The sequence below is a fragment of the Bos javanicus genome, chromosome 27 (assembly GCF_032452875.1).
Source record: "Bos javanicus breed banteng chromosome 27, ARS-OSU_banteng_1.0, whole genome shotgun sequence".
Taxonomy (NCBI): Eukaryota; Metazoa; Chordata; class Mammalia; order Artiodactyla; family Bovidae; genus Bos; species Bos javanicus.
The window spans coordinates 409912-521835 of record NC_083894.1 but is presented as its reverse complement, the minus strand read 5'-3'; the positions used below and the strand labels follow the sequence as shown (position 1 = coordinate 521835).

The 111924-nt window shown below is 42.9% G+C and overlaps 1 protein-coding gene and 1 non-coding gene across 4 annotated transcripts; both read right to left on the bottom strand.

The window, feature by feature from the left end:
- Positions 1-2254: 2254 nt before the first annotated feature.
- Positions 2255-101887, bottom strand: LOC133239775 (liprin-alpha-1-like). 3 transcript variants are annotated; one of them, XM_061404037.1, is made up of 6 exons: positions 101800-101887; positions 78020-78167; positions 44432-45436; positions 6520-6711; positions 5506-5678; positions 2255-4194 (listed from the first exon to the last, which is right to left on the bottom strand). In XM_061404037.1, the coding sequence occupies exons 3-6, from the start codon at positions 44512-44514 to the stop codon at positions 4139-4141; spliced, it is 504 nt and encodes a 167-aa protein (XP_061260021.1). In that variant the 5' UTR covers positions 44515-45436; positions 78020-78167; positions 101800-101887; the 3' UTR covers positions 2255-4138. The 3 variants fall into 3 exon arrangements, with proteins under 3 accessions (XP_061260021.1, XP_061260019.1, XP_061260020.1); XM_061404035.1 differs by lacking the exons at positions 78020-78167; positions 101800-101887 and adding exons at positions 26400-26479; positions 33583-34125 and having other exon boundaries at positions 44432-44521; XM_061404036.1 differs by lacking the exons at positions 78020-78167; positions 101800-101887 and adding exons at positions 26400-26479; positions 33583-34128 and having other exon boundaries at positions 44432-44519.
- On the bottom strand, positions 13978-14096 carry LOC133240179 (5S ribosomal RNA). Its single transcript, XR_009734158.1, has one exon. It is a non-coding gene; the product is annotated as a 5S ribosomal RNA (ribosomal RNA).
- Positions 101888-111924: the final 10037 nt, after the last annotated feature.

The window sequence follows — 111924 nt, the reverse complement described above, 5'->3', positions numbered from 1 at the left end:
ACACCCGATCTCAAGGTTTCACATTTGATGGTGGTCTTGTTATCTGGTAGCTCTTCCCGTAAAGCTGGCAGCTGAGGGAATGAGGTAAGTGTAAAATTGAGTAACAATAGACTGTCCAATCTGTGAATGTGGTGCTCTGTGAATCCATAGGTCTAAGGAGAGACTGGCAGGTGCTCACCGGGAGTACCTGTCCTCTTGACGGCGTTTCTGTCATCGAATGTGCCCTTGCTGCTCTAGTGTGACTGCCCTCCCCCACCCCCCACCCCAGGTGGCAGGGACCCCCGCGTGGCAGCCCCCAGGCTCGCTCTCTCCAGCTCATTCACCCTCTAGAAGTTTCCCCAGACCCTCAGTACGAGTGGGCGCTGCTGCGGGTGTGAGTGTGTGTCCTCGTGCCCCATGTGACATTGCACGACTAACCGCACTCTGTGTTTGCACGCTTCCTCCCGCGCTCGTGGGACCGGGCAGCATGGCGGGAACGCAGAGGCTGGATTCCGCTACAGTCAGGACTTGCTCCTGCTGAGCTTCGGGGTGAGTACAGGCCGGCCTGGTCTCGCAGGGGCATGGAGCCCACTTCCCCGGAGTGGAGGATCAGCGGGTCTCCAGAGGTCAGCCCGGGAGAGCCCTCAGCAGCAAAGAACGTGACCCTGGTGCCCCGCTGCCCCCGGAGTGGTCTCAGAGCACTGCTGAGGCTCCCTCGCGTCCGCGCACGGGTGTCCCTCCCACAGCGGCAGTGCTCCCGGCCATGCCCTGCGTGCACGTTCTCGGAGGGAACAGGGCCCAGAGCATCAGGGTTCACGAGGCTGCCCTGCCCTGGGCCTCTCTGTGCGGAGGCCAGCGTTTCACACGGAGGTGCACTGGCATCTGGGGCTCGGCTGCCACTGAGGGGCCACCCTCCCTTGCAGGTGCTGCTCTGGGTGGTCCTCTGGTGGGTCTGGCCCGGGGGCCCAGCCCTGCTCGAGCCACTCTGAGGGCAGGAGGCTGTCTGCTCTGTCCTGTTCACATCTCAGCTAGAAAGCTGGATTGGTCTTTTGAGGTTTTTTTACCAGCAGCTTTTAGCTATATGTGAGAATAAAGTCAGCCACAGAGTTCTCTCCTTGATCTGCTTGGTCCTCCATGTTTCTCTGAATCCTCAAAGCAGCTGAAGCCCAGAATGGGGTGGGGGGTGTGTCTGGAGGGGCAGGGGCTCAGGCACCAGCTGCCATCCCAGGACTGACTCGTCTGTGTGTTTGTTTCCAGTTTACCCGCACTAATTCTCCAGATAATTATACAGCGTCCAGTATAGGACAAACACTACATTTTGAACTCGATGCAATCTTTACTCTGTTAATACTTATTACATGGACCCGAAGATTTTTAGTTTTTAATTAGTGAAAAATTCATGAATACCATAGAGAAAATATTTTAGACTTTAATGTTTCTTATATTTATGTAAACTTATGACTTCATTTATATTATTACTTATTCTTGTATATTCAGGCTATAAATAACCTTTCAGATCAATGCATGTTCTGATACCTGATTTTAGTCTTTCAAATGAATGTACGGTAGTACTTGTCTGTATAAATCCTATGAACAAATATAGGGCTTTTGTAAATAATGCATTTATTGTAATTATTGTTTAATTTTTAAATGTTAAACCACGAGAGAAGGGGTTTTCCTACGATTGTAAAATCATTATGACATGGTGTGCATTATCCTTCCAGAATGTAACCAAGCTCTCCAACAATCACTCTGAAATAAGCAAACTTAATTTCAACCAATTGTTATTGGATTTTGACTGGCCTAAACTGTACTTTTTCTAGCAAGAAATGCTTTTTGTCCACAGCGTGAGGTGATTTAAAAGTACTGAGTGTTAAATGTGAGCTTCTAATGAAATTTGGGCTGAAAGGATGACTAGAAGAAGACTATGAAAATCTCTCCCATAACCTAGTCTCTGTGGACCTGGATCCCTCTGTGGACCTGGATCCCTCTTCCCTGGTGAGACTCTTCGGGGACCAATCGTGATGCCCTGCACCCACTGTGGAGCCATCGAGCTGGACAGTGAAGGTGCCACTTCCCAGACAGCATAGTGCAGCTCTGACAAAGGCTTTATTTTTATGTAAATCATCTTTTTACATCTGTTTGTAAACATGTTTAAAGAATGGACCTAAGCATACATTTTTAGATTGTGATGACATAGCCATACTGGATTGTATAAGTAGCAAATGTAACTTTTACTTCTTCAGCGGCACATTAAAAGCCAGCAAGAGATGCGTTCAGGTGATGGTGCGATATTTATTATGCAGCTGGTATCTCGGTAGACAGAGACAGCATGTTTCTTTACATGTGGGTTCCGCCTTTAATTTACTTGTACAATTCATTGTTACCGTTCTATTTTCCTATTAATCTTTTGTGAACTTTTGTCCCGAATATGTGACAAAGTATGTACAGTCTACTTTTGAACTATTTTTATCACAGTATTATTTATTGCTTTCTTTCAATAAAGTACTGAAGCAAAATTTCCCAGGGCCAATAAAGAGTGCCGAGGGTAAGCTGTACTCTCACTGAGAACAGACCAGAGCTGGTAATGGGAGCCCGTGTCATCACACGGACATTCTGTTAAGAGAAACAGACGGATGCAATGGAAAGGCCAGAAGGCGGAAGCATAGGTGTCCCTAGAGGACGACCGACAGTGTGTTCATGCCCTTGGCTCCGGAGACAAGAGGCTCCATCACTTCAGCATCTGCAGGGACAGGGCCCCTCTCGTGGACCCGAATAATGCACAAGGGAGTGTGCACTTGCACACTTGTGTGTGGGAGCTTTTCATGTTATTTTAGTCAACGGTCTTTATTATTCATATATCCATAGAAACAAGAATGTAGCAAGGGGAAGTGGGAGGGAGATTCAAGAGGGACAGGACATACGTACACCTATGGCTAATTCATGTTGATGTATGGCAGAAATCAACCGATATTGCACAAAATGATCCTTAAGTTAAAAAGAACATAGCAAGCTGGTCAGGAAAGTATGAAAAAAAGATTTCCAATAGAGATTTATCCTCAACTCCATGTACATCTGGGAGCAGGCTGCCCACCATCATCAGACCTTCCCCCCAGCATCAAGCCCTCCCACAGCATCAGGCCCTAGTCCAGAATCAGATGTGCCCCACAGCATCAGGCCATCCCCCAGCATCAGAACGAAGTCCAGCATCAGATGTTCCCAAGCATCAGGCCCTAGTCCAGCATCAGACATTCCCCCAGCATCAGACCCTAGTCCAGTATCAGGCTCTAGTCCAGCATAAGGCCCTCCCCCACCCCCCAACCATTCCCCAGTATCAGGCTCCCCACCTCCAGTATGAAGTGTGGCAACCCTACTTGTCTGACGCTCCTGAGCACACTCAGGCAGCCCCAGAGCAGCAGGACAATAGCTCTGGCAGGAGGTGCATCTTTAGGAATCACCTGTGGAGCAGCAGCAGCTGGGGTTTGTTTCAGGTCAAGGAGAGACAAAGAAAAGGCACTTGTGCAGGAGGCAGTGGAGGCTGTGGGCACGTTCCCCAGCTCTGCTTCCTCCCCCTGGGAGCTTTGCTCTCCTGCTCTCTCATGGGCCCCAGGGTGGTGTCCTTCCAGATTCACGGTCTCCTTGATATCTCAAGCCCAAGTCCTGAGTCACGTCCCAGACCGGCGTGGCAGAGGGCTGGGAACACCCAAGCTCAAGGGCTGAAAGGATCCCAGGGGGCAGCTGGGCCCCAGAGGGTGGCAGGGCAGGGGATGAGGGTGGCCCCCCACAGAGGGCGCCGGAGCAGCACTGGAAGGAGAGCAGTGATGCCTTAGCTCACTCGGGGACGCTGCCCAGCCTAGCACTCAGAGATGTTACTGCCAGCAGCTCTGGGGACGCAGGAAGCCCAGTGAGTGACACCACGCCACTTGGGCCATGTGGTGGGCACTGCTGACCATGGCCTCTGTTTTCATTCTGGTTCCAACTGTCCCTCCAAGGGCTGGCGGGCTCCTCTTCCGAATGGCACAGACATTTTCTTTCTGTGGGTGAACGCATCCCTTGTTTCTGTTGGCGCTGTTGTCGCTCATCGTGTGTTTTCCTCTTTACAACCTGTGCTTGCTGCTCTTCCAGTTTAACTTAGGAGCAGCCCTTATTTTCTGCATTTCTAGTTGTCAGCATTCACTGAGGCTTTCCAGGTGGCACTAGGGGTAAAGATCCTGCCTGCCAATGCAATAGATAATGAGAGATGTGGGTTCGATCCCTGGGTTGAGAAGATGCCCTGGAAGAGAGCATGGCAACCCACTCCCGTCTTCTTGCCTGGAGAATCCCATGGACGGAGGAGCTAGTGGGCTACAGTTCCTGGGGTCGCAGAGTCAGACACGACTGAAACAGGTTAGCACACACTCAGGTTTTAGTTCAGTCGCTCAGTTGTGTCCGACTCTTGTCACTCCTTGGATTGCAGCACTCCAGGCTTTCCTGTCCTTCACTATCTCCTGGAGTTTGCTCCAACTCATGTCCATTGAATCATCATGCCATAGAGCCATCTCATTCCTGTTGCATCCACCGGAGAGGTGGCCGGGGCTCAGTAAAGTGTCTGGTCCCACTGGGTGGGTGTGAACCTGCCCTAACCGCTCCCTAACCACGTGACTGTCACTGTGTCCTCCTCTGTAAATCGGGAGGGGGCGGCACCTGCTTGGTAAGGGGCACACACAGCATCTGGTACATAATCAATGCACCATCCATCTCAGCATTGTATTTATTAATAATAGGGATAGCATTTAATAATCTGCTCCTTTTTCTCTCTTGTCACTTGACTGTGCTCCAAACCACATCTGCTTTACTTACTCCTGTAAATCCCACACCCAGCACAAACAAGACACTCAGCAAATTTGTGGCTGAAGAGTCAGGAACATATGCTGTCCCCAAGGAGAGGAAGCTGAGCGAGATGGGGGCCTGATGATAACCCTGTGTGATGAGGGGACCCCAGGAGGACCTGCGTGGCTGTGGGGTGGGGTGTGGGGCATGGGTAGAACCCCTGATGAGCTCCTCGGGATGGGGAAGATGGCAGGAAGGAGGGGGTCCGTTCCTTGTGGGGTGTCCACAGATTGTACCTCACCCTTCACTGATGAGCACTTAGGCCGTTTCCAAACACTTGTCACTGTTCTGGAGGAAACAATCTTTGCCCAGCTCCTACTCAATTTCATAGAATATGTTTCTAGCACTGGAGTACAATCATCTGCTTTATTCACTCCATGCTCCATTCATCCACCCATCCAGCCAGCCATGTGTTTATCCATCCATCCACTCACTAATCAATCCATCCATCCACTGTTAATTCATCCATCCATCCACCCATCCATTCGTTAACTTATCCGATCATCACAGACCCATTGAGAAGACAGACACCTCCTCCTCTCCTGCTCCCAGGAGGACCCCCAGTGTGAGTGACAGGAACCTCGTGGGGATAACGGGGGGAGACACAGAAGGGACATGCCTGCAGGCCCTCCTCCCTCTGAACGGTGAAACACCCACCTGGTCCTAACGCCTCCTTGCCAGGGTGTTCAGGCCAGCCCTTTTCCTTCTTGCGAAACAAGTGGCTGATGGAGGACTTGATGCCCTTTTTCTTCAGGGCTTTGTGCAGCGAGTCCTGCCTGCTGGTGCTGCTGCTGGGGTTGTTGCCGGGGCTGTCCTGAGAGCCTGTCGAGCTTCGGGGAGAGAAAACAATTTTAACTGGCACCCTCGTGCAAACACACACCCCTCCACAAGAGCTACTGATAGAAACGGGCACCAAGCAACACTCACGCCTCAACCTCGCAGCTGACAGTGGCATCTCCTTTACCAACCACACTCCACAAGAGCACTGCAGGCTCCCGGCCACAGACAATTGCACCAGGAAGCTGAGATTCTCTGCCTCCAGCTCTCTCCCAAGGAGGGCTTGACTCCAGGCCAGCTGGTGCAGAGGGGGCTCTGACCCTCCCTTAGAGTCGCTGCTCGGCAGGTGACGACGCTACAGGAGAAGGCTAGCTCCCCTGCTTTGGGCAGTTCACCCCGCCTCCCGCAGGGTGACCGTCCCAGGCTGTGGCAGGATAACAATGGTCACCGTGCAGGGCTGCTGGTCAGGTGACCACATGTGCCCTCCATCAAGCGCTGCCTGGCTCAGGACGGGAGCTCAGGTGGTGGTCTGAATGAGGACAGTGTCCATCACAGGAGGGGACAGAGTCTCCTGAGAGGAGACCCCTGTGGAAAAGGGAGGGACCCTCAAGAGCGAACCCGAGAGGCACGGGGCCGTCACCATCAGGAACGTGCCCCGCGCTGGGCAGACCTCTACCAAGAGCAGAAAGAAAGCTACCACAGGAGTCAATCTGTAGAGGAGGACGTTTTCTAAAATCACTGAGTTCACTGAGCTCTTCTTCCCCAGCACCTGAAGTTCACCACTAAACACAGGCACTGAACCCAGTGGTATTCCTTTAAAATCATCCTTGCAACTCTTTCAAGACAAGAGGCGCAGGGCTCCTGAAACTGACGACACGCACACAGGCCGCTTACTTGTGGGCATCCCTGATGTCCTCGTGGGTGGCTGTGTGCAGCGCCCTCGTGTGCAGGCGGTCCAGCTGAAGGGACCGCAGCGAGGCGGGGGGCGAGGTTTCACATTTGATGGCAGTCTTATCATCTCCTACCTCTTCCCGTAAAGCTGGCAGCTGAGGGAGTGAGGTAAGTGTACAACTGGCTAACAATAGACTGTTTTGAAAAAGGCAATCACACAGGCTTTACATTATAACCAGAAACTTATTTGAAAATCTGTTAGCTATGCTTTCCCCCAAGTACAAAAAAAAAACCTTGTTATAGCTTAATGCCATCTTAAAGGACTGTGTTGTTCAAGAGAAGCGGGGCTATGGGGCAGCGAGAGCATCTGACTGAGTGCAGAGACTCCGGAGGGGAGCCTCCCTGCAGCCGGGCTCTGCCTTCCTGGAATCCAGCGACCAGATGGCCCCACTGGGAAGGACAGCAGAGCGACACCGGCATCATGAACCCTGCATGGCATGAACTGCCCTGATGAAAGGACTGTGCTCATTGCCAGATGCTGCTCAGAAGCACCACAGCTAGAGTAAGAAACCTCTCAGCAAAGCCATCCAGACCTTTCTGTTTGAAGGAGAAAAGGACACAGCTTGTGCCACCACCCAAGATCATTTGTAGTGATGATGCAGGTTACTGGAACTCATGACAACAAGAGAAACACAGAAAAGGTACCTAACCCCTCCATGCAAACACCGTGTGCCTGGCTGGTATTTCTCGGTAACATACAGACTGGGGGCTACCCACTGAAGTGCTTACACGCAGTTCGAGTGTCATTCGCTCACAGTGGATTCCATAAAGCACCCCCACGTCTTCACTAAGAGATGATCTTGTATCACCCTAGAGGGGTGGGAGGTTCAAAACGGAGGAGATATATGGGTACCTATGGTTGATTCATGTTGAGGTTTGACAGAAAATTCTGTAAAGCAATTATCTTTCAATTAAAAAATAAACTAATTTAAAAAAAGTAAAAAGAAGATGATCTCTCCTGGACTCCCATCTGCTGGTTCTGGGTATGAGGGCAGGAAAGACAGTGGTGGGAACAGTGTGGGGAACAGATTGACCCCTCAGGGTCCAGACAGGTCTCACTGATACATCTGGGTGTGTGGTTAAGCCAGGGGAGGTTTTAGGAGACATGCATGGCATGTATTTTTATAAACAATGAGTGTGTTGTTTTAACCAACTAACCTGTGCCTTTTTAGTGGGATTCTGTAAAGAATACTGATCCCGTGCAGCCCCACAGGAGCTTGGGGACAACAAAGTGACTTAGTGAAAAATACAGCTGAACTCATTTAACAGCAGCTGGATAAACTGGGCACCCTCCCCTGAGCTCTAACAAGAACCCTCAGACGACAGAAGGTTACAAAGGCTAGAAATTATCCACATGGAAGTGAACAGGGATCAATCTCAAATTCAAGTTAAAATAAGCATTTATAAAAATCAGAAAACAACAATGAACAGAGCAGAGAAGTGACACACCTGGGTTGACTATGGACTCAGTAGAGACAAACACCTGCCTCAGAGTCAGGGCCCAAGCCAGCCCCTTCCCCTGGGCCTCCTCCTGAGGAAGGCCTCTGGGTCTGCAGCCTGGATCCCCTCCCCCAGGATGGGAGCCATCCCAGTGGTGCCCACGTGGCTAGGATGGGCAGTGCCGTGTTCTCACTGAACAGGAGGGCAAAGCAGGCCACAGAGTGGGCGAGTGGCACACCCAGGTCACCAACCCCAGGGGGACGGAGCTGCTCTGCTGTGCCCAGCAGAAGGGCTCCTGGGCACTGAGCTGCCTGAACTGCAGTGTGGCCGCCCAAGTCCTGCGGGAAGGCCCAGGATTGCTCGGTCAGCGGGCTGGCAGTAGGAGAGGGACAAGGAAGGCCAGCCCTTGGGGCACTGGACTCCAACAACAGGGGCTCATCCAAATGACCCGAGGTGAGAGGCAGCAGGCTCCCTCCTGATGCTCCCTCCATCAGGGATGCTGTGATGGATACGAGAGCCTCTGGAGGAAAGCGGGCTGGACGGCACCACAGTTAAATGTCCAGGCTCTGATCAGACCAGTCCACACTGCGCTGCTGGGTGTGAGAGCCTGGGCAGGCTGCCCAGCCTCGCTAAGCCTCAGTGTCTATGTCTGCTGAATGGGGACAGCAGTAGCCTGGACCTCACCTGGGGATAAGATGACAGACTCAGAAAGCACGTGCCCAGCACACAGAGTCTCCTGCACACTGCTACCCACCATCATTAAATTGGCTTCCCGCAAATCTAACATCTATGGCTCTGATTCAGTTATTTCTTATAAGAAAACACTAAGCGGAAATTCCATGGTGGTCCAGAGGTTAAGACTTGGCACTTTCACTGCCGGGACACTGGTCTGATCCCTGCTTGGGGAACTAAGATCCCATAAGCTGCATAGCATGGCCAAAAACATAAGTAAAGAACATTTTAAAAATAAGAAATAATACTATGTCTATTATAAACAAGCATGAGATGATCAGAAGGCAAACAAGTGGGAGAAAGGCAAACTGTTAAAATTGTCCCAACGAATGACCTATTTCCAACAGAACCATCAGCACACTTTAAGTAGTGGGTGAGTTTCATCACTTCCATTAAAATGTCAATTATTCACTAGGACATAACCACACAGTGTTCATTCACGTTAAACGATAAGGACTCTTTAATACTTCACAGAGAAACAAAGGCCTGCTAAATTACTAAATAGTTTACCTTTCAACGCTGCTTCCTTAAATCACTAGGCTGACAGATGCATGCAAAGAAATGAAGAGAAACATGATTTATTGCAACTTTGAAGCTAAAATTTCAAGAATCCGTATAGGCAAATACAGTAAAGCAAAAATGAGGGCAAACGTGTAAGTGACATGAAGATTTAGAGAACATGTGACTGGAAACAGAACATTTTTTTTGACCACAGAAGTTAAATAAGCTATTCAAGATTTACTAGAGAAACACTATAAAGTATTACTCAGGAAGATACCATTCTATTACAACATCATGATTTATTAAAGCACAGCATTCCGTACAACAAAAGGCCTTAACAGTTGTCTATTCTCAGCCAAATTTCTCTATAAGTTAGTTTCTCTTAATGAAAAACATGTTATACTTTAAATTAGTAATTTAACTGATCAGGAAGTTACCATAATACCTATTTTAACATTGAACAAATCTAACCACCTATTGGACATTAATGTAAAATCCTGACGTAGAATTTGATTTAAAACTTCTCAAAATAAATTCATTAAAGCAAGTTCCCTGTGGAAATATGTAAGAATGAAAGCTAGCATAATAGCAGGTGCAGTCTTTACATTTTATTAACCATACAAGATACTTTTTTAATGAGTCTAATAGACACATTAACTGTGCAAAAGCTGATGAGATTTACAGTCTTAAATACAAGCACCAACACAGAAAGGATATTGCGTCAGTTCAGTTCAGTTCAGTTGCTCAGTCATGTCTGACTCTTTGTGACCCCATGAATCGCAGCACACCAGGCCTCCCTGTCCATCATCAACTCCTGGAGTTCACCAGACTCACGTCCATCGAGTCAGTGATGCCATCCAGCCATCTCATCCTCTGTCGTCCCCTTCTCCTCCTGCCCCTAATCCCTCCCAGCATCAGAGTCTTTTCCAATGAGTCAACTCTTCGCATGAGATGGCCAAAGTACTGGAGTTTCAGCTTTAGCATCAGTCCTTCAAATGAACACCCAGGACTGATCTCCTTTAGAATGGACTGGTTGGATCTCCTTGCAGTCCAAGTGACTCTTTCAAGAGTCTTCTCCAAAACCACAGCTCAAAAGCATCAATTCTTCAGCGCTCAGCTTTCTTCATGGTCCAACTTTCATATCCATACCTGACAACTGGAAAAACCATAGCCTTGACTAGATGGACCTTTGTTGGCAAAGTAATGTCTCTGCTTTTTAATAGGCTATCTAGTATGGTCATAACTTTCCTTCCAAGGAGTAAGCGTCTTTTAATTTCATGGCTGCAATCATCATTTGCAGTGATTTTGGAGTCCCAAAAAATAAAGTCTGACACTGTTTCCCCATCTATTTCCCATGAAGTGATGGGACCAGATGCCATGATCTTAGTTTTCTGAATGGTGAGCTTTAAGCCAACTTTTTCACTCTCCTCTTTCACTTTCATCAAAAGGCTTTCTAGTTGCTCTTCACTTTCTGCCATAAGGGTGGTGTCATCTGCATATCTAAAAGTCCATTAATTCTATACTTAAAAGGATCATTTCTTTTTGTAAGCACAATCTCATTTATGAATTACACATGATATGTAGTTTAGGATCCATTTACATTATGCTTATAACTGCGTGCTGCTGCTGCTAAGTCGCTTCAGTCGTGTCCGACTCTGTGCGACCCCATGGACTGCAGCCTACCAGGTTCCTGGTCCATGGGATTTTCCAGGCAAGAGTCCTGGAGTAGGTTGCCATTGCCTTCTCCTGTAACTGCATAGTGATACACCAATTCAACTTACTGCTATGGGGGAAAACACCATTTAATGAGACATGAAGACAAAGCACAAACCCGACTAAGGGGACACACGCTGTGGACCACAGCACGGCTATGACGAGAGCAAGTGGGGGGACGGCGGAGGGGAGATGGAGGGGTAAACTACAGCCTTGGGGGCTGGGGGGGTGGTGGGTCTGGATTGATGACGACTAAGCAGACAACAGGATGAGACAGGAAATCAAAACCAATGATGAAAGCAGAAACACTGTCAGAGAACTTCAACAGCAAGGAAAACATACAGAACTGTTCTTTTACAAATATTCGGAAAGAAATCAAGCATGGAAACCACAGAGAAATTGTCAAAGAATTTTAAATATCAACTAATTAGCCAATGATACAAATTATAAAAACAGTGTATCAAAAGACCATAAAATGGACTAGTTACCACTTCACAGGCCGCTAAAATGATTCATAGTTAATTTAATTATAAGCTGACTAACAATGCAGCTAACATGAAATGGGTGGTAACAGAAAAAAGAGATAATACAAGTCCAGTTACAAAGCAGAGTGTTGTACACGTGATTTCATGGGGTAAATAGCAATGCACTCACAAAACCTAAGCTAAACACGCCAGAAAGCTGGAACATGTGCTTTAGAGCCACACACTCTGTCACCAAAAGCCCTAGGTCATCATCCCAGTTTTAGACCCAGAAAAGTGAGGCAGCCCGACGTCTTCCCTGGGGCCCTGGGCTTTTAACCTGGTTTCACACATACAGCTGGCCTGAGCACGTGGCCAGGTCCATCAGCAAGCAGACCAGTGTAGATTCTTGGTTTTGTTCCCACCGCATGCCCTGCAACCTGCAGCCAGGCATCCCCAGTGGAAAATGTGCTGCACTGCTCTCACACACCATGAGAGCTGCCTATGGTTACTTTCACGAAGCTGTCTGCTCCCTGAGAACAGAAACTTCCCTGCAGCTGCTGTGCCCAGCACAGGCCAGGCCCAATGTTACAGAGACAGGCTCTGGCTGAGTTCACGATGACGTGCTAAGCCGGTGGTCCAAATATCAAGAGTAATTTGTCACTGTGCCATTGTGGAATGCTTAAAAACTAGGCAGTTTAAAAAATTTTAGACCTCTGAGCATAGCAAATGTACCTGATTATCTTCTGGGTAAAAAGAAAAAAAACAAAAAACAAACATAGAAAAGAAAACCAGTGTCCTGGGGGAAGGATGTGGCAGGGAGGAGGCAGACACATACCAGAGTCATGATGCCCAGTCGGTCTCCCTCCTGGGCTGGGCTGTGCTGCCTCCTTTGGGGCTTGGACTGCCCACTGCAGGGCGAGCAGGAGCTGGCACATGAAGAGGCGGGATGCAGGTTGAGGGAGCTCACTAATGTAAAACGACGGAGGCTGCCTAAGCTACCCCTGCCGTCCCTGCTCTCAGTCTCCTCGGCCCGCTGCTCGTGTTCTCCGTCTCTTCTTTGATCAACCTAAAAGAGAATAAAACCCGCCACCTGCCTTTGTCAGCAGAGGAACGTGTCTGGACAACAAATTTGGGCTAGCGTTATGTGTCATGATTAGCAAATTCCAGAAACAGCTGCTCAATTAACATCTCAGCCAAAAGGTTCTACTTTTCCTCTTTTGAATATTCTCAAACTTAGAATAACTTAGCGTTGAGTCTTACAAACTGGCCCTGATCATTCACACTTGATTTCACTTATTTACTCTAACATTCTGAAGGGGCCCTGGTGGCGACTCTCTCCCTGTGAGGAGATACCTGAAGTTGACAACATTTACCTTTCCTGCTCTCAGGGCAGAGATGCACATCAGTGCCTCAAGTCTTTCCCACTGGGAATCAGGAACTCTGTAGGCATGTAATAAGCTTCTGGATATAGAATGCTGAGAGAAGAAGACACACAGTTCCTGCTTTCACTGAGACTAATCTAATGATAAATAACAGGCAGACACTGTGAGAACTTATATAGGGGACTCTTCCCTCACCAAAAACTGGGTGTCAGAGAAGGCTTTTCAGAGTCACAATTGAGTTGAGATCCATAGGTTGAACCAACGTACACCAGGGTTGAGGCGCAGGAGAATTTCAGGCAGGTAAAATAGCATCTTGGAAGGCTATGTGACAAGGGAAACTTTGTACATTCAAGAAATGAACAATGCCCTAGGGGATGGAACCAAAAGAGTGCAGAGGGCATTCCAGTGGAAAGAAATCAGAGAAGAAAGTGGGGACCAAGCAATGAAGGGATTTGGTCGTATATGAAATATGATGGGAAAATACAAGAGCAGTTTTAGCAGGGAGGGGGTAGAATTGGATCTGCGTTTTGAAAAGGTCATCTTGCTCAACATCACTAATGACTGGACAGACTCAACTCCAAACTATAACGAGGTACCACTTCACATTAGTCAGAATGATCCTCATAGCAAAGTCTGTCAATAACAAATGCTGGAGAGGATGTGCAGAAAAAGGAAGGCTCCTCCACTGTGAGTAGGACTGTGAGTTGGTAGAGCCACTATGGAAAAAGAGTATGGAGGTTCCTCAAGAAACTAGAAGTACCATATTATTCAGCAGTCCCACTCCCAGGCATATAGTCACCAAAATATATCTCAACAAGATACATGCACCGTCTGTGCAGATGTATCTGTGTGTGCCCGCGCGGGGGCGCGCGCGACCACACGCGATCGCCTGAGAGGCAGGGGGTGGGGGTGGGGTTGGAGCTGGTGCAGCCCGCCCCCGGGATTGCCTGAGGCAGCCAAGGGAGCCCCAGACGGAGACCCTAGGGATGGGTCGTCTGGTTTCCTGGAAGCCCAATGCAGAGGGGCTCGAGGGCCGCGCAGAGGCAACCCAGGTCTGCAGCGGGAGGCGCAGCCCAGGCCACCCCCCGCCCCGCCCCGGGAGGGGCTGGGGCTGCGGGGGCCCAAGAGTTGCCACGGTGGGTGGGGGCTAAAGGAGAGGGGAGGCAAAAAGCCTACAGCACCCGGTATTCCCAAGCGATCTCCCATCCAAGTACTAACCAGGCCCGATCCTGCTTAGCTTCCGAGATCAGACAAGATCGGGCGCTTTCAGGGTGGCATGGCCATAGACGGAGGCGGCTGCCGCCGGGCATCCTAAGAGCCCTGTGCTGTGCCTCCCTTTCGCTCTCACCTGCCAGTCAGGCCAGCCGGCAGCACCTCTCCACAGGGGCACGCACTGTACTTGAGCCACACGACCCGCGACCAGGTCTCCGGCCTGCCGACGCCGCCATGCCCCTGAACACCACCAAACCCCGGCCAGCAACCGCCTGGCCAGGCCCGGGAGCCCTGAGGGCTTCCGGGACCCTCAGCGGCCGGCGGGGCGTGCGTGCAGGGCCTGCCGCGCCCTCCCAACCTGGGCCTCTTCAGGCCCAGCCGCGCTTAGCGAGCGGGGCCTTCCCCCATCCCATTCGCTGCTCAGGGCCATGCAGTCCCCCGAGGTGTCTGGCTTCCGGCCCCCGCCGCCCGCCCCCACCCCTCCCCGGCCTACGGACCTCGGAGCCTCCTGCGGGCCTAGGTGCAGCCCAGCTGGGGCCCTGAGCGCCCATCCTGCCCAGCACCTGCCCGGTGCCCAAACCCACCAGGAGCCACGGAGGCGCGGTCGACCGAGCGCCTCAGCCCCGCCCCTTCGCCCTACCGAGGGCCCCCTTGCCCCCAGGCCGCCCGCCAAGCACACGACCTTCCTGAGAGAGCAGACGAGCCACAGGCAGGCACACGGACAGACGCCCAGACACTCGCACGCACCCACGCGAAGGGAGACAGCCGGCCGGCGCAAGCTCCTCAGCCAGAGCCATAGCACCTGTGAGAGGCCGGGGCCAGAGGAACGGACGGGCGGCCGGCTGTCGGGAGAGACAGAGGCAGAAAGAGATGAAGGTTCAGAGACAGACTGGAAGACAGCGAGAGGGAGATACAGACAGACAGGACATACACACACACATACACACACACACCCAGGGAAATACTTGGAAATACTTCCTTGTGGAAGTATTTGTGAAATACTTCCACATCCTTGGAAATACTTCCGTTCTTAGTTGCTCAGTTGTGTCCAACTTTTACGCGACCAATGGACTGTAGCCTACCAGGCTCCTCCATCCATGGGACTTTCCAGGCAAGAGTACTGGAGTGGGCTGCCATTGCCTTTTCCTGTAACTGCATCAGTTTAGTTCAGTTCAGTCGCTCAGTCGTGTCCGACTCTTTGCGACCCCATGAATCGCAGCACTCCAGGCCTCCCTGTCCATCACCAACTCCTGGAGTTCACCCAGACTCACGTCCATCGAGTCAGTGATGCTATCCAGCCATCTCATCCTCTGTCGTCCCCTTCTCCTCTTGCCCCCAATCCCTCCCAGCATGAGAGTCTTTTCCAATGAGTCAACTCTTCGAATGAGGTGGCCAAAGTACTGGAGTTTCAGCTTTAGCACCATTCCTTCCAAAGAAATACCAGGGCTGATCTCCTTCAGAATGGACTGGTTGGATCTCCTTGCAGTCCAAGGGACTCTCAAGAGTCTTCTCCAACACCACAATTCAAAGGCATCAATTCTTCAGCGCTCAGCCTTCTTCACAGTCCAACTCTCACATCCATACATGATCACAGGAAAAACCATAGCCTTGACTAGACGAACTTTTGTTGGCAAAGTAACTGCATAGTGATGCACTAATTCAAACTTACTGCTATGGGGGAAAACACCATTTAATGAGACATGAAGACAAAACACAAACCTGACTAAGGAGACACACGCTGTGGACCACAGCAGTGCTATGACCAGATCAAGTTGGGGGATGGGGGAGGGGACATGGATGGGTAAACTACAGCCTTGGGGGCGCGGGGGTTGGGGGGGTCTGGACTGATGACAACTAAGCAGAGAACAGGATGCAACAGGAAATCAAAATCAATGATGAAAGCAAACACACCGCCAAAGAACTACAATAGCAAAGAAAACATATAGAACTGTTCTTTTACAAATACTCGGAAAGAAATCAAGCATCAAACCACAGAGAAATCGTCAAAGAATTTTAAATATCAACTAATTAGCCAATGATACAAATTATAAAAACAGTGTGTCAAAAGACCACAAAATGGACTAGTTACCACTTCACAGGCCACTAAAATGATTCATAGTTAATTTAATTATAAGCTGACTAACAATGCAGCTAACATGAAATGGGTGGTAACAGAAAAAAGAGATAATACAAGTCCAGTTACAAAGCAGAATGTTGTACACGTGATTTCATGGGGTAAATAGCAATGCACTCACAAAACCTAAGCTAAACACGCCAGAAAGCTGGAACATGTGCTTTAGAGCCGCACACTCTGTCACCGCACCCTAGGTCATCATCCCAGTTTTAGACCCAGAAAAGTGAGGCAGCCCGATGTCCTCCCTGGGGCCCTGGGCTTTTAACCTGGTTTCACACATAGAGCTGGCCTGAGCGCGTGGCCAGGTCCACCAGCAAGCGGACCAGTGTAGATTCTTGGTTTTGTTCCCACCACATGCCCTGCACCCTGCAGCCAGGCATCCCCAATGGAAAATGTGCTGCACTGGTCTCACACGCCATGAGAGCTGCCTATGGTTACTTTCACGAAGCTGTCTGCTCCCTGAGAACAGAAACTTCCCTGCAGCTGCTGTGCCCAGCACAGGCCAGGCCCAACGTTACAGAGGCAGGCTCTGGCTGAGTTCATGATGACGTGCTAAGCCAGTGGTTCAAATAACAAGACTAATTTGTCACTGCGACATTGTAGAATGATTAAAGACTAGGCAGTTTAAAAAACTTTAGACCTCTGAGCATAGCAAATGTACCTGATTTTCTTCTGGGTAAAAAGAGAAAAAACAAACAAAAAAGAAAACCAGTGTGCTCAGGGAGAGATGCGGCAGGGAGGAGGCAGACATATACCAGAGTCATGATGCCCAGTGGGTCTCCCTCCCGCGCTGGGCTGTGCTGCCTCCTTCGGGGCTTGGAGTGCCCACTGCTGGGTGGGCAGGAGCCGGCAAATGAGGAGGCGGGATGCAGGTTGAGGGAGCTCACTGATGTAAAATGACGGAGGTATGTGAGACAGCAAAAGAAACACAGATGTATAGAACAGTCTTTTGGACTCTTTGGAAGAGGGAGAGGGTGGGATGATTTGGGAGAATGGCATTGAAACATGTATAATATCATAAAAGAAACGAATCGCCAGTCCAGGTTCGATGTGGGATACAGGATGCCTGGGGCTGGTGCATGGGATGACCCAGATTGGGGAGGGAGGTGGGAGGGGGTTCAGGATGGGGAGCACATGTACACCCGTGGTGGATTCTGTTGATGTATGGCAAAACCAATACAATATTGTAAAGGAATTAGCCTCCAATTAAAATAAATAAATTTTAATTAAAACAATTAAAAAATACAATGAAAAACTAAAAAATTGCCGGGGTCCAGCCCCGGCTGATCCAGGGTATTCGAAGGAAAGACGGCGTAGGTGAAGATCAGGAAACAACTGCTTAATTAAACGTTAATTAAGGATATAAAGAGTAATAGAATGAGGATAGCTCAGTGAGGAAATTCAGTGGAGAAAAGCGGCTGAAATAAGGATAGCTCAGTAGGAAAATTCAGTGAAGAAAAGAGGCTGAGTAGCTTGGTTTACGCGGGAGACCAATAAAACTTCAAGACGAGAAGTTTGCACCACTTACGTAGGCCACAGGCGTCCTTCCGTTCTCCCAAAGGAGAGGAGACACTGAGGCCTCCCAGGTCGGATCTTAGAAGCCCAGGAATAGTTAGCAAGCATGGAGGGTTCCACGCTCCAGATGGAGACTCAGCCAGAATTTGGGAGAGAGAGCGACATGGGGAGACCAAGTTTGGGTGAACAAGGCCCACACTTTATTTTCCAAAGTAGTTTTTATACCTTAAGTTATGCATAGAGGATAATGGGGGAAGGGGTAGAGTCATGCAGCAAGCCAGGCTTTCTTCTTGCAAACTTATCATATGCAAAAGCTTAGGTGATTTGCATCATCTTCTGGCCCGGAGGCCTGTTAACATTTTAAGACCTTTTCTTCAGCAAACTTATTTTTCTCTAAAGGTGATTGGTCAGGAGCCACCCTCCAAAAGCATTAGATAAAGTTGCATTCCTACAGAGCAAAGGTGTGGTGGGCTATAAGAAGAAAAAGAATTAACTCAAGGGTCCCAGTTACAAACATTAAAGCTACTACTTACATCAATTATATCAATCAATACACTGCCAGGGACACAGCAGGTAAGGGATATGGAAACTTAGAAGCAAACATTGGCCCAACAAGTGAAAATCCCTTCACCAATACAATTTCTAATCAATCTTTTAACTACTCAAAAGAATCTGTGTTTAGACAGTTTAGAACATCTCCTGCCTCTCACAGTTGGGAGGCTCTGAACAATCACGTGTGGCCAGAAAAACCTATTCAGGCAGGCTAGAGGATTTCCAAAGGAGTTTGTAGGTTAAACACTGTCACACCCAGGAATTATTAACTGGAACTGTAAGCTAACTCTTTTTCAGAGAGAGGTAGTGGGGGACAGCCCCCGTAAAGTCAGAGGTGTAGGTGAGAGCACAAAGCAGAAAGTAGGCAGACTTTGGTTTTGGGGGTAGATGCTCAAGAATTTCCAGGGGGACTCCTGAGGCTTGATCCCGCCTTTGTGTATGCTGAGCCTCCTTCCTCATGACCTTTGTCATGGGCGGAGTTCCTCACGCTGGCTCCCGGCAGTGATAGAATTCCAGTTGAGCTATTCCAGATCCTGAAAGATGATGCTGTGGAAAGTGCTGCACTCAATATGCAATATGCAATATGCACTCAATATGCAATATGCCGGCTCCCGGCAAAAAATAAAAATAAAAAAATAAAACGACGGAGGTTGCCTAAGCTCCCCCTGCCCTCCATGCTCTCAGTCTCCTCGGCCAGCTGCTCCGTGTTCTCCTTCTCTTCTTTGATCAACCTAAAATAGAATAAAACCCACCACCTGCCTTTGTCAGCAGAGGAACATTTCTGGACAACAAATTTGGCCTGGCATTCTGTGTCACGATTAGCAAATTCCAGAAACAGTTGCTCAATTAACATCTCAGCCAAAAGATTCTACTTTTCTTCTTTTGAATATTCTCAAACTTAGAATAACTTAGCACTGAGTCTTACAAACTGGCCCCTGATCATTCACGCTTGATTTCACTTATTTACTCTTAACATTCTGAAGGGGCCCTGGTGGTGACTCTCTTCCTGTGAGGAGATACCTGAAGTTGACAACCTTTACCTCCCCTGCTCTCAGGGCAGAGATGCACGTCAGTGCCTCAAGTCTTTTCCACTGGGAATCGGAAACACTGTACAATCAAAACAGCAATTCACAAACAAGCTGGAGTTTCTAAACACAAGTGTCCAGACCAGATGAAGTGCTGAGTTGATCTTTTTTTTTTTTTTTGAAGGTTGTATATGTACAAACGCATCACTTGATGAAGTTCTCCACCAGCTTTGTGGGAGTTTCTGGATTCATGTCAATGTGCTGCATTAACCTAGAATTCACAGTTTCTGCTCTTCTCCCCTAATGTATTGTGGATGATTTTATATAGCAGTTTAAATACATGATTATGCAAATAAAATGATTTTCAAATTAAAATACAAGATTCTTACAGGAAGTAAACTCTCCAGCTTAGCTTCTACTTATACATCTTGAAAGTTTTTCACTGTTGATAACAAGTTGACGGACAGAATTTACCATTTACATCAAGTCAACTTGTCGCATAAGGAAAAATCACTTTTACCTGACAACTTGCTGTAAAAATAAAAATATTAATATATAACTGTTCCATACTTCCTGCAGGGACACGGAAAGACCATCTTTCTGAGCTTGTCTGTGCTCAAACACAGCCCACAAAGCTGTCTATCTCGGCGTCAAATGGGCAGGTGACACCACCTGTGTTTGCTGCTTGTCCCATTCACCCCCTCCCTTTCCCCCGGCCCCCCGCGCTCGACCAAGAGGAACGGGCACCTCGGCCTGGGCTGACCTGATGAGAACAGTCTGAACAGCAGCTCTGCCTGGTCCTGTGCAGGGTCACCGGCCTGCGGCCACTCTGAACGTGGACTCGGGACACGGGCATAGCTGTGCGGGTGTGGCACCAGGCAGGCCTTGGGGCCCCCAGCCGCCCAGCTGCACCCAGACCCAAGGCCCCCTGCTCACCACGAGGCAGGTCTTTGGATTCTATCCTGTTTTATAAATTGTTATAACTGTCAAGATGGTATCTAAAGAAAACATCTTAAATATACTGATGAGATGAGAAAAACTCAAACACATGTCCTTGGACCACTGTCTTACAACAAGCCAATCTTCACACTGTATTAAGTTAAAAAGGAAAATGTGGGTCTGAGGGGGAATTTGCCAATCCCCAAACCCCAGCTTTCACCAGGTGGCTTTTCACCAGAATGTGGGGGGCTCCGAGGGACACGGGAGGGTGCACGGGCCGCAGGGGACACCGCCTCGGCACCTCACCCACCTTGGGGCTCAGAGCTGAGGGGGGACACCCCACAACACCCCCCCACAGAGTGCTGACACCACACCGTGGACAGAACCCCCCGGCTGACCAAACTCTATAATCAAGGGCAATCTCAAAACTGAAAATTCTTGAAGCAGACCTGAGGTCAGGTTTCTTACTATAGAACACTCAGACGTCCCTAGGAGAAGACAGCTCCTCAGAGAAACCGAGTTTCTGGGGAGCCGAGTTCGGGATCACCCACAGGATCTCTTCATTGATGGCGTCCAGCTGCTCCTGCAGCATCACAGTCAGAGTCTTGGCATTGGCCTGCCCGCTGCGCGACAGCTGAGTGGCCGAGCTGAAGAGGGTGACCCTGTTGCCCTCGCTGTCAGACACGCCCTTGTCACTCTCAAATGCCTGGGCCGCGCTGGCCAGCACACTGGCTTGCTACACGCGCTCCCAGTCCTGCTCCTTCGGGGTCTGCACCTGGGCACGAGAGGACCACGTCTCGTCAGCGACATTCAGGGCAGCTCAAGTCTATCAGGAACTGAACCCAATTTTACATGGAAACCCTGACTGTGGATAAATGGGCCATGCTCATGAGACACTGCCATCTCTTAAGCGAGCAGGACTGAAGAAACGGGCAGGGGGAGAATCCAGTTCCTAGATGGCATGGTGACACTCAGGTCTCAGCGTGGACGGCAGGCAATCCTATGAAGTTATTCACAAGGCTGGGCTGATGGAGTCAGAGACAGAAACTGAAAATTACAAAAATACATCCATACCTCCATCAGCCAGGCTGGAGGAAAATAAGAAAAAAGAACCCTTCAGCTCCGCAGCCGCTGTTTCCCTATCAGTGGTCATCACTGGTACCAGTTCACTGGAGAGTGCTGTCCTCACAGGCTCCCAGCCCTCCATTTCCCAGGCTGGTCTGAACACCCACAGACAGGAGCAAGCAGGGGCAGCCAGGGGACGGGAGGGCTAGCCCCACTGCGGCTCTCCTCTTGGGGCACAGGCCCTCCGGCTGTTCTGGGAGACGGCCCCTCGCACCGCAAGGGCAGCTCTGTCATCAGAGACACATGGGAGAGTGCCCGCGGGGCTCCGCGCCGCCCTCCCGCTCTCACACCTAACACCCTTCTCTCTGCAAATCTCCCCCCTGCCATACTGTCACCCAGGTCCTGCCTTCTTTCCCAGACATGACCTCAAAGGAACTGAGGGGCAGCCTCGAGGTGCTGGCTTGCTGGCTCCCTGTCCCGCGTGGCCAGGGCCCTCATCTCCTGTCTTCGTCAAGACCCCACCCCAGGGCTGGGCTACCCCCTTCGCTGGCTCCAGGACCACCTGCCATCATTCCTGCTCCGCTCCAGCGAACCAGCTGCCTATGGGTTCACCCCTATCAGCCCGGTCAGCATGTCCTCTCCCTTCTCTTGCCTTCCAATCGCACAAGGGGAACCAGCATATTCCTTCTTCAGGGCTCCCTGCAGCACCCACTGCAGGTCTCTGAAAGCTCCCTGGGAGCGGCCTCTACAGTCCCCCTCCCCGCCTGGTCTCCAGCTCTCTGCCAGCAGGCGGTGTGCCCCGCCTTGCAGGGCAGCTCCCTGGGGGCTCCAGGAACCCATGTTACCAAGCCCCCTCCCCTCCTTGCCCTCCCCTACATCCCCTCCCAGCATGTCTCTCCCTGGGCTCCAGGCCCTGCCCTCCCTGCGGTTATTCCTCAGTCCCTTGTGCCCCTTCTCAACCTTGGAATGCAGGATGCCCCACAGCCCTACCCTTGCATCCCACCTCTCTCCACCGGCACCCGCCTGGTGACTTTACTGTGCTCGTGCCTTTAAATGCCATCTGTATGCCCACGACCAAAGTCCACCCTGAGCTCAGTGAGTCCTCTCCCGGATGCAGGCCGAAACACTCAGCTGCTCTTCTGACACGTCCCTGGGACACCCCATGGGCTCGTCCACCTCAACAGGGCTGAGGCCCGGCTCTTAGCTCCCCGCCCTGGCAGCCCTCCTCGCCTCAGGAAACAGGCTCTGGCCTCGAGCTGCTCAGGCCTAAGCCCAGGCTCCTCCCTGACGTGGTCCGCTCTCTCCTTTGTCCCCACTGGTTGACACGACCCTTTTGCTATCTCCGAGTGGCTACTTCTCTTCCTGCCTCCGGGACTCCGGTTCAAGGTCACCCTCCTGGTGTCACCTTGCTAGCCACCCTGTTCACACACGATCGTCCCCTCCTCCTCGGACAACTCGGGCACTCTGGTCTCCTTTCCCTGCTCATTACTGTTCAACAGGCTGTGCGGGTTTAAAAAGGGGTCCACAAATTCTTCCATCCTCCTCCCTTCAAGAGGCAGAAGGGGCAACTCCTGCTCAGCCCGAGTGAGGCAGGACTTCGCAGCTCACTCTCGCAAACAAAAGTGAAGGTGTGCAGCCTCGAGACCGGGGCACAAAAGGCCCCGGGCTAAACCCCGCGCTCTCGCTCTCAGAGGGTGTTCCGAGGAAAGCCAGGCCATGGGAAAGGCACATGGCAGGGACCTCGGCCTGTCCCCAGCAGCCAGGTGAGTCTGAAAGCCTGCAATCCAGCCCTGGGGGGCCTTCCCGTGTCTGTGCCCTCAGGAGGCCCTGAACCAGGCCCGCCTGCTACAATGCACAGGCACTGGGGACTGTGAGCTGCTCCCTGGGAAGTCACTAAGCTTTGCAATGATTCATTACGTAGCAGTGGATAAAGGACACACACGGTTTTTAATTTACTGCTGGAGTCCTACTTCTGACCATGTCTGGCCCAAACTAACTGCTCACTGAATGTGGAAGCTCAAAACACAGACATGTATGAACAAATACATGCCATGAACGAGGTGAAAATATAAAGGCACTTAAACTTCCAATGAGAATTCTTCTCACTATAAGCTGATGGATATGTATATCCATATACTCGTAGAACGATTTCAAAACTGTGCTAGTTAGTACCATGCTGGGCCTCACAGTAGGCCACAAGTTATCCAAATTGGTTATTTTAAGGGAAAAAAAGCATGCCTTTAAAGTAAACTCTTAGCCAGAAAAAGGAAAATGGGAAGACGTAAAGCGATCTATCAGCACTTTGCTCCAAATCCACCTCAGGACCACAGTGTGAGGGGGCACGTGCCTCACAAGGTGCCCACCAGGGACGGGAAGGGGGTGGTGGGGGTCCTTGCCTTGGACAGCTCGTTGCGCAGCACTGCCAGCCGGCCTTTCTGGGGGCGCTGCAGCACCGCCCCATTGCCAGAGGAGTCTGCTGGCCAGTCCGCCACAGGGAACCTGAGTTCTGGGGTGCTGCTCAAGTGGGGTCGGCTGAAACACATGGCAAAGAAGAGCGCTGTTAGAAGAAAAGAGAGCTCACTCTGTCAGTCGAGCCAGAGCCTGTCCATTTGGAAGATTGACAATTTCACAGCAAAAGGGCTCCCGGGAGGATACTGCCCTCCTGGCTCCAACAGCAACAGGCCGCCCGCTGCTCCGCAGACACTCAGGGCTCATCCCCAGCAGCTGGAAAACTCCCGTATGTGGGGAAGACAGTGCTGACGCGAGGGTGTGGAGCTGACTAGGACAGGATCGGCTGTCTGGGGTTGGGGCGTCCAGGATCCCCCTGGAGCCCACTCTCAGGTCCCACGGCGGGGCCTGCACCTGCTCTGCTTTCCCCTTGGCACCCCACCTCCCGTTCGGCCTGTGCCTGCTCTGACCTCCCTCTCCCACGTGAAGTCCATGGATCACAATCACTGGTCTGCCTGGAACACTGTCTGCAATGCTCTCAGTGTTTTTAAAGGCACCTCAGACAACCCGCAGCAGAAAAGCCTCGGACCCACAGCTCGGAGCTGAGCACCATTGGTGTCTCCCATTAAAGCAGAGGTGAGCGTGTCACCAGACTCTGGGCTGAACATGGCCCAGCACAGATGCTCAGGCCCTGAGCACTAAGGCCTGGGCCTGCAGGTGCCAGGAGCTCACTCAGCAGGGGCCTGCTGGGAGGCAGGGTGTCCCTGCCTTGAATGTGAGCCGCCTGCACTGCAGGACCGCCCGGGCTCTGCTCAGTCTTGTCTCTGGGAAGGGGGTGGCGCCTTCACGTGCAGGAGTCCCTAAACCCGGGAGACAGGGCCCTCCTCCGAGGACAGGACACCCCATACGTCTGCAGAGTGGCCAGGGCCAACCACCAGCTCAGCCTGCTCGGGGTCACATGCTGCTCTGCTCAACGGTTTTGCGAGGAACACTGTGCTGCACAGGAGATGGAAGTCTGGAATCTCCCGGAGCCACACCTGTCTTCCCTCCCATCTCCCCTCCCTCCTGACAGAACTGCTCCCTTCTCTGCTCCACTTCCACCCAAGGGCCTGGGACCAGAGCACACTTGGGAACTGAGTGGGGCGTACAACACAGTCGCGCTGTGGACTGTGGACCCTCAAGGGTCCTCTGAGGGCCACAGAGGCCTCTGGGTTGGGTCGCCCCCCAACCATCACCTCCCAGTCCCCTCGCGGGGTGCAGCCTCCATCTCTCTCCCCCTCCTCACCCGAAGCTCTTTCCTCCGGGAGAAGGTCTCAGAGAAAAGGTGACCAATTCCTCTGGGAGGTCTCACCAAATACACCGTGCCTGCCCTGCCTGTGAGCCAGTTTTCAGTCCCCACTCCCTCCCTCCTGAGCTAGCATAGTGCCCCCCACCCAGCCCACACTGCCCGCAAGCCCTGCTCTAAGGCCCCATCTGTGCTGCTAAGTCACTGCCATGACCCCTCGAGAGCTGCCGCCTGGAGACACCCCTCCCTTGCACCAGCCACTGTGGGCCACTGTCTTCAGAGCACAGCAGCCCCTCCTGCCCCACGGCTGCTTCCTCTTCTCGTCTCTCACTCTCACGACACACAGGGGACTGGTGACCAGGCCCCAGGCTTCTCCAACTGAACCCCCCAATTGTGCCAGGCCTTGGGACCTGGCACCAGGGCCCTCCTCGTTACCCATAAACTCCCAAGAGCAGGAGGCCGTGTCCACCTCTTCTTCCTCCATTGTCTATGCAGTACTCCTCACACTCACCTCATCCACCCCGGGAGCAGGGGTTCCCCACCTCTGACAGCACCAGCCCCTCACCCTGGAGGAGCTCTGCCACCAAGTCCGGCCACATCCCCTCCCGTTCTGCAGGGCACGTGCTCTCTTTGAACTCCACCTGCCGTGGTTTCGGACACAGGACCCGTTTCTGGCTCTGCCTTTGTCTCAAATGACATCTCCTTTTCTCTAGAAGAAGGCTGGGTGGGGGCCCTGGACTGCGAGGATCCCCTAAGCACACAAACACAGAAATATGCGTATGGGCTCCAAACTGTCTCCTAAGTCAGCATTCAAGCAGTAGTCGATTTCCTACAGATGAATGAATGTCACCAGTTAAGCACTTAATGACCTTTGCTAAAGTTTATCTCTCACTTGTGACCATTTTCTGTGAAGAAGCCAAAGAAACATTTAAATACTTAATAAGAATTACTGCCCCTATAACAACGAGTAAGAAAAAATCAGGATGCTCAGTAATCTGCTCGCCTCATTCACAAGTCAGGTGATTCCTCCCACCGCAGTCAACGGCAAGTCATGTCTCAGTCTCCATTCACATAAAAAAAGACTACAGGTCATTAACCTTCTGCGACTCTTCAGAAACATCAGTGTCACAGTCTTTCAGGCCCCTCAAATGAATACACCCAAATATCAACTTGTCGGCCCCCCACTTCCAAACCTCTGCCTGTGGTTTTGAGTGTTGTCAATCCTGTGACTACCACTCCGTGGTACCAAGTTTAACCCTAAGGAACGATGCTTGTCTCTTCCCTCTCGCTGGCCATGAAGCTACAGGCTCCTTGAGGTGTGACCATGAGCAACACCCAGTCATACTGTCCACACACCAGACAGGCCCTTGTCACACTCGACAGCGCTGAGGGGAGCTGCCCGGGGGAGCAGCCTACCCGTGGTGGAGGGGAGCCCCTCGCAGCCTCGTCTGGTCCAGTTCGGCTCTCAGGGTTTCCAGGTTTAGAATCAGCTGGTCCTACGAAACAGCAAATGACACAGCCTGCACTGCTTGCTTTCCAGATGTAAAATGACTTCCACAAAAATGTGCATAACAGGTTACGTTAGTAGGTATCAACTCCGAAGATTTTAATTCTGAGAAAATGTTCTCTAAGAGTCCCTAGCATATATAAACACTCAGAACAATATTAACCCTTATAAACCATAATGAAGAGGAAGTTCCATCTCAGGTGCAGAAAAGGTTTCTCTGGAGGAAACATGGCAAGCCATTAACAACGATGAAGTCGGTAGAGAGAAGCTCGACTTCAGGCGGGGGATTGGGTCAGGGGGACACGACTCACTCTACTGCCCTCGCTCCTCTCACTGCTTTAAACTGTCTCCATGGAGCTCACCTACATTCCTCACATTCATTCCTCTACAGCCCACTTCACTTCCTCATGGGGTAAAACAAGTCAAACGGGCCAAGTTCGTGAGTCACTTAACTCAATCTGGCAGCTCTGTGCTGTCGGCCACAGCAGTCACTCGCCTCGTGCAGCCTCTGAGCACGTGAGACAGGCTGGTGCAAGGCTCGATGTGGAAATCACACAGAGGATTTCAAGACTCGCGGTGAAAGAAGGACGTCAAGTAGCCCGTTGGTTTTTAGGAAATTTTAGATTGTGTATGTGGCTCGTATTATCTTTCTCATGCACAGCACAGTCCACGTGAAAAGCTCACGCTTTGTCTCAGCTTTCGGGTGAACCCAGAAAGGACTACTCAGAATTCTGAACCACACATAATGGCCACACACTCTAAATCCATCTATAATGCAAACACATTCACTGTTCAAAACCAGAAATGCTATACGTGTTACAGCAGTGGATTAGCCATAAGGAAAATGTAACTCGACTTCTGCTAAGAATCTGCTCAAACTCATGTCCATTGAGTTGGTGATGCCGTCCAACCATCTCATCCTCTGTTATCCACTCTCTTCCTGACTTCAATCTTCCCCAGCATCAGGGTCTTTTCCAATATGAAAATTCATATTAAAAAACTGGAAATAATTATCTCAAGCAATTTTTAAATGTAGTAACAACGTTGGCAAGTCTGTGTTTTATAAAATGAGCATCAATTTCAAGGTTTAAAAAGCTGTTTAGGACCTACTGTATTAAAAAAAATGGAGAGACGACAAAAGAATTATCTATTTGAGATTGGCTCTGTGTTAGAAATTGCTGAGACTAATTGACAGGACGGGTCATGGTATTTATTATACTACTCCATCCACTTTTGTGCATGTTTGAAAATTTCCATCGTAATACATTTAAAAACAGTTTATTTTCTGTTAAAGCAGAGTCTTCTCCAGCAACACAATTCAAAAGCATCAATTCTTTAGTGCTCAGCCTTCTTTATGGTCCAACTCTCACACCCATACGTGCCTACCGGAAAAACCACAGCTTTGACTATATGGACCTTTGTCGGCAAAGTGATGTGTCTACTTTTCAATATGCTGTCTATGTTTGTCATTGCTTTCCAAGGAGCAAGCATTTTTCAATCTCATGGCTGCAGTCACCGTCTGCAGTGATTTTTGAGCCCAAGGAAACAAAACCTGTCACAGCTTCCACAATAAGGCATTGGCATTCAAAGATTTTTAAAGCAAAACCAAAGTTGACTTTGAACTGACTTAGTCATCAACAGCATCCCGATTTCAACAGCCTCTGAGCAGCTGTTCTGATAGTAAGGAAGTACACCCCTGATCGGGAGACATTGAGCTCTCTGCCTAAGCGAGGAGGGCGCCTCACCGCGGGTCTCACGATGGGAGTCAGAACCATTGCCCCTGGGAGCCCGCCTGTGAGGCTCTGCAGTCCAGGCCCAAGAACACAGGCATGGTGGGGACAGTACTGACACGTGAGGCGGGACCCGGGATCCCCACTCCATTTCCTGGATGGTCTGTATCGCCGTGTGGCCAACCTTTCCAGGAAACCTCTCTCAGGACTCGGTGATGCGAGCCTCCACCATCACCCTTTCCTGACGCTCCTTCTGTCGCAGCGCAACTACGGTTCTCCTCTTGCCTAGGAGCAGCCATTCTACACACACACCGAGTCTGGGCCAGCAGTTTGGCATGTGGGACTCCAGCGCCACGTCCGAGGCAAGCAGGCTCCACACCTGGGCACCATGCCTTCAGTTTCATGGGCCCCGGGCTGGCACAGTCAGGTTTGTTTGAGGGGCAGTCGTGAGGTCCACCTGTATCCCAAGCAGCTCCCCGGACTGGCTGGTCAGAGCAACAAGCAGCTTCTTTGAACGTGGGGACACCCTGGCCCCTGCCCACCGCCTATGGGCGACCACCTCTGGCCCTGCTCCCGAGGAGGTGGTGCCCCGATCAGCAGATGGGGCCACACACGCAGAGACGGGAGCGGCGGAGAAAGGCAGCGCTGGCCCCGCCCAAACACCGCCTCCCTGTCAGCACAGGCACCCGCTGCAGCTCCTTGTTCTTCTCCTCCAGTTGGGCCTCCATCTGGCGCAGCCTATCCTCGATGCTGCCCTGTCTCTCTCCCGCCCCTCGGCCAAGAACAGCGTCAGCTCCGCTTGCAAAGACCCTGTCCTGACGACACGCGGGCTGTGACCGCAGGGGCGGCAAGCGGGCCATGCTCTGTGCGGACCACGGGCCCCAGGTTCGAGGGGGACACGTGGCTCACGTTGGGTTCTGGTGACCGGCTCATGAGAGGAGACGTGCTCCCCCCCGCCCCCGCCCCACCCCCCGCCCCGGGCCCCACACCCCGGCCGCTGCGCTCCCTCCTCGGACTGCCTGTGGCGAGCCAGCGCGGGCAGCAGGCTGCAGCAAGCGCAAGGCACAAGTTCTACCTTCCTAGGCTGGGAAGAAAGTTCGAACTGTTTAGCCTCCTGAGTGGTAGAGCTTCCGGAAGACAAAAGGTCGGACTACAAGGCCGACTGGGGATGGACAGCAGAGATGCCAGGGGAGAGGAGAAACCAAGCCTGGAGAGGAAGATCACAGGCAGAAGGGCGCCCCCTGGCGGCTGTTAATGACCCTGCTCTGGGAGGGTCTGTGAGCACCCGACACCGGCGGCCGCCCGCGACCTTATGGCCCCTCAGCCGCTCACTGAGCTCCGCGCAACGCTCCCGACAGCTGCGCCAGCACAGACCCGGCCCGACTCTCCATGCCCAGCCAGTGCCCACCGGCAGCGCGGGGCAACACCTTTCCCGCCAGAAGGACCGGGTGGCTGGCTGGTTGGCAGTGGGGACGATGCCCCCAGCAGCGCCACATCCCAGGGACGTGGCCTCTCACCCGCGGGCTCCCGGGGATGGCGAGCGGGAAGTGGGGCCCCGGGTCTGCACGTGCCCCACTGTGACTTCTTCAACAAGTGTATGGATAGACTTAAAACTGTTCATTACAGAGCTTTCTGGCCATCTCTTAAACGAGAATGGGAGTTTTCTAGGTCTCTATCCTGCTAGGATTTGAATTGCTGACTGAACTCTGAGCAGCAGTTGACTCGGAGCTGAAGCGTCCTGGGGACACACAGAACAAAACTGGAGGGAAATTAACGGACACATGACACAGAAGCGGAGGCTGCCTGACACTCAGGGAGCGCTCCCATCTCAGACAGGCAGCACGATCCCCGTGTCTTCGCTCCTGTGTGGACTGAACAGCACGGGCAGGCGCGCAGTGGGACAGCAGGGGAACAGGCCCTCCCCGCGCCTGCCCCCCAGGGACCAGAAGAGCACCTTGGAGAGCGCGGCCACCCTCTGTGCCTGCTCCACCTCCACCTCGGGCAGTGTCTCCGCCTTCCGCAGCGTCTGCTGCAGCTTTTCTACCAGCTCCAGCTCCTGCAACTGGCAGTTCTTATCCTCTGTCTACAAAGGGAGAGCAGAGGATCAAAACAGGCCGAGAGGTGTAGCCACTGTCGCTTTAAGTAAGCTGAGACAAAACCTAAATGCATGTGTCTACTGGATTCATTCTGTTTCCGAAGCTGCGTTAGGGTAAATTTTCTCTGTGTTCCTGGGCTTGGTCTCAGTGAGCAGAACACCTCCTGCCAGACTATTTGCTTTTCCTAAACGTTCCCCAAGGACGTCTTAAAAAAAAAAAGTTCTTATGTATCAAAGAAGATCAGTTTTCTGTAGAATCTTACTCATTCTTATTGACAAGTTAAGGGAAGAAGGGTTCAGTACGGACCCTTTTTAAAACATCATGAGAATCATCATTTAGAGGGAACCCTACCGACCGCAGATAGCCACGGGCGTGTAAGCCAAAATATGGCTTTCATCTCCTCTGAAATACAGACCTGATAAAAGCATGCCTGGTGAAATGCCAGTCCACTAATATTTGTAAATGCACGATTATTCTTTTAACAGATCTTCTTACTCTGAAAAACTTTCAATGTAGAACATTTAGACAGATTCTTTTTTAAAAAAGAAAAAAATTAAAGTATCTATAAGCTCAGGTTCCTGAGGTTAGCATTTGTTTCTAAGCAGCTTTCTTACTTTTTCTGTGTGTGTATTACTCTATGTACGTACACAAACAATATGCTATGCTTTAAAACCCTCAGAAAACAATAGCATATGGTACATAGTATTTTCTGTTCTGCCTTTTACAGCCATTATTTTGTATATCGTAATGCTCTTAATTAGCATTGCCCATCATACATTTCTAGTATTTTATCTTTGTGGTGGGGACAATGATACACTTTGGCACACACCAGACTGACTCACTTTGTTTTGGAGAAGCCAGATTTGGTTTTCCTGGTTAAATCCTGATTATTTGAGACCACTCGGGAACAGGAGTAAGGCTCACCAAACCACACGAAGTGCAAACCCTAATCAGACCGGACCTCTAACCCTGCCTTTTGTCACAGTGACCCCAGTTCCCAACAGGCAGCCAGCTGCCGTGAAGTTCCCCGCTGCTCTCTGCTCTTTCAGTAAAAACTCTAACAAGCGAACAGATTCATGTTCAAGTTAAAACAAAAGAGTCAGGAGTGGAATTCCACAAAATGGTTAAACCAAGTCCCAAATAATTCAAACCTGTAAGTTGCAGTCACCCTCAATTTTAAAAAATGTATTTCCTTCCAGTACAGCTGGTTTACCATGATGTACATCCACACTTTTGAACGCAATATTTTAGGGTCATAAGAACTTTACATTGGGACTTGATTTCCAATGTGGGAGTCACATGAAAAGATCTTTACCTTCCTTCCTCAGTAATTCACTACTATAAAAGTCAGACACAGTTCATAAAGGCCATTACCTGTCGATGCCTAGAATCCTTATTTGCAATTTCAAGTTTTTCATTGACGTCGTCCTAAGTTTCAAATCAAACATAAAGTTAACACCCTCAAAATAAAAGTCCTTGACATGGCAGTTTTCTCGGATGTGAGCAAAAACGCGCCTACCTCAAAGGTCACATTTGCCACGATTGGCACCCATTTGCCTTAACGTTCTGTCCAGCCACTCGGTTTACCAAGCTTCTTTTCTACATAATAAACCCAAACAGCAAACAACAAGTATCCTAAACTACCCTGTTATTGCAAGAATTCCAGGAGGGAAGGTATCTGGCATGAAGTCAGGACCTCTGTCTGCTACACCATACAGGCGGGCTTGACCCAGAACAGGGAGGGACCCTCAACAGATCCAACGGGGAGCTCTGAGGCTCGTTTCCTCGAGTAAAATTGGAAAAGTCTCATGCAATTTCCTCAGAATTAAAGTAAGGATATTAATGAGTGGAAACAGAAGTCAAATTGTACACAACTGGGAGCAGCCTTCTCAAGCCTAGTTCTTCGAAAGCAGTTACACCACATGGATGAAACGCTCAAACCAGGACCAGAACTTGCTGCTGGTGCAACTCCTGTCCGCCACTTCAAAATCCATTTCAGGTCCCTCCCTGGTCACTAAGTAACCAATGTGGGCAAAGTCCTAACATTAAAAGTGAAAGGTCTTAAAAACGCTTTCTCTAGAATTCTATACGTATGAAACTCTGACACCTAATCTCCTCCTGTTGCCAAAGAGTAGTGTGAATAGGTTATACAAACCTGTGCAAATATTTCTGTTTTGAGTTCTCACACAGAATTACTCACACCAAGCTACTAAACAAGTACACCTGCTGTACCACATGTTGGAGGGGTTCTCTCTAAGATGTTCTCAAGGGGGAGGGGGAGCAGGGGGGGCACTGTCTGTCTGCGCATAGAGGAGAGGGGCTCACAGGTGGAGGCTGGAGCCCCCAGCACTCTTCTGTTTTCAGAGTGACCGATAGGGAGTTTCTCATAAATCACGACACCCGCAGACACGACCGCCAGAAACATCACGATTCCACATGGTTACACAGTTTGGGCCTGAGGATCTGAGGGTGAGCAAACGCCACTCGACTTGTCTGACCACTGGTATCACTCTGTCACACATCTCTTCAGTGAGCGGAACCTCAGAAAACTAGAGAAGATGGCCAGGCAGGCTGCCTCAACAGAGCCCACACAGCATGCTCCCATCTCTCCGAGAGAACGGGCTCCACAGGTGTCACCAGACTCGCCTGAGTGAATCAGAAGGAAATTTCAGCATCATCAGGAACACATTTGACAGGCAGTTGCAGGGGGGCGGGTGGGGGGATGAACCGGGAGACTCAGGTTAACATATATACAACACTGATACTACACATAAAGTCAACGAGTGAGGACCTAGTGTACAGCACAGGGAAGTCTGCTCAGTGCTCTGTGGTGAAGTAAATGGGTAGGAAATCTAAAAGAGAGGCAGATACGTAAATAGATAGATATATGACTGATTCACTTTGCTGTACAGCAGAAATTGACACAGCAGTGTAAAGCAACTATACGCCAATAAATGAATGAATGGATGAATGAATTTTTACAAAAGGAACACAGTGGGCCCCCTAGAACTTGTGGAAATGAGGAGTCCACACCCAGGGTGCGGCACAGCGTCAGGGCTGCCCTCATGTTGGTCCACTGCCAATGGACCACCTGGACCAGGCCTCTTCTACCCCAGAGACCTCGATGCAGAGGCAGGGAGGCAGCCAGTCGCGGTCTCTCCAGTGCTCTGCTCTTACTCACGCAGCCGTCCCAAGGCTGAGATCCCCGGGAGAACAAGGGACCCACATTCCACCTCAGGACAACAGACACAGCCGCCATCACTCACTTTGCGGACATCCCGCTTAAGTTTCCTGTTCATGTCCTTGAACTTGAGGACGTCCTTCCTGGCTGTGTCCAGGTCCTCCTCCAGCTCTGTCACGTGGGCAGAGAGGGCTGCCAGGCGCTCCTTCATCTGGCTCTACTCCCATGACTGCCTCTCTATGATTTCCTGGAGCTTGATCACCTTAGCCAGGTCTTCCTCGTGGCTTAGAGAGCCGTTGGAGGGTCGCTAAGGGGGAAAGGAAACCTTACACAGCCTGGTTTTGGGAGGGAGGGAACACAGTACCTCCCGGCAATCGGTGAGGTCAAAACTGCCTTCCGTGCTCTGGGAGCTCACAGGACCCTTACAGCCACTCAGACCTACATGGTGCATCGGTGAGAGGTCCCAACAGCCCTGCATAGAATGGATGGTAAGACGAGAATCCGACAGAGAGCGAGACCAAGGACTTGCCTTTCCATTGGGGCTTGGCATGTTTTCTTGCTCGTGATGTACATCAAGCACCCTGTCCATTAGTATTTTTTCCTGGTTATTCTCCTCTGTAAGAATCATCTGCTAAAACCAAAAAATTGAATCACAGTAAAGAAGTAAAGACAGCAAAACTCCACCTGGAAAAACTCAACTCTAAACTGAAAACACAACATAAAAAGAAACCACATGGTGATGCTATCCATCCCGAATACCACCAGGTGATCAGAGTCAGAATTTGTCTTCTTCTGGACAAAGGGGTACTTAAGAGATCCTGCAGCTCTGAGCCACAAGTCTAGTTTCAGTTCAGTTCAGTTGCTCAGTCATGTCCGACTCTTTGCAACCCCATGAATCGCAGCACACCAGGCCTCCCTGTCCATCACCAACTCCCGGAGTTCACTCAGACTCACGTCCATTGAGTCAGTGATGCCATCCAGCCATTTCATCCTCTGTTGTCCCCTTCTCCTCCTGCCTCCAATCCCTCCCAGCATCAGAGTCTTTTCCAATGAGTCAACTCTTCGCATGAGGTGGCCAAAGTACTGGAGTTTCAGCTTTAGCATCATTCCTTCCAAAGAAATCCCAGGGCTGATCTCCTTCAGAATGGACTGGTTGGATCTCCTTGCAGTCCAAGGGACTCTCAAGAGTCTTCTCCAACACCACACTTCAAAAGCATCAATTCTTCGGCACTCAGCCTTCTTCACAGTCCAACTCTCACACCATACATGACCACAGGAAAAACCATAGCCTTGACTAGACGAACCTTTGTTGGCAAAGTAATGTCTCTGCTTTTGAATATGCTATCTAGGTTGGTCATAACTTTCCTTCCAAGGAGTAAGCGTCTTTTAATTGCATGGCTGCAATCACCATCTGTAGTGATTCTGGAGCCCAGAAAAATAAAGACTGACACTATTTCCACTGTTTCCCCATCTATTTCCCATGAAGTGGTGGGACTGGATGCCATGATCTTCGTTTTCTGAATGTTGAGCTTTAAGCCAACTTTTTCACTCTCCACTTTCACTTTCATCAAGAGGCTTTTGAGTTCCTCTTCACTTTCTTCCATAAGGGTGGTGTCATCTGCATATCTGAGGTTATTGATTATTTCTCCCGGCAATCTTGATTCCAGCTTGTGTTTCTTCCAGTCCGGCGTTTCTCATGATGTACTCTAAATATAAGTTAAATAAACAGGGTGACAATATACAGCCTTGACGAACTCCTTTTCCTATTTGGAACCAGTCTGTTGTTCCATGTCCAATTCTAACTGTTGCTTCCTGACCTGCATACAAATTTCTCAAGAGGCAGATCAGGTGGTCTGGTATTCCCATCTCTTTCAGAATTTCCCACAGTTTATTGTGATCCACACAGTCAAAGGGTTTAGCTGCAATCCAAGATTTCAAACAAAAGGGAAGCCCAGTGAGAGAGCTGGAGACTGAGAGGGCCGCTCCTTCCCTCGGGGCATCTGAGCAAAGCCAACTCTGCAAAGAAAAGGCAGGAAAAAGTCAAGCAGAGGGGGCTGGCTAACACAGCTCTAGAGGGTTCCTTGGGCTGTGGAGACAAAAAATCGAGCGCAGGCCTGATGAGTCAGTCTGGATGTCAGAAAACGTACCCAACACTCTGCCCAAACCAGCTGAGCGCTGAGCATCAGTCACCTCGTGGTGCTCAGGAGACAGACGCTGGGCTTCAGGACCTGCCGAGAATGGGGGGCCCTGGAAGGCACCCCCGGCTTCCAGAGCGAGACGCCGGAAAGCTCCCTGGTGTCGGGGAAGAAGGTCAGACTGAGCTTACAAGGACCCCCCAGCCTCAAGTCCCTCAGGCCCTGAGTGAACAGATAGCTCTGTCCCCACTGGAGATCTGCGTCAGAGGAAATGCTGGAGAAGGCAGCATCATCACTCAGAACCTCTAGGGTTTTCCGAACATAGTGTCCAACGTGCAACCAAAAAAGCAAAAGAGGGTGTAACAACAAACAGGACCAAGAGAAAAAGAACTGAACCAGATGCAGAGGTATCAGATGTATATCAGCATATCAGAGGTATGCTACAGGTATCAGATGCAAACGTCACCTGTTCAAAAATATACTTGACAAATGGGAAAAATTTCTGAGAATCAAAACCGACTCTAGAACTTTACAATAACAGTGACTGAATTTAAGAACTCAGTCTGTGGGCTTAACATGAGATTGGATGTAGCTGAAGAGAGGATCAGTGAACTGAAGGATGGATTGGTTAAAACATATATATAAGAGGGAAAAAGTATAGAATATATTGAAGGAGCCTGTTGTTAAACTACATTGTTAAAAACTATAAATGGGGACCCTCATGGTGGAGAAAAGACAGAAAGGGGAATAAGAAATGCCTCCAGGGGTTGAAACTAAAGAGCCTCTTAATGAAAGTGAAAGGGGAGAGTGAAAAAGGTGGCATAAAACTCAACATTTAAAAAATGAAGATCATGGCATCTGGCCCCATCACTTCATGGCAAATAAATGGGGTAACAGTGGAAACAGACTTTATTTTCTTGGGCTCCAAAATTACTGCAGACGGTGAAATTAAAAGATGCTTGCTTCTTGGAAGGAAACCTATGACAAACCTAGACAGCATATTAAAAAGCAGAGACATTACTTTGCCAACAAAGGTTCATTTAGTCAAAGCTATGGTTTTTCCAGTAGTCATGTATGGATGTGAGAGTTGGCCCATGAAGAAGGGAGAACACCAAAGAATCAATGCTTCTAAACTGGGGACTTGGAGAAGACTCTTGAGAGCTCCATGGACTACTAGGAGATCCAATCAGTCAATCCTAATGCAAATCATCCCTGAATATTCATTGGAAAGACTGATGCTGAAGCTCCAAATACTTTGGCCACCTGATGCGAAGAACTGACTCATTGGAAAAGAACCTGATGATGGGGAAGACTGAAGGCAGGAGGAGAAGGGGACGACAGAGGACGAGCTGGTTGGATGGCATCACCGACTCAGTGGACATGAGCTTGAGCAAGCTCCGGGAGTTGGTGATGGACAGGGAAGCCTGGCGTGCTGCAGTCCATGGGGTTGCAACAGGTCAGACACGGAGCGACTGAACTGACTGACAGGGACAATGGTAAGAGTTGGTTCAAGAATCAGACCATTGAGTCAAAAATGAAAACCACACATTGGTTTCAGCAGCTCTGCGGGTGCCTAAGGCAAGAAGAAAATGTTCAAGTGCTCAGAGGGAAAAAGGTGTGGCTTTTAATGGCACAACACTGAGAGCTGACTTTCCAAGAACAAGGAAGTCAGAAGATAATGGACTGGCATCTGTAAAATGCTGAAAAACAAATAACCACCAACCTGGAATTCTATACCCAACAAAAACACCCTTCAAAAGGGAAAGCAAAATAGAGACTTTTAGGGCAAATGGAAATGAGACAACTTATCACCCACAGACATGAACTAAAAAAAATATTAAGGCAGTGCTTTGGGAAAAAGAAAAGTAGTCTCTGACGGAAATATAAAAAACAAGTAAAGACCAACAATGAGGTAACTTTGAGGATAAATATTAACTCTACAAAACAATGATGTTAACGCCAAAAATACATCAAACAATTTAAAGTATAACAGTGACAAGGTGGAAATAGTAGTGTCGGGGAGGCAGTAAAAGTACTAAGTTAGACCTGAATGTAAAACACACACTGTGTCTGCGAATGTGCACCCAACAACCTGACAGAGGAGCACAGAACTAGAGAAACACTTCATACTTCTAAAAGAAGGCAAGAGCAAAGAACACAGACTAGGTGGGACAAACAGAAATCACACAGCAACATGGTGTCTACACACTGAAATATCAACATTATAAACAGAGCCAATACTCTCATTAAAAGACAAAGTGTCCAACTGATTACAATGAAAACTATACACTATTCACAGCGGTACATGTTAAGATGGAAGGTATTTTAGACAGGTGAAAGTAAAAGATATCCAGGCCAACAAGGACAGAAAACTGACGTGGCAAATATCACTGTCAAATAGTGTCTAAAGAAAGAAGTATTACTAGCGATAAAAAGGAGCATCTCATACTAATACAAGTTCAGTCTAGTAAGAAGATGAGGATTCTAAATTTGAATGTACCTAATAACATAACCTCAAAATATCAATACATAAAAACTGACAGAAATAGAAAAGGAGTAACAGCCGAGTTCATAATCCCAGTGGGAGACGTTAAAGACACATCTCTCCTGGAACTGGGCTCCCTGGTACGTAGTCACCTGCAACCATGAAGTACCTGAAATGTGGCTGGCTCTACAATGAGATGTGCTGCAAGCCTGAAACACATGCTGGATTTTAAAGACTTAGCATGAAAAAAAGAACGTGAACTATTGCATTAGGTTTTATCATGTTGATTACACACTGAAATGATAATATTTGGGGTGTGTTAAAATAAAATATATTACAGGTAATTTCACCTACTTCTGCTTTTACTCAGCGTGGCTACTGGAATCTGAATTACATGAGTGACAAACCTGATGTAACTGATACACACGGAACACTGCATTCCCACTGATACATATTATTTTCAAGAGCCCAACGAACATATAACAAAAAGTATATTGGGCCATTAGGAAAGCTCAGATTATTTCAAAGGACTGAAATAATGCAGAGTATACTTAGGGACTGCAATGGGCTGACAGTTTATGGGCCCTCAAACTTCACCTCGCACGTGGTGATGATCCTAGGAGGCAGGCACTCTGGGAGGGGTCAGGCCAGGAGGGAATGGGCTCCCGTGCTGCGAGGACAGGGAGAAGCAGCAGGCAGTCTAGGAACCAGGAAACAGGCCTCACCAGACATGGCACCTGCTGGTGATCTTGGGACTCCCCAGCCTCCAGGCCTACAAGAAACAACTTTCTGTTCTTTACCAGCTAGTCTACGGGATTTATAACAGTAGCCCAAAAAGACAAAGACAGGGCTCTTTGATAGTGAAGGACAGGGAAGCCTGGCGTGCTGCAGTTCATGCGTCACAAAGAGTCCAACATGACTTATCGAATGACCACCTCCACCACCACCACCTGATCTGAGTTAAGACTGAAACGGAACTCATCACTTAGGCTATTTAGTCTGTTTAGCACAGGCCAAAATGACTTGTATATTTTATTTCTCCAAAAGTGCCCCTTGATAGCATTTTACAGCCTGTACATAATAATATGAATACTTAGAAGCCCCTAAATAAATAGAAGTAAATACTTTAAAAGAAAAAAACAAAAAACAAAAAACTAAGTACCTGGAAAATTACTGTTATTTAAATAATACATAAGATGAAACATATTCTAGGAATAAACTTTACTGATTTTAAACTGTAAAATAAACATTATTCTGAAAACTCAAGCTATACTTCACAACCAACTCTTTTCAGGCATTAAATATTATTTTCTCAAGAATTATTTAACATACATTTTTTAAAAAGTGTTCTTGCAAAAAATAGTTGGTGTGCCGGAGAAGGCAATGGCACCCCACTCCAGTACTCTTGCCTGGAAAATCCCATGGATGGAGGAGCCTGGTAGGCTGTAGTCCATGGGGTCTCTGGGAGTCGGACACGACTAAGCGACTTCCCTTTCACTTTTCACTTTCATGCATTGGAGAAGGAAATGGCAACCCACTCCAGTGTTCTTGCCTGGAGAATCCTAGGGACGGGGAATCCTGGTGGGCTGCCATCTATGGAGTTGCATAGAGTCGGACAAGACTGAAGCAACTTAGCAGCAGCAACAGCATAGTCAAGTACAGATTGAGAAGTTGATAACTTTCAAACTAAGAAAAATAGGATACCAATAACATCTGGATTTTATTTATCATAAAATTTCTTATACCTGATACTGTGGTTAATGTGGAGTAATTTTTTTTTTCTCTACTTGCTGAAAAAGCCTTTTATTCAGAATATAAGAAAAAAATTTAAAATTTTGTGGAAGTCCCCTTAAATCCGGTGTGATAGTAGTTTTGCTGGATTTTATTCTCACGAGCTCTGTTTTGTTTAAAAAATGATCCTTTATACTGTTAAAAAAAAAAAAAAAGTTGGTGTAAAGCATTTTAAAATCCAAGCAGTGAATTCCTGTTTTCAGCAAGGACATTCATTTTAAATATTTTAAAATACTTTACATAAGCCCACTTTTCTTCAAAACAGGGACTTAAATACATGCAATTTACTTTAAACCCAACTGGGTATCTGGAAACAATGTGATCAACTACCTGAAACATTTTTCAAATGTTTGAAAGTTTCATTAATATGAGGAATGACTACAAAGAAACCGCATGAACATATATTCAAATATTACGTTCTCCAAGACACCTGAGGAAGCTACCTCAAGGATAACATCATTGCTTAATACATTTTAAAAACCTCTCATTAGAAATTATCATCAAAAGTTGACAAGCATTCTTTTAGGCATGCTCAGTAACAGTAAATCTTACTCAGTTATATATGGATACCACTTCAATAGGAATTCAATAGTTCTAGTGCTCAGTTTACAAGTCTGTATAAAATTCCTCTGAAGTAGAATCCTGAATGAAAACTAATATTAAAATTCTAGTGTTTGAGTTTCATTAATATGAGGTACCCAGAGCAGTCAAATTCATAGAGAAATAAAGTAGAACAATGGTTGCCAAAGGCCAGGAGACAGGGAGGAATGGAGAACTGCAGAATTTCAGTTTGAAAAGATGAAACTTCTCTCTTTACTTCAAAGATACCATGACAGAGGATTTTTACAAGATGAAATACTGACTCTTTCAAAGAGCAGACAGTCCCTGTTGCTGCTGCTGCTAAGTCGCTTCAGTTGTGTCCGACTCTGTGCGACCCCAGAGACGGCAGCACACCAGGCTCCCCCGTCCCTGGGATTCTCCAGGCAAGAACACTGGAGTGGGTTGCCATTTCCTTTTCCAATGCATGAAAGTGAAAAGTCAAAGTGAAGTTGCTCAGTCGTGACTGACTCTTAGTGACCCCATGGACTGCAGCCTACCAGGCTCCTCCATCCATGGGACCTTCCAGGCAAGAGCACTGGAGTTGGGTGCCACTGCCTTCTCCGAGACAGTCCCTATTCATTGTAAAAACTGTTTCAAAGAACACGAGGAAAAGACCTCACTTTATGAAGCTATTACATCCTTGACACCAAAAAGGAAAAATACGTGGCAAGAAAAGAAAAACTATTAATATCACAGTCTATATCTCTCATGAGTATAGACACAAAAATCTTAAATAAAACATAAGAACTGGAATGTGAGATATGAACTTGGCCTTGCCTGCAGCAACAGGATTTCTACAAAGAATACATAAGAGAATTTACACACAATTAGAGCTAGCAGAAGAGTTCAGCAGGGATGCTCAATATAAGGTCAATATATAAAAATCAGTGGCATTCTCGTAGACCAGCAATAACCAACTGAAAAATGTAACAGAGAAAAGATCTCATTCACAATTGAAACAAACACTGTAAAGTACCTAGGAACAAATTAATGAATACATACATAAAGAAACAAAAAGATACTAAAACTCAGTATCACAAAGATAGAAATTTTCCCTGGATTCATTTAAAACCTAAAACAATTTCAACAAAATACAAACTGTTTCTCATGAAGAAATTATTCTAAAATTCAAACAGAAGAGTGCCAGAAACAGTTAAAATAATTTTGAAGAAGCATAAGGTAGAGGAAATGTGGGATTGAAACAAGGTTGTTCAAACAGAGCAGTAAATAAGAGAGCCTAAAAATGGAACTTGTATATTACAGCAATGCATTACTATTCAGATGGTCTATTTGATAAATGGTGCAAAAAGCACCATTCATATGAAAAACTAAAATTGTTACTCATAACATAGATAAAAATGAATTTCGAGAGATTAGAGCCATGAATTTAAAAATCAAATTTAAAAAACTGCTGGAAAAAAACGGCAGACCATTTTTATGATTTTTAGAGGTAGGGAGGCATTTCTTAAAACACAAAAGGCAACGAAAACACAAAGTGAAAAGACAAGCTAGAGAGCAGGATGTCTGCAATGCAAGTAACTGACGAAGAATTAAAACAAGAATAACAACAAAAGGCAAATAACCTGACAGAGCGGAAGACAAAGGCAACAAACAGGCAAATCACACAAGAGAAACTGCAAACAGCCAGTAAACATATGAAAACACCGAGGCACAAGGGAAATAAAAATAAACATCAAGACAGGCTTGAGATATTGTTTCAAAGGTTGACAAAAACTTAAAAGCCTGAGAACACCAAGATGGGGAAAAATGGGGAATTCCAACTCTATACTGACAGTGTAAATTAAAATAGTCACTTGAGTTGAAGATGCCTATATGTTAAAATGCCATGACTACACTTTTGGGTATACACCCCATGAACATTCTTGGTCATGTACAAGGAAGGTAGGTATTACAACAGTAAAACACTTGGAACTCTATGTCCATCAGCAAAATAATGAGTAAATGAATTAAAGTATATTTCTCCATTAAATCTCTCTACTTCAGTTAAAATGAACAAGTTAGTGGTACACATACTGTCGTGTATATTCTCAATAACTTAAACATGGCATTTGCTAAAGTTTGGTACTGAATGGTTTAAAAAAAAGTTTATGTATGTATGTCTGTGTGTAAATAACAGTTAACAGCAGCAACAAAAAATGAAAAAATGAGTAACAGAACATTCGAGCACTTATTATACAGAAGGCACTCTTCTAACTGCACGTAGATGCCTAAAAACAGTCCTAGGAGACAGATTCTACTACTATTTCTATCTAACATGATTACTCTTTTATTACTATGAGATTCCATTACTCATTCTACAGATGAGGAATTGAAGTGGAAAGAGGTGAAGTTGATCTAAAGCTATAAAACTAGTAAATAATAAGAGTGAGATATGAAGCCAGCATTCCTGACCCAGACTTTATACCTTAATAACTACGTTAGTTATTATACCATTTTCTATTCTTTTTAAGATGTTGGAAATCCAACATTATTTCTGTAAGTTGGAAATAAAAAACACTTATAGAACCTGTAACTGTAAAGAAATGAATACATGCACAGGTTTTTATATAGCTCAAAGTGGTTCTAAAGATGCTAAAAGATTCTTAGGAATGTTTTGAAAATAGTGGCATCCCAACTACTCTAATTTACTAATTTACATGTTTGAGGTCTGGTATTTTTCAGATCATTATTTCAGAGCCAAACATTATTTTTTTTTATAGTCCTAAGATAATATATATTTGGAATCCTAGAAACCTTACATGGTGAAGCACATGATGTAATTCAATCATCTCTTTCTCTCTCATTAGAGGCAAAATTTGATTACATAGCTTCAGGACTGAAAACTCAGTTTCAGGACTGAAAACTCATATTAAGAGTTTTTAATAAGCAATTCTATCAAGAAATGTAATAAAATTTCAATTATTCATTTTTTCTGGTCTCTCAATTATAGGTTGGTTTTTTAAAAGCCAGTAGCTAATATTTATAATATTATATATAAATTACAATAATATAATAATTAAAATGTAATTTTGTGTAGAATTATTTATACCACAAAATAAAAAAGGAAGTGGCATTTTCAGTCATCAAGTATTTACGAGAATTGACTATGTGCTAATTACACACTCCTTGTTTCCAGTAAAATTGGAACTTTTCTTAAAAATGTCTTTTCTTCTCAATCTACACATTCCCATTCTCAATGCCATCATCTACTAACCTATAGAACATGCTTTGAAAAAATATGAAAAAGATGTTCTTGTGTTTAAAGAGTTCAGTATTAGGGGAAAGAGACAAGTAAACAGAAGTTATCTATAATGCATAAGTACTTTAATGAAGTGAGCAAGTCACTTAACATTTCTAAGCCTCATGAGATAGATGTTTAAGAACTCTAAATTACAGAGGGAACTTGAATAAACCATCTCTAAGGTCCTCTCTAGATCTAAAATTCTATGATTATCTGATCTCTTTAAATTAAAAGGTAAATCACAAAATATTCAGTATGCAAAAAAGAAAAACTAAGACCAACTAAAAGATGAAACTGTTTGTACAAATGCATTCTAATTTTTTTCAAAACTGTTAAAATTCCCGTTCTAAGTATCAGTAAAATTTCCACAGACACTGTCTTTTAATCAACATCTTCCCCTCAAACCTGCAGACTTCTAAGTAATCCACAAGCAACTATTTTGTGATAACAGAAGTAAAGTGCTTAAAAGCTCATGGCTTGGACTCACGAAAGTGATCTTTTAAAAGGAAGATGTTAACAGAAACGTGTGTGTGACATTCTTACTACAATAAATTTGTTCATTAACTTCACTTCAAAATTTTAATGTTCAGGTTTTTCATGAAGAGTTAAAAAAATAAAAACAGCTAAGATTAGCTCTTTTCACTGTTAAATATTTTGAAATTTAGAACAAGGTTTCCCTTACCTGATATGGACATGGAATGTGATATTCTCTGCAGCGTTCTTGTATCCACGTTGCTTCCCAGATGCCGTGGTAAGCTTACTCATAAAAGTAGCATCCAATTACAACCATGAGTGGTACGAGATACAGAGTGCTGAAAACACCAATCTGGATCATAAACTTCACCAGTTTATCCTGGTTCTCCTTTTCTAATGGAATCTCAACTCGCACTCTGTTTAGGGATATAATGCCGGCTAAAAGGAGTGAAACCCCAACTACCACATACAGGCAGAGGGTGCAAGAAAAAAATAACTCAAGGCATCAACATCGTAGAGGCCAACAAATCACATGCCACTGATACTGTCACCTTCAATTTTATTCATCGCTAAAAGGATGATGGTCAGCATTCCAGGGATGCCCCATGCACTGGCATGAAACAGCAAGAATTTCTTCTCAATAGCTTCACTACCCCACTTTGGCACAGCTGCCAAGAACCACGTGATGGTAAGAATCACCCATCAAATGCTGTAAAAAAAAAATAGAGTATCATAAGGAGCATGATACAGGCTTTATGAGATCCTTGGGTCACTGTGGAAGCCTGATACTGTGCAGGGCTGGACGCACTGCAGGCGACTCGGTCCTCAAGCAAAAACCCAATAAAGAAAATTAATGACTGCATCATGTAGCAGTGGCATAAATTATAATGGGTCTTTCAGGATAACAGAATCTTATCACATCAATCAAAAAAGTTAAAAAAGTAAACAACGTGGCAGAGAGGCAAATGACTGAAATCAATCCTATGAAATACCGAGCAAATGAAAGCTCTTCTCTCCTAAAGTACATATTTGGACAAGGAGGTGAACAATCACGCACTTGCAAAAGTAACAGCCAAGATCAGGATCAATTTTCAACTCTCGGGGACACCAAAAGCCATAGTCCCTCTGCAGTGCCACTGAGGCTCCTTCAGAAGGATCGCCAGCTAAATTCAGGTCCACCAGCCGAGGACACGGCTCACCACAATCTAGAAACCTAAAAACACAAGACAAGAATCATTTACTTATTGGAACCTAATGATTTGGATTTTTACATTTAGCAGTTGTGGCTTATTTATGCTTATGTCCTTGGAGAACATTATGATATGTCGAAGAAATAATGCAAATATCCTGCTTGTGGGTCATACAATGAGACATTGCACAGTTGGCAAAAAAACAAAAAATGTATACTTAATTTTGTTTTGGCTTCAAAGATATTACTCTTTATTAAAACAGGCACAGCCATTAATAGAGTAATTAATACTATTTATTTAGGACACAGAGTTTACAGTAAGATTTCAAACTATAAGTATATATAAAACATACATAAATAAAAAGCTCCAGTAGAATAGTAGCTAAAAGTTTTTTTTAAACGTTTAATTACAAGATAGTCCTCAATTTACCCTAGACTCAAATAGAACTTTCTTTAAAATAAGAGGTAAAAATCTTCCCTAGAACAAGATGGCAGAGGAGTCGGTGGACATGGGGTACATCTCTCTCCAAGGATACATCAGGAATACACCTTTAGAGACAGAAGTGCATGCAGAACAGCAGCTAACAGCAGACAAGAGTACCTGACCAGTGGAAAAGAATATATAGAACCACGCAAAACTCGGTAGAACGAAGGAACTACGGGAAAAACAGGAGTGTTAGAAAGACTGGACCTGCCCTCGGCGGGTGGGGGAACTGAGGCAGGGGTCCAATCCCCGCATGGGGCAATTGTTTGAGTCAGAGGAGAATCATTTAAGGCTGAGAGTGAAACAGCTGATCTGTGGCAGCCTAAATGGAATGAGAATTAGACAGTCCTTGCCACAGCCATACATACCCCAGACAGGGGCACAGGTCCCCTGGAAGGCGCAGCAGCTGGGAGCTGGAGTTTAGGGATTGTGGGGCAATCCGAGAGTGAGGGTTGCTATTGACTGCAGAGAGATGGATTGCGGGGATGTGAGGGAGGAAAGCCAGGCAGCCACAGAAGCAAGGCGATACTGCTGAGTCACGGGAGCCATCACCATAGCCTCTCTCTCCCCACATGCCACAATAGAGAGGCTGGCCCATCAAACGCTACAGAGTAGGACCCCACCCAGGGTGCCACTTTAAGTGCCAGAGGCGCCAACCTATACAGTAGGATCTCAGCCAGGAGGGCCCCTCTATGTGCCTGACACACCGAACAAGAGAGAAGGACCCCAAGCAAGGTAGCCCTCTAAGTGCCTGAACAGGCGGAGCTACAGATTGGTCTTTTGATCGCCAGCTACAAGAGGCTCGAAAAAAAGACTCTGACAGGGACATAACTTCTGCAGCGGAGGCAGTCCGTGTCCTTGCATACTTGGCACTGCCAGGGTCCCTGCAAGCCAAGCAGCTGCGCCACCTTCATGCTCAACTCTCACTGGGGCAGAGCTGCCACAGGCAAAAAAAAGTCTTACGTCTACACCCACAGGGTCGCTTCAGTCATGTGCAGCTCTTTGCTGCCCTGTAAACTGTGGGCTGCCAGGCATTTCTGTCAGGGAGGAGGGGGTTCTCCAGGCAAGAATACTGGAGCGTACTGGCCAATACTGGTTGCCATACCCTTCTAGAGCACTGTATTTCCTGCTGCCCTAGCAGCCAACTCCCGTGAGTACCTGGTGCTGCCAGAACCCCTGCGCCCCAAGCAGCTGCACCACCTCCACACCTGGCCCTCACAGGGGCAAACCCAAGCCCTCCAGGGCAGCCCCGGGAGCAAACCCCAGTGGATGCCCCACATGTATATGTGGAAATGGAACCGCAATTAAACCCCAGGGGCAGTGTGGCTAAGGAAGAAGACCCAAAGCCTTACCACCAGCTGCATAACCTGCAGATTAAATCCACACGATCAACTAGGAAGACTCTGTCTCTATGGAATAAATAAAAGGTCACTGAGAGCTCCCACAAAAGAACACTCACTAGTTCTGACAGCTGTGGACACTGGAGGCAAGAACACACAGGAGTAGGACCAGATTAGAATCTGAGCTGCCCCACAGCAGGTCCAGAGACCAGCAGTGTTGGAGGGCATCCAAGGGCGGTAAAGTGGACTATGACTCCCAGCGAGGGCAAGGATGCTGACAGCAATGACTCAAGAAAAACATTATTCTTATTTTTTGACTTGTTCTGTAGATTCTTTTTTCTTTTTTCCCCCCGCTCTGTTGTAGCTGTCAATTTTACTGGCACTATGAAATCCAATTAAGCTTTTGAGCTTTATTTTTTCTAGTCACATTTTTTACTGTTATAAACCTCTGCCTCTACATTGGGCTTCTGCAATTCTGTGGAGTTTTCCTCTTTTTTTTCTTTTCTCTCTTTTAAATTTTTTAAACCTGTTTTTATTTTTTCTATATTTATTCCTTTGTTTGCTTTTCCTATGGTTCTTTTCCCCTTGCAGTTAATCTTTAACACATAAAAATCTTCTTTATCTAACTTTGCATGTCTATTCTTTGTTTCTTTCTCTCCTTTCCTCTCAACATGGTTGTTAGTTTTAGTTTCAATGCTTTATTCCCCAGTTGGCACTTTGCTTTAGTTTTGTTTTCCAGTTTGTGCTTTGGCTAGTTTTGTTCTGGTAGATATAATTTTTGGTTTCTTTTGTTCACTGGGTCAATCTATTGCACTTTATTTTTGTTGGACTTTTTTGATTTTGCCTATGGGTGTATATGGAGAAGGCAATGGCACCCCACTCCAGTACTCTTGCCTGGAAAATCCCATGGGCGGAGGAGCCTGGTGGGCTACAATCCATGGGGTTTCAAAGAGTCGGACACGACTGAGCGACTTCACTTTCACTTTTCACTTTCATTCATTGGAGAAGAAGTGGCAACCCACTCCAGTGTTCTTGCCTGGAGAATCCCAGGGACAGGGGAGCCTGGTGGGCTCCTGTCTATGGGGTCGCACAGAGTCGGACACGACTGAAGTGACTTAGCAGCATGGGTGTATATGTATATGTGTATATTCAGTCACACTTTTTAATGTTGTTATAAACCTCTGCCTCTACATTGGGCTTTTGCAGTTCTGTGGAGTTTTCCTTTTTCTTTCTTCTTCCATTTTTTTTCTTTTCTCCTCTTTATAATTTTAATTTTTTTAAAACCTATTGTATTTTTTGTATATTTATCCCTTTCTTTGCTTTTCCTACTGTTTTTTTTCCTCTTGCAATTAATCTTTAATGTGCATAAATCTTCATCTATCTCTATTTAAATTTGCATGTCCATTCTTTCTTTTCTTTCCTTCCTTTCCTCTCAACATATTTGTTAGTTTTGTTTTCATTGCTCTATTCCCCACTTGGCACATTGTTTTAGTTTTGTTTTCCAGTTTGTGCTTTAGTTAGTTTTGTTCTTAACTGGTAAATATAATTTTTTATTTCCTTTGTCTGCCGGATTAATCTACTGTGCTTTATTTTTGTTGGACTGTTTTGACTTTGCTCATGGGTGTATATGTATATGTGTATATTCCATTATTTTAACTATTATTTGCCTGATTTTGTAATTGCCATTTGTCTGGGGTTCATCTTTGGTTTCTCATTTTTGGATATTTGTTTTAATCTCACTTAATGCCATAACAAACCACTTGTGGAATCTTTGTTTCTGACCAGAGATCAAGTCCCAGACCTTTGGAGTAGGGACACTGACTCCAAGACCCTAGACTAACAGAGAACTAATCGTAGGGAGTATCCAACAGTGAGAACTCACAAAAGGAAACCACTTGAACACAAGACCCAGCATCACCCAACCACCAGTAGCACCCTGTGCAGGACGCCTCATCTAAACAACAAACAAAACAAAAATACAAACTCAATCATCAGCAGACAGGATTACCACCTCACTCAGCCTTACCCATGAGAGGAAACGCAAACAAACAAACAAACACTCAGCACAAATCTCACTCCACACAAAGCTTACACAACCACTGGACCAGCCTTAGGAGGGCAGAAACCAAAAGAAAGAATTCAACCTTCTTCAAGGAAAGAATTCAACTTTGCTTGAAGCCTGGGAAATGGAGACTTCAAACACAACAAGTTAAGAAAAAATTATGAAAAGGCAGAGAAATACTACACAAATGAAGAAGCAAACTGGAAACACAGAATTCCAAATAAATGAAGAGGAAACAGACAAACTACCTGAAAAACAATTCAGAATAAGGAAAGTAAAGACGATCAAAAACCTTGAAAACAAAATGGAGAAAATGCAAGAATCAATTAACAAAGACCTAGAAGAATTAAAAGAATGAAAAGAACTGAGCATAGTCTCAGAGACCTCTGGGACAACAGCAAATGCACCAACATTCAAATTATAGGGGCCCCAGAAGAATGAGAGAAAAAGAAAGGGTATGAGAAAAATTTTGAGAGATTATAGTTGAAAACTTCCCCAACGTGGAAAAGGAAATAGTCAATCAAGTCCAAGAGGCTCACAGAGTCCCATACAGGATAAACTCAAGGAGAAACATGCCAAGACACACACTAATCAAAGTAACAAAGACTAAACACAAAGAAAGAATATTCAAAGCAGCAAGGGAGAAGCAACAAGTAACATAAAAGGGAAACCCCATACACTCAACAGCTATCTTTCAGCAGAAACTCTGCAGGCCAGAAGGGAATGGCAGGATATATTTCAAGTACTGAAAGGAAAAATCTACAACCAAGATTACTGTACCTGGCAAGGATCTCATTCAAAATTGATGGAAAAATAAAAAGCTTTTCAGACAGGCAAAAGTTAAGAGAATTCAGTACCACCAAACCAGCTTTACAACAAATGTTAAAAGGACTTATACAGTCAAGAAATATAACAGAAGAAAAAAGATCCAAAAAATCAACCCCAAACAATTAAGAAAATGGCAATAGGAACATATATAGCAATAATTACTTTAAATGTAAATGGATTAAATGCTCCACCCAAAAGACACAGACTGGCTGAATGGATACAAAAGCAAGACTCATATATATGCTGTCTACAAGAAACCCACTTTAGACCTAAAGACACATATAGACTGAAAGTGAGAGGATGGAAAAATATATTGCATGCAAGTGGGAAGTAAAAGAAAGCTGGAGTAGCAATCCTCATATCAGACAAAGTAGACCTTAAAATAAAGAAAAGTACAAGAGATAAGAAAGGACACTACATAATGATCAAGGGATCAGTCCAAAAGGAAGACATAACAATTATAAATATCTATGCACCCAACATAGGAACACCTCGATACATAAGACAAACACTAACAGACATAAAAGGAGAAATTGACAGGAACACAATAATAGTAAGAGACTTTAACACCCCACTCACACCAATGGACAGATCATCAAAACAGAAAATAAATAAGGAAACACAAGTCTTAAATGACACATTAGATGAGATGGATCTCACTGATATCTTCAGGACATTCCATCCAAATGCAGAAGACTACACCTTCCTCCCAAGGGCACATGGAACATTCTCCAGGCTAGACCACATCTTAGGTCACAAATCAAACCTCAGTAAATTTAAGAAAATTGAAATCGTATCAAGCATCTTCTCCGACCACAATGCTGTGAGACTAGATATCAATTACAAGAAAAAAAAACTGTAAGAAACACAAACATATGGAGATTAAACAACATGTTTCTAAACCACCAACAGGTTACTGAAGAAGATAAAAGGGAAACAAAAAAAATTCCTAGAAACGAATGACAATGAAAACATGACAACTCAAAACCTATGGGATGCAGCAAAAACAGCTCTAAGAGGGAAGTTTATGACAATACAATCCTACCTCAAGAAACAAGAAAAACATGGAATAGACAACCTAACTTTACACCTAAAACAACTGAAGAAAAAAGAAAAGCCCCGAAATTAGTAGAAAGAAAGAAATCACAAAGATACAAGCAGAAATAAATGAAAAAGAAATGAAAGAAACAAAAATAAAGATTAATAAAACTAAAAGCTGGCTCTTTGAGAAGATAAAATTGACAAACCTTTAGCCAGATTCATCAAGAAAAAGAGAGAGAAGAATCAAATCAACAAAATTAGAAATGAAAAGGAGAGGTTACCTCAGACAATGCAGAAATACAAAGGATTATGAGACTATTATGAACAACTATGGTAATAAAATGGATAACCTGGAAGAAATTGACAGATTCTTAGAAAACTTCTATCTTCCAAGACTGAACTAGGAAGAAATAGAAATTATGAACAACCCAACTGCAAGTACTGAAATTGAAGCTGTAATCAAAAATCTCCCAAAAAACAAAAGCCCAGGACCAGATGGCTTCAAAGGAGAATTCTATCAAATATTTAGAGAACATCTAATACCTATCCTTCTAAAACTGTTTCAAAAATTGCAGAGGAAGGAACACTTCCAAACTCATACTACAAGGCCACCATCAACCTGATACTAAAACCAGACAAAGACAACATAAAAAAAAAACTCCAGGCCAATATCACTGATGAACAGAGATGCAAAGATCCTCAACAAAACTTTAGCTAACAGAATTCAGCAACACACCAAAAAGCTCATACACCATGATCAAGTTGGGTTTATAACAGGAATGCAAGGATTCTTCAATATATGCAAATCAATCAATGTGATACACCATATTAACACATTGAAAAAAAGATCATATCATCTCAATGGATGCAGAGAAAGACTTTGACAAAATTTAGCACCCATTTATGATTAAAACTCTTCAAAAAATGGGCACAGAACGAACCTTCCTCAACATAGTAAAGAGCATATATGATAAGTCTACAGCAAACATTATTCTCAATGGTGAAAAATGGAAAGCATTCCCCCTAAGATCAGGAACAAGAAAAGGGTGTCCACTTCCACCACTATTATTCAACATAGTTCTGGAAGTCCTAGCTATAGTAATCAGAGAAGAAAAAGAAATAAAAGGAATTCAGATCAGAAAAGAAGAAGTAAACTCTCACTGTTTGCAGATGACATGATACTGTACATACCTAAAGACAGTATCAGAAAATGACTAGAGCTAATCAGTGAATTTAGCAAAGTTGCAGGATACAAAATCAAAAACAGAAATCACTTGCATTTCCATATACTAACAATGAAAAATCATAAAGAGAAATTAAGGAATCAATCCCATTCACCATTGTAACAAAAAAATTAAATATCTAGGAATAAACTCACCTAAGGAGACAAAAGAACTGTACACAGAAAAGTATAAGACACTGATGAAAGAAATCAAAGATGACACAAACAGATGGAGAGACATTCCATGTTTCTGGGTAGAAAAAATCAATATTGTGAAAATGACTATACTACCAAATGCAATCTACAGATTCACCGCGATCCCTATCAAATTACCAATGGCATTTTTCACAGAACTAGAATAAAAAATTTCACAATTCATATGGAAACAGAAAAGATCCCAAATAGCCAGTCTTGAGAAAGAATGGAGTTGGAGGAATCAACCTTCCTGACTTCAGATTATATTACAAAGCTACAGTCATCAAGATAGTATGGTACTGGCACAAAAATAGAAATATAGACCAATGGAACAAGATAGAAAGCCCAGAAATAAACCCATGCACCTATGGCTACCTTATTTTTGACAAAGGAGGCAAGAATTTACAATGGGGCAAAGACAGGCTCTTCAATAAATGGTGCTGGGAAAACTGGACAGCTACATGTAAAACAACGAAATTAGAACACTTCCTAACACCTACACAAAGATAAACTCAAAATGGATTAAAGACCTAAATGTAAGACCAGAAACTACAGAACTCTTAAGAGGAAAACACAGGCAGAACACTTGATGACATAAATCAAAGCAAGATCCTCTATGACCCACCTCCTAGAGTAATGGAAATAAAAACAAAAGTAAACAAGTGGGACCTGATTAAACTGGAAAGCTTTTGCACAGCAAAGGAAACGATAAGCAAGGTGAAAAGACAGCCCTCAGAATGGGAGAAAATAATAGCAAATGAAACAACTGACAAAGGATTAATTTCCAAAATATACAAGCAGCTCATACAACTCAATGCCAGAAAAACAAACAACCCAACCAAAAAGTAGGAAAAAGACCTAAAGAGACATTTCTCCAAAGAAGACATACAGATGGCTAACAAACACATGAAAAGATGCTCAACACTGCTCATTATTCAGTTCAGTTCAGTTCAGTCGCTCAGTCATGTCCGACTCTTTGCAACCCCATGAATCGCAGCACGCCAGGCCTCCCTGTCCATCACCAACTCCTGGAGTTCACTCAGACTCACGTCCATCGAGTCAGTGATGCCATTCAGCCATCTCATCCTCTGCCTTCCCCTTCTCCTCCTAGAGAAATGCAAATCAAAACTACAATGAGATATCACCTCACAGCGGTCAGAATGGCCATCATCAAAAAATCTACAATCAATAAATGCTAGAGAGGGTGTGGAGGAAAGGGAATGCTCTTGCACTGTTGATGGGAATGTAAATTGATACAGCCACTATGGAAGATGGTATGGAGATTCCTTAAAAAACTAGGAATAAAACCACTATATGACCCAGCAATCACACTCCTAGGCATATACCCTGAGGAAACCAAAGTTGAAAAAGACCCATGTATCCCACTGTTCATTGCAGCACTATTTACAATATGTAGAATATGGACGCAACCTAGATGTCCATTGACAGATGAATGGATAAAGAAATTGTGGTACATATACACAATGAAATATTACTCAGCCATCAAAAGGAAGGCATTTGAGTCAGTTCTGATGAGGTGGATGAACCTAGAACCTATTATTATACATAGTGAAGTGAGTCAGAAAGAGAAAGCTAAATATTATATTATAATGCATATTATGTGTAATCTAGAAAAATAGTACTGAAGATTTATTTATAGGGCAACAATGGAGAAACAGACATAGAGAAGAAACTTATGGACACAGGGAGAGGGTAGGAGAGGATGAGACATTCTTCACCACCTCAAATGCTATTTTATTATGCCTGTGTTAGAGCCCAAGAAATCTGAATTTTGACAATTTTCCAGACTTGAGAAAGCATCACACGAACAGTACAGAAAAAACAGGGACGTGCTGCAGACATTCTCACATGATCAGAAGTACTGTTCTCATGAACTTCCTGCATTTTCAGTTTTCTTGGCAGCATCAGTTTCTAAGCCTTCAGACTCCCATCAACTAAATATTCAGTAGTTACATGGGTCAAATAGTTTCCAAGACACTGTCACTGATATTAAATTTGCCAAATACATGTATAAGCTTATACTGAAGCTGATTAATACAAACCATTTTCTTCACAAGGCTTGGATTATAAAGCCAAATGACAGAAAAACTGCACAGAGGCATTTATTAGAACTCTGCAGTAAGGCAGGGCTTTAAGAGAAAAACACCTAAAAAACACTCTATCCTTGAGTCCAAAAGAAGGCACAAACTTATAAACACAATACAAGATACAGCAGCATGACATATGAAGCAATCAAAATTATGAAAGACTTCATGTCAGTCCCTCAACACATGATTTTTGAATCACTATTTGCCAGTACTGGCAGTACAACAATCAGTATTCTAACAAAAAATGTAAGCAAACGCACAGAGGTTCGAACAGGGTGTGTTTAGTACTGCTGGGGCACGAAAAGTACATGAACTGTAAGCACAAGAGGTAAGCACTTTCAGAAATATGTGTGTGCATGTGTTTGCATAAACACTGATATAAACATATCAATGGATATATCTGTACATCCAACTGCCAATTCACCATATACACACTCCTTACTTTTTAATCCTTCTAAAACCAAACTCTTGATTTCCACTCCTTAGTTTCTCCATTTTCACAAATGGTAATCCCATTCTTCTAGTTGCTCAGGCCGAAACCCTTGGGATCCTCCTTGAAACTGCTTCTGTCATATCCACCTCACAACCTATCAGCACTTCTTGTCATTCGACTTCACAACGTATCTAGAATCTGACCTCCACAGCGTCCACCCAGTTTGAGCTATTAGTACCTCATCCTTGGATTTCTGGAGTGGCTTCCAGTTCATCTCCATTTGTACACAAGAACAACAGTGATCCTTTAAAGACATGCTACCCCTGTGCTCATGATCATGTCTCTTCTGCTCAAAATCTCACTCACTCAGAATCAAATCCAAATTCCATAAAGGAGCTCTAAACACACCCCCAACCCCAGTGCTTTCTGATTGTATTTCCTTCCTTTCTCCCTTACTCACATGGCTCTAGCATCTGTGGTGTCCCTGTTGTTTTGTGAATATAACCAGCACGCTTCCACTTCAGAGCCTCTGCACTTGCTGCTCTGCTTCTTCTGCCTGGACTGATCTTCCCTAGATATCTGTATCATTTGTTCTCACATTTCATTCATTTCCCTGTCACAGTGTCTCCTTATTAAAAAGGACTTCCCTAATGTCTCCATACTATATCACTATCACCTAACTATTCTTTCTTATTGACATTCATTGCCACATGATGTCTATTTACCTGGTAAGTCGATTCAGTCATGTCCGACTCTGTGCGACCCCAGAGGTGACAGCCCACCAGGCTCCCCCGTCCCTGGGATTCTCCAGGCAAGAACACTGGAGTGGGTTGCCATTTCCTTCTCCAATGCATGAAACTGAAAAGTGAAAGTGAAGTTGCTCAGTCGTGTCCAACTCTTAGCGACCCCATGGACTGCAGCCTACCAGGCTCCTCCGTCCATGGGATTTTCCAGGCAAGAGTACTGGAGTGGGGTGCCATTGCCTTCTCCGTCTATTTATCTCCTACCACCTAACTCTATTCTTTCTTATTGGCATTCACGGCTATCTGACATTATCTATTTATTTATATCCTACCATTACAACCATCATTAGAACTGTAGCTCCATAAGAACAGACCATGTTTTGTTCACTACTCATATTCACTATCTGGAATAGTGTCTAGCACATGCTGCTGCTGCTGCTAAGTTGCTTCAGTTGTGCCCGACTCTGTGTGACCCCATAGACGGCAGCCCACTAGGGTTACCCCCGTCCCTGGGATTCTCCAGGCAAGAACACTGGAGTGGGTTGCCATTTCCTTCTCCAATGCATGAAAGTGAAAAGTGAAAGTGAAGTCACTCAGTCGTGTCCGACTCTTAGTGACCCCATGGACTGCAGCCTACCAGGCTCCTCTGTCCATGGGATTTTCCAGGCACGAGTACTGGAGTGGGTTGCCATTGCCTTCTCTGGTCGAGCACATGGAAGACATCCAATTAATATTTTTTTTTTAATTTTATTTTTAAACTTTACATAATTGTATTAGTTTTGCCAAATATCAAAATGAATCCGCCACAGGTATACATGTGTTCCCCATCCTGAACCCTCCTCCCTCCTCCCTCCCCATACCATCCCTCTGGCTTGTCCCAGTGCACCAGCCCCAAGCATCCAGTATCGTGCATCGAACCTGGACTGGCATCTCATTTCATACATGATATTTTACATGTTTCAATGCCATTCTCCCAAATCTTCCCACCCTCTCCCTCTCCCATAGAGTCCATAAGACTGTTCTATACATCAGTGTCTCTTTTGCTGTCTCGTACACAGGGTTATTGTTACCATCTTTCTAAATTCCATATATATGCATTAGTACACTGTATAGGTGTTTTTCCTTCTGGCTTACTTCACTCTGTATAATAGGTTCCAGCTTCATCCACCTCATTAGAACTGATTCAAATGTTTTCTTTTTAATGGCTGAGTAATACTCCATTGTGTATATGTACCACAGCTTTCTTATCCATTCATCTGCTGATGGGCATCTAGGTTGCTTCCATGTCCTGGCTATTATAAACAGTGCTGCGATGAACATTGGGGTACACGTGTCTCTTTCCCTTCTGGTTTCCTCAGTGTGTATACCCAGCAGTGGGATTGCTGGATCATAAGGCAGTTCTATTTCCAGCTTTTTAAGGAATCTCCACACTGTTCTCCATAGTGGCTGTACTAGTTTGCATTCCCACCAACAGTGTAAGAGGGTTCCCTTTTCTCCACACCCTCTCCAGCATTTATTATTTGTAGACTTTTAGATCGCAGCCATTCTGACTGGTGTGAAATGGTACCTCATAGTGGTTTTGATTTGCATTTCTCTGATAATGAGTGATGTGGAGCATCTTTTCATGTGTTTGTTAGCCCTCTGTATGTCTTCTTTGGAGAAATGTCTGTATTAATATTTGCTGAATGGATGACTGTTGACTAAATATATTCATAGAGCCCTTACCCAACTTAACGGCTTCCCTGGTGGCTTAACTGGTAAAGAACCTGCCTGCTAATGCAGGAGATGCAAGAGACGTGGGTTTGATCTTGGGGTCGGAAAGATCCTCTGGAGAAGGAAATGGCAACCCACTCCAATATTCTTGCCTGGAAAATTCCATGCATGGACAGAGGAGCCTGGTAGGCTATAGATATAGTCCATGGGGTCTCAAAGAGTTGTACATGACTAAGCGCTCACCCCACATACAAGTTAATTAGAAAGATGACTAGAAGGAATATGGAAGACATTTGAGCTGTACAAAATTGAGAGCAGAGATATGTGATGAGCCATAACTAAAACCAGATAAGGCAGTGAGAATGAGACAGCTATGAAATGAGTTAAATAAAAGCAATAGAATCTACAGCTGACTGGATGTGGGAGCTTAGGTCAATGAAGGAGGAATATGCCTTATAGGAATTTTAAAAAAAAATGAGCAAGGAGTAAAATCAATTTTAGACATGTTGAAGCTGAGGTACTTGAGACAAATTCAGGCTAGGATATCCAATGGCTGCTTGTTAGGCAGATTTGGAACTTACCAGGATGCCAAGGCTATAGATTTGGATTTAGGAGTCATCAGCATGTGAGTAACAGTTAAAATCAGTGAGATGAAATTATCCAGGGGAAGCATACAGAATCAAAAAGAACAGAAACAGAAGCACCAGGAAGAAGAAGGTGCAAGAAAGGAAATTGAGAAGGACTGGGCTGAGATGTAGCAAACCACAATAGTTTGCACAAAATGCCAAAGTGATTTTCATTAAAGGATGACAGACTGAGGTTGAGGGGAGTAAGGGTCTAATATGGAATAAAGGTGAAATGAAATATAGGTATGAAGTGAGTGACATAGATTTGGCATAAGTGCTGAGGAGAATGAATAGAAACTCTCCTGTTGACCACACTGGAAATTGACTAAAGACAAAGAGCAAATAGAGCGGCTATGGTTTAAAATGTCTATCAATAGGAGAACGGATAAGCAAAATACAGTAATCTATACAATGGAAGACAAAAAAAAGGAAAGAACTATTAATAAACACAAAAACATTAATGAGTCTTGAAAACAGAGCAAAGAAGAGCAATCTTAACTCAGGCAAAATAAGAGTTATACAACGTATGACTTCATTTGTATGAAGTTCTAGAATACACCAAGTAATTATCTAGGAAGGATGCTAAACAGTAGTTGCTTCCAGAGGATGGTATAGACATGGGCTGACTAGCAAGGTGCATGAGAGCATGAGGTAATGGTAATGATCCAGTTCTACACCCTTCTAAGGATGTGACTCTCTAAGCTGCAGGTTTTTTTATCAAAATTCAGGTGCTATCTTTAGATTTGTGCATTTCCCTGTAAAGTTTTAAACAGGAAAAAAAAAAAAACTATAGACAAATGTTTAGGGAAGGACCTGATAAAATATTTGTGAGGACAATAACTGTTGTCTCTAATTTATTTTGAAATACACTCAAAGAATAATGTAGATTAGTGGATCAATAGAGGGATGGACAGATGTGATAAAGTAAATATAATAAAACAATGATAGAATCTGGACTGTAGTAAAAAAAAAAAAAAAGGAGTTGCTATGGTTTAAATAATTAAATATGCAGCATAATTAATTTGTAAGAAATTAGTTGAATTGGTCCAGCTAGAGAGCTGAACAAGCACAGTAGACAGAATAAGTTGAAATTGTTAGCAAAAGTACTATTTTATGTGACAGACAACAAAGCTTAACCTAAGTAAGAAAAGAAATGAGATCAGGAAGGGAGCTATCAGGAAAGGTGAGAGCAAACCCCACAACTTTAGGGTATCCATAAAACTGGAGAACAGGTGCAGTACGAACAAGGATATGAGAGATGTGGAAGAAAGAAAGGTTATTGTGAAGGATCAGTTTGTCAGAACTTAAGTAAGAACTCAGAGGTAGGCAATTCCAGGCAAAATAGTGAGGACATAAAACAGATTTAATACTATCAAAACAGAGATCATAATGATATTTCTATAACTGCACATAATCTATTAAAATAAAAAGACCATTAAACAATAGGAATTAGACACAAAACATAAAATAGGATTCCTGCCGAGGTAATTCATAACTGTTGTTATAAATACTAATAAATTTAGATTTCTAAAAGAGGAACTATAAATATTATAAGGTTTTGGGGAGACAGTGGATGAATGGTTTGATGGGTCTAGACAAGAGAGTATGTCAAATAGGTGGAAAATAGAGTAGACAAATAAAGCAAATTATCAGTGAACTGACTATAAGTAACTAATGCATGTTTTAAGATTCTCCATCTATCAAATGACAGTAATAATGTAGGCTTTTTACCTATCTCCAAGGGCTATTGACGGCTGACTCATTGGAAAAGACTCAGATGCTGGGAGGGATTGGGGGCAGGAGGAGAAGGGGACAACAGAGGATGAGATGGCTGGATGGCATCACCGACTCGATGGACGTGAGTTTGAGTGAACTCCAGGAGCTGGTGATGGACAAGGAGGCCATGGGGTCGCAAAGAGTCAGACACAACTGAGCGACTGAACTGAACTGAAGGGCTATTGACAGATGATAAATAAAATTAATTTTAAACATGAAGGAAAAAAAAGTGTTCTCTGCAGCACTGCCCATAATAGCAAACCCTTGGAAATAACTTAAATGACCATCAGTAGAAGATGGCTAAATAACTACAGATAGTAATATTAACACAATTGGCCATTACACAGCAATTAAGAGGAAAGAACCAGACTAACAAATATAAACAACAAATACAGATACAAACACAGATACATAAACATTATATATTTATATATATATGAAACATAAAAAAGTATATAATGTTGCTTATGGATTTGTTTGTAATGTATAGTAAGAGTATAAAAACAAACATAAGAAGAATTAACAACAAATTCAACATAATGATTATCTCATCTCTGGGGAGAAAAGAAGGAAATGAAATCAAGATGGATACTAATGAAGGAATCTTCAACTCTACCTGTACTGTTTTATTTCTTTAAAAAAGAAATCTGGGGCATTCCCTGGTGGTCCGATGGTTAGGACTTGGTATTCTCACTGTCTGGGTCCCAGGTTCCATCCTTAATTGGGGGAACTAAGATCCTGCAAGCCATGGGGGATCTTGGGTGTGGCCAAGAAAAAAAAATCTGAAGCAAACACTGCAAAATATTATTGGACAAAGCTAGATAGTAAGAGTTTTATAGGTATTCATCTATGCTTTATCCTTGAAACATTTAAGAAAACAAAAAAGGCACAACATTATAGTATAAAAAATGCAGTATTACTACCATACACATTATTACTAACAATTATGTTCTCTTATACAAATCTACTGGAGAAGGCAATGGCACCCCACTCCAGTACTCTTGCCTAGAAAATCCCATGGACGGAGGAGCCTGGTAGGCTACAGTCCATGGGATCGCTAAGAGTCGGAGACGACTGAGCGACTTCACTTTCACTTTTCACTTTCATGCATTGGAGAAGGAAATGGCAACCCACTCCAGTGTTCTTGCCTGGAGAATCCCAGGGACGGGGAGCCTGGTAGGCTACCGTCTATGGGGTCACACAGAGTCGGACACAACTGAAGTGACTTAGCATAGCATACAAATCTATAAGACTGTCAGGTAAATATCCTCAAACCTTTAGGAAATGCTTACAATCTATATATTGGAAGTGATCTGAAAAGTATCTGACATTTTCTGGGTCTGGGTATGTTAATACATGACAGTAAAACAGAACCAAGGGACTTTCCTGGCAGTCCAGTGGTTGATTCCGTGCTTCCAGTGCAGAGGCCATGGGTTCTATCTCTGATCAGGGAACTAAGATCCCACATGTTGCATGGTCAAAAAAACAAAATTGAAAAAAAAAAAAAAAAGAAAGAAAGAAAAATAGAAATGACAGAACTACTATAGTCATTAACACTGAAATCATAAGATATTCAAGTCCCATTAAATCATTAAAGATATTTAATAATGAGGCAACAAATGATTATGTTCTCTATCTTCTTTTATAAATGGCATTACTTTTATAACCGGGGACTATAAGGGAAAGATATCAACAATCAATATCTTGACTATGTTTTTCTTAATTATTTTAAAAATTTCTTCATAGAAATGTTTTTTTCCACCTTTTTCATTTCATTCCAAATTCCTAAGGAAATGAACAGCTCTGAGGCATGAAACTTCTGTTCAAAATTAAAAGTAATATATACACTTTGAAAAGTTCTTAAAAACTGATGAACTAGAAGACAAATAATTTTAAATATGCTGCAAGAGAAGCAATGGTCCATGAAAAATCTATGATTTTCACACCTACTGCATTCCATATCTTCAGGCCAAGGAACACCAAACAGCTCCATGAGCTTCGAACACTCACTGTGAGCCCCTGACAAAGTCTACGGCAGGGAAGTGTGACACGACCGTATTCCTCACAGATAGGAGCACAGAGTGCACAGGGAGATGGCCGGAAACCCTGAGAGCAGTCCAAATTCACCACAGGGCAGAATGGCCAGGAAAAAGTTCAAATCAGATCATTAGATGGACAGTTGTATACATGTCAAAGTTTTCTTCATATATAATATGGCAATATTCTTGTTTTTTCTGTTTCAGAAGATTTCTGAAGGCAATTAAAATTTTCTGAAGGTAAATTTTTGTGTTTTTTCCAACAAAACCCTCTTCACCCTACCCCTAGAGATTCTGATTTGGTTAAATATGAGGTGTATTGCAGAATCTATATGGATATTTTCATTATTACAGGTGATATTAATGAAAAGGCCTGGCTGAGAACAAAACATAACAATACAGTCCATTTTACACAGAAAAATCCACAAAAGATAAATGCATCAAATGCTCAGAAACCTGATTACTGCTTGGTAATGGGAGTACAAGAGATTTCAATTTTGTTTTTCTTATGTACTTCAATTTCTGTATTTTGTTAACTAACATGTATCAATAGGAGAGGAGGATGAAAAATGAAAGGAAAGGGTAGGAGAGGAAGAGGAGTCATTATACACAGTAGTACATATTTTGAGGGGGGAGGTAAAGGAAGAGGTATCACTTTGGTCTCATATTTTCCTGTTCTTTTTACATTAAAAGAAAAATTTAAAAACATACACTAGAGTTCTTTGAACTCTGAAATCACATGATGTAAACAGAGCTAACACTGTAAGCTGATATTAAGGAAACAGAAAAAATAGTGGCCCCAAACAAAGCCATACTAAAGTTATCATCATAACCATAGGAATAGATCAATTATCCCAAGAAATGTACATCTGGGCTTATGACTACCAAATATTTTTTTCACACGTTTATGTAACCAGTTTCAGAGTCATTGCTGATTTTTAACTAATAACATATTCTCGCCACAAGGCCTTTCCACTAAGACTCAATCAATTTATTTCTACATTGATATAAAACATTTTCCAGAAGACTTCTATACACAACGCAGTCACAAAACCAAGAGTCACTTAGAGAAACTGGTGTTAAAAGAAGTCAACTGTATAAGATATGTGATAACTGATACATAACTATATGTGACAATCACTTTACCAATTATCACTATCACTATATATAATATATATAAAATAACACTACATATTATATATATACCCTATACATAATAAATATAACATATACTATATATAATAACATATAAGAAACTATATGCAACCAGCACTTCCAAGCATGAAGAAATAATTTTAAATTAATAACTTTAAATTAAATCAATGTTCCCATCAAGAACAACTTCAAAATACAGGAAAAGTTTTAAAGTATCTATTGAAGGCTACTAGAGAACTACTGAAGGAAAAGAACTAGACAGACCAGGAATCGGAGAGCAGGGAAGCATGCAGAGGTGGCCTGATAAGTGCGGCCACTTCTCCAAGGAGGTATCTGTTGAACCTGGGTGTAAGGCAAGAGACTGAGAAGCAAGTTTTGCCCAGGCTGATGCTAGAGAACCAAGAAACCAGCAGGGCTCTGGTAGTCGTGCAAGACCATATATAACTGAATCACCTTGCTGTACCCCCTGAAACTAATACAACACTGTTAATAGATGATGCTCCAATATAAAATAAAAATTAGAAGAAAAAAAAAGACTACAGACAAAATTCAAAACAAAAGTGACAGATGGCTGAACAGAGAAGTTCCTCGGTTTGAGCCCTTCAAGATATTTGAAAATTCTGGAGATGCACAGGGCAGGAGGTTAAAAAGCTAAGCACAAAGCCTCTGAAAAGCAGAGTGGAGATTTTGGCAGTGTTATCAGTATGAGGAAACATAAATTAGAGGCTCAAGTCCAGCTAGGGGAAATGAGCATAATTCACTCGCAGCTGGATGCCCCTCCCCCGAGTGACCACACTTGAGCAGTGGGGGCAAATGACAGGGAGGCAGAGACCGATCAAAACTGAAACCCAGCCTCAACTCAGCTCAGTCCCAAGACTGTACATGAGAAATATGTTGGAGAAAATAAAAGATGAAGGATTCCAGAAAATTGCAATCTATCATAAGAAGGGCCAAATGGAAATTCTGTAAGTAAAAGACATAAATGATGACATTAAGAACTCACTAGATATACCAGAAGAAAGAACTGACAAAATGGAAAACGAGGCAATAGAAAATATCCAAACCAGAAGCACACAGACCAAAACCTACTGAAAAATACAGAAAAAAGCATAATAAATGTGTAAAACACGTGAAAATGTTTAGGATATACATAACTGGAACCCCAAAAGAGGGAAGAAAGAATGAACAGAGGCAATATATAAGAAGATGATGGTCAAGAATTTGTCAAAACTGATTAAAGATAACCCATATTCAAAAAGTTATGCAAATCCTCAGAAGAATATATACAAAAAATACACCTAAGCATATCACATTTAAACTTTGCGGAAAAAAAAAAGAAAAATATCGTAAAAGCAACCAGTGTGGGGAGGGAAGATAACTTACCTTCAACAGAACAACTACTGCTGGACTTTGGAATGCTAGAAACAACAGAATGACTTAAAGAGCTAAGAGAAAACTGCTCACCATAATACTATGGTCAGCAGAAATACCCTTTAATAAGTGAAGGCAAAGTAAACATATTTTCAGATAGGCAAAAACAGAAAAATTACTGGCCCAAACCTACACTAAAAGATAAAAGTAAGATGAAAATTCAAAAGGAATTAAAAGCCACAAAAGAGGTGAACATGTGGGAAAACAGAAATGAATATTCTCTTTAAAAACAAAAAATAATGCCTTAAAAGATATATAAAATACAAAATAATTAAGTGATAATACTTTTGCCACCTGATGGGAAGAACTAACTCACTGGGAAAGACGTTGATGCTGGGAAAGACTGAGGCGGGAGGAGAAGGGGACGACAGAGAATGAGATGGTTGGATGGCATCACCGACTAAATGGACAGGAGTTTGAGCAAGCTCTGGGAGTTGGTGATGGACAGGGAGGCCTGGCATGCTACAGTGCATAGGGTTGCAAAGAGTCGGACACGGCTGAGTGACTGACCTGAACTGAAGCAAAAAATGGGCATATGAATGTTCATAACAGAGTAGTATGGTTATTCATAATAACCATAAAGAGCAAAATAAAGCAAAAGCAAGCACAGGAAAGGAAATAATAAATAAGAGAAGTCAATGACACTGAAATCAGAAAATCAAATTTTTTTAAAAAATCACTCAACCCAAGAGCTGGTTCTTTGAAAACTTCAGTACAATTGATAAGGTTCTAGTACAAATGATTTAAAAAGACAGAGAAACACAACTTAACCAATATCAAGAATGAAAAAGAGGGTATCACTAGAGACTGTACCAACAGTAAAAATATAATAAGGAAGGACTTCCCTAGTGGCCCAGTGGTTAAGAATCTGCCTGCCAATGCAGGGGACACAGGTTCAATCCTTGGTCCAGGAAATTCCCTCATGCTTCAGAGTGACATGCCCATGTGCCACAACTACTGAAGCCCACACACTCTGCAGCCCAGGCTCTGCAACAAGAGAAGCCACCACAATGAAAAGCCTAAAACAAAGAGTAGCCCCCACACTCTGCAACTAGGGAAAGACTGCACGCAGCAATGAAAACCCAGCACAGCCAACACTAACTTTCACTTTCCAATAAAAATGTTAAAAATATATAAGTAATATTACAAACAACTCTATGCATATAAACCAGACAATTTAGATGAAGTAGACCAATTCCTCAGAAGTCAGACTACCAAAACTCACCCAAGATGAAACTGATAATCTGAACAGTCCTGTAACTATTCAACAAATTGAATTTGTAGTTTAAATTCTCCTGAAAAAAGATATTCAGGCCTGATGCTTTCATTGGTAAAATCTAACAATTTTAAAAGAATACCAATTCTACACAATCTCTTCCAGAAAACAGCAGAGAACTAATCTGAACAAATTCTGTGAAGTCCAGATTACTTAATATTCAATTCAGTTTAGTTGTTCAGTCGTGTCCAATTCTTTGAGACCCTGTGGATTGCAGCAAGCCAGGTATCCCTGTCCATCAGCAACACCCAGAGTTTACTCAAACTCATGTCCATTGAGTTGCTGATGCCATCCAACTATCTCATCCTCTGCCGTACCCTTCTCCTCCTGCCTTTAATCTTTCTCAGTATCAGAGTCTTTTCAAATGAGTCAGTTCTTCCCATCAGGTGGCCAAAGTATTGTGGTTTCAGCTTCAACATCAGTCCTTCCAGTGAATATTCAGGACTGATTTCCTTTAGGATGGACTGGTTGGATCTCCTTGCAGTCCAAGGGACTCTCAAGAGTCTTCTCCAACACCACAGTTCAAAAGCATCAATTCTTCGGCACTCAGCTTTCTTTATAGTTCAACTCTCGCATCCATACATGACTACTGGAAAAACCACAGCTTTGATTAGACGGACCTTTGTTGGCAAAGTAATGTCTCTGCTTTTTAATATGCCATCTAGGATGGTCATAACTTTTCTTTCAAGGAGTAACTGTCTTTTAATTTCATGGCTGCAGTCACCGTCTGCAGTGATTTTGGAGCCCCCAAAAATAAAGCATGTCACTGTTTCCACTGTTTCCCCATCTATTTGCCATGAAGTGATAAGACCAGATGCCATGATCTTATTTTATTTTCTGAATGTTGAAATGATCTGAATAAGAAAATGATCTTATTTTCTGAATGTTGAGCCTCAAGCCAACTTTTTCAGTCTCCTGTTTCACTTTCATTAGGAGGCTCTTTAGTTCTTCTTCACTTTCTGCCATACAGATGGTATCATCTGCATATCTGAGGCTATTAATATTTCTCCCAGCAACCTTGATTCCAGCTTGTGCTTCCTCCAGCCCAGCGTTTCTCATGATGTACTCTGCACAGAAGTTAAATAAGCAGGGTGACAATATACAGCCTTGACATACTCCTTTTCCTATTTGGAACCAGTCTGTTGTTCCATGTCCAGTTCTAACTGTTGTTTCCTGACCTGCATACAAATTTCTCAAGAGGCAGGTCAGGTGATCTGGTATTCCCATCTCTTTAAAGATTTTTCAGAGTTTGTTGTGATCCACACAGTCAAAGGCTTTGGCATAGTCAATAAAGCAGAAATAGATGTTTTTCTAGAACTCTCTTGCTTTTTCAATGATCCAACGGATGCTGGTAATTTGATCTCTGGTTCTTCTGCCTTTTCTAAAACCAGCTTGAACATCAGGAAGTTCATGGTTCACATACTGCTGAAGCCTGGCTTGGAGAATTTTGAGCATTAGTTTACTAGCCTTTGAGATGAGTGCTGATGAAAACTGACCTTTTCCAGTTCTGTGGCCACTGCTGAGTTTTCCAAATTTGCTGATATATTGAGTGCAGCACTTTCACAGCATTATCTTTCAGGATTTGAAATAGCTCAAATAGGATTCCATCACCTCCACTAGCTTTGTTCATAGTGATGCTTCCTAAGGCCCACTTGACTTTGCGTTCCAGGATGTCTGGCGCTATGTGAGTGACCATACCATCGTGATTATCTGGGTTGTGATTATCTGATCCTTTTTGTATAGTTCTTCTGTATATTCTCGCCACCACTTCTTAATGTCTTCTGCTGCTGTTAGGTCCATACCATTTCTGTCCTTTATGAAGCCAAACAATCTTGCTATTCCAAAGAATAGCAAGGAGAGATAAGAAAGCCTTCCTCAGTGATCAGTGCAAAGAAATAGAGGAAAACAATAGAATGGGACACACTAGAGATCTCTTCAAGAAAATTAGAGATACCAAGGGAACATTTCATGCAAAGATGGGATCAATAAAGGGCAGAAATGGTATGGACCTAACAGAAGATATTAAGAAGAGGTGGCAAGAATACACAGAAGAACTCTTTAATATTAAAGCAAAACAAAAGTGTGTTAGTCGCTCAGTCATATCTGACTATTTGCGATCTCGTGGACTATAGCCCGACAGTCTCCTCTGTCCATGGAAAGCTCCAGGCAAGAATACTGGAGTGGGGTGCCATTCCCTTCTCCAGGGGATCTTCCTGACCCAGGGATTGAACCTGTGTCTCCTGCATTGCAGGCAGATTCTTTACTGTCTGAGTCACCAAGAAAGCCCAACAAAGATAATACAAAAGATGAAAACTATAGATAAATACCACCCCCTTAAAAAATGCAAATATCCTTCATAAAATAGTAGGAAATCAAGTCCAAAAATATATTAAAAGTATTACACAACACCACAACTTAGTAGGATAGTCCAACATCAATGTAATCCACCAAATCAACAGGCTAACATAACAAAGAGAAAAGTCACACAATCATACCAAATGATGCAGAAATAGCATTCATGATTTTAAAAGTTTTCAGCAAACTATAGAAAGTAACTTCTTCAACTTGATAAAGTATATTTACAAAAACCCTATAGTAAACATCATACTTTGTGGTGAAACACTGGATTTCTATCTTCAATGTTGGAAACAAGGGAAGAATGCCTAGTCCCACCACTCATATTCAGCAGAGTACTAGAAGTCCCATCAGCACAAAACAAGAAAAGGACATAAAAAGTGTAGCGATTGGAAAAAGAAAACTGTCCCTATTTGCATGTGACATTACTGTCTACATAGAACATCCTAAGGAATCTCAAAAAAACATTTTTAAATTAGTAACAACAACAAAAAACTAATAGTCCTAGAATGAGTAAGTTCAACAAGTTTGCAGAATATAAGAAAAACATACCTAAAAATTTAATTTCTGTATACAATTGTGTTTTTATATATAATGAACATGTAGAAACAGAGTTAAAACAATACATTTATAATCACATTTATTTTTTAACAAAGAAACACCTGGGTATATACTTAACATATTTATCTTGTGTGCCGAAAACTATAAAATGCTGATGTAATCAAGGAAGATATAAATAAATGAACAGATATATGTTTTATTAGTTTGCTAGGGCTGTTATAACAAACTCCCTCAAACTGAGTGGCTTAACCAACAGAAATTGATTGTGTCACATTTCTGGAAGCTAAAAGTCTGAGATCAAGGTGCTAGCAGAACCATACTCCCTCTAAAGGTGATAGGGAAAGATACGTTCCAGGTATCTTTCTTAGTTTCTAGTAGCTCCTTGCCTTGTGGCAGCACAAACCTAACCTTCACACAGCATTCTCTCCATGCTTCTACACGTATCTTCCCTCTATGTGTACCTGTGTTCAAAATTACCTTTTACAAGGACACCTGTCATATTGGAACAGGAGTCCCTCACTGCTTCAGTATAAATCTGTCTTAACTAATAACATTTAGAATGACCCCATTTTCAAATAAGGTCACATTCTGAGGTACTGGAGGTTAGGGCTTATTAGGGGGACTCAAGGGACTCCCCTGATGGCTTAGACAGTAAAGGATCTGCCTGCAATGTGGGAGACCCAGGTGCAATCCCTGGATCGGGAAGATTCCCCTGGACAAGGGAATGGTTACCCACTCCATTATTCTTCCCTGGAGAGAATTCCATGGACAGAGGAGCCTGACGGGCTACAGTCCATTGAGTCACAGAGAGTCAGGTATGACCAAGCGGCTAACACTTTCACTTTTCAGGGGGACTCAGGTCAATCCATAACAACACTGTTTATGGATTAGAGATTCAACATCTGACCTCTAAATTTAATAACATTTCTGTCAAAATGCAGTAATACTTTTACTAGTTAAAGACAAGCTTATTCTAGATTTTATATGAAAAAAATAGAATAAATGAAACAATTTTGAAAAAAAAGTGGGAAAAATCTTACTATCCAATTTTAAGATTTACTGTTTCAGTTCAGATCAGTTCACTTCAGTCCCTCAGTCGTGTCCAACTCTTTGTGACCCCATGAATTGCAGCACGCCAGGCCTCCCTGTCCATCACCAACTCCTGGAGTTCACTCAAACTCACGTCCATCGAGTCAGTGATGCCATCCACCCATCTCATCCTCTGTCGTCCCCTTCTCCTCCTGCCCCCAATCCCTCCCAGCATCAGAGTCTTTTCCAATGAGTCAACTCTTCACATGAGGTGGCCAAAGTATTGGAGTTACAGCTTTAGCATCAGTCCTTCCAAAGAACACCCCAGGACTGATCTCCTTTAGAATGGACTGGTTGGATCTCCTTGCAGTCCAAAGGACTCTCAAGAGTCTTCTCCAACACCACAGTTCAAAAGCATCAATTCTTCGGCGCTCCAAAAATCAAGACACTGTGGTACTGGTGGTGAAATAGGCACAAAGATCAACAAGACAGAATAGAGAACCCAAATATAAATCTATACAAGGACAGATAACTGATTTTTGAGGAAGAAGCAAAAGCAGTTCAATGGTGGAAGGATAGATAGCCTTCAACAAATAGCGCTGAAGCTAGTGGATATTCACAGGCAAAAAAATGAAACTTACTTTATATAAATTAACTCAAAATTGATCATAGATTTAAATGTGAGACATAAAGCTATAAAACTTCAGAGAATTTGCAGACCCACTGAAGAATTCTTAGAAACGACACCAAAAATGCAGTCCCTAAAAGGAAAAAAACTTGGTAAACTGGACATTGTTAAAATTTAAGACTTCTATTCTCCTAGACTTTGTTAAAAGGATGAAAAAGCAAGCTATAGACTAAACTATTTACAAACTACATTTCCAACAAAGGATTTGTATCTAGAATATATAAAGAACTCTCAAAGCTCAAAAGTAAAAAACAATTCAACTGAAAATGAAAAATAGACATGAAGAGACATTTTATCAAAGAAGATATATGAATGGCACATGAAAAGATGTTCAATATTATTAGTCATAAGGGAAATGCAAATTGAAATCATGTAAGATATTACATCATCTGAGAAAAGCTGAATAAAAAAGTTAAAATACCAAATGGTGGTAAGAATGCTGAGAACATACGTCTCTCATACACTGCTGGTAGAATGTAAAATGGTAGAACTTCTATGGAAAATAGTTGAGCAGTTTCTTAAAAATTCAAATTCCTGCTTATCCTGTAACCCAGCAATCACACTCCTGGGCATTTATTTACATGAAAGGAAAATTTATGTCTGCACAGAAACCTGTACATGAATGTTCAGAGCAGCTTTATTTGCAATAGCAAAAAGCTGGAAACAACTCAGTATCCTCCAGTGGATGATTCAACAAACTGCAGAACATCTCTGTAACGGAATACTTCTCAGCAATTAAAAACAGTCACTACTGGTACATGAAGCAACTTGGATGGGTCTCAAGGTATTATGCTAAACGAAAAAAGTCAATCTCAAAAGATTATACACTGTATGAATCTATTTATATAAGATTCTTGACAAAATTATAGGGACAGAGAACAAATTAGTGGTTGCCTGGGAATAGGAAAGGGTGGTAGGGAGAAAGGAAGCACAGGAAAGATTGGTGATAAAAACAGTTCTGTATCGTTTTGGTGTTTTGTTTTCTTTTTGCCACGCTGCGGGTCTTGTGGGATCTCAGTTCCCCAACCAGGGATCTGAACCTGTGCTCCCTGCAGTGGAAGCACAGAATCCTAACCACTGGACTGCCAGGGAATTTCCACAGTATCTTAACCAAAGTGATGGCTCCATGAACTTATACATGTGATACAAATGCAAAGACAATAAAAATACATGGACATGTGCATATACAGACACAAAAATGAGTACATGTAAAAACGGGTGAAGTATGATAACGGGCTAAAGAGTATACCTATGATAACTTTCCTTTTTTTTTTTTTTAGATCACCTGTGCCTTTAAAAAGTTTTATTTATGAATTTGGCTGTGCTGGGTCTTCACTGCTGAGTGTAGGCTTTCTCTAGCTGCAGTGAGTGGGGGCTACTCTCCAGTTGCAGTGTGTGGGCTTCTCATTGCAGCGGCTTCTCTTGTTGCAGAACACAGACTCTAGGGAATAGAGGCTTCAGTAGTTGTGGTACATGGGTTTAGCTGTCCCGAGGCATGTGGGATCTTCCTGGATCAGGGATCAAACTGGTGTCCCCTGTACTGGCAGGAGGATTCTTAACCACTTGACCACAGGAAGTCCAAGGTCCCAGTTTTGATACTAATGGCTACATAAGATAGCAAGACACCATTCCCCAGCCCCCCGCCGCCGGTGAAACTAGCTATAGTATATAGAATTTCTACACTCCTTTAATTTCCTGAGCTGCTGCTGCTGCTAAGTTGCTTCAGGTGTGTCTGACTCTGTGCGACCCCATAGATGGCAGCCTACCAGACTCCCCCGTCCCTGGGATTCTCCAGGCAAGAACACTGGAGTGGGTTGCCATTTCCTTCTCCAATGCATGAAAGTGAAAAGTGAAAGTGAAGTCACTCGGTCGTGTCTGACTCTTAGCCACCCCATGGCCTGCAGCCCACCAGGTTCCTCCATCCATGGAATTTTCCAGGCAAGAGTACTGGAGTGGGGTGCCATTGCCTTCTCCCTGTGAGTCTATAACTATTTTAAAGTTTAGGGATTCCCTGGTGGTCCAGTGGTTAAGAATCCACCTTGTAATGCAAGGGACACCAGTTCAATCCCTGGTCTGGGAAGATCCCACATGCCACAGGGCAACTGAGCCAGTGGGCCACAACTAGTGAGCCCAAGCTCTGGAGCCTGCAAGTTGCAACTATTAAGCCCACGCTCCATGACTACTAAAGCCTATGCACTTTCGAGCCTGTGCCCTGAAACGAGAGAAGCCCCTGCAACGGAGAAGCTCTTAAACCACAACTAGAGAAAGACTGTGCACAGCAACAAAGACCCAGCGCCACCAAAAAAAAAAAAAAAATTCAAAGCCTAAAAATGCATTATATTCACATGCTGATATATGTACAGACACCATACATACAAGCATATGTATGCCTTAAGTAAGTCTCAAATTTGCTTAGTCCTCAACTATACAATACCAACTAATCTGATATTGATATGTTACCACATTAGTAAAACCTCCATTTGTGAGCTCCATCATGAATTATAAAACTGATTTGAATCACCATTTTGTGCTGCTTGCCCTGAGCATAAGGCTTTAAGTGTATGCTTCTGTCACTCACTAGCTGTAAGTATCTTGTGCTGTGGCTCAGCTAGCATTGATGGACACTCACTACAGGCTGGGCAGTGCTGTAAGTGCTTCACACACCTAACTTAATCTTCTCAACAATCCCATAAGGCAGGTACTATCATTAGTCATACCATTTGATAATAAATGTGAAGAAAATAAGACACAGAAAGTTAAGTAGCTCGCCGAAGATCACAGAGCTACAAAGACAGTCCCAAGAGTTAAACCTTGGCATTCTTATCCAGAGCCCTTGAGTTTATTAACCAGTTTGTTCTCTGTAACCTCTCTAAATTTCAGCTTTTCCTCTATAAAATGGTGTTAATATATATAGATGTATTAAGAAGATCAAACCAGTCCAGTCAATCTTAAAGGGAATCAACCCTGAATATTCACTGCAAGGACTGATGCTGAAGCTGAAGCTCCAATACTTTGGCCACCTGATGTGAAGAGCCGACTCACTAGAAAAGACCCTAATACTGGGAAAGACTGAGGGCAGGAGGAGAAGGAGATGACAGAGGATGAGATGACTGGATGGCATCACAGACACAATGGAGATGAGTTTGAGAAGGACAGGGAAGCCTGGCATGCTGCAGTCCATGGGGTTGCAAAGAATCGGACACAACTTAGCAACTGAACAACAACAACATATACAAATAAGAATATATAAAATAGGATACAGCTCCTAGTAAATGATAGCTTAAAAATTGAGATTAGGAAAAAGCTACAAATTAATAAAGCTGCAGAAGGCCTATTTGATGGGCACCAGGAACCCTGCTCAATTCCCTGTGCTCAACTACCAAGTGAAAAAGTCAATTGTCAACTGGACTGCTGTTTTTAAAAAGCAAAATAAAACATGCATTAAAATCTAAATCACAATTCTGGGTGAAAGAAACCAGACATAACAAAGTAGATACTATATGTACATTCATATAAAACTCTAGAAAATGAACACACTAATCCACAGTGACAGAAAGCAGATCAGTGGTTGCTTCCGCAGGGAGTCAACTCAGAGGGGTGGACTACAATGGGCACAGGGAAGCTTTTGCAGCGTAGTAGTGTCAGTTGCCTGGAGAATCCCAGGGGCGGGAAGCCTGGTGGGCTGCCGTCTATGGGGTCGCACAGAGTCGGACACGACTGAAGCGACCTATCAGCAGCAGCAGTGTTAGTTGCTCAGTTGTGTCAGACTCTGTGCGACCCCACGGACTGTGGCCCACCAGGCTCCTCTGTCCATGGGATTCTCTACGCAACAATACTGGAATGGATTGCCATTCCCTTCTCCAGAGGATCTTCCCAATCCAGGGATCGAACTTGGGTCTCCTGCATTGCAGGCAGATTCTTTAGTGTCTGAGCCACAGGGAAGATCCCTAGGAAGCTTTTGAGGTGATGGAAATGTATGATATCTTGATAGTGATGATGGTTTCACAGATATATACTTCTGTCAAAACTCAAGCTGAACACTGTTCAATGGGTACAGTTAACTGTATACAAATCATACCTCAATAGAATTATGTAAAAACAAAAAGCATTAATATTTTTCAAATAAGCAAACTGCCCTCATTATAACTCTTAACAATTTTTAACTTCATCAAAGTCAAAATTAAATGTTAGCCAGCATACTGCCAAGTTGAGAATATATATAAGGAACACAGACTATCAAAGCTCTATAAAGGAGGAAAAAAGAATCTTCAGCTGATAAAACTTTTAAAAGATTCTTACTGAGTACTCCTCTAAGCAGCAATACTTTTATTCACTAAATTAAGACCAGGGTATATGAAGTTTACAAACTGAAAAATAACTTTCTAAAATTAAATTTCTGGTTTCTTCAACAAAGGTGCAAGACAGGGAACCTTCTATTTTTTGTTCAAATTCAAATCAACCAAGCCTTTGTGCTCCTATTCTCTTTCTTCTTTGAAATTTCCATTCCTGTTACCATAGGAACCTGCTAGCTGACAAGCCTTCAAGCATAGCAACAGCCCAAGCTTAGCAAGGAGTGTGAAAGGGCAACAGAATCAAAGGCCAAAATTTGACTCATGAGAATCAGAATTCCAGTCTTTGTCACTCTACAAAGGGTCTGAGAACCATAGAAACTATCCTACTGGGTTTGGGAATATTATGACTAAATTTACTAAATGTGAAACCAAATGTGGAACGGCCTTGAAAATTCAAAAATGGTATTCATTCTATTTTAGATCCAAATTAGAGTAAGAAATTATTTTAAACAACTTTTTAGAATAATTTTAAGTGATATAAAATAAGACCTTTGAAAACTTTTTTGTAAGAATAAAATTCTAAAGAGAAAAGGTCTATAACTTTAAGAATTACTTTATATATATATATTAAAAATTCTACATTTGTAAAATACTTTTAGTCCCATAGATTTGCTTTTCTTTTACAAATTTATTTTGTTAATGTCTTATGACAGCATATTAAATACTTTCCAATATTAGTTCAGTGAGCTAGTTTGCAGAAATATGACTTTATCACAGGAGTATATTTATCTTAAGTCAAAGGGGAGTTCGTGGAGCAGCCCATAAAATCTGACTTTTCTTCAGGAAGTACTTTTAACATTTCAAGTATCATGAATGGTTGTGAATTATAGTCTGACTCAAAAGATAAAAGATAAAACTTTATAAACCAAATTCATCACAATTAATACTCTAAAATAAGCATTTTAAGGCATTCTTTTAAAGTGATCTAAAGTGCAAGAAAATCAATTAAAATTTTAAAAGCTTATTTTTTCTTAAAGTCAGAAATAACTGAATGCAATTAATTCTCCTCTACTTGTGTATTTTCCACATTTTTCGATTTAGAAGTTTCCTAATTCCTGGCTGGTTTCTCAGCACACGATAGGCTCTTCAATCCACTCCACCAGGCTGTTGTTTGCTTAGGGAAAACCACCATAATAATACTAACCTAAATAGAAGATAAGAAGTCAGTCTGCTGGATAATGCATGTATCCTAAAAATATAAGCCATGAGTTTAAAGAATAAATACAATCAAAGAATTTTCATTTCCTCAAATGCCTATCCACAAAATGTTAATCACGGGTACAAAGGGGTATTGAATTATAGTATCCTCTTAAAAACAAAACAACACAAAACCCTGTCTTTCAAAGTCAATTCAAACATCATCTGCAACTGATCCTTTCCACACATGATCCTTTTCTTTCTCTTTGAATCCTCTCAGCATTATATGCCTATTTATGGCATTTACCAAGTTCTTCCTTAAGTTTCAGTCATTCAGATAAAAACATATTTAATAAAAGTTACTAAGTCTTAGACACTGCAACTGGGAGCTAGACAAAAAAAGACAGCTGGGATTTTTAAAAATAAAGTTTCTGTACTAATTTTACTATTTTAAAAATACAATGTGTTTCTTACAAAAAAATCAGAAAACACAAACATTAAATGAAAAACACAGAAAACACAACAAACTGTGTAATTCAAGAACAATCACTGTTGGTCTTGACAAAAATCTTTCCAGATCACTTACACTACATGAACATGAATACACTTCTTTTCTTCAACAAAAACAGGATGATACCATATATAGTATTTTATTATGTCTTCCTATTTTTTTCCTATTAATTAATGTATCAGATTTGGCTTCCCTGGTGGCTCAGTAGTAAAGAATCCACCTGCCAAGCAGGAGACACTGGTTCAATCCCTGGGTCAGGGAGATTCCCTGGAGGAGGAAATGGCAAAGCCACTCCAGTATTCTTGCCTGGGAAATCCCACTGACAGAGAAGCCTGGAGGGATCCATCAAGTATAACCATTAGAATTTGACAGGCAAAGATGGAGATGAGATGATTCTTTAGGCAGAAAGAGAATGAGAGGTCTAGAGATAAGAAAGCGGGTTTGTTTTAGTCCTTTACTTTACTACTTACAAGTGTAAACACATACTGTCGAAAGGTTCAAGTCACTTTGACCTTTCCCTGCTCCAAAAAAAAAGGGGCCAAGTAAAACACTGGTGTTCACAGAAAAGTGGTATCTCTGGTACTCCTGTCAGGACTACCATTACTAACCCCAACAAACTCACAGCTACTTACAATTCCAGGAGATCACGTGCTTGGGTACAGCTCTACAACCACAACCACGACTACCACCACCTCTTCCGGAATTCACAGTTTATGAAGTTCATTAACTCACTCAAACATTTATTTAGCAGTTATTATGTGTTAGGTACTATGTTACCGGCTGGCCCTACAGAGATGAATAAGGACCTCAATAGCAAGTTCTGCTTTCAAAAGCAAATGTCCTGCAGTAGGACCTGAACTAAAAAATGAGGACAAGTTCGTACCCGATACAATGGCTATTATTCCAAAACAAAACCCAAAAAACAACTAGTGTTGGTGAGGATAAGAGATACTAGAACCCTTGTGCATCGCTAGCAAAAACGTAAAATGGAGCAGCTGCTATACAAAACAGTTCGGAGGGTTCTCAAAAAATTAAACAGAATTATCATGCTATCCTAAAATTTCACTTCTGAAAATAACCGAAAAAAAATTTAAAGCAAAAACTGGAACAAATATGTATACATCTGTATTCACAGCAGCTATATTCATAATAGACAAAAAGTGGAAGGAACTCAAGTGTCTGATGAATGAATGATTAAACGCTGGGCATAAATATACAATGAAATATTATTCAGTCTTAAAAAGGAAGGAAATTCTGACACTTGTTATGACATGGATGAATCTTGAAGACTTTGTGCAAAGTTAAATAAGCCAATCACAAAAGGACAAATATTTTGTGATTTCACTTAAATGAGGTACTGGAGTAGTCAAATTCAAAGAGAAAGAAAAAAAGTAGAATGGTGGTTGCCAAAGGTTGAGGGGAGGGGAGAACAGGGAATTAGTGTTTAATAGGTAGTGTTTCAGTTTCAGAAGCTGAAAAAGTAAAGGAGAGTGGTAATGACTTACCAAGGTGACTGTACTTAATGCCACTGAACTGCACACTTACAAATGACTGGAATGGGGGAATTCCTTGGTGGTCTCATGGTTAGGACTCTGAACTTTCACTGCCGGGGACTGGGTTGAATCCCTGGTTGAGGAATTAAGATCCCACAAACTGCATGGCATGCCAAAAAGTAAACAATAAAAGATTCAAATGGTAAATTTTATGTTATATATATTTTGCGTACATGCATGCTAAGTCACTTCAGTCATGTCCAACTCTTTGCAACACTATGGATTGTAGCCTGTCACACTCCACTGTCCATTGGATTCTCCAGGCAAGAATACTGGATTGGGAACCATGCCTTCCCTCCAGGGGATCTCCCCGACCCTAGGCTCGAACCCACATCTCCTGCATTGGCAGGCGGTTTCTTTACCACTAGTCCAACATGTATATTTTGCCACAATTAAAAAAAAAAATTCTGAGGAATATTATCTGTAAGTACTACTATGAAATAGCCAAGATATGTTGTTAAGTAAAAAAACAAGGTAGAGAAAACAAACAGTATGACACTATATCAAAAGAGCGTGGAAGAATATATAGCTATACACAGATATTATATAGACATTTTCTACAATTACTATAACTTTTAATGGAAGGATAAACAAAAAGCTCTAAAAAAACAACTACCCCCAAGGGAAGGAAAGAATAAGGTTAGGATTCAGCTGGTAAAGAATCCACCTGCAGACTCCGGTTCAATTCCTGGGTCGGGAAGATCCCTTGGAGAAAGGATAGGCTATCCACTCCAGTATTCACGGCCTTCCCTGGTGGCTCAGACAGTACGTAATTTGCCTGAAATTCGGGAGACCTGAGTTCGATCCCTGGGTTGGGAAGATCCCCTGAAGGAGGGCATGACTACCCACTCCAGTATTCTTGCCTGGAGAATCCCCATGGACACAGGAGCCTAACAGGCTACAGTCCATTGGGTCTCAAAGAGTCAGACACGAATGAGTGACTAAGCACAAGCACAGTCCAGAAACTAGACTCCTCTATATGTATCTTGTCGTATATATCAAGTTTTTTAAACATGATTATAAAATAAATTTAAACAAAAAAAATGTTTAAGTCATTCCTCAAAATCAAAATGAAAAACAAACCTAAACTGTGTATTGAGTTACACCAAACAGAGGAGTGCTTAACTCTAAAACACAGCAATCTTACTGCACATCCTTGGTGAAATACATCCTAAGGACATAAGAAATACAAAGAAACCTTACAGTGCTTTCAGTAATGATACTGATATTATCCTGAAATTATGTAATGTCTGCATATCATAAGGTTTCGGTATGAGAAGAATCAAAAATTCTAAAATATTAAATAAAAACTCTCCAATATTATTTAATTACAAGTTATCAGTACAAACTCATGCTGAACTTTCTTTTTTAAAAAAAGTATTTCCTAGCTCCATTCTTGAAGAGACCTATAATTGCCAAGAAAATGCACTGGTCATAACACCCTCTTCCAACAACACAAGAGAAGACTCTATACATGGACATCACCAGATGGTCAAGACCTGCCGGGAGCCGGCATAGTGCATATTGAGTGCATATTGCATATTGCATATTGAGTGCAGCACTTTCCACAGCATCATCTTTCAGGATCTGGAATAGCTCAACTGGAATTCTATCACTGCTGGGAGCCAGTGAGGAACTCCGCCCATGACAAAGGTCATGAGGAAGGAGGCTCGGCATACGCAAAGGCGGGATTGAGCTTCAGGAGTCCCCCTGGAAATTCTCGAGCATCTACCCCCAAAACCAGAGTCTGCCTACTTTCTGCTTTGTGCTTTCACCTACACCTCTGACTTTATGGGGGGCTGTCCCCCACTACCTCTCTCTGAAAAAAGTTAACTTACAGCTCCAGTTAATAATTCCTGGGTGTGACAGTGTTTAACCTACAAACTCCTTTAGAAATCCTCTAGCCTGCCTGAATAGGTTTTTCTGGCCACACGTGATTGTTCAGAGCCTCCCAACTGTGAGAGGCAGGAGATTCTTTTGAGTAGTTGAAAGATTGATTGTATTGGTGAAGGGAGTTTCACTTGTTGGGCCAATGTTTGCTTCTAAGTTTCCATATCCCTTACCTGCTGTGTCCCTGGCAGTGTATTGATTAATATAATTGGTGTAAGTAGTAACTTTAATGTTTGTAACTGGGACCCTTGAGTTAATTCTTTTTCTTGTTATAGCCCACCACACCTTTGCTCTATAGGAATGCAACTTTATCTAATGCTTTTGGAGGGTGGCTCCTGACCAATCACCTTTAGAGAAAAAAATACGTTTTCTGAAGAAAAGGTCTTAAAATGTTAACAGGCCTCCGGGCCAGAAGATGATGCAAATCACCTAAGCTTTTGCATATGATAAGCTTGCAGGAAGAAAGCCTGGCTTGCTTCAAGACTCTACCCCTTCCCCCATTATCCTCTATGCATAACTTAAGGTATAAAAACTACTTTGGAAAATAAAGTGCGGGCCTTGTTCACCGAAACTTGGTCTCACCATGTCGTTCTTTCTCTTAACTTCTGGCTGAATTATTCAGCCTCTTTTCTCTACTGAATTTCCTCACTGAGCTATCTTCATTCTATTACTCTTTATATCCTTAATTAACGTTTAATTAAGCAATTGTTTCCTGATCTTCGCCTACGCCGTCTCTCCTTCGAATACCCTGGATCAGCCGGGGCTGGTCCCCGGCAAACACCGAAATCAGATTGATTATATTCTTTGCAGCCAAAGATGGAGAAGCTCTATACAGTCAGCAAAAACAAGACCAGGAGCTGACTGTGGCTCAGACCATGAACTCCTTATTGCCATTTTCAGACTGAAATTGAAGAAAGTAGGGAAAACCACTAGACCATTCAGGTATGACCTAAATCAAATCCCTTATGATTATACAGTGGAAGTGGGAAATAGATTGAAGGGCCTAGATCTGATAGATAGAGTGCCTGATGAACTATGGAATGAGGTTCGTGACATTGTACAGGAGACAGGGATCAAGACCATCCCCATGGAAAAGAAATGCAAAAAAGCAAAATGGCTGTCTGGGGAGACCTTACAAATAGCTGTGAAAAGAAGAGAAGCGAAAAGCAAAGGAGCAAAGGAAAAATATAAACATCTGAATGCAGAGTTCTAAAGAATAGTAAGAAGAGATAAGAAAGCCTTCTTCAGCGATCAATGCAAAGAAATAGAGGAAAACAACAGAATGGGAAAGACTAGGGATCTCTTCAAGAAAATCAGAGAGAGCAAAGGAACATTTCATGCAAAGATGGGCTCGATAAAGGACAGAAATGGTATGGACCTAACAGAAGCAGAAGATATTAAGAAGAGATGGCAAGAATACACAGAAGACCTGTACAAAAAAGATCTTCACGACCCAGATAATCACGATGGTGTGATCACTCACCTAGAGCCAGACATCCTGGAATGTGAAGTCAAGTGGGCTTTAGAAAGCATTACTACGAACAAAGCTAGTGGAGGTGATGGAATTCCAGTTCAGCTATTCCAAATCCTGAAAGATGATGCTGTGAAAGTGCTGCACTCAATATGCCAGCAAATTTGGAAAACTCAGCAGTGGCCACAGGACGGGAAAAGGTCAATTTTCATTCCAATCCCAAAGAAAGGCAATGCCAAAGAATGCTCAAACTACCGCACAAATGCACTCATCTCACAGGCTAGTAAAGTAATGCTCAAAATTCTCCAAGCCAGGCTTCAGCAATATGTGAACCGTGAACTTCCTGATGTTCAAACTGGTTTTAGAAAAGGCAGAGGAACCAGAGATCAAATTACCAACATCCGCTGGATCATGGAAAAAGCAAGAGAGTTCCAGAAAAACATCTATTTCTGCTTTATTGACTATGCCAAAGCCTTTGACTGTGTGGATCACAATAAACTGTGGAAAATTCTGAACGAGATGGGAATATCAGACCACCTGATCTGCCTCTTGAGAAATCGGTATGCAGGTCAGGAAGCAACAGTTAGAATTGGACATGGAACAACAAACTGGTTCCAAATAGGAAAAGGAGTACATCAAGGCTGTATATTGTCACCCTGCTTATTTAACTTATATGCAGAGTACATCATGAGAAACGCTGCACTAGAAGAAACACAAGCTGGAATCAAGATTGCCGGGAGAAATATCAATAACCTCAGATATGCAGATGACACCACCCTTATGGCAGAAAGTGAAGAGGAACTCAAAAGCCTCTTGATGAAAGTGAAAGTGGAGAGTGAAAAAGTTGGCTTAAAGCTCAACATTCAGAAAACGAAGATCATGGCATTCAGTCCCATCACTTCAGGGGAAATAGATGGGGAAACAGTGGAAACAGTGTCAGACTTTATTTTTCTGGGCTCCAAAATCATTACAGATAGTGACTGCAGCCATGAAATTAAAAAAACGCTTACTCCTTGGAAGGAAAGTTATGACCAACCTAGATAGCATATTCAAAAGCAGAGACATTACTTTGCCAACAAAGGTCCGTCTAGTCAAGGCTATGGTTTTTCCTGTGGTCATGTATGGATGTGAGAGTTGGCCTGTGAAGAAGGCTGAGCGCCAAAGTATCGATGCTTTTGAACTGTGGTGTTGAAGACTCTTGAGAGTCCCTTGGACTGCAAGGAGATCCAACCAGTCCATTCTGAAGGAGATCAGCCCTGGGATTTCTTTGGAAGGAATGATGCTAAAGCTGAAACTTCAGTACTTTGGCCACCTCATGCGAAGAGTTGACTCATTGGAAAACACTCTGATGCTAGGAGTGATTGGGGGCAAGAGGAGAAGGGGACGACAGAGGATGAGATGGCTGGATGGCATCACTGACTCGATGGACGTGAGTCTGAGTGAACTCCGGGAGTTGGTGATGGACAGGGAGGCCTGGCGTGCTGCGATTCATGGGGTCTCAAAGAGTCGGACACGACTGAGCAACTGATCTGATCTGATCTGATGAATTAGTAACCTAGTATCAATAAGCATAGCACCCAGATAGCAGTTTGCAAAAATCCGTGAAAATTCTTTCCAACTAAAAGGAACCAGCACTCCCAAAAGAAAGTGATAATTCAAGTGCTGAGGCAGAATTTTACGAAATGAGGTTGGATCATACCAGAAAGCAAGGAAGCTATCACAAACCACTAGGGTAGTATCGAAAACACTTAGGAGCTATCTTGAAGAGGTGCTCACCACCAAAAACAGAACAGACTGAGCCACAACAAAGTAATAACTGCAATGGACTGAAACACATAAAGTATGGTAGAAATCCATGAGTTCATGAAAATACTTGAAAGGAGAACAATGGTATTTGAAAGAACAAAGATCTCATTAGTCACTTTTGAAAGATTCTTGTGAATCAATTTATTATCCTAAAAACTAACAAAGAAGAACAGTTGCATATTTACTGTCTTTTTTATATAAAATAAACATAAGAGTAACTCAACAGTCCACTAATCAAAATGAGGAAGTTTCTGTTTTGTAAAGTATTCTAGCTGAGAAATGAAGAATTACAGAATATCACCATTTTCAGTTCAGTTCAGTTCAGTCGCTCAGTTTTGTCCGACTCTTTGCAACCCCATGAATCGCAGCATGCCAGGACTCCCTGTCCATCACCAACTCCCGGAGTTCACTGAGACTCACGTCCACCGAGTCAGTGATGCCAACCAGCCATCTCATCCTCTGTTGTCCCCTTCTCCTCCTGCCCTCAATCCCTCCCAGCATCAGAGTCTTTTCCAATGAGTCCACTCTTCGCATGAGGTGGCCAAAGTACTGGAGTTTCAGCTTTAGCATCATTCCTTCCAAAGAAATCCCAGGGCTGATCTCCTTCAGAATGGACTGGTTGGATCTCCTTGCAGTCCAAGGGACTCTCAAGAGTCTTCTCCAACACCACACTTTAAAAGCATTGATACTTTGGCGTTCAGCCTTCTTCACAGTCCAACTCTCACATCCATACATGACCACAGGAAAAACCATAGCCTTGACTAGATGGACCTTTGTTGGCAAAGTAATGTCTCTGCTTTTGAATATGCTATCTAGGTTGGTCATAACTTTCCTTCCAAGGAGTAAGCGTCTTTTAATTTCATGGCTGCAGTCACCATCTGTAGTGATTTTGGAGCCCTGCAAAATAAAGTCTGACACTGTTTCCACTGTTTCCCCATCTATTTCCCATAAAGTGGAGGGACCGGATGCCATGATCTTCGTTTTCTGAATGTTGAGCTTTAAGCCAACTTTTTCACTCTCCACTTTCACTTTCATCAAGAGGCTTTTGAGTTCCTCTTCACTTTCTGCCATAAGGGTGGTGTCATCTGCATATCTGAGGTTATTGATATTTCTCCCGGCAATCCTGATTCCAGCTTGTGTTTCTTCTAGTGCAGCGTTTCTCATGATGTACTCTGCATATAAGTTAAATAAGCAGGGTGACAATATACAGCCTTGATGTACTCCTTTTCCTATTTGGAACCAGTTTGTTGTTCCATGTCCAGTTCTAACTGTTGCTTCCTGACCTGCATACAAATTTCTCAAGAGGCATCACCATTTTACAAACCCCTAATAAAATTCTTGACCTAGGAAAAGATCGGTGGCTGCTAAAATTATACAGACTAACAAGCAGATATTACAGTGCCTTGGAAGTATTCTTTCAAAACAAAGACAGACAGAGGAACATGGTCAAAACCACAGGGATGCAAACAAAAAAAAATAAAGTCTGAGACAATCTGTAGGGCAAGTGTGTTACAAGAAAAAAGGAAGATGGAAAACGGAAAGAGAAACTATAAATTAAGAGGCATATCAGTTCAGTTCAGTCACTCAGTCGTGCCCAACTCTTTGCAACCCCATGAACCACAGCACATCAGGCCTCACTGTCCATCACCAACTCCCAGAGTCCACCCAAATCCATGTCCATCGAGTCAATGATGTCATCCAACCACCTCATCCTCTGTCATCCCCGACTCCTCCTGCCCTCAATCTTCCCCAGCATCAGGGTCTTTTCCAATGAGTCAGCTCTTCACATCAGGTGGCCAAAGTATTGGAGTTTCAACTTCAACATCAGTCCATTCAAAGAACAACCAGGACTGATCTCCATTAGGATGGATTGGTTGGATCTCCTTGCAGTCCAAGGGACTTTCAAGAACCTTCTCCAACACCACAGTTCAAAAGCATCAATTCTTCAGCTCTCGGCTTTCTTTATAGGCCAACTCTCACATCTATACATGACCACCGCAAAAACCATAGCCTTGACCAGACAGACCTTTGTTGGCAAAGTAATCTCTCTGCTTTTGAGTATGCTGTCTAGGTTGGTCATAACTTTCCATCCAAGGAGTAAGCATCTTTTAATTTCATGGCTGCAATCACCATCTGCAGTGATTCTGGAACCCAAAAAAGTAAAGTCTGACACTGTTTCCACTGTGTCCCCATCAATCTGTCATGAAGTGATGGGACCGGATGCCATGATCTTAGTTTTCTACATGTTGAGCTTTAAGCCAATCTTTTCACTCTCCTTTTTCACTTTCATCAAGAGGCTCTTTAGTTTTTCACTTTCTGCCATAAGGGTGGTGTCATCTGCATATCTGAGGTTATTGATATTTCTCCCGGTAATCTTGATTGCAGCTTGTGCTTCCTCCAGCCCAGCGTTTCTCATGATGTACTCTGCATAGAAGTTAAATAAGCTGGGTGACAATATACAGCCTTGATGTACTCCTTTTCCTATTTGGAACCAGTTTGTTGTTCCATGTCCAGTTCTTCCTGACCTGCATACAGGTTTCTCAAGAGTCAGGTCAGGTGCTCTGGTATTCCCATCCCTTTCAGAATTTTCCACAGTTTATTGTGATCCACACAGTCAAAGGCTTTGGCATAGTCAATAAAGCAGAAATAGATGTTTTTCTGGAACTCTCTTGCTTTTTCAATGATCCAGTGGATGTTGGCAATTTGATCTCTGGTTCCTCTGCCTTGTCTAAAACCAGCTTGAACATCTGGAAGTTCTCGGTCCACGTATTACTGAAGCCTGGCTTGGAGAATTTTAAGCATTACTCTATTGCCAACAATTAAACATCTATTTCTGCTTTACTGACTATGCCAAAGCCTTTGACTGTGTCGACCACAATAAACTGTGGAAAATTCTGAAAGAGATGGGAATACCAGACCACCTGACCTCCCTCTTGAGAAACCTATATGCAAGTCAGGAAGCAACAGTTAGAACTGGACATGGAACAACAGACTGGTTCCAAATAGGAAAAGGAGTACGTCAAGGCTGTATACTGTCACCCTGCTTATTTAACTTATATGCAGAGTACATCATGAGAAACTCTGGGCTGGGGGAAGCACAAGCTGCAATCAAGATTGCCAGGAGAAATATCAATAACCTCAGATATGTAGATGACACCACCCTTATGGCAGAAAGTGAAGAGGAATTAAAAAGCCTCTTGATGAATTTGAAAGAGGAGAGTGAAAATGTTGGCTTAAAGCTCAACATGCAGAAAACTAAGATCCTGGCATCGAGTCCCATCACTTCATGGCAGATAGATGGGGGCACAGTGGAAATAGTGGCTGACTTTATTTTTGGGGGCTCCAAAATCACTGCAGATGGTGATTGCAGCCATGAAATTAAAAATGCTTACTCTTTGGAAGAAAAGTTATGACCAACCTAGATAGCATATTCAAAAGCAGAGATATTACTTTGTCAACAAATGTCCGTCTAGTCAAGGCTATGGTTTTTCCAGTGGTCATGTATGGATGTGAGAGTTGGACTGTGAAGAAGGCTGAGCACCGAAGAATTGATGCTTTTGAACTGTGGTGTTGGAGAAGACTCTTGAAAGTCCCTTGGACTGCAAGATCATCCAACCAGTCTATCCTAAAGGAGATCAATCCCAGGTGTTCAATGGAGGGACTGATGCTGAAGCTGAAACTCCAATACTTTGGCCACCTCATGTGAAGAGGTGACTCACTGGAAAAGACTCTGATGCTGGGAGGGATTGGGGGCAGGAGGAGAAGGGGATGACAGAGGATGAGATGGCTGGATGGCACTGAGTTGATGGACATGGATTTGGGTAGACTCTGGGAGCTGGTGATGGACAGGGAGTCCTGGCGTGCTTCGATTCATGGGGTCACAAAGAGTCGGACTCGACTGAGCGACTGAACTGAACTCAACTGGAGTGTGAGATGAGTGCAATTGTGCAGTAGTTCGAGCGTTCTTTGCCATTGCCTTTCTTTGGGATTGGAATGAAAACTGACCTTTTCCGATCCTTTGGCCACTGCTGAGTGTTCCATATTTGCTAGTATATTGAGTGCCACACTTTCACAGCGTCATCTTTCAGGATTTTAAATAGCTCAACTGGAATTCTATCACCTCCACTAGTTTTGTTCATAGTGATGCTTCCTAAGGCCCACTTGACTTCACATTCCAGGATGCCTGGCTCTAGGTGAGTGATCACACCATCATGATTATCTGGGTCGTGAAGATCTTTTTTGTACAGTTCTTCTGTGTATTCTTGACACCTCTTCTTAACATCCTCTGCTTCTGTTAGGTCCCTACCATTTCTGTCCTTTATTGACCCCATCTTTGCATGAAATGTTCCCTTGGTATCTCTAATTTTCTTGAAGAGATCTCTAGTCTTTCCCATTCTATTGTTTTCCTCTATCTCTTTGCACTGATCGCTGAGGAAGGCTTTCTTATCTCTCCTTGCTATTGTTTGGAACTCTGCTCAAATGGGTATATCTTTCCTTTTCTCCTTTGCTTTTCGCTTCCTGTCTTTTCACAGCTATTTGTAAGGCCTCCTCAAACAGCCATTTTGCTTTTTTGCATTTCTTTTTCTTGGGGATGGTCTTGAATCCTGTCTCCTGTACAACGTCAATTGTACATTGGAGACAATTGTACTATATTATATACTTGGCAATTTAGACAGTTCAAAATGGTGTGCAAAACTCAGGAATGAGCAATCTTGTTTCTATCAAAAGCCACAATAGTCGGGGAAAAGACAGACATCAAGTTAAGAAGTTAAGAAAAATTTAATGCGTGTGTTTGTGTATAAACACACATTTTGTAAAGTAAGAGAAATAAACATACTAACATACTAACAAGGATCTTTTCTCCAATTTAATAAATGGACATTCACCCCATTTATTTGAACATGTTCCAATTTCAATCGAAGTATTGAGGAGGAATTCTCTATACACAATGAAAGAACACCCAACTTGTTGATTGTGAACAATAATAAGCAAATTTGAAATAACCCAAATTCTGCAATTTCTCTCCTGGCATCCTTAGCTCAATACCATATATTATTTCATTCGAAGCACTCATTTTGATTTCACCAAACATCAGTCCAGGAATGAACCCGAGGCAGGCTTGAACCCTGGGTCTGCTGAAAGATGCTTTACCTAAGAAATGTCTTTCAACTCATCCAGTCCCACAAAGAACACTCAAGAATGTGCTGGGGTTACCTGCTCCAATTATTTGCTCCCACTAAAAGCTGGCAAGCTGATCCAAAGTTCCTGGATCAGAGACAGGAGGGTCTCATCAGTAGACATGTCCTTGTAAGGATCTAAGAATCCTTACTTCTATTTGCAAGTGTGCTGTGTTGATTGCTGAATTTCCATATCCTTTGCTATTACAGAAACTTCACATTCTCAGACTGTCAGGAGACTCGGTCAGTGGCATCACTGTCCTGATATGACGACCAAGCCAACTATCCCCGACATCACTTCATATCACCAGAACTTTCTCTTACTCATCTAGGTGCTCTCCCTAGAATAAGTGAAATTCAAAAATATGCAGTCTCACTGCCAACAAAATGTCTAGCCTATATGGGCATGTTTGAAGAGAGGACAGAGACAGCTCACCATGCCACCATTATGAAAGCCCCAGGAGCCCACAATGAGAGATGTAAATTCATATGAAACAAATACATCGTCTTTCTAGTACTTTCTCTCTAGGGTCACTTAGAAATGAAATTTGGAATAGAATTAACACTTGTGGATCATCTATTCTGCATCATGCATTGTGCTAGCTACTTAAATCTCTCATTTAATCCTAATAGCCATTCAAAGTATTTTTGTTACTAGTGCCTTTTCAAACATGATTTTCACAAAGATGTTGAAGTGAAGTGAAGTGACTCAGTTGTGTCCGACTCTTTGCGACGCCGTGGACTGTAGCCTACCGGGCTCCTCTGTCCATGGGATTTTCCAGGCAAGAGGACTGGAGTGGGTTGCCATTTCCTTCTCCAGATCACAGAGATGTTAGGGGACGTAATTTCAAAGTCTGAAAGCTACTACATGAAAGAGGCAAAAGTTAAACTCAAATCAGTATATAAATCTTTATGACTTATTTCTTACAACTCTATTTGCTTTCCAAAGGAGTTATACTGACTTAAAATGATACCAGAACCAAAGATATTCCTCCTTCATTTTTTTGGTGAGAGAACTGGGTAGTTTTAATACCCAACAGGGACTACCATGCCAGGAACCAAATTCCTATATTAAATCAATACCCGTTTTCATATATCTAATCTAACAGTCTATACCAAATCTCTCCTTACCAGTTAGATTTTGTGTAGTCAGTGGAAGAGCAGAAATATTTTATTCAATATTTTCAAGTATTTGGACTATATGAGTTGCCCTCTACGTTTCAAAATCTATGAATAATAATCTTTCTACAAAATTTCCCAGATTTATGTTAGTTTACTTGGAAGTACTAAACCTTTGAATTTTACTATAAACAAGTAGTTTATACTAAAACAAGTAGTATTCAATTTGCTGAAAGTAGTATAACAAAGGATTAAAGACTAAAATTTTTAAAAAAACTTTAAATTCTATGTACTATGTAGCTACATTAATATTAGAATATGAGAAAATGGTAAAAGCTATCACGTTAAGAGAACTTACTCCAAAAGTACTGTGCGAAGTACTTTATAAACGCTTCATTTTGTATCTTCCAAAGTGTTACCTCTATTTTACAAGCAAAGTGACAATGGTAAGAAAGCTCAAGTAACTTGCCCAAAGTAATACAGATAGAAAGTGGTAGCTGCTGCTGAAGTTTATACAACTCCAAAGCTTTCACCTCTTATTGTCACAGTTTACTGCCCCCTAATTCCTATCTGGTAAACATATCTTTGTCCACAATTCTAAAACCATTATTGAAACACATACAAAATTATTTAAACCTATTATTAACTATATCCATTAATTTTTCATAGCTTCTAAAGTAAAATAATTAAAAAATGCCTGAAGAATTATCATTAGAAAAATTCAAGTAAGGCAACAGATTTTCATGAAGTCCTGAGAGGTCAAGAACAGATAATTCACACAACAAAACCTCTATCACTGCTTGGGAGTTACTTGATGTAAAGATAGTAAGACCAGGATACTATCTTAAGTATTTAAGACAATGTAAATACTGTAAACCCACCAGCCAGTTCTTTGGCTGAACCAAAGAACCCATTTTCAAAATCACGATGCCTTCAATATTTACTAAGTGAATTATGAATATTATTATTATAGTCTGCTCTTTAAAGTCTTATTATCAAATAACAGAAAGGATGTAACCATAACTTGGACAATTTAAACTTCTGAAAGGCTATTATTTCCCTAGTTCCAATGTTTCAAAGTTCTTCATAAAAGAATAATATCTGAAAACTAAGATGAGTAACATTTTCCAAACATGAAATCTTCAATCTATCAGAGTCTAAATCTAAATACGTAACTTTTTAATGTACAAGATGCAGTTAAAAATAACATATTAGTTGTTCATGTTGTTTATCAAACACATTCATTAGACTGATTAATAAAAGGGCAATACAAGAATAATTTTCTACGACATGCCAAGTAATAGATGAAGTCTTACCTCCATTGCTAAAACTGCCATCTGTTGGTCATAATGATTCAGAAGACTGGGCATGAAAGCAGTGTTATAAGGCAAATCCTGGCACATCCTCAAGGTAATAGGCTCAAAGAAAACAAACTGTGCCCACCTATATGCCCCACAAACATAGTCAAGGGCCACAGATAGAAGACGATCCAACTCATAGCCACGCTTTCTTGATTGAATGGGATTCAGATGATCAGGCCTACTCAATATGTATTTTAGATCTTTGTACACCTGCAGGTCTCAGCTTGAAAGTACTTCTTCTATCTTACTGTTAAGTTCTTCAAATAGAATTACTCTTTGCACCGTCACAGGTTTGTTAGCTTGGTCTCACAAAAGGCATTTGGTTTTGGTTTCACAATATGGGAAAATGACATCATCTTGCCTCTTCTTTTCATTTTATTACATCGGGTACCATGTGGCCAACGTGTCAAGTTGATCAACCACATTCCCAAACAACAGATTCCATCTTAGGAGAAGAGCTATTTCTTCCCTTAACTGAAATATCTGAAAAATATTTTTTTAAAAAAATGGGAGAAATTGGAAATTTCCTCTTAAAATATTACAGGCTTGATACTAAAACTTTGATTAGCTCAATAAAGTTGCAGGATACAAAATCAGTATACAAAAATCAGTTGCGTTTCTACACACTAACAATTAGCTACTAGAAAGAGAAAATTTAAAATACTGCCTTTGGGACTTTCTAGTGGTCAAGTGATTAAACCTGCATACGTCCACTGCTGAGCTCCAGTGCACTCCCTGGAGAACTAAAATTCCAAATGCCAGGTGTGTGGCTAACAACAACAATCACCAACTTTGACGAGAGATACAATACTGCCTTACAGATAAAATATATGGGTATTTCATAAAAAAATACTACAGTTTTTCTACCTTATCATTCTTGCTATAAATATACCAGAGAATCCATAAATACCATTTAAAGGTACTATTTCCTCCCTCAGTTGTTTATATAACATAGTTTAATTTCTCATCTATAATGGTAGTTTTTCATTTGTCACAAGACATAATTAATCCATTTTGAAAAACCTGCATGCTGTTGTCCTAAATTTTATTTAAATATCTGCCATGCTTAATAACAAGTTATTTAAATTTTATTATATATGTTTTAATCATTAAATGATTCAGCAGATAGTATCTGTGAAAGTTGTAAACTATAAAGAAATCAAAAGATACGGATTCAAGCCTCTTCCCAACTATGTGAATCACTTAACTTCTCTGAGCTCAGAATTTTCCTTTCTAAAAATTGCACCTCCCTATCAAAAATGGTATATGAGTGAATTATAAAATAATGTACTCTATAAAAGGTAAAGCAACATCAAACTTTAGGTAGTTTTATTACTGAATTACAGCGGATACAAAGACTTACTTCTATCAACCAATACTGAACTGGCAAACAGAAGATTCTAAAAGTAGTATCAGGACATTTTCCCAACAATGCTTCATCCTTTTAGATAGTACAAAAATTTAGCACATAGATAGAGAAAACGTTTGACCAACAAATGCTTCATTACACACAGTCAGGCTGCAGAGAAGAGTCAACCCTAGAAAGTTACAGCATGGAATATGAATGATTTCCAGTTAAGAGTTTCTACCAAGTTTTTGAGTCGGATTTGACACTGCCTTTCCTGGGGGCTTCCCTGGTGGCTCAGACGGTAAAGAATCCGCCTGCAACGCTAGAGACATGGGTTCCATCCCTGGGTTGGGAAGATTCCCTGGAGGAGGAAATGGCAACCCACTCCAGTATTCTTGCCTGGAAAATTCCATGGACAGAGGAGCCTGGCAGGCTACAGTCCGTGGGGTCGCAGAGAGTTGGATGCAACTTTCACATTCACTTTTTTTCTAGGGACAAAAATATGCATCTCTCTTGGGGCTGGAAGGGTAGGTAGAGTGGAAGGCAGCATTGGTAGGAAAAAAGCATATTCTAAAACTATCATACTTCCATTTGGTTTTGTAATGATGTTAAGTCTGCTTTTACTTTATTTTTGTTTCACAGATGTCAAATATTTCTGTTTGAAGTACACAACCTCGGCTGGGAAAACATGAGAAAGTCAGGTTCAGAAATTCTCAGAGACCCAGGTTAACAGGACAACTCAAACAGATATTAGGGCCCACGACAGCTTAGACCTTGAGATCCTGAACCGGCTTGGCTGAAGCAGAGAAAGAAACTGTCCTTTGTGCACTACCAATGACAGGGACCTCTGCATCCCAAGCTTTAATCACTGGGCAGAAAAAAATATTTGGAGAAAGTAAAGCCATGGCTGAATCTTCCCAATTTCTCCCCCAAGTATATGGTTTTGAGTAGAAGAAGGGAAAAGGAAAGTCTACAACCTTAGGAATTAGAAATACCAAAGTTACAAGCAACCTCTGTCCCAAATGTCTAATCTCTCTAATACTGAAATCTCTAAATCAGAAATACCTGTTAAAGCTTCTTGGCCTGCCATATTTTTTCCTCCTTCAACCTGGGCCCAGAAATGTGATGTCTGGCTATGGAAAAGTGATATTAAACACAGTCATGTATATTTAAGCTTAATTATCATGCAGCACTGTAACAATTATGCATATCATTAAATGTGTCAAATAAGTCCTGAAAGCTTTATTTGGCTACAGTATCAAACATCCATATAAATTCCATTTTTGTAGTTTGCTGCTTATGCAGCATGTTCATCTGCTTGCAACTTAAAAAAAATTAAAGGGAACACTGCTCCCTACTGAATATGTATATAACAATGAGAATTTCAAAATTTTCATTTAGACTATTTTTCAAGCAGTATGGGTTCCAAATTTACAGTTCAAAGAAGATGACCACACAAAACTTGAGGAAGAAACAAAGTAATATTGAGTTTTTTAAACTAGATGAGAACCCCCTTATACTTCTATTTTACCTGTTTTTCTCTGTTATTCCTTTTGCCTCATTTACAAACAATGCTTCTCAAAGACTTACAAAAGTGCTTTCCTCTATGTACTTTAACATTCAAATTTCCATATATCAAAATATTTTTGTAAAATTATTGTTAGACTGGGGTAGAATAAAACCTTAATACATTAAGACTGTAGTTTGTGATTATTAAGATAAGTAAGAAAAAACAGTAGAATGCCATGAGACAAGAAGAAAAAAGGAACAGTAAAAATATTAAGAAATTCGTATTTCTTCCAAATCAGAGGCTCCCCAATTTTAATGTGCAGCAGATTCATAGGAACCCCATAGGTCTAAGAAATCTGAACCTCTGAAAAATGAATATACATGCATTCTAACGATTATCTTGGTACTGTTACAAGTGATCTATAAGTCATATTTTGAGAAATGCTATCCTAAAATAGAATAACTTAAAACAGTACAGGATATTTGCACATAATTATGTGCTTAGCAAAAGTAATATATAAAATGAATTTTTAAAAAAGCAGATAAAGAATACTACCTTAATAGAAAAATGGAAAAAGGACATAAATTTACAAAAGAAATACAAATGGCCAACATATGAAAAGATATTCAACTTTACTAATAAAAACATACAAACATGATATATAACATTTTTGCCAATCAGATGAGCAAAGTAAGAATAACACAACACAGTATAAGAGAGGGTGCAGAAAAAAGAATATATTCAACATTCCAACACTTGGAAATACTTTTTTCTTTTGGCTGTCCCACACGGCTTGCAGAATCTTAGTTCCCCAAACAAGGACTGAACCCAGGCCGGGGGGGCAGTGAAGTGTCTAACTACTAGACCACCAGGAAATTCTCCATTTTCAAATACTACTGGAGGAAAAGCAAACTAGCTGGTATTTCAAAAAAATAGCTATGGACATCAAAAGCCCTTAAAATGTATAGAATTTTATTCAGCAGACCTATTCTACAATTTATTCTGAGAAAGTAAACACAAGTGCACATGATGTATAACTGAAATGTTAGTACAAAAACCCAGAGACAATCTGAAAGTCTACCAATAAGGAACTGGTTAAACTAAGGTACAACCAACACATAACACACTCATTAAAAATGATGAGCAGGATCTGTATATACTGACTTGAAAAGACAGTAACTATACAATAAGTGAAAAATAAAATTTTAAATGGTTTACAAAACAGCATATAGTCTCCCACTTTTGTCAAAAATATACATACATGGAACAGAATAAAACTACCTGAATTGTTTAAAAATACAATATTATAGGGACTTCCCTGGCAGTCCAGTGATTAGGACTCCACACTTCCACATCAGGGAGCTCGAGCTTGATCGCTGGTCAGGGAATTAAGGTCCCACAAGCTGCACAGCATGGTCAAAACACAAAACAAAAAAGTAGTAAAGTATTATAAATGCTGAAATGTTATTTTAAAATCTGTTGCATGTTATTTGTGTGTGGGAAAATTAGTCTGCTAAATCTATAAATGTGTGCTGACAATACTACTACTTGAATCAATGATTTACTGGCTGTTGATTAAATAACAAGCCAAGGGACACAAAAATAGCAAGAAAAGCAAAAAAAAAAATGACGATAAACTTAGAATGGGTCAAAAATTGATTTTCAATACTGAAAAAAATCAGATTACCTCTCAGCTGAACCAAATATTATGCACAGTTTAAAAAAAAAAACTTTTGATATATATTCTAAATTGCTTTTCAATAACATAATGAAATAAATGCTTCTAATCAGGATCACATGAGTATGGATAGCAACAGTCCTTTTTCCGAAGAGAACCATCCTTGCAGAAGCTGCAAGTTTCAGACAGCGGGCACAAAAGATTGAGGAAACAAATACTGACAAAATACAGCAACTGATCACATGAAGGTTAAAAGATTTTTTCATTCTTTTTGATATTGTATCTTTTACTATAGGAATCTGCAGAATCTCAGCTGAGTAAAGGGAATTGCTGGATTAACTGGAGGGAACAGTCTCAGGTGTCAAGGACCAGTAAAAAAAATGCGGGGTCTGGCAACAGTTTTTCATGCCCTAACCCTGAGAAAAGAGACATTCACTTCTTTACAGAGCAAGATATGTGGAAAACTAATTTCCGATTAAGTGACCTGATGATTATTTCATCAGAAAACAAAAAGAACTAGATATATTTAACCCTACACTTTAATTTTTATCCATGTGTAACATCAGGAATCTGATATTCCCCAATTTACCAGTTCTCTTTTGATGATAAAAAGTTCAGTTCAGTCACTCAGTCGCGTCCAACTCTTTGCGACCCCATAAACCGCAGCACGCCAGGCCTCCCTGTCCATCACCAACTCCCAGAGTTTACCCAAACTCATATCCATTGAGTCGGTGATGCCATCCAGCCATCTCATCCTCTGTTGTCCCCTTCTCCTCCTGCCCCCAATCCCTCCCAGCATCAGGGTCTTTTCCAATGAGTCAATTCTTCGCATGAGGTAGCTGAAGTATTGGAGTTTCAGCTTCAGCATCAGTCCTTCCACTGAACACCCAGGACTGATCTCCTTTAGGATGGACTGGTTGGATCTTCTTGCAGTCCAAGGGACTCTCAAGAGTCTTCTCCAACGGCACAGTTCAAAAGCATCAATTCTTTGGCACTCAGCTTTCTTCACAGTCCAACTCTCACACCCATACATGACCACTGGAAAAACCATAGCCTTGACTAGACGGACCTTTGTTGGCAAAGTAATGTCTCTGCTTTTGAATATGCTGTCTAGGTTCGTCATAACTTTCCTTCCAAGGAGTAAGCATCTTTTAATTTCATGGCTGCAATCACCATCTGCAGTGATTTTGGAGCCCCAAAAAATAAATGGCTGACACTGTTTCCATTGTTTCCCCATCTATTTCCCATGAAGTGATGGGACCAGATGCCATGATCTCAGTTTTCTGCATGTTGAGCTTTAAGCCAACCTTTCACTCTCCCCTTTCACTTTCATCAAGAGGCTTTTTAGTTCCTCTTCACTTTCTGCCATAAGGGTGGTGTCATCTGCATATCTGAGGTTACAGATATTTCTCCTGGCAATCTTGATTCCAGCTTGTGCTTCTTCCAGCCCAGCGATTCTCATGATGTACTCTGCATATAAGTTAAATAAGCAGGGTGACAATATACAGCCTTGACATACTCCTTTTCCTATTTGGAACCAGTCTGTTGTTCCATGTCCAGTTTCTGTTTAATTTTTACCAATGTGTAACATCAGGAATCTGATATTCCCCAATTTACCAGTCCTCTTTTGATGATAAAAAGTAAAAGCCCCTAAAATAAGTTGAGTGTTTGTCCTGAAAAACAGCAATAAAGGGGATGCAATCTTGGAAGACTGTCTTCAGAGGCTGGCTACAAAGCCGGACCCAAAGAACTCAGGTGGGAAAAGCAGGAAATGGCAGCTGTGAAGAGGAAAGAAAGCCGGCAGAATCCCATAAGATACAATGACAAAAGTGGGCCCTGGGGGCTTGTGAGCAAGGCCCTGCAACAAAAGACATTAGCAATTCTATTCCAATTCACTTTCTGTACAGAAAGTGATTCCTTTCATCCTTCTCAGCTTAGATTTACTTATCTGGACACACTATACATGTATGTAACATTTTGCGTTTCCAATTCAGAAATTAAAGGTTGCCTCAAACACACTGGCTACAATGAGAACAGGAGGATATCCTTTTGTCTTCTTTCAGAGTTTTCCAAGACTGCGTTATAAGGATTAGGGATCACTACCTCTGAAGTTTCTTCTTTCAAGTAAATTATCATCTTGTTAGAGAGCAAAGTACACACTGAGAGCATATCACTGCTCAAAGTGCTAGATTCCTTTTCCTAAAACTCATGTGGGTTTTGGCCTTTTGTTTTCCATATCTTATTTAAAAAATAAATTCATTCTCAGGATACTGTTTCCTGGTTGCTAAAGTGTATATAGCTCCATATTTAATTCATCGGAGAAGGCAATGGCACCTCACTCCAGTATTCTTGCCTGGAAAATCCCATGGGCAGAGGAGCCTGGTAGGCTGCAGTCCATGGGGTTGCAGTCGGACAGGACTGAGCAACTTCACTTTCACTTTTCACTTTCATGCATTGGGGAAGGAAATGGCAAGCCACTCCAGTGTTCTCGCCTGGACAATCCCAGGGACAGGGGAGCCTGGTGGGCTGCCGTCTATGGGGTCGCACAGAGTCAGACACGACTGAAGTGACTTAGCAGCAGCATATTTAATTCATAGGGCCTAGATTCTTACTAATCTCAAGGTATCAGTTTGTTACTTCATCTAATTTTTAAAGTCCGTCTAGTCATCTACTGATTACAAAAAATAATCTAATCTTCCAGTGTGCTGAGTGATGAGGCTTAAAAAAATACAGGAAAAGCAAAGTTCAAGATTAAAATGAAAAGTAGGCATCAAAATGCAGTCCATCTTACAAATTATATATTACTTTTAACACTAGAGAAAGCAGAAGCAGAAGATCTTTTAAAACTAAAAACAAAACTGAAAAGTTAAAAGATGGCCAGAGTCCGGACTTTAAAAAAAAAATCAGGTTGAAATTCCAGCCTGGTTTCCCTTTTCCATTAAAATCTGTTCAGAAAATGCTCTAATATCAAGCTCCTGATTTTTTTCCCCCTTTAGCATGGTTGCATGTTTTGACTATAAAATAGTTTAATGAGATAAACTTTGGGGACCAGGATTTTTTTTTTTTTTTAGGCCTACTAGCCTAGTTGTTCGGAGAAGGCAATGGCACCCCACTCCAGTACTCTTGCCTGGAAATCCCATGGATGGAGGAGCCTGGTAGGCTGCAGTCCATGGGGTTGCACAGAGTCGGACACGAATGAAGTGACTTAGCAGCAGCAGCAGCCTAGTTGTTTTTTCTTAAACTTCATTTACAGCACATTCCTTGGATCCCCCAAAACTGTTGCTAGTTCTCAGAATAACAAATTGTAACTCAAAGATAGATTCATCATTTCTGATTCAATAGTCAGTTAAAACTAATTTCTAGTCAAAGAGGAGTTGTTACTCTTCAAACATTCATTCCTAACCTTCTAGAAATGCCACTATTAAAAAACCTTCACTTCTTTCCTCAAGACGCTGTGACCCTTCTTCTCCCAAATCTATACTGAACAATTCCTCTCATACATATTTCAAAGTCTTGCTTTTCATTTGCACTACTGCTCTTTTTGTGGTAGCTGCAGCTTTAAACGTCTCTATTTCTAGAGATTTAGGGGTTAAAAAACACTTGAGGCCAACACTGCTGTTCCCTGTGAAATAAGGTAAAGATGCAGTAAGAACTGTTTCCTATCACAGGTCTCCTGAAGAAAATAAAGTCAACAGCAGTCTAACATCAACAAACTAACATGCTTAGAATAAGTTATCAGTATGAAATCTCATAGTTTTACTAACACATTCGAAATTTAATTTGGGGTGAGAGATTTTTTGCCTGTCAAGTGGGCAACAGAGGACTTACAGTGAGTTTAAAACCCCCTCTCTTTGCCCAGTGATGATGCGCTCACAACACTGTGCTATACAAAAAAAGAACGTGCACTTTACTATTTAGCTTCCCCTCAAGCCTCCCTACTTCAAATATCTCAATCATGGCTGGGATCTCTCTAGAAAAATCCACCTAAATGTTCAAAGCACAAAATAAAGCTTAGAGGAATACAGTACCTAAGATGAAAAAAGGGATGAAAGAACCTATAGTCCTTTCCTCCTCTATTAATAGGGCACGGGTAGATTTAGGAGAGATGTAGAGGCAGGGAATATTAGTGGATGAGAAAAAAAACAAAAACAAAAAACAAAGGAGGAGGAAAGAGAAGGTAAGACGATAGGCTTTACTAATTGTTGAGGTCCTTTAATGGACTCCTGGTGATCCGGAGTCGATTAAAAAAGTAAAGGAGAAAAAGAGGCTGATATTTCTTGGTTTACGCAGAAAGCCAATAAAGCCCCTGGCATGGGGCTCGCTCTGTTCACGGAGGCCTCAGGCACCCTCTCAATGGGGTGAAGGTGCACAGCGCCTTCTCCAGAGGATCTTAGAAGCCCGGGCAGGAAAGTGAACTCAGAGGGCCTCTGCACTCCAAAGAAAGAGCCTGATAGAGAGAAAGACAGGGGGACCAGAGCTCTGATGGAGCAAAGGTGTTTTAATTAACATGGTGTGAGCATATATACTGTCTTACAAGGTAGTTATTCTCAGCAAAGATAAAAATTAAAATTCCAGACTTACAAAACATAGGCGATCCATATTTAAGAGAGAGAGAGTTGTAAACAATCACTTTTACCATATGGTTCACAAGAAGGAAGAGGGTACTTCTCGCCATATAGAAAAACTAATGAAGGAAATGCCTGGATTCCTCAGCCCCCGGGAGAGGCTTGCCTCTCCTCTCAATTCTTGAGTATTTAGGAATTAATAAGGAACAGAGAATTCCTGACAGATCCAAAACAGCACACAGGAAGCCTCCTGTTAAATGCTTCCTGACAACCAACTACCTTATTTTCCTGACAGTTTCAAAGCATTTGCGGGGAGGGGGGTAGAGGAGGAATCTGTTATTTCACTAAATAAAAGGCAACACTGTAAGAAGAACTGCATCTCAATTGTCTCTTATTTTCAGCTCTATCCTTGCAAGCCTGCCCACTTAAGCCTTTACATCACTTTCCTATCTCATTACCTCTATGTTGTGGTTTGGTACTTCAAACAAACACTTTTTTTTTTTCCTTCTTCTTATGGAGGAAAAAGATGGTATTGATTTGCTTAAAAGTACGGATGGGGGAAAAAAAGTACGGATGGAAAGCACTGTCTTGAGGAGTAAATGGTTCTTACTAACAGAACTACGGATTTATCTATCCCTTCGACTGTCAGCACACCACTAGAGGCTAAAAGAAGGCTCAAGAGGGACGTAACATTCCCCTTGTCAAGTCTTTGTTTCTCTGCTCCTGCGGTATTGGCTTTACCAAGTAACCCAATTCCTATACATGAACATTACAGGTCTCTCCAAACTACTTCTATAAAATAAGATCTTGTTTGACCAGCCTTATAGAGCAGTCATTTATTTCTATAGCTGCTGGACTGCTCTGCTGCTCTGTCTGTCTACATTCAGAAGGGAACCAAAATTCAAAATTTCATTTATTCTGGGCCCAAAACCAGACCTTTTGTCCTTCCTAGATATTTTGCAACTTCGAGTTGACTCTTCTGCCTAAATTAGTGGCATATGCTTTTGTTCTTTTAAGAAAGAAAGAAAAAACACCCCTTTTTCTCTTATTGAGGAAGGCACCTAATTCTGAAAAAGGCCTCTAAGAAGACGTTAAAATGTCTTGAAATGTTTAACAGCACCTTATTCCAGAGGCTATGGATGAATCTCCCCGCGGTACCCCAAGGCAAACACACGGAGCGTCTAAGGAGGCAGAGGGGGAAGCCTCGAGGAGGAATATGCAGACTTTGCAAAACTGACGGGAGGGAGGAGAGGGGACAACTTTCAGGACTAGAAACAGGAAGCAGTCCAGATGCTGCTACGCCCCCCGCGCCCCCGCACCCAGCCCTCGGTGCATCGTCCTCCCGGCCAGCGGCCGCGTGCTCCACCCATAACCCCCAGCGGCCCGGGAGCGCCACACGCCCCCGCGGCGCCGACCGAGCCCCAGGGCTCGGCCGAGGGCGGCGCGCAGGGAGCGCGGGCAACACTCGAACAGGCTGCTCGGTGCGGGCTCGGGACCGAGAGGGTTAATCCAGTCCGCGGGCATGGGTCCGCCTCAGCGCCCAGCCCTAAACTAGGGCTCCCCCGCCGGCCCGCCGCCCAGCCCGAGAAAGCCCCGAGACACCCCTCTACAGCGCGGCGCCCAAGGCTTTTGTTTTGGTGGCGACGAGAATAACGATCCCTGAGGAGATGCCGCGGCTGCTAGTGGCTCTTCGCCACAGGGTTAGACCGAAGAGCGGGCAGCCGCGGCGGCACCGCCTCAGTACCCACTCCCGAGTCCTTTTCCCGCTGAGCCGGACGGGAAGGGGCCTGCACGACCCGGAGCTCACCTCACACCTCGGGGCCGGGCTCCCGGGGTGCTGCGGCGCCGGCCGGGGGCGGCCGCAGGTCCCTCAGGTAAACGGAGCCAGCGAGGACCGCCGGCGTGCGCCTCGGAGCGACGGCGAATTTCGCGATCGCGGGGGCGCGCGGCCCGGCGCGGGGGCGGGGAGCATGTGCACGTACGTACGGCGCAGGCGCGCTGCGCACGCTCAGCCGAGCGCTCCTATTTTGAGCCCAGCTTCTGGATACCCGTCTGCAGGTTTCGTTGTTCTTTACCTCGCGCCGAGGCTGATGCCTGGCCCTGTCCTGCTCCGGTGGAGTCGTTCCAAGCTCTGGAAGCTTTTCTTAAATGCCCTCAGTTCCCTTTGCAAAGCTCTCCCTCCCTTCCCTGCTGAGACAGTTCAGCGACTCTCATCACTCAAGCCTGGAACGCTATTATTGCGAGACCACCAAAACCTGTTTCGAGAACCAGCGTGCCCCCTGGGGACCCAGGGATTGGAAATGGTTAAGAGGCGGGTGCTGAGAGTGCTACTGGGTGCAGATGGAGGTCGTCAGCTTTCTTTTTTTTTTTTTTTTTCATTTTATTTTTTTTCATAGTTGTGATAATTATGTAATAATGCTTGGGTCCTGTTCCACATATTCAGATTTACTTGATAGGGATATGTTCTGGACACAACATTTTTCTTACTGTTTTAAAAAATTGAAGTATAGTTGATTTACAATATTAGTTTCAGGTATATATTACAATTCAATGTTTTAATACATTATTTTCTGTTTGAAGTATAAAAAACAATGGCTATGTTTCCCTGTGCTGTACAATATATCCTTGTTGCATATTTATTTTTATACATAGTTGTTTGTATCTCTTTTTTTTTTTAATTTTTCAGCACTTTATTTTTTTTTTATTTGATAAATTTAACGCCTTTTATTGCCATACCTCATTTTACTGTGCTTTGCTTTAGTGAACTTTATAGATACATGTTTTTTGTTTTTTGGGTTTTTTTTCCTTGTTAATTTTCTGTTTCAGCTTTCATATTGCAGAGCTCCAGGCTGAAGCAGCAGAGCAGATACCCTCGTTACCAACACCCACTTTAGTGAGCAGGTGGGGCTTGAGGTTATTGGTGGCATTCCCCATCTTCTGTTCTTTGGGAAATGTTTCTTCTCTCTTTTTCTTCATAAGTGATTTTATTTTTTTCTACATAAGCTATTTCAGAACTTAAAGATTCCTTAGAAATCATCTAAACCTAACCTCTCATTATTCAGACACGGAAAAGAATGGTCCAGAAAGGTTAAAAAGGTTAAAAAGACTTAGCCAAAGCCAGGCAGCGTTTTAAGGGCTGAGTCTGGATTCACTCATTCCAAGCCAAAGCTGTTACCTTTGCCTCCATCATTTTACCTACCTTCCTTTCTCTTCCTTTTCCTCCCTTTTCAACCTAGACTTCACAGGCATCATTTTGTTCTATGGTAGCACACAGGACTTAAAGAAATACTTTGATCTTGTAGCATAGTATGACTGTACTTAACGTTATTCAACTGTACACTTGGTTAAAATGGTGTATTTTAATATAATCTTCCGTCTGAATCTTTGCCACCTCATGTTAGGAGACTGACCAAAAACAGCTATATAATCTGTGGTTTGTCCAAACCCTTGGCACACATCTCTGTGGCATCTTTAATTATAGGCAACTATTTTATACAGAGAAAAGTGGAAGTGTTAGTCCCTCAGTCGTGTCCGACTCTTTGTGATCCAATGGACTGTAGCCCACCAGGCTCCTCTGTCCATGGACTGCTCCAGGCAAGAATACTGGAGTGGATTGCCATTCCCTTCTCCAGGGGATCTTCCTGACCCAGGGATGGAACCCAGGTCTCCTGCATTGCAGCCAGATTATTTACTGTTTGAGCCACCAGTGAAACAATCTTTTTTAAAGGTGCTCCCTAAATGATAATAAATACTGAGTTTAGACAGTCATAAATATAGTTTAATGTCAGAAGATGAGCTATGGGAATTGTATCATAAAAGGGATCTGAAATGATATTTTCAATTTCATTAATAAATACTAATGCAGTAATACTTTTTAAAAAAAAAGTAACGTTGATCCTTAGGCTGATTCTTATCAAGTCATTGTGTCTTGTGGAGCCAACACTGCCTCTACTGAGGGTGAGTGAAGCAGCTAAGAGCATTTATGAAAATCAGTGTGGACCTGCTTCTGGTACTTCCAGATCCCTTGTACCTTCAGATCCTCTAGAGATGTGCTGCTCTCACATTTTTATGCAATTTACACATGGTCTTGTGAAAACTGTCAGGCATAGAACATATCTTGGCTCCTAGTGGGAGGTGGGAATGATGTAGAAATTATCATTGAATGTATCAACATGATCACATCTCAGAAATAGACCACTGAGTGAAAGAAGCGAACTACAAAGTATGTAAATTATGATAGCTCTTTAAAACAGTCACACTGTTTACAAGGCCAAACATGTATATATAATAAGCATAAAAAGTGGACAAGTAGGCAGCACACTAAATTTTATGACAGTGGATGCCTCTAGGCAGGCAGGGTGGGAAATGAGATCTGGGCAGCATGTAAAAGAGGCTTCAACTCTTAATCACACACATGAAGCAAAATGTTAACATTTTAAAAAATCTCTGCAGGGAGAAAAGGGTGTTTCTTAGGCAAGTCTGTAAACTTTTCTTTATGGTTGAAATGTTCCCTTTAAAAATAATGTTGAGGGGCTTCCCTGGTGGTCCAGTAACTAAGATTCCACCCTCCCAATGCAGAGGACCTAGGTTTAATCCCTGGTCTGGGAACTAGTGCAAGACAGGGAAGCCTGGAGTGCAGCAGTTGATGGGGTTTCAGAGTCACACACGACTTAGCGACTGAAGAACAACTGGGAACTAGATCCCACAAACTGCAACTAAAGATCCAAGATCTTGTGTGCTGCAACTAAGATCCAGTGCAGCCAAATAAATATTTTTAAAAGCAATTTTTAAAAATTTTAAATGAAAGTAATGTTAAATTTTCAAGGACATTGAGCCAATGTGCTCACCGTGAACACAATGTGAATGGTGTTGTTCATTGGGGGATCAGCAGTCACACTGATGAAGGGCTGAACAAGGAGAGGTCCAGAGGATGCTAGTTGAGAGGATCAATGAAAGGGACCTTATTTTCAGGGATAAAAATATTCAGATCTAACAGGGATAAAGTGTCGGGCTCTCTTTAATCCCATCTTTCTTTCATTCAATGTTATAACCACCAATAGAAAGTCTTTAGGGCTTCCCTAGTAGCTCAGGAACTTCACCGAGACCCAACACTCTCCCAGGGAGTTGTTAAAACTGGTCTCTTTCTGGATGAACCCATTTTGAAACCATCCATGTTAACCGGTAATACATGGTAATTTAGTATTGCATCTACTTACCTCCCCCAGGCCTCCACCCCTGCAAAAGTCTTTGTTTATTCATTTTACGTACAACCTGATCATAAAACATACAACCATACTTAAAGCCACTGGGCTGGAATTCAGACAACATAAGTTTTGACTTGGCCACTTACTGATCCTTTGTCAACTCTAAAGAAAGCAGCAACCTCTATGAGCTTTACTTTTCATTTTCTTTTTAAACGGGAGATATACAAATGCTGCCTATTTCAAAACAATGAAACAATATAAACATAGGGTTTACATTTATTTACCTTGGAAGAGAGTACATTTTTATGTATTTTAGAGAACGTGAGATAATAAGAAGTCTTCCTTTTTTAATTTGGTTAGCTGCTGCCCATAAGAACTGTTTTACACTTCCCAGATGTCCCTTCTGAAATGTTGTTTTTTCTCCAGCATTAGTTTATAGTTCTATCCCAGTAGTTATTTCTACATTGCATTTTCAAATCCTACTCATTAGATTTCATTTCTTATTCTTGTATTCTCACTATGCCTCTCATTACATGGTAGATGCTTCATAAATTTCATTAATTAAATTAGACCAGATCGTAAAATTCCCCAAATTTGGATTTATCCTTACTCAGGCATGCCATCTGCTGGTTCCCTGGTGTATCTGTTAGTCGGCCTGAATTCCTTAATCCAATAAATAACAATTCCTGTTGAAGCATTGCTGAGTGTGTGTTGGGCAATTTTCCCACGTTCTTCCACTTCCTGTGTGCAGGTGCTATTCTTTCATTGAACCTCTCCAGAATTGTTTTTCCTGCAACCGTCTTTTACCTGTTGGCCACTCTAAAAACCCGGAGAAACGGAGTTTACGTTTCAGAACTCTGGAGTAACCAGAACGATATAACTGGGCATGCTCAGTAGGTTGGCCTGATTTGGAACATACTTACGGCTTGAATGGGGGCATTTAATGCTTTTTGTTTCAGGATTGGCTGCATATTCGTCCTAGCATTGTATTGAGAGATGGCAGCCTTTCCCACCCTCTGGGCGCTCCCATTTTTCCATTTTGTCCGTGTGCCCAATTTTGGAGCCAGCCCTTTAGGATCTCCCGGCCAATCAAGAGACCACACATTATTGCCTAAGAGACCCCGGATGCCAGAGAAAAGATTTATAGGCAGTGATTGGCCTACTGGAAGGGGTGCGGGCTAGACGGAGCTATGGCATCACCAGCGCTAGAGGCTTGAGGAGAAAGACTTGAAGAGAAAGACTTAAAGAGGTGAGAGCAGTGATCACTGCATGAAGACTCTTTTGAGAGCTCTTCTCTCGGGTCCTCCGGGGCTTCTCTCGAGCCTTGGCAGTGACCACGGGAATTACATTTTGCTCTGTATTAGCAGTTAAATGACCAGGTGCATCATATATATGAAATTAACAACCAACAAATAATTACTTATATGCTTATCAAAGCACTAGGTCTTTGCGTTGTCTTATTGTTTCTCTTTGTTTCCACCTAGTTGAATATAAGATGAATTCGTATTTAAATCTAACCATACCCTATTTCCTGATCATTTCCTGGTAATCTCTATTTCCTTGTCTGATGATACTGCAGCGTACAATGGGTGAGCTGTGTGTTAGTGGAGAAACTCAACCGTGTTCTGCTCTGTAAACACCAAATAAAAACCCGATTATCCTGAGTCTAACCCCAGTGCTCGGTTCCTAATGTTGAGTTGTACCTTCTTTGCCACTAGCTTTAATCCTTAAACCACTCACCTCCACTGTTGTGTTCATTCATTCCGCTGATTGAGACAAGGTTTTATTGAGCACCTACTGTGCACTACTGAGTTTAGGATTCAGGTGAGCACATTCAGAAAACCACATTAGCAGAGAAGCACCAGTTTTGTACCACATTCTCTGATCTGAAGTTCAGTGTGTCTGTACAGATAGTGCATGAAGGGAGAGGAAGGAGGATGAACCAAAAAGGTAAATTCATGGTGTACCTAGATCAGCATGCTAAGGATTCTGTAGCCATTATCGAGTCTCTGAAGGTTTTTGAGCTGAAAAATGACTAACAGACCTTTAAAAAAATACTTCCCTGAATAGAGTAGTGGTTAGCCAAAGTTGGGGAGTAGGGAAGTGTGGAGATATTGATCAAAGGGTACAAACTTTCAGTTATAAAATGAATAAGTTCTAGAGACCTTATGTACAGCAGAGTGACTATGTGGTGATGGTGGTGGTAGTTGAGTCGCTAAGTTGTGTCCCACTCTTGCAACCCCATGGACTGTAACCCACCAGGTTCCTCTGTCCATGGGATTCTCCAGGCAAGAATACTGGAGTGGGTTGCCATTTACTTCTTCAGGGGATCTTAATGGCTACTATAGTTAATAATAATATATTATATACTTGAAATCAGCTAGAAGAGTAGATCTCAAGGGTAATCACACACACAGAAGCACACACATGCACACACACGCACACATGCACACACACACACAGCAACTATGGGAGGTGATGGATATGTTACATAGTTTGATTGTGGTAAGCATTCCACAATGTGTACATATATTAAAACATCACCTTAAATATATACATTTTTATTTGTTTAAAAAAAAACCCTCTTATAGTAGACTGTAATCTCCATTATAGTCAAGACTTGTCTTTATACCTGTAATACAGACCTAATAAGTCTTTAGTGAAGTTGTGCAATGGTGACAGTGTGAAGAATGGCTTTGAAGATGGGATTGGAGGTGTGTTACCACTGGAACTTTACCAGAGGACCTATCCTTGCCTTTAAACATGACACTAGAAGCACACATTGGGGGTAAGGGCCATAAGCCCTTTTTCTTCCCCTTTATCCAAAGAAAAATTAAAGGGGAACATGCAAGGACAGCCATTAAGGGGGAAAGAGGTCATGAAAAAACAACAGCAAGGTTTGTATGTAGAAGGAGGGAAGGCAACTTGCTTTGTCTTGTACTTTTTTTGTATGTTGTATGAAAGCTTCTGAGTGGTCTATACTGTGAACCAGTGTGGGCATGCAGATATGCACACTGCCCATCTTCTAGAGTGGACAGAGGAAAAAACTGTAAAAGGATAATGACAAAAACCAGGGCAGGATACCTCCATTTACCTGCTTCAGGAAGACTATTACCAACAGGGCTTTTTTTCTCAGCCAGGCCCATCTCCTGAAAACCAAACTTTATTCAAGTTGATTTGAAAAAAAAAAAAAAAGCCTAATTCAAATAATTTCTAGCTCTGAATAACCAGGAAGGAAAAAAAAAAAAAACAATGCAAAACCTTAGGGAGGACCTGGAAAAGCTACTTTGTCCTAATTAGAAATCGTGCTTAGAATCAGTCAGATTGTTTTCTACTCAAACTGGGAAAAGAGAGTTTCTGAGCTTACAAAAAAAGTTTTTAACCTGGTATAAGCAAAATGTAATGTTAATATGCATTTTTCTAGGGAGAAGATTCATAGTTTTCATCATATCCTCAAAGAGTTTTATAGCCCTGAAAAAAAATAAAATAAAAGATTGAAAACAATTGGTTTAAGGAATTCCCTGGCGGTCCAGAGGTTAGGACTGTACATTCATTGCCGAGGGCCAGGGTCAATCCCTGGTTGGGGACTAAGATTCTGCAAGCCGAGTGGCTTGGCCTAAACAGATAAATAAAAATTAAAACACACACACACAACTTCAATCAGTGTCAATAGAAGAAACATTAAACATGAATAAATAGCAATAAAAAAGGAAATACGTGATTTTTAACTGAGCAGATCTAGACTCAGTGACCGTGCTTTATATATTTGCCTGTTCATGTGTATTTTTCTAGCAGCCAGTTAATAATACTGTAATGAAATCATTTCTTACATCTTTGCAACTTAGCTGTTAGGAGCTAAGAATGTGAGGGCTCATCTGAACCTCCTTAATTCTCCCTTATTCCAGGGGAGTGGTATCAGCAGGCAACTGCAGGAAGATATTATCTATGGTTTAAAACCCTGAGGTTTTAAAACATTGGCTTTATCTTTAGTTCTAATTTAAACCTGAGAGGGAATATTACATGTCAAGTGAGAGTCACAAAATTTCAGATCTAGCATTTGGGGGAATCCTCTGTAAGTCAAAAACTAATGGTTTTTTAATTTAAAAAATATTTATTTTTATTTATTTGGCTGTGCCAGGTCTTAGTTGTGGCATGTGGATCAAAAAATTGTCCAGGTGAATTCCCTGGTGGTCCAGGGGACCTTGGTTCTATCCCTGGTCAGGGAACTACATCCCACATGCCCTAACGAAGACCTGGCTCAGCCAGATAAATAAATATATTTTTAAATTGTCTTATATTTGCTGCTACAATTTTTGGAGCCCTGTGCAGTCCCCAACTCAGCACCGCTCCTTTGGATCTGAAACATACCTTCAGAGAGGAAGAAGGCACAAACAAACAGAAACACTGAAGCTATATACTGAAAATGCCATCCATCTGCTTTAAATATTTTTTACCTTAAAATATTTTGTTGTGCCCCCTTCAAGGACAGGCTTTGAAGAACTCTGGGTATAACAGGAAGTTCTAAGAAAGTCTGTGGTGATGCTATTTTTTTTTTTTAACTTTTTATTTTGTGCTGGAGTATAACCAATTAACAGTGTTGTGGTAGTTTCACATGAACAATGAAGGGTCTCACCCATACATATGCATGTATCCATTCTCCCCCAGCCAGGCTGCCATTGAGCACAGTTCCTTGTGCTATATCATGGGTCCCTGTTGGTTATCCATTTTAAGTATAGCAGTGTGTACCTGTCCAAGTCAATCCTAAAGGAGATCAGTTCTGAATATTCATTGGAAGGACTGATGCTGAAGCAGAAGCTCCAGTTCTTTGGCCACTCGATGCGAAGAGCCCACACATTAGAAAAGACCCTGATGCTGGGAAAGATTGAAGGCAGGAGGAGAAGGGGATGCCAGAGGACGAGGTGGTTAGATGGCATAACTGACTCAATGGACATGAGTTTGAGTAACCTCCGGGAGATGGGAAAGGACAGGGAAGCCTGGCATGCTGCAGTCCATAGGGTTAGTCGGACATGACTGAGTGACTACTTGCAAAAAGTTTCAAAGCTAGTAAGTTTTAGAGCCAGGATCCAAACTGTGTCATGTAAAAAGTTTTGGTTGCAAACAACAGAAATAGATTCTAGCTAATGTGTGTGTGCTGTGTGCTTAGTCGCTCAGTTGTTTCCATGGCTCCTCCGTCCATGGGGATTCTCCAGCCAAGAATGCTGGAGTGGGTTACCATGCCCTCCTCCAAGGACTCTTCCCAACCCAGGGATTGAATCCAGGTCTCCCACACTGCAGGCAGATTCCTTACCATCTGAGCCACCAGGGATGCCCCTACAAGAAGGGTCTTCTAGCTAATGTAGGTGACATTTATTGAAGGCTATCAGGTGGCTCACAAAATGGATAAGAAAGGACATGCATGCATGCTAAGTTGCTTCAGTCGTGTCTGATTCTTTATGACCCTGTGGACCATAGCCCACCAGGTCCTCTGTCCAAGGGATTCTCCAGGCAAGAATACTGGAGTGGGCTGCCATGGCCTCCTCCCGGGGATCTTCCTGGCCCAGGGATCAAACCTGCATCTCTTATGTCTCCAGAATTGGCAGGCAGATTCTTTACCACTAGCACCACCAAGGAAGCCCCTCCAAGAAGAGTCTAAGAACAGCTTAACAGTCTACTCAGAGCATCTATGGTACTTTGAATGATCACCTTGGCTGTAAAGCAAGGATAAGCCAGCATCAGTTACCTGGCCTAGCTTAGTCTCATGACTGGGCAAGGGGAGGCCACCTTGATTAACCAACCCAGCAGACCCTAAACACTGAGGGAAAAATAATCCCTCATGGAAATTAGAGTGCTTTAATCCAATGAAGGCAGACATAGGGACTTCCCTGGCTGTCCAATGGTTAGAATTGGATCATAAAGAAGGTTGAGCGTTGAAGAATCAATGCTTTTTAATTGTGGTACTAGAGAAGACCTGTGAGACTCCCTTGGACAGCAAGGAGATCAAATGAGTCAATCCTAAAGGAAATCAACCCTGAATATTCATTGAAAGGACTGATGCTGCAGATGAAGCTCCAAAACTTTGGCCACCTGATGTGAAGAGCCAACTCCTTGGAAAAGACCCTGATGCTGGGAAAGATTGAAGGCAGGAGGAGAAGGGAGGCAAGAGAGGATGAGATGGTTGGATGGCATCGTCAACTCAATGGACATGAGTCTGAGCAAACTCTGGAAGATAGTGAAAGACAGGGAAGCCTGGTGTACTTCAGTCCATGGAGTTGCAAAGAGTTGGACACAACTTAGTGACTGAACAACAGCGGTCATGGTTAAGACTGAACATTTCCAGTACAAGGGATGTGAGTTCCAACTCTGGTTGGAGAATTGAGATTGCATGTGCCGTGAGGCCACAAAAATGAAGGCAGACATATACAGTACTGGGTGCACTGTATATTTTCCCCAATAAACCCAAATCTGTCCATATATAAATTCTTGGCCTTGTCCATTGTACTATTCTACTTGTTAAATATGGTAGCAAGCTAGAGCCCTTGTTAGCTAGATGTCAGAAAGGTAACAGAGGAGGAAGGAGGTCACAAGGGACAAAGATGGAGTAGATCAGATTGCACGGTGATTTTATAAATACTTCTTTCTGACCAGTATGGTATGTTCTTAGCTAAGAGTGATTCTGATTTTTTCCCCTTGGTCCAATGAAAATCAAACAGAGTTAAACAGACCTGAGT

Bases quoted from the DNA above. Each gene is read 5' to 3' on its own strand.
- LOC133239775 (XM_061404035.1), bottom strand. From the start codon at position 33,708: ATGAAGGAGCGCCTGGCAGCCCTCTCTGCCCACGTGACAGAGCTGGAG. The intron at 5,679-6,519 runs GTAAGCGGCCTG...CTCTCCCCGAAG, and splicing joins GACATCAGGGATGCCCACAA to CTCGACAGGCTCTCAGGACA. The intron at 4,195-5,505 runs GTGGGTGTTTCA...TTGCATTGGCAG, and splicing joins CAAGGAGGCGTTAGGACCAG to GCAGGATCTTTACCCCTAGT.